At 36.4% G+C, this 144,179-nt stretch overlaps 2 protein-coding genes across 2 annotated transcripts; one reads left to right on the top strand and one right to left on the bottom strand.

Annotated features, from left to right (window-relative positions):
• Window positions 1–25,991: 25,991 nt before the first annotated feature.
• On the top strand, window positions 25,992–92,021 carry LOC149551387 (Exostosin family protein). The gene is made up of 6 exons (XM_089786895.1): window positions 25,992–26,385; window positions 26,518–26,844; window positions 47,842–48,128; window positions 61,750–61,982; window positions 82,612–82,769; window positions 91,502–92,021. Exons 1-6 carry the CDS (start codon window positions 26,224–26,226, stop codon window positions 91,601–91,603), a joined length of 1,269 nt encoding a protein of 422 aa, XP_089643021.1. The 5' UTR covers window positions 25,992–26,223; the 3' UTR covers window positions 91,604–92,021.
• Window positions 92,022–122,368: 30,347 nt separating this feature from the next.
• Window positions 122,369–123,638, bottom strand: LOC149551386 (uncharacterized). Its single transcript, XM_089786894.1, has one exon. The coding sequence runs from the start codon at window positions 123,043–123,045 to the stop codon at window positions 122,566–122,568; it is 480 nt and encodes a 159-aa protein (XP_089643020.1). The 5' UTR covers window positions 123,046–123,638; the 3' UTR covers window positions 122,369–122,565.
• Between the last annotated feature and the right edge of the window lie 20,541 nt (window positions 123,639–144,179).

Raw genomic sequence — 144,179 nt, 5'->3', positions numbered from 1 at the left:
CCCCCAAATCATACTTAAATCCATTAAAAACTAAAAATTTGCCAAAAAAAAAAAACTTTTAACAAGTGAAACTAAACCAATCCAATCATTTGCATCCTTGCAACATCAAGGTTTTAGATGCATTCATGCAAAGTTAGGAACACTTTATTTTTGAGAATTTAAAAAGAACTTCAAGTTTCCATTTCAAAAGGTTCAAAATCAACACTAAGTGCACACTAAAATCTAAATCAAACTCAAAGCATCAATCAAGGATAAAATGAACTTCATTTGCAAATATTTTAAATTTTTTTTAAAAATCTCATGAAAACTAAGAGTCCTAAATGGTTGCCAAAATTGTCATAAAAAGCTTTGTTATTTGTTCCAAACAAATGTCTTGTTGCAAAATCTTGAATGTTTCTTAGTTTTTTCATGCATCAAAACAATCTAGGAATATCATTTTTGGGCTTAAAACATGCAAACTAGAACACAAAATCTTGAATGAAAAGAAAAGTCCAAAGAGTCATTTTCACTTTTGAGTCCAAAAACAATCTTGAATGATCTAAGGTTAAAACAAAGCACATCAAAGTTCTTAAAACAACACACAAAATCTCAATCTTGAATGCTTAAAGGAAAAAACTTGAATGTTTAATCACTTGTCTTTGAATGCATGTTGCTAAAATCACTCTTGAGTGCCATGGATTAAAATCAAAGTTTGTTTTTTTATGAATGCATGATTAAAACAACAAATCCACTCTTGAATGCCATAGATCAAATAATCATCTTTTGGAGCATAAAAAGAATCTACATTTTTGTAATCTTTTAAGTTATAAAAACAAATAAAAATGCTTTGAATGAGTTTGTCGTTGGACTCACCCTCTTTAATCACCCATCAATTTAACCATTGGTTGCAATCTCAGTGCCATCTATGGGGATGGGTCCACCTAAGAGGGTGTTAAGTGCTCCACTCAAATCAAACTCCACTCACTTGGGTTTTTAGTGGTTTTTCTAAGTTAGAAAATTCCTTGAATGCGCATTAATCTCACTCACACTTCATTTGGGCATAAAAATTGGACAAATATTGACGTGGAGGGCCTCCGGGCGCGCGCTTGAAATCGAATCTCACACATCTTTGTTTTGGGCTTAAAATAAACTCACACTCAATCTTGAATGCCTTAAAGAAAAATCAATCGATACTTGACATGGAGGGCCTCCGGGCGCACGGGTTTACCTTCTTGTTGACCCTAACTCTTCTTCTTGTTCGCATTCTTCGATCAATTTTATTTTTCTCGACGCTTCAAAGTTGGAATAAACATTATATCTTAAACATGAGTGCTTGCAAAGTCTAGATCAGAAAACTTAAGCGTCGGTTGGTAAAAGAACAAGCGTGTTTTTTAGCCCAAGATCATCCAAGTCTTCTCTCCCCTTGTCGTCTTTCGAGGCCATCTTGGGTGCATAAGATTAGGATCCAAAATCTTGTCTTAGCTTTTTAGGAGGCCTGCTTGGGGATTTCATCACCCCTTGGGACGACCTCAACTCCAGCGTTCCGGCGGAGTATAAAGATCGGGAGGTGAATCCAAAGATACCTCTCTTGGGATCAAAATTTTGTCACTCAGGCTAAGCTTCAAGGAACTTTATACCCTTGAGAAGTGAAAGAGGAGAAGTGGGTTACAGCTCCTCTCGGCTGTGTGACATCTTTTTGGTTTCATCTACAGATTTGGGCCTCACGTACCTTGTGTATATCGAGGACTCCCTAGCTAAACCAAATTTCATCCTTGTAGAAAGCTTCCTAAGATGTTGGTGTGTTTGACATGCTTGCTCAAAACTTTTGTCTGCTTGTTTGTTCATAGCTTTTGAATGAATGTTTGCCAATTTTGGTCGAAATCCCAGAAAAGCAGAAATCTCCCAACTCAAGGCATACTTAGCGTAGTCACTGCCTTATCAGAAAATCATCCAAGCTCCCCTGATGCAACCGAATCTATCTAGTTCTTTGCCTTAGAACAATCCCAAATCCAAAGTCCATCCAAATCATCCCCCCAGCCAGCTAGCAACCCAATCCAAAATCACCCAAGCCTTTAAAGAGTTGTTGTCACTTTGCTAGATTTTGCTATCCAATCAATCCTACCAATCAACCAATCTCACCAAGGTTATCCCTTTGACAAAGCATTGTCTAGGGTAATCCAGCTTTGTCACTTGTATCCTTCATCACCTTGAGTTAAAGGTTGGGATCCACAAGTGGTCAATCTCGTGTCATGCCATAGGATCACTAGTCTATCCTTAAGTTGACACAATCACCACGAATCCTGCACATAGGAAAGCAAAACTCTCACTTTTTGATAGCATACCCTTGAAGTCTTCCACCCACAAGAAAGCCAAAAATCTCTAGCCAATCCTCCTTAGGTCTGTCATACAGCTTTGACTCTCCCTAGGAAATCTTTCATCAGCCAATCCAAAATCTGTGCTTAATCCAAATCCAACCATGAGCTTCTGTGTTCATCCATATGCAAGACCCCATCCCCATCAAACTCATCATCAAAGCATGAAGTACCAATCCTATCATGATGTGTTTGGTCGCATTGTCCTTGCTCCCGCCACCTCCTATTCCAATGATGATGAAAATCTTGTTGACTATGACGGGTATATTGAAAGCCTTAGAAACATTCCCCCAAGCATCCCCCAAAATCAAAGAGTTATTCCAAACTATCTAGTCATGCCATCCGATATTCCAACTTCCCCTCCATCACCCCATCAACCAAGCTTCCAATCTTCCACCCCCATCACACTAGCTATTCCTGTCAATCCACCTCCACCTTCGACACACGAGTCTCCAAGGAATCTCCTAGAGGAAATACAAGAAAAGTCGCCTCCAATAGTCGATAAGCCATGTCATCTAATCCAACCATGTGAAGTAGTCAGTGATGAAGCTTCCCCATCTATAATATCACCTCCATCTCCCATAGCTATCATCCCCATACCATCCATCAAATTGATTAAAATCCTTCCACTTGCCAAAAGCATCAAAATCCCACCACCTATCAAATCCCTCCAAATCCTATCCACATCGCCTCCAAGCATTTCCCAAATCTCTCGTAACGACCCTTATGCATCCATCTTCTACTCACCCATCTCCACTACTAAATCTCCCATCTATCCATCCGCTGCCTTTGAAGAATCCATCCCTTCACCTCCTATCGTACCATCCACTCCAAACCAATCCTATCAAGATCCTGCACAAAAGCATGTTGACATCCCCCAAAGCATAAATGAAGATATCATCATACCATGTCTTCCATCCATAGTGCAGTCACCATCTCCTCCATCTCCAAAACCTCAAGCCATATCTCCTCCACTACAAGATATTTTGTCATCCCACCAGCTACATCAAGATCCTATCCTTCCATCTCCCCCGCTCCATGCTTCCATATTACCACCTATCCAAGCTATTCCACCATCTATAATCTACCCTCTTGGTTCACTTACATTCATCCACGGTGGCCCTCTCTTAGCAGAAGAATTAAGAACAGTATCTCCCCATTGCAATACACCTAATAAATCACTTCTACCATTTTCTGCAAGCAAAAAGTTTCCTCAGCTTGTTCAAATGCTCAATCGATGGCATTATCAAGGTCAAGGTTTAGGACCACAAGAGCAAGGAATCAGAGAGCCTATTATTGCACAAAAAAAGCTAGGATTTCATGGTCTTGGATATGTATCCAAAGGCTCACCATCTAAAGGTGTTGGTACACCACACCCCCAAACCAAGCCTATCTCCAAGCCCACCATGCTAGCCTCCCATCACTCCTTCAAGAAATCTTATGTCATCCCCCCTCCACCATCTTTGCAACCCAAAACAACCTACCATATCCCCCCTTCATCTGCTAAATCCATTTTGGGTCCCTATGTCCCAAAATCTACCATCCTCCATCCTCCTATCAGCCATCATAAAAATCCTATTCCATCCATTTCTATGCAAGATCAACAAAGGCACATATCAAGGCACATCATCCATCATCATCCCCCTACATGCTCTTTCATATCCTCTCCATCTCACAAAGCTTCTCCTAACCATCTTCCCAAAGCTTACCACAACAATGTGAATGCCAACTTCAAAATGCATAAAGCTAAAAATCCACATCCTAGGCAATCATATGTCTATTCTAAAAGACATACTCCAAAAAGGCAAAATCCAATCAAAGAATGCAAAACAATGCAAAAGCCTATGAAAAGAAAATCCAAAACCATGTGGATCTCCAAGAAAAAAGTTGAAACCCAATGCATAATGGCATCCACCATTGCTAATCCCCCATCTAGTGACTCATGTCCCCCATCTCCTAACTCCATCTTGGGTGCCTATATCCCCAAGCACGCTTCCACAAATCCTCCATCACGCCCGCATCTACCATCTATCCCCCATATGCTCTTTTCACACCCGTCCCAACATGTGCCAATGTTGCTCTTGCAAGCATCCCCATCTCATGCTCATTTCTAGCATTTTCATCCCTCCATCTCCTACCATCAATCCCATCTAATCCAATCTATTGCATAAATCACACATCCGGTATACCAACAGCTAGTAACAAAATTGAACATTCCAACAGCCAGTGAAAAATCCCAAAAAAGCCAAAATAGCTGAAGAAAGCCAAAATCATTCCAGCTAAGTCCAAAGTCAAAAATTCAAAAAAAGAAAAGAAAAATAAAGCGTCCACTGGTGAAAACTTGGCAATTCAAGCACCCTGGACAAGTACCATGATGAAAACTTGGCAAACAAGCGTCATGCGTAATCCCGCCATCCCCAGCTTAGCCTATCACCCTCATGCTTTTGGTCATCTCTTGACATCCAACTCCATCTTCCAATCTATCCACCTATCCTCCATCCTCCAACTTCCATCTCACACCATCCACTAATCTTATGCAGCTTCAGCCAATCATCTCAGCTATCATCCATCTCCCTAGCCCCTTCAGCTTTTTCCATCCTAGCTTCAATCCTATCACATCCATCGTAAGACCTCCTTCTGCATGTTATCTTCTGATTGGGGGCACTATATTCCTTGGAGATCTTGTCTTGTACATCCTCCCTTGTCATTGGTATCTAGCTCTATGCTATCCTCATGCAAACCCAATGTTATCTCTTTATATCCATCATAATCCTAGCTATCTACCATCCTATCCAGCAATCTCATCCTACTCCTCTAGCTATCCTTGGTCACAAAATCTCTCATCATCATTGGATGCATCCTGCCAAATCCATATCTTTCGCTATCACCCCACCCTTAGCTTTCGCATCTTGCACAACAACGAACCATCCCGCTATCCTATCATCCTGAGCTTTTGCCTGCTTGTAACTATCTTGGTCCGTTAGCTTGTACCATATCTTGATTAGCTCACTTGTAAATATCTTGGTCTGTCAGCTTGTACATCCTCTTTAGCTTAGTACCATTGTATCTATCCAACTTTTGTGTCAGTTCCTCCTTGATCAGCATCTTGCACACATTGCACATCTTGGTTAGTGATTCCAATGCATCCTTTAGCTAGATCTCCTATCACCAAAGTGTTATCCTTCTTAGTTCAGCTTGCTAGATGCATCACTCATCCAAATCCAACAGCTTAGGTGCTCTCCGATAGGTCCTTGCAAGATATAGCTTTCCTCATGTCTGATCTTGGTTCGTTAGTACCTCCTCCTACCCATCTCGTTGGCAAACGGTTCTCTTTTGGATTTTCACTTTCTTTTGATTTGGACTCTTCCCTGTTGGGTCTTGAAATATCGTTTCCAAGCAATCTCCTTGTTCCCTCCTCAAGGTTGCCACGATCTTCCATATCATGGTATACTGCGAATGGGGCAATCAGAGCGTAAGGTCTTGATCATGTCTTTTGCTTGTTTTCTTTTCTGCTTGTGGGTTACCCAGTGTCAGTTCCACTCTGATTCTTTCAAGATTCATGTGTGATGCTGGGGCAATCCTTGTGTGTTTGTTTTAAGTTAGTCTGTCAGTCCTCTGGATAGTTGGTGAAAAGGCCTTGATGTTCTTGGTAACCTTGGCAATTAACCAACAGTCCTATAGCAAATCTAGTGCTCAACTACATGGTGGTACTTCTCTTTGAAGTATCCCCCCCGCTCAAAAAGCTTCAATGGTTTTCCTTCATCTCCATTATCCCCCATCCATATCCAGCATCCGTCTCTCCTACCCCAGCTTATGTATCAGTATCTCTTTGAATCACTCCTCACCTTTAGCTTTAGGGATCCACAATCCTAGTCTTAGGGATCCACCAATCCAAATCAATCCACCAAGCCTCATCTTTCGAGATCCACAATCCTAGTCCTAGGGATCTCCGAAAACCCATCTTTCGCCAATCTGACTCTGTGAAATCCTGTTGCATTAGCTTTTTAATCCCCTCATCCATCTCCCCATCCTGGATTCCTTTTATAGTGCTCCGCTCCTTCATCCTCTGTAATCCCTGAGATCTTAAGCTTGCTTCCTCTTGTGCCTCCGATTCTCCTTTATCATTCTCCCATAGTGAGAGTTTGAGCTAACTAAACCTCTTCTCTTAATCCAATCTGAGTCTCCTTGCTCATCCCAGATTCTTGTATTTTTCAAGAAGCCACCGAGCCTCACTTTCTCTCCTCGTTGCCTTCTTGAGGGGGCATCTCACAGTCCATTCTCTCCTCTTCTGCTCTATCCTTGGGCATCTTATTTTCTTATCTTTGATGCCATGCCACTTGCAGCATCACATCAAAGAGGGGCAAAATGTAGGCACCTAAAAAGCCTTTAGAAAATAAAGTATTTTTATTTTCTAAAAAATTCCTGATGACATCATCATTTATTAATTAATTAATTTATTTTTATGCCATTAAATCCCTTTATCTTAATTAAAAATATTTAATTAAGAAATCCCTCCCAAAAATGTTTAAATCTTATTTAAACATTATTTCCTTATTTATTAATTATTTAATTAATAAATTGACCAAAAATCCCTAAATAAATAATTAATTTAATTTTTTCCCAAAAGTTGACCAATTTCCTTAAGACCAATAACCTCTTCCAAAATCTTCTAATCCTTCTTTAATTTCGATTAAAGGCTAATCCCATCATTTCCTACCCCTAATCCCAACTCAAAATATTTAATCAAGATTAAATATTAATCCTCATGTTTATTAAAAATATTTTAATAAATATCTCCTCAACCCAAACCCTTGAAATAAATAAAACTTTATTTATTTCATAAAATCTTATCCTAGGAAGTTCTAGACTCTTCTAGAAAGTCTTCATCCTCGTCCAAAGCCTATACTCTTCTAGAAGATGTCTTTAACCCTAATCCTAATCCCCTCCTAACCTTGTCACATTCCTTAAACATGGGTTAAGACTTGCTAACTCAAGCCAAAGTTAACAAATATCTCCTCCTTCACCCACCCTCATTAATTGCAATCCACTTGCCATCCACTTGCCTAGTCCTAAGCCATCTCTAACCCTTCCTCTAATCATTTTTACAATCCTAAGTAAGCTTAAAACCCTCCTAATCAAGCCCAAGTCGAAATTGCTCTCATCTCCCTCAAAATATCTCAACCATAAAACTTTATGAAGTCCACTAGGTCATAAATGACTCTTACAAGCCCTTTTATGGCTCTTACAAGTCATTATGAGGGTCTTTATGAAGATTTTATCCCTTGAGCCTCCTTTGTTGACTCATCCTTCCCCTTTCCTCCATCCTCTCACCATGTGAGATGTGTCACTCTTTGATTGGCTATAAGGAAACACAATCCATGTGCTCTCTTCTCATGCAATCTGAGCCCTCCATGAGCTTTTTCCCATCCTTGCATCTTAGCTCTCAATCCCTCAAGCCTCTTGCCTATAAATTGGATCCTTCCCCTTTGCAAAATAACACAATCCATGAAGTAAAGTTATAATGCTATTTTGAGAGCCAAATCCATACTAAAGCCATCTATCCACACCAAAAATCCACAATCATCCATTGAAGCCTTTGGAAGCATATTGAGCATACATCCTATCCATTTAGATAAAGCCACTCAACAAGAGAGCTTCTCATTGAGAGAGCCCATTAATGGCTCATATTTTCAATTGAGAGCTCATCTTAGTCTATCTTGAAGTTTATGATTTTTTTTTAGTTTGTAGAAGCTTTATTTAAATTTGGTTTCTATTAGCATACTAACATTTCTCATATACAGCATCCACTGCATTACTCGGCATCGTCATGCACTTGGTAGAAGTGAAGGCTCGGTCCATACTAATCACTCGATGTAGTTCTGGACTCGGTGACCATTGGTGACTCGATAGATGTAGTGTCACTTGTTAGATACTGCACACTGAGTTTACCTTGCTTCACTCGGTAAACACTACTTCTTCCAATGCTCGGTTTACACTGAATCTCCATGACACAAACTTACTGCTCGGTAGACACTGTGAAGCTCGGTATACACTGTTGATCTTCACATTGCCTATATTTACTTGGTAGCCACTGTCTGCTCAGTCTAAACTGGTGAACTCTTCAAAGCTTGGTTAAAACTGGAATGCTCGATCAGTGTAGAAAATTAAGTGCTAAGCTCGGTAGCTATATTGATATGGATAAGTGTTGTCACTAGTGGAAATACTAACTTAATGCCAACAATCTCCCCCTTTGGTATTAGTGACAAAACACTTACAAGCCAAAACATATGTACACAATCTGACTCACTGAATTTTGGTTTTCCAAAATTGATCTTTGTAAAGCTGTTGCATATACATTTCTACACATATCTCCTTGATGACACATAATGTATATACAAAGATACTTATGTACATAGTTATACACTTATACATGTTGCCTCTATTGAGTGCTATTTCCCCCTTTCACTTATACTGATATCTCTCTTTATATACAGAATTTCCCCTTTTGCTTATACTGATATTAAATATCACTCCCCCTTTTTGACAGTAGTGCCAAAGGGCTACATATACTATCTATATAGTTACACCAAAATGAGAGAGAAATTCTTGATGTACCTTGAAAATGAGGGCGAATGAGGTATCCCAATTCTCTTTCAAAATTTGGCAGGTGGAGAGAGCAATCTGAACTTCTGCTGATAATTTGATCATGTGATTAGCCACTAAGAAGTTCTAATCCTGGACCAATGTTTTGCAATGAGCAATATGTTTCTGCATTGTATCCATTATTGGCAAGATCATGTTCTGAATATCAATCAAGGTTGCTCTTATTCTTACTTCTTCTCTTAGAAGTTCTGCCTACACTTCTACTAGATATTTCACCTTGGTGTGATGAGAGGAGCTAGAAGAGGGGTCAACCTGCAACTTTGATGCACTAGATTTCATGTCAGCATCAATCTTATTTAACTTCTCATTTATTTCATTGGTAAAATTGGACATATCACAAAGTTTGGCAAAAAGTGATGCTGCATTATTAAAAGAATTTTCAAAATTACCCAAAAATGTGGGCAGTTCAACTTGTTTGATTGCTATCTATTGAGCAATATGCTCTAGCACCTTGTTATCAAACTTCCTTTCAGCCTTATCAATTAGCTTCTCTTATCCAGAGGAGTCCTCATTATATTTCTGTATAACTTCTTCTATTTGAATCAAAATATGTTTAGTGGAATCCACTTCAACACCTATAGCATCTGTAATTATATTCTTGGCATTTTCAATTATTTTGTACTCCTTATCCCTTTCAGATCTTAACTGCTTCTATGTAGCTTTCTTCTCTATGAGTTGACTGGCTAACCTCATTTATTCAATAGTAGTAGTCTCATAGTCAATCTTAGGTATTATTATCTCTGTGTCTAAGTTAATGTCTTCTTCAATTTCTTTTTCAGTGATCATAAGTTTTAAAGGTTGCCTTTGTTTTACTTCAGTGTTTACTGGTTTGACCTTTGGAACAAACACAATAGTAGAGATAGAAGGGCTAACAGTGAAAAATGGAATAGGGCTTAAGGATTCAATGCTAATAGGAGTACTAACCGGATCAAAAGTTGAAACACTTCCCAAAAATGGTGCCACACTTGGTAGAATACTTGTAGAAATGTTTGAACTAATTGGAATCAAAGTAGATGCAGACAATGCTGATGAAAACAAAACTGTAGAGCTTACTAGAATTGATGAAGACAAAATTTTAGAACTTATTGATGCACTAAGTGAAGATGCAAAAGCTGAGGGACCTAACTCAATAGCTGAAGAAGTAATAGTCAGCTGAGTAAATGAAGTGCTTGACACTTCCATTGCAGACACTTGGAGTTGGGAGCTGGCTGGTGAAGATTGAGCAATTGATGTTGCTATTGTGCTCACAATCTCACTAGTAGAAGCTATCTCCATAGATGTGATAGTATGTGGTGGAGTGTGAGGAAGAGATGCAATTGCTTCTGCTGCAATTTTGACCAAATCATCTTCATCCTTTTCTTCCTCTTTTGCTTCTTCCTCCTTTCCTTCTTCATTCATTTCTTCTACTTCCTCCTCCTCTTCTTCCTTCTCTTCTTCTTCCTTCTCCTCCATTAGAGCGTGCAATTCTCCTATAGTAACTAAGATGGAAGGAGTGTTGTCATCATCACTATCATCATCTTTAATTATAACAATTTCATCTGATGGCTTGTTGAGATGATAGACATCTCTCCAAACATCTGAGGCATGCTTAACCACTGATTCTATGTTATTCATTAATATAAAACATGAGTTAAGCTTTAGAATCATTCTGTCTTCATGCTCTTTTATTGCCTTCTTTACTTCTGCATTAGTCAGATTAGGTATTAACTATCTCAATTATTGTTCAAAGATGTCTTTTACAGTTTGCATCGTGTTCTCCCATCTGACTTTGATTTTGGCAAATAGATCTGCATGGATTTGATGTTGAATTTGTGTAGGGGAGTATTTCTAAATACCCATCTTTTCCATGACTAAGTCCTCAATCTCTTTTTGCTCAGCTAGAGTCTGTGTCTCATATTTGAGAACTTTGAAGTTACATATTCTTGCTCCAACTCTTAGCTGTTTCATCCTTTCCTCAAATGTAGGTGGAGAGTGAATGAATACTAGTTCAGTTTTACCTTTCCTACCTCTCCTAGAGAACACTGCGGTTGGTTTCTTCTGAGGTTTAGTGATAATCACTCTACCTTTCTTCCTTGTTGGTTCCTCTTTCTCTAATTCTTCTTCTTTTTCTTCTTCATATTCCTCTTCTTCATCCTCACCCTTGCCCTTAGTAAGCATTAGAGGACCTTCAGCTGTCTTCAATTTGGCATTTCTCTTCTTGCCTCTGTTGAGAGCTTGAGGAATCTTGATACTGAGCTCTATCCTCTTCTTGGCTTCCTTATATGAGCCAAATGTAGGAAGATTTGGATTGGCTAGCTCATTTACTAAAGCCTCAATAATGTCTCTAGCTTCATCAATGCTAATTTCATAAGGCAATGGTTTTACCCATGCCACTCTTGGTATAACTACTTGAATGTACACTCTGTTAGAGTCCACCATGAAGCATATGTCATCCTTTTAGTCTTCCACAAGCTTGGGTGGGATTCAAAATCTGTTGTCCATTTTCTCCTTGAATGCCTCAAAATAATTATCCAACACCCTTTCAAAAATTTCACCCATTTCTTCAATAAATTCATTTATCCGATAAAGAATAGGGGTGTCTTTCCTCCATACGACTATGCCCTTAGATGGAAAGAATTTTTGAACATATAAAAATAAACAGGTAAGCAATTAACCAAACTTGAAGGAATTTTTCTTGGAAGTTTTCACACTTTCAATGTTTTTGTTTTGTTCCTTTGGCAATACATCTGACAAATCAAATTCGAGGCTCTTCTTTATAACCTTGTATGCTAGGTTAACTGCCTCACAAGGAATGTTGTTCAATTGACTCAAGCTGTAGATCTTATGTGCAACGATATGAATGCCAAACCTAAGCTCTATGTTAGTGACATTGTTTAATTTCAAACCTCTACCGTCCCACTTGACTAGGGTTTTCTTCTACAGTTCCTCTCGACCTAGGGTTTTGGTTGACTTAGCTTTGCTTAGTATTAGTAGACTCGTAACCTTGTGTATTATCTTCTTTCTAATTAGAATGGGTTGCTCCAACAATAATTGACCACTGCGGAACTGACTCAATATATATCTTATCCATTTTACTTGGAAATTTTGAGGCATGTGAGAGATATGAGTTAATCCTTTAGCTTCCAAATGTTTATGCTCAGGTTTCAAAACTCTGTCAACACACATTTTTGCTAGGGCATTATCCATTTCTAATGTCCCTAATTCTTGAATAGAACATTTGAAGTGAGTTTGTATGTCGTTAATTAGGAGTACCTTTGGCAGGATTTGCGACTGAGCACTGTAAGGATCAAGTGATTTAGCAATGGCCGAAATGATTTTGAAGTTTGGTGCTTTCCATTCGACGCCCTTAACCAACATTTTAGCACCCTTCTTTGGTTTAGTACTGCTTCCACTGGTAGACACCATTTCTGCTTGGTAGATGATAAAATTCATGAAGATCTCGCTACTATATCACTCAAAAACACTACAATGCTCTTTCAAATCACTCTGCTCTTTGAATGTTGAGAATGCGGTGAAAAATAAAATCAAAATTACCCCTTTTTGTTGAGAAAATTTCATAAATGCTCAACGCCATAATGACTCAGTGCATGACAGACTGTCATCCACTGACCTAACTCGGCAGGAGTATCAACTTGGTGAATAAACTAGGTTTCCTTTATTCCTGACCTTGCTCGGTAGGGTCTTCAACCAACTTTCCTCGGTGGAGTCTGATGCAACTCGATGAAGGATAACCTTTATGTGATTCTTGTGTATTTGAAATACTAATTGGATAATTTGCATTCCTCATATTTCTTGGAACTCCTTATGATTTTCTTGCTGAGTACAGCTCCAATACATTCTTAGGAATTTAGTTTGAGCGGATGGAGTCACCCACTTCTTGAGTGACTTCACTACCATGATTCGAGCTTGTATCCTCAGTAGATTTAGGAATCCATTGTTGCCTCATTTGTTTCCTTATGTTATCAGCCCTTACTTTCTTTTCATCTTCAACTTTGCCTATATTCATGCAGTTTTTAGCTATATGACTGACTTCAGTGCATGTGTAATACCTTATAGTAGTATCTTTCTTTCTTAGGTGATGCCTTGCACAATTTATGCCAGTGTGTCCATATTCTCCACAATAATGACATCTGCACTAGGTATTGTAGTCCCATCCAAATATTGCCTTCACAAATTGTTCAACTGGATTGAATGATTTGGATCTGCATTGAGATGCCTTGTGACCATGCTTTTTGCATTTGTGACATTTACCTTCAAATTTTGGTTTCTCCTTGCATTCATTGGCTTTGTGACCATGCTAATTGTAGTTGTACCACTTTCCATTGAATTTTGCTTTTCCATTGCTCCAACATTTTTTTAATGTATGACCAATTTCCCCACAATGATTGCATGAGGGTTTTTAATTCCTTTTTGCACCTTGCTTGGAAGATTCACCTTGTTCTTCATTGTATCCAAGTCTCGCTTTACCTTTTTGCCTATGAAGATTCTGCTCATTTTGTTCATTCAATTGATTCATGTCTTCTTGTGATTTCAACATTCTCTCATTGATTTATTTTTCAGCATTTAGGTCATTCTTCAATTTTTCAACGATTTGTTTTTCGCATCTCGGTTCTCTCATTATTCTTTCATTAATTTCCCTTTCATAATTTAGATCACTTCTTATTCTTTCATTTTTTGCTTTGAGAGTCACGATTTCTTCATTTGCTCCAGTGATTTGATCAATGAGGTCTTCATGCTGATTGGATTGATTTTGTTCTTCATCATTTCTTGCCTCCAAGTCTTCATTTTCCTTATTCCTTTATTCCAAAATTTCACATAGCTTGATTGATTGGATTTCTTGTTCTCTTTTGAGTTTCCTTACTTCTTCTTGCAGAGAGCCATTCTTTGCTAGGAATTCCTCGATTGCTTCGTTAGCTTCATTCGAGCTACTTGATGGGAAAAAGTCTTCAATTTTTTCTTCAACATACTAATGGTCATCCATTTTTCTTGCAAGTTCCTTCCTTCTTTTCAAGGATTGGGAAAGATGCTCCTTTGCTTCTTTGAGTTGAGCTATGGCCATCTCCAGATCTAGCTTTTCATTTTCAATTGCCTTGTCAAGTTTGAATATCTCCATTTGTCCTTAGATCTTTGCTCAAGCTGTCAAACTTTTATCCTGAGAACCATAAAGCTTTGATACCAATTTTTGAAAATATTCAAGATATGACAAGTTACTGAGAGGGGAGGGGTGAATCAGTAACTTTAAAATTCTTCCATTTAAATTTACCACAAATCAATCTATGCTATTGCATGCATTAATACTGAAAGTTAAAACATTCATCACACAAAAGAACACAATATTTTGGTGACCTAGAAACCTTCCAAATAGAAAGTAAAACTGGGGTAGGGATGATACCCACAAAACTTCAATACTGCAGCATAAAGTTGGCCTGTTAAGGCTTACATTGACCACTGGTGATCTGCCTTGTTAGGAGCACAAAGGACTGCTAGGTCCACCTTATTAGAGGATTTACAAACATACAATGAATTATGCTCTCAGTTAAGAGATTTGTATAAAGACTATTAAGTCTACCTTGTTAGAGGATTTAGAAACTGATTCACCTGTTAAGATGAAGCAATGGATCTACTTACAACTGATTGCTGATAAGATCCTTTTTGCATTTATCACCTTATGTGATAGATATAACCTTTATGCTTCTTTATTGACCTTGTATTCCTTGAATTGTTGCTGATAATCCTTTGCAGGCACTTCTCAAAATTACTTCACATTACTTTGTTATTGCTTCATACATCTGATATATCACAATACACCTTACATATATACCTTTCATATTTACAAAACTGCAAGGTTGGCCAAAATACAAGTGAACAACACATTACAAAGTTGGCCCGATAGTAAATAACATGGGTTCACTGAACTGACTTGGTGACCTTCTCATACATGGCGTCCACTGCATTACTCGGCATCATCATGCACTCGGTAGAAGTGAAGGCTCGGTCCATACTAATCACTCGATGTAGTTCTGAACTTGGTGACCACTGGTGACTTGATAGATGTAGTGTCACTCGGTAGATACTGCAAAATGAGTTTACCTTGCTTCACTCAGTAAAAACTACTTCTTCCAATGCTCAATTTACACTAAATCTCCATGACACAAACTTACTGCTTGGTAGACACTACTGATCTTCACATTGCCTATATTTACTCAATAGCCACTATCTGCTCGATGTAAACTGTTGAACTCTTCAAAGCTTGGTTGACGCTGGAATGCTCGATGAGTGTAGAAAATTAAGTGCTGAACTCGGTAGCTATATTGATATGGATAAGTGTCATCACTAATGGCAATACTAACTTAATGCTAACACACACAACTTTTATGTCAAGAGATTAATCCTAAAGAAGAAACCTACTAAGACTAAGATATTGAAGAAACAACTTCAAGACTTGCAAAATGAAGTGTTAGGGATGGAAAAAGAGAGGGAAAAACCTAAGACATCATTCTCTATTGCTTTTATATGCCCTTTGCATTTTGATAAGGGTTTGTACATGACTCCTTTCCCACACAAGGTTGAATTTTCGTATGATGAAAAAAATGATGGGAATGGAGACCCTTATGATAATGTTAGGAAATTTTACACCTTAAGTATGGAGTTTATGCATGATGATACCTAACTCATGATATCATTCCCTAGGAGTCTTTGTGTCCAAGCTAGGGAATGGTTCACTAAGGTTACACCTCCTCTTAAGACTTTTGATGAGCTTGCACAAATGTTTGTCCAACATTATTCATACAACATTCAACAACTTGTTACCATGTTGGACTTATGAAACTTGAAACAAATACAAGGTGATCCCTTCGTTACATTCTTATAAAGATAGAGGAAACTACACTCAATATATCCAAGATTGATTCCTAGAAAAGGAAAAGATTGACATATTTATGAATAACCTTATTCCTAAATTGCACTGTGATCTTAAGAAACAACTATTTGAGACATTCAATGGCATGATAGATAATGCTTTTTGGATTTTTACTCTTTTGAAGTGAGCTCTATTAGGAGCCAACCTCGTTAAAGGTTACAATACACACTGTTAGGTGTCACCTTGTTAAAGGACTTAATCAACCTATTAGGAGTGACCATGTTAGAGGATTTAACAACATTCCATTAGAATGTCACCTTGATTGAAGGATTTACGAATGACTATTAGGTCAACCTTGATTAAAGGATTATAATTGATATAATGGTTAGAGTGTAACAACAACTTGATCTGATAAATACAACACACTTTACATATACATATCATAATGTAGTTCATCTTCCAATTCATTGAATGAACTCCATTCATGTCTCCATCGCTATCTTTGATCTGCATGGAAAATCCGTCAAGCAATCACTCTTCACCTCTGCTCTTCTCCTTCACAACCTTCTGCTTTAGTTCGCTAGTCAACAAAATTAACAACTCTTAACCTTCATAGGTTAATCCTTATGCCTCCTTAAATAGGTAGCTTTGATCTTTTTCTACTTAAACATCACCCATGACCTTAGGGTTAGGTCAAATTCATTTCCTCCTTCCATCATTTCATTTCCTCCTTCTCCTTCTAGACACTCCTCAAAAAATATCTTTGAATCCATACCTAAAAATGCTCAAACATGGTTCCTCTTACATTAAATGCTCTGTCTCATCAATACTTATCCTTTATGCGCTTTGACCAATCCAAAAATTCAACTATGTCGGCTAGGAATCTCAATTCCTTCATAAAATAATAAATGTCGACACTCAGCCAAAATTGTGTTCCTTAGTCTCAATCATCACTAACTACCTTACATGGATTGTACTACCTTCAATCGATCTAACTTTTTTCATACTTAGTCTTTATTGGTGCTCGATCGACACTATATTCGCTCAACTTCTACTATTCACTTGATCGACACTGACACGACTCGACTTCTACTATAAGTTCCTTAGTGTTCTTCTCTGTAGATTATTTAATCTTATGCATTTGGTTCTTCATCAATTATCTCTTCTAAGCTTCAACTTCGACTATCTTCTTTACTTAATGTTATGATTAAACAACACATTATCTTGTCAAGGTCCAAATGATCAAGTGCCCATTGTAATTCTACATAACTTAACATTCCCACTAGGTCTTATTATTATCTCTTCTTCTCAAATCCTCTTCATCAATCATCTTGATATGACACTCAACTTAGGTATAAACTATCTCATCGATAAGGTTTGACAAAATGACAACATAACAATTGTTCCAACTGTAGTTTTGAACACTATCTTTGTTAAACAACGTTAATGTTGAGTTAGTTATTTTCTCAAAGGGTTTCATGAAGAGGCATGAGCTCTAGATAACTATTCTTGTATTATAAACTTCAAATGTAATATTTTATAGGGATAATTAAGACTCTTTTATCATATAAGCAATATAATCAATTTCTTTCTTTGTTTTTAAGATGTGTAAAATCATCTTTCATATATAATTCTCTATAATTTTTATTTATAGTATTTGAATGTTATCATAAATTCTCTTATGAAGAAATGATTTATTGTTATAGCGCCTCAATTTTAACATCAAGAATCATCAAAGAGTTTGTTATCCTTATGCTTCTTATCTAATTGGTCTCTTAAGTTTATAGTTAAACTCAATTATATTGATTATGGTGGAAGATACATAATTATCTAGTATTAAGGATTAGATAGTTGACACATTCATCTAATTGGCAATTTTTTAAATTTATCTCATAGAGTTATACATAAAGGTATAGAAGGAAGGTGACTCTATTGCCCAACTAAGAAATAATATTGGTATTTCATATGAATAATTATTCAGAAGATGACAAAATACAATAGAAGAATCATAAATTAGACATGTAGATAAAAGAAAGAGTAAAATTTAGTTATAGATCAAGATTGAAGTAACAATATAAGGAATATAAATGAAGAAAATAGGACAATTAGGAGTTATAATTAAGTAATTAGATCAACCAATTTCAAGAACTTATGCCAATCCAAGATAGACAAATTGAAGGCTAGAAGTAAAAGACAAATATAAAATTAAATCTTCTATAGAGAGCATCAAACTAAGAATACAATTAGAGAGCATGTATAATTTTTTAGTTCTTGTAGAGCCTTGTATAGGGGGAGATTAACCTTAATTTGGTTACCCTCATTCATTGGCCAAATTAATTGGAAGGTTTAAAGATAGAAGTTGAGATACTCTTAAAGCTTTCTAATCTATTGATTTGAGGAAATACCACATCAATACATGCATGTGTAGAAAATCTGCAATCAACACGTCACCATTTTTCCATAATCAAATTTCCCTTTTTCCTCTATTCTCTTATTTGCAGTCCTTATAGACATGTCTAGGATTACTGTAATTCCAATAAATAACTTTGGACTTTCTAGGAGATTTGGATTCACCTCTAAATTTGGATGTGTTATGTTTCTCATTCTTCTTGACTTTTTTCCTTAGGTCTTCCACAAATAACTAGGGTTTCCTTAGAATTGATGGATAGCCTTTCTCCTTAGAAATAAAAAAAGAACACACCACATATTTCACCCTTAAAATGAGATAAGTATTATCAATGCCATAATAAACAAATCCCATGAATCAAATAAAGAAGAACATAAGATTTGTCATTTCTCTTCCTCATCCATCTTGACACCAAAAAATAGAAGTAAGCGACCAACATACTGAATGCTTCTAGGTGGCCTATAATTTGTCCTCCCTCCATTCTCAAGGAATATAACTACTAAAGATTTTTCCTAATACATTTCACTAAACTTCTTCCACATGTTCTTTGTAGAGGGTTTTTCATTTACATTGATTAAAATAAAATTTGTAAGGAACAATTCAATTAAACCCTTGGATTTATGGTCCATTACAGTATATTTAACAACCTTATCCAAATCTACATGTTTCATTTTAGTGTCATCAACAACATCCCACATATCTTGATCTATCAACATTTCCTTCATCTTCATCTTCCACAAAATCATTTCCAAAAAAATTATGCACCTCTATTCTCTTTTATGAACAAACCATCTGAAATTCCTATGATAAGATCTAAAAGTACATTCTAAACAAGCTCCCACTCAAATATAAATCAGCTCAAAAAAGTCAACAACTCATAACTAAAAATAAAGGTGACCAAGCTATGATAAAACTTATAGGGAAGTTAAGTGGCAAAAAAACTTCCTATACTAACCCTAAGGGGAGAATGATGTTACAACTTTCTCAAACATTTTTACAATTATAAAAACTTAACACAAATAACATTTATGTACCACAACACAATGATTTACATGGGGAAAACCTTTTCGAGAGAAAAACTCCACACTCCAAAAATAGCCTGTTATATTATTCAAACATTAATGACAAATTACAATATACTCGCAGAGTAATCTCCTCTTATGAGTATCGTCAATTAGAGATCTAGGGGTAACTTGAAAGCTATAAGACTCTTACACAGTCTCCATCTCACACTTGCTATAGAGGAGATATAATACAGGAAACCGTAAAATGATATTACAAAACCATGGGATAAAATCACCCAAAAGGTGATGCCCATCTTATCTTTAATCAAAGATGCCATATGACATGTCAATACACACAATAACATGTGTATCTTCCATTTACAACTCATTTACATGTTCGACATAATTTTACATTGCCTATTTCTAGAAACCCAACTTTCAAAGTTCATAACTTTTGAGCCATGTATTCAATTTCCTATAATAACCACTTTTCATAAACCTCTCAAAGTGTTCTACTATCAAATCACATAGTGTTGTCCCAAATAAGTTTTGACCCCTTTCAAAGCATCTGAGGCTTTCAAAATTGAGTTCAAAGTTTTTGTATGACAAAAAAAATTGCAATATGTAACTGTGTGGTCAACAAAGAGCCTATGGATTAAAGAATGTCATTTCAGATATTATATGAACATTTTTACAAGTTACTCCAAAAGAATATGTGCCTTTATAACATGACAATAATCCTACAAAAATATTTGTAAATACTATTATTTCTTACATTAATATACAAAACATAATAAGTGATGATCAATATGAAAAAGTAAAATTAAAGAAATAAACAATTAGATAATCACTAAACTTAACTCCAAATGCAATGGAAAATTAAAACAAAATAAAAAATATTCAAATCACAGTTTTAATTATCAAACCGAATGACTCCAAATGCAATGGAAAATTAAAACAAAATAAAAATTAATCAAATCAATATTTTCCATGAAAAACACACTTTTAAATATCAAACCAAATAACATCTTCCATTATATTCACTTTCCTTAATAGCTTTCTTCTGACTATTATCTTTTGACCAAGATTAATCAATACATACTTATGTTTATGCATTGTTGGATTTGCCCAGGCGAACTCACTCCTTAAGGAAAGTTTATTAGTCCCTGCCTATAAATAGGGAGGGAACTAATGTTTTCAGTAGACCCCCTCTTGTCAATTTGTCTAGTTTTAAAAAATTAGATTGTAAGGTTTGACAAAGTTTTTATTTTTAAATTAATTTAAATTGATTTAATCTTATTTTCCTATTGGTCATTGACAAATTTCATGGGACTTATGTTATTTTTCTAGCCAAAAAATCCAAAAATATGAGCAAACAACATTAATAACATTTAATAGTTGTCGTGCCACCGCCAAGCTATCTAATCAAATATACAGTTTCATTTAATGATAATAATTCGTAAGGTTATGTTGATGCATGGTAGTTTTGGGGCAAAATATTGAGAAAGGTAAACTACGGATTCACGGCTTTGTAGGCTTAATGGTGATGGCATTGATTGGACCCCCATCCATTGGTTCTCCCTAATGGAGTGTACTGGCTGATTAGCTTTCCTGGTGCTTATTCCATTCTCCGTGAACGTCCTTTCACCTTGCCATTCCATGTTGCTCTTTTTCCACGTGCATAGATTGATTAGCCTACCTAATCTGAACAATGTTTATGGCATTGATGATCTAGGCAGAATGACAAGTGACAGTATGCAAGGAGGCTTTACTTGTAAAGTCAACAATTGTCATGTATAACCTTTGGTGTCTAGTCACCATTTGAGCTGTAAATAATTTAGAGTGGAGTCGTGTCAGCATTTGAGGCTATAAGAGTGGAGTAAAAAATGAAACAGTGGATTAATATACAGGCTAATGTACACTGCGATTACAAAAATGCACAAACAAAAATGTTTCAAGCTTTATTTTTAATTATAGTTATTTTTTAAAGAGCAGATCAAAATAACACAATATTTTTGAAATTATTTTCATGTACTATATGTTTAAAAGATGTAACTACTAACAATGTTAAATTATCTAATTAAACTTTATTTATTTGATTTTTTTTTATAGACAGAGTTTTAAAAATATTTTAAAAATTTTGCCAATGTCATATCCCCATTTTAAGTTAGAATTTTAATAATAATTAGATAATACAATGTTATTAAATAAATAATAAAGTTATATTAAAATAATACTAAACTATAAACCAAGGAAATAATTATTATTTAATCTGTATTATTAATAAAATAATATTTAGTATGATATTTTAAATAAAAAAAATAAAAAATTCAATGAGTAAAGAAAGAAAGAAATAAAATTAAATACAAGAGACAATATTGTAGAAAGTATGTTAACTTTCTAAATAGAATTTAATGATAAATAAAATAAAAACATACAAGTAAGTAAATAAATAATATAGCATAGAATAGTATAAATTAACTAAATCTAATGAAAATTCAAGAAAATGTTTAACAAATAGACATGACTCCTTAAGATTAAAAGGGAGGAGAGTTTATTTTAGAGAAGGGAGAAAAGGAAGAGGAGAGGAGAGGAGTTCAAAAGGAAAAATAGAAGAGGAAAGTAATATGAAGAAAATAAAGAAATGACTTTTTGAAAAGGTATCAATGATATTGAAATGATGTGAACCTTTGAAAGGGTCATAATTATGAACAGTTGTGACTATTCAAAAATATTTAAATTATAAAGTATTGCGACTTTTTGAAAGGATTTTAGTTATGAAGGGTTGTGACTTTTTGAAAGGATTATAACTATGAAGTGTTGTGACTTTTCAAAGGATTTGTATTATGAAAGGGTGCAACTCTTGGAAAAGAAGAAGGTAAGAAAGGTACGTTTATGAATTTATTTATGAACAATACTTGTGGATAATATTGTGTTAGCTCATGGGGTTAACACCATGGATATTAATGAGACTCGAAGCATGGGGGTAGCAAGTTATTAACACCTTGAACCGACCACCATGTTCGAGAATTCTCCTTGTTACCAGAATATTCCGATGTTGTCAAACATATGCATATGTCATTGGCCTTGGACATAGGATGCCCATCCAAGAAGAATCCTAAGGGGTGTGCTCCTGGAATGACGATGAAGTAGCTATGAGCTATGGAACCTGATATGGAGATGTCCTTAAAATTGGGATTAATTTAGAGGGTAGAATATTATAGTTAATTTTATTATTGTGATTCTAACATTTATTTTGCAGGTATTTTTTGTCCCTAACTAACCCTATTAGTAGAGACATTACAATCAAATAAAAAATTAAAATATTAATAAGATTGAAATTATAATAATAATATTTATGTAATTAGTTTTTAAAATTATATTAATCATTATTATGTTTAAAATGCAAATTAGTAATTTTAAATATTTTAAAAATAATATTGTATTAAGTATTCAACACTACTACATTATTTAACTTTTAAAAATATACATATATAAATAACATAATTGAAATATATATATATTCCTACAACCTTTCTTTTTTAGATACTTGTTTGTTGAATACATATTTTCTGTAATACATATAGGTTTTAACTTTACAATATGTAGATTTAACATTATCTTTATTCTATATATGACTATTTGATAACTACTTTTTAATATTATTAGTCCTTGCCTATATATAGGCACGAAACTAATGTTTTCATTAGACCTCCCCCTATTAGTTTTTGCAATTAAAACATTGTGACATTCTAAGGTATTAAATGTTTTATTTTTAAAATATATTTCTATGCACTAATATCTAATTTTCTATTGGTTAGTGGAATTTTAGCTGGGGGATAAAATTATTTTCCTCACACAATAAATAACAAAAATTAAATTCTAGACTCTTCTCAATACACAAAGAAACAAAGGAAGGTTCTTTAGAATAAGCCTGTTATAAGGCGACTAAGTGGCGACCGCCATAGAAGCTTTGACAACCATTGTCAACATCCCTCATGCAAACTCTGCACTCCCACTATCTCTGCACTTTTTGCCAAATCTCACAGATTTAACCCACCTTCTTTGCAATTTCCCCCAAACCCACTCGGGCTTTCTTCCCTTCCTCCATCTCACATTTTTAGTGATTATAACTCATAGTGAGAGCATTTGCTGTCAGATTCCCTTGCTTTTTTGTGGGCAAAAAAAAGTATAATTAATCCATGTGAGGGTGTTGGGCCCTAGCATGGAAATTATGTTGACATTTTACATAACCCACAGGCATCTCACAACACTGCCCAAGAATGGACTGATGATCAAATCCCTCCATGGGCAAGCCATCGAGGGATCTCCCAGTCATGAGCTCCAAGGCAATCCTCCTCACAGAGGCAACTCTCTTCCAGTTCCCAATGAAGGATTTAAGAGAATAAGAGACTACACTACCATTGCATACATTAGCTGCAATGTCTCTATCCTCATTGTCACAAAGGTCGATTACTTGGTTCTCAGAGGACCAAGTAAAAGTCATTTATAGTCGTTCAGATATCATCTCACTGTTGTCATATAGAAGCATTAATCCATGGATACCGCACAATATTGGGAACATTTTTGATTTAGTGGAAAAAGGTTAGTACAACTCAATTTTTCTCTCCTAAATCAAACACATTGCCTTCTCAGGGCCTTTCCTAGATAAGGTGGATGAAATTTCCTGACATCCAACAAAAATATGAAGACACCAACATGGCAGCGTACATGTTATCATAGTTTTAAAGCTTGCTCAGGAGACAAATTGAGTTATTTCTGGTTATCCACTACCACAATTTTAACGACATCGATAGCATAGAATACAAAAAACTTGACATGGCGGCAACTTGGACAAGAAATGATGTTGAGGCCGTTAGATTTATGAATGACATTGACGGCCTCTAACAGCCTGTGATCTTGAAACTACATATGGTTAACCTGAATCCCACAGGATGTTGGAAGCATGTTTAGATCCTCCTCCTCAAAAAAATCATCATTGCCACCGACAATGTTTTGGACATAATCAATGCTAAAGAAATCAAGCAAATAAGTGAAAGAAGCTAGTTGGGTTACAATGGCTACAAGCTCCCCAAAGTTGACAATGTGGAGGGGTGTTGAGGCTCTAAAGTTATCCCTCCATATCTCTCCATAAGGAAATATGATGAAATGAAAAAGAGTAGAAGAACAACTTATTGGACAGGGCCAAGGGAAGAAGCGGGGCATCAGATGCCACACGCTTTGAATTCTCACTATCGTTCTTCCTGTTTGCATAATCATCTACTTTGTTGATGCCAATTTCTCTACTGTTAACTTTGTATTGAGCTGTTCTCTAGATTTTTTTTTACTGTTGTTTTATAGTTTCGTTACTTGTGTATCTATGGCAGATTGGAGAAATGAAGAAACCAGCTGAAGATAGGAAAGTAAAGTTTTTGGGCTATTGAGTCTTTTGCATCAACAATTCAGAGAGCTCATGTTGATCATCCCATAACAAAAGTTCTAAGTGGAGTGGTTTGTGTTGAGTAGAGATGGATATACACTTGTATGAAACAATCATTCCACGTTGAAAAAATGGTGCACATGTAGAAGCATTGATATGACACGTGCAGAGGTGAACACATGTCATTAGTTCTACTTGTAAACTACTATATAGAAGCATGAATTATATAACATCGACATAATAAAGAATATCGACACTTCACTAGCAATTGTACATTTATGTTATAAATGTATGGTGCACAGAAGGCTTGTGCTTGATGAATAGGGTTTTTTAAAGATACAAAAGAAATGATTACATGGTAATTTTATTAATAAGTTATCAATTTGTCTCTAAAATAATGTGACAATAGATAATCTTAGCATATTCTAGTTGTCAACCAAAATTTTGTATATATAATGAAATTTTAGTAATTTGATAAACAAAAATAGTAAATAAAACTTATGGCTTAAATCTCCTATCCTATAAGTACAACATTTTGCTCTCTTTTAATATCAAGCACTAACTTTTACAATTGTATACAGATATAATAAGCACTAACTTTTACAATTGCATACAGATATAATAACCATCTATAAGACATGATGACACGAGACTATCACACAAAATATTAAAACATGTTAACTGTTGCACTTTCTACTTGCTCTCTTCCATAATATATTATTATTGCTTAACGATTTAAAGCTTCCGTTCCATCTACAATTTAGTTTATACTTCTTAACTTCATTGAGTCCCATTTCTCAAAAGACACTCCAACTCGCTAATAGCTCTTGTTTTCTAATAGGGGAGAGGACCCAATAGTTGTGCACCCTAACTTCACACTTCTCAAAATCTTATGTGGAAATTTCAAATCACTCTCATTTTTTGATAGTAGCTTACTTGGCAAGTCCCCTGCGTATAACTAAGGTTTCAGAGCCACATCATCAAATATGATGCCACATCAGGATGCTTTTTGTCAGAATGTCAAAAACAACCCAAAAAAAAATGAGACCAATCATAGTGCATTGGAGACTCCATAATTCTGCAGCTGACATGGCATCACACTATTGGTTGTTTTTTGAGAAAAGGGACACTTTTCATTCACTTATGAGTAATCATCATTAACAAAAACAACTTTAAAGTCACATCCATTGGTACAATCTTGTCAAAAATGTTAGAGATTAAATCAACAAGTATGAGTATTAAGTTAACAACTACTGTCACAACTATTAGAACGCGCACAACTAATAGGTCCTGTCCCCTAATCCATTTCCTTCTATTTTTTCCAATACGGAGGAGCTCTTATTCCGTGAGTATCTTTGAGAGCGAAGCTTATTTTCCCTCCATGTTGCATACATAAAGCCATACCTATCGTCAGTCGTTAGGTGCTTTTAAATTTTGATAGTGTATATACGCACGCATTCGACACGGACCGAATGGTTGACAAGATTACAGGCAGATAAATGGGCATTAACAACACTTCAATAATGTGTTCAGCACAGCGATGGATAGTCTCTATTTTAGCTATTTCCCTCGTTGCCTACATTTTCGTTTCTTTCAGATCTCTGCAATTTCACACAGATTATGAAGTTTCTACACCTATTCGTATCGAGCAACATAACCAGGTAACTCTATTATCTAAAATAAGCTAAAGAATCTGTTGCACAAGTTTATTTTTAGTTTTCCATCTTTCAGATCTGGCATTTCTTATTGCTTTAGAAATGAAATGTTCATACGCACAACCTTGATATGTAAAGGCCTCTACAGAAATCCGCAAGAACAACGAGTTCGAAAGTTTTTCAGGCAAAGACTGCGGCGAGATTGATTCAAAAGGGACTTCAGTTTTCCACTCTGCTGAGGTTTTTTCCAGGAATTATGCTGAGATGGAGCGTAAATTTAAGGTTTATATTTACCCCGATGGAGATCCGAACACATATTATCAAACGCCAAGAAAGTTGACTGGTAAATATTCGAGCGAGGGTTATTTTTTCCAGAACATTCGAGAGAGCAGCTTTCGCACGACCAATCCGGATGAGGCTCACCTGTTTTTTATTCCAATTTCCTGCCATAAAATGAGAGGAAAGGTCAGTGGCTTTATTTGTTTATAGCGAATTTGATACAATGCGAACGTATTTACTTTTCTTTCTACTCTAGTTTCTTTTTCTTGTTTATTATAGAGCTCATATAATTGTTTGAAATCTTTGTAGAGGATGAATTTTGCCCGGTTACAGAGTCAGGAACTGCATACTCGTTTAGTATCCATATAATTAAGTTTTAAACGTGAGTAAAGCCTTGAAAGTACGACCTACAAAATTATAGTATATTTGCTGTCTTAATTTGCTTTTCGTTTTAAAGAAAAATATTTCTCCTTATTGCGGAATTATTGTTTAGGTTAAAGACTTCATCGATGATAAGTTTTTTCTTGCAGTGGAAACTATTTTTTTGGTTTGAATTGCATCTGGGGCATTATTTTGTCATACATCTTAATTATTTTTGAAGTTATTCCTTTCCATACCTGGATCGTCCTCAATGTATCGCATAGTTACACAATGATCCCAATTTATCCGCATGTACACTATAGTTTACCCTACCAAACAGGCTGGCACTTAACCCATATTTGTTATACTGTAGTCCTTTGGTCTGATCCACAGTTGTTTAGAGGAAATCCGCTTTTCAATTACGCAGAGGTGAGACTATTGCATTTACATTGTTTGCAAGATTGGAGCGATTCTTCCCATCGTTTGGTGTAGCTTCTGTGTCTCTGGGTTTGCATGCTCCCTATTATCAAAGTGCATTTTCTGTTGGAGACCTTCCCCAGCCGCTGCGCAGGAAATTTGGGTGGCTGATTAGCGCACATTTTCATTTGAGTCCTAATTCTCAACAGCGCCAAGATCAAATTGCTAAATATCCTCAGGAATGTACCCTATCAAATGTGGGGCACTTTCCGATGTACTATACATTCATTTTACCATAATCTTGTCATATGTGTGTTAGAGATTTGGATAAGTTTTAGTGCATCTGATTTCAGGGAACCCTCGAATGAGTATCTCTGGATTCTCATTACCGTTGTACCTTAAATCCTTGGACATTACAGATCTAGAAGTAGTGCATCTGGATCAGCCCGAGAGAAGATTTTAATTTGATGAAAATAAGGTATGGATAAGGAACTTGGATGAGAGAAGAGAGGACGTGTTGGGTTTTGAGGAAACAATTTAAATCAAAGTTATGGTAGAGGACAATAATTTGGATGTATGTCGGAAAATTGTGCCATTTCTAATGTTCAAGGATAGAAGGTCCATGATTCTGTGAATGCCCTCAAAACCTGAAAATAGGTTGGTATCTGTTGAAAGTATAGCAGAAGAGAACACTTTGGGGGCTCTGGGAGTCCTTGACGTATGCCATAATTTTTAAGGGCAGCAAGTCTAACGGATTGTCCACAAAATCTGAAAAGTGATGACAAGAGTTTCATCTGTTGGAGGAAGGATCACAACCAATGGAATTAAGTTGAATGTAAGTGAAAACTTGATTGTAGATATGATTCATGGAGTCTGCGAAAAGATTTGGAGAAATGTATTTAGGATAGAAATAGAAGTCAGCATGATGCTCATTTATCTATATCAAACCAATGGATTCAAGTTTGATTTAAGTGAAAACTTGATTGTATATATGGCACATGGAACATCGGAAACATATTGGAGAAAAGTTCTTTGCATCAGAAAGAGAAGTTAGTATGATAACTAATCAATGAACTGGAAGATTTTTTTGGCAATATGCTAATGCTGAAGATGTTTTTACACTATTTCACTTCCAGATTCTATGCTATGTTGTGTGGATTATGTGCTCATTCCATGCAGTGCTCTTAAGTTGCTAGATTGGGTTCGCCGGTTTGGTCACATTTCTTTTTTAGCAGGTTGTGTTTGTTAGAGTTTTAAGCAACTCTCCAACACCCCCAGGACCAGATTAAGACCAAGATAACTTCCACAAGAGAATAGTTAGAAGATTGCATCACAATGCAAGAATGATAACATTGCTAATGGACATGAAAATGCACACAATGAGCTTCACATATATAGGCAAGGTGAATAGACAAGATGCTGACAAGTATCATAATACTTTGAAAATGCACAACCTATCATCCACATAAGGTGGAAAAGTGATAGTGTGATAAGACTAATAAAGGTGGATGATCCACCTCAGATGATCCACTTGAGGTGGATAAGTGATAACTTGATATGATCACTGAATGTGGAGATGCTCCTAAGTGCAATTTGATCACTAAGTAAACTTAATGATATGTGTGTTTTAGGACCTAGGTGTGAGGTTACCACTAGGTACAACACCTTAATTACACCAACAGGGTTTGTTTATACAAAACATATACAAAATAAAAAATAAAAAATGTACACATATATGCAGCAGTGTTTAAGTTCATATTATACCACTACACTAAAATAACATAGCAAAGCACACCACCACCACCATATGTATTAAAGTTTTATATCAAATAATATAAATGTTCTAGCTCAAAAATAATAATGTCAATTGTTTTTTTTTGATTGGTAAGAGGCCAAAGCCAAGATTAATTATTATGTATTATTATTAATTATTATTTTACTAAGCACAAGTAGATTTGAACCCAAGACCTCTTTGATAAGAGGCTCACAATTTACCGTTGTGTTGTAGGCTCTTGCCTTGTAATAATGTCAATTGTTAACAATCAGCAATCAGAGTTCAAATATCGTACGGGTTGTCAAAAATATTATCATCCTGCATATGCTGTGGTAAATTAAAACTGCAAATAGTGTCACTGATAGTGGTACTAACACAAGAATTTGCAACAATATTATCATTCTCAACCTCATGATCTAGGTAGCTTATAGTCATCAACTCCAAGTAAAGCAAGGAAGGAAACTGAATCTTCTAATTTGACATGCTCAGATCAACATCCCACTCCTTTCTCTCCCTTTGGTATTTTTTGTGTGTGAGGAGCTGCAAGTTTGAAAGCATAAAGGCCAGCCTTTGCCTTTTTGGAATGTAGTCAATTGTGCTTTATTTAGTGGACAGAGGAGTGCATGCTCCAATTCCTCTTACGTGAAAATGAAATATCAACCTATCAAGATTTTTCAGTTTGGAAATTAGAGAGTTAAGAGCTATGATTAAAATTTTTAAATATAAATTCATCAACGACAATCTTAAGAGTTAAGGACTTGCAATAAAATCTTGATGGCAACAGATTGTTGGTGTTGGTATGATTATCCATGTAAGTACATTCATTTACGAGCATCAACCTACGCTTGTCCCAAACACCTTCAAAACCACAATTGTCTACTTGCATAACTCATGAATTTAGTCGTCACAACATGCTACATCTCTTTGTGAAGGAGTCTATGAAGGGCTATCTTGTACCGTGTGCAACTTCAAAATCTCTGTATGGGGCAATTCTTGTGTTAGTATGGAGTCATTAACTATAGTATTTGGAACTCAATGCAAAGGCAAGGAGATGCAAAGGAGTAGTCATTTTGTTTCATCTCTTCAATTTTTTTTATTGTTCCTTAGAGAATGTTTCTTTGAGATCTTTTTCTTTTCCATTTATGGTGACTTTTATTTCATCAATTATTGAGTCAATGCCATTGTATACCTCACCCTAACAGGGCCCATTCATGCTAGTATGCGAGATCTTGTACAATATAGGCTTAGTTAATTTCAAGAGGTACTTGACATGATACTACTAAGAGTCATCCATTATCATTTCTTTGACGTCTGTTGCACTTGTAGTGCTAGATTGCCTCCTTATGCTCCAATTAAGGTTAATTGCCACCCAAGACAATACCTCATGTTGAAGAGTGTAACTGCGATAGAGATTTGTATCTCTAGAAATATGGGCATTATTATCGTTATGGTCACCTCAGCTGAAGAGGACATATATGATAATAATTGTAATATTAATTATAAAGACGTGTCATGCGACATGCATTGAGGCATGAAAATACATAGAGTTGTGTGTTTGAAAATGAAGAGTCATGTCTTGAGAAATTGTAGAGGCCTTCAATTGTAATGTGAAGAGTCTCTCTATTTGCTATGTATATCGCATCAAGCAAAATACATTTGTAAACTTGAACATTTTATTATGAATAAAGTGATATTTTGTTGTGTGGCTGGGGTTTTCCCTTCAATTTTAGAAGGGCTTTCCTAGGGTAGCTTCTGGTGTATGTTGTATCTTTTATGTTTTCCTTATTGTTGTTTATCATTTAATTTCTAGGCAAAATTTAACATGGTATCAGAGCCAAGTTAAGAATCTTCACTTTGTTTGGAATATCAAGGTTGTATTGACTATTTCAATCTACTGGTAGTTATGGCTTAGCTGGAGACGAGTCTCAATGCTCAAATTTTAGATCCTTAAGGCTTTCTTTTTTGAGCTTTGTTATTGTTTCCTTGAGGCTTTGTGTTTGTCATAAGACATTAGATATGATGATCCATGTTCTTTGTGATTGCCCATCGACGCTCTCGTTCATATCTTCAAAATTCGCCTATGGCCATCTCTTTCATTATTCTCATAGTAACATAGGGACACGTTCCCCCCTTTTTTGCCCCATGTCCCAGAGACTTCAGCACACCGGGGACTTGGGGACTCAGTCCCCAACTACGCCACTAGATTCCGCCACCTCCATTGAGGATGGGGGACAACCTAATGTTGACTATTTGCAGATTTGACAATTTATGTTTAACGTTCGATGTTCCAATTCAATGCAATATTCAAGTATTTACTCTTTTACATCTTTATATCTTATATTGCAATACATATTTTCATAACTAGCATTTTAAGAACCATATATATATATATATAACCCCCTTTTCGTCCCTTGTTGCCGTCCCTCCATCGTCCCTAAATTAAGGCCCCTTTGTCCCCACGTACCAAAAACTTGTCTCCCCGTCCCCCAGGGTGGTGTATTTATGATTATTCTAGATTGTAGCATCCTTACATGCTTGGAGCAATTCACAGTCATGTTATATTGTTATCAACAATTTCATTTTTTTTTTTGAGTTTTGATCCATCATCGTTATAAGATAGAGATGGATTTGTTGTCATCTCCTTTATTGAGTGTTTCTTCAACTCCTCCTATGAACACCTAATGCACTAGCTGAAGTCCCAAACTGCTCAGGCTCATGCCACACACACACACACATATAACCCCCCTTCCGTCCCTCGTTGCTGTCCCTCCATCGTCCCTAAATTAAGGCCCCTCTGTCCCCATGTCCCAGAAACTTGTCCCCCAGTCCCCCAGGGTGGTGTATCTATGATTATTCTAGATTGTAGCATCCTTACATGCTTGGAGCAATTCACAGTCATGTTATATTGTTACCAACTATTTCATATTTTTTTTGAGTTTTGATCCATCATTGTTATAAGATAGAGATGGATTTGTTGTCATCCCCTTTATTGAGTGTTTCTTCAACTCCTCCTATGAACACCTAATGCACTAGCCGAAGTACCAAACTACCCAGGCTCATGCCACATAAATCCTTGAGTCGAGAGATTGGTTCTTGAGTTTCAATGGTGGATTGTGCAGGAAGTGTTAATCTTGATAGTACTTAAGTTCGTCAACCTCTTTTGTATGGTTGCTATGATCGGATAAGTCTTTGATTATTCTCAATTTACTCTTGCTATCTATCAAAGATTGTATGAAATGATTTAGTAATGTTAGAATTTATTGCATTCCTATATTCTTCATAGGTTGTATATCTGTTTGGCATATGTTCCATCTTGACGTTCTTTTATTTGTCATGATCATTGTGATCATGGCATGTAATAAAATAAATTTGTTTATACTTCTCAATCAGGTTTGTGTTCTTTTGCATCCTTCCAACGTGGGGAAAGAGTAGACAAGAAGCTAGAGCATCACACAAGAGAGGAGTTAATAAGAATAGTATTGTTCAGAAAACCAAGAAGGGAATTTTGACGCAAAGAAAGAAGAATCCGTTTTTTGTAAGAGTATAGAGTCGAGTCTCAGCAACATGCTATCTTTGATGTTGGAATAGGTATTATGGATAGAATTGTAGGGTGTTGGAAGGATTCTATGCTCGGTCAATAGCCATATGGGTGCAGAGATTGGCAGTGTATAGAGAATCTTGGTGAGCAGGGGAAATGAATATTAGCTAGTAGGCTATTTTCCTGCAAATTGCAAGGTTCCGCTAGTCATCATTTGGAATTTATAATACTTTCGCTAGAGAAGCAGTGAGAGTTCATCGTGTGAAATGGTGGGTATAAGTTGAGAATCATATTTTTATAGAAAAGTTATTAAGAACATCCATAACTACCTAGGAAGTGACGATGAAATGGTGTGGTGCAATGTGGTAAACCAGAATTGTGAAATAGTTCTAGAAAGGTCGCAATATCATCTCATTCGTAGATTTGACCAATATTTCAAGTTTCTTGGTCATCTGGTAATAGTTCGAAACAATATTAAGGGAAAGCAAGATGGATTTATGAGATTTAGAAACTATAGCAACATACTTAAGTGCTTTCCTCAGAAAGAATAATGGCAAGGAAATTGCGAGTTGGGACGTCAATGTGTTGGAAGTATAGAATGAAACCCATCGACATAATCTTCTTAAAAACAATCGATTGAAGGAAGGAAGTTAGCGTTGATCTAGAGTGTTGTTCTTAGACAAACTGAAGGTGCCAGGATAGAACGCAAATCAAGTCAACATCAACTCTTGGAATAATTGGGCGCATCTAAATCCAAAATAGGTGGTGAATGAGTCAATCTGTGATTTCGTCCAAGTTGGGAGACTTCATTAACGAGAGTGCAAAAGGTGAATAGAATACAACTATCTGTTCTTGACATCATAGTTTTCTTCTTGTTTTGAGTCTTAATGGGTTATGCTTGCATGAGAAAATTTGAACGATAGCTTGTAATCGATGTCTCCTGTTCGCCTCCTTTGCAAAGTCTGAAGATAAGTTTTTGAAAATTTATCACTGAGTATAATGGATTGGATTGCCACTTGGATTACCACCAACATAAAGATAAGTATTTAATGTATTGATCATAATTTTTTTATTTATTATTGGTAATAGTGTTTTCTTTTAGTATTTGATAGATTGATCTCTCTTCATTGCAGGATGCAACGAGAAGCAATGCGATTAGGAAAGATCATGACCATGAGGAGGCTGCCTTGATAATACATATTGAGAGGGAGATGTTTTAGCTTCAAAGGGAGGTTTCTTCAGCTATCTTCTTGTGATGATCAAAGTAGTTCTTGTTTGAAGGGGAGTCCCCGCCATTCTTATATATGTTGTTAATGTTTTTTCAGACTCTTGTTGGAAACAAGTCTCAGCTGTGATTTGTTTCTTGCTGATTATGAGTTCTTATTTATGTGAAATTATTAAAATTGTAAGGACGACTTGATATCTCTATCACTTATGGGAGGTTCATAGTGAGCATCATGTAGAGAGAGTTAACGATGTCATCATGTTGAGAGATTCCGTGATGGGAGTTGAAAATCATGTTGAGAGACTTCATGACTGTATCATGTTGAGAGGACTCATGATAAAATGTTAGTTGCAAACCTTACTATCATGTTGAGAGATTCCTTGAAAACATCATGTCGAGGGAGTCCGTGATGAAAACTGTTTGTGATTCTTGCAGGTTTTTCATGTTGAGTGATTCCATGAATCATGTTTTAATGAGAATCTATGTGAATATAATTTATCATTAACATTTTTGTATGCAGCCTTGTGTAACTGTTTAGCTAAAGATCTCTCTCTTGCTAAGAGGGAGTGTTGAAGATTGGAGCTGCGCTAAAGATCTTTATCTCTAGAAATATGGGTGTTATTATCATTATGGTCACCTTTAGCTGACGAGAGGACATTTATAATAATAATTGTAATATTAAGGGAGCCCACCCGCAGTCTAGCGATGACTTGGGGTGCCCTCCTTATAGGAGGTCTTAAGTTTCACTCTCCTCTTATATACGTGGCCTGGCTCACTTTGTACTAAAAAAAATACTAATTGTAATATTAAATATGATGACACGTGTCATATGGCATGTGTTGAGGCATGAAAATATGAAGAGTTGTGTATTTGAAAATGAAGAGTCATGTTTTGAGAAATGGAAGAAGCCTTTTGTTGTAATGTGAAGTCTCTCTCTATTTGTCGTATATATTGCATCAAGCGAAACAAGTCTGTACATGTGAACATTTTATTATCAATAAAGTGATATTTTGTTGTGTGGCTGAGTTTTTTGCTATAATTCTAGAAGGGTTTTTCGAAGGTAACTTTTAGTGTATGTTGTATCTTGTATGTTTTCCTTATTGCTGTTTATCATTTAATTTCTGTGCAAAATCTAACACCTTAGAAACCTTGAAAAGGTTTCTCAAAACATGTGTTGGATGCAAAAAAATGTTTCTACAACTTATTTCAAAATCTAATTGAAAAAAAGTATCAAAAGTAAAATAAAAAACCTGAGAAGTTTACTAAAGTGAAACAAATTTAAGTGCTATAACTTACCTTCAACAACTCCAATTTTTGAGAATTGTCTAAGTATGCCTTGTGATATGTGGTTGTTGATGAGCGTTTGGATCTCCCTAGCATTGGCATACACTTGTTTGATCCATTCAACTTAGTTGCCATTTTTTTGTAGCATTAGGTTGAGTTAGTGGACAACTCAAGGTGTCCAATGAATGCGTGAATAGTACTTCTCAACCAATAGCTTAGCAGCCCTATAGTTTTTGGCATTGTTTATTTGAACATGAGCAACATTTTGAAGCCAACTTGTTCAATGGCTTGGAAGAGAATGCTGGCAATAAATGGTCTGTTTGTCGCTTTCCCTTTACTATCTATTGCTCTTAAAACATTGCCCTATTGGGGGACATTGCAATAACATCGATCGAAGGGCAATTTCTTGCATCTTTCCATCCATCATATATGATGGATACCCCTATTTTATACATGAATCCTTGATAGGCTTCAAGGCATCCTTTACATGTTTTACGTATTTGTCCAATATGGAAGTACACACCACCCAATAACCCTAACCCTTGAACCCCTTTGGAGCCTCTTGAATTGATCTCACCATTTTTGCCATTAAGGTGAGTAAACACCATTAAATGAGAATCTATTATTATAGATACATCTAGCAAAGTTTTGCTTGGTAGTCTCTCTAGTCTTATTGCGAAATGTTGTTTCCAAGGGTCCCTTTGCTCTCTTATGTGACAATGGTTGTTCTTGAGGCATATGGAGATACTTTTGATCATTTTTAGACTTTTCCAAACGGTGAAAACCTATTTTCCCAATTGCCTTGTCTACTTTTGCTTTTCCTTCAATATATTTTATATCCAATGCAAGAACGACACAAATTTGATGCCTTTTTAAGGAATAAAGCATAAATGTGCTTTCACTCAACTATATGAGTTGTTATATCGTTCTTAGCAATGTTTGCAAATCTAAGAGTTATCTCCTCCCCTTGGTAATTCTTGTATAATATCCACTTATTTTTATAAGGTAGAGTTGGTCTTACATCCCAAATTTTGACCTAATTTTAAATTTGCTCATAGCCGTTGGAATTAGTTGGTTTTTCTTTCATAATCATGTGAAGTAGGTAGTTATTTATATTCGTTGTATTAACTATTAATGAAGATGTTCGTTAACCATTATTTGTTATATGATGTTTAGCAGTTGCTTGATTTTGGAATTATAGTTAATAATTAAAGTCTTGTAAATGTTTATATTAAAAATTATTATGGAACTTGTTATTATGGTGGAAGTGTTTCAGGGGTGATTGTAGGAGAAGATGAAGGGGGGAAGCATTGCTAAACGGGATCAACAGACTGGGATACTAGCTTAGTCCAGTCAATAGGATTGATAGGTATGATCTTAAACTTCTTTGGTAAGGACCTAGTGACATGAACTTCATGATACATCTATGAGACCCGCATGAGCTATTAAAAAAACAATTTAAGAAACATAAAATAATTTAATTAAAATATAATACGGACTTGAAAGGATTTTAAATGATCTTTCACCATATTTTTATAATATATACCTATGTACGTACACAGACATAAAAAATGAAGTGACACCGTAATATTATTTTCTTATAATAAAATGATGCCACCTCACCAATATATCTACGTGTACGTAGATAAATATAAACCATAATATTTTTTGAATTATAACCTTCAAATCTTCTTCCATTCTTTTATTCTTCTTTTTAAAAAAACCAATTGAACACTTGGCATTTAATTGGCATTCAAAGAGCCAAGATAATTCTTTATGTTACGGAAGCCAAGGAGTCATGTTATTTTTTTTATAAAAGTCGCGAGTGAGAGGCGGAAGTATTTGTTTCAAGCACTCGACTACCTTTCTCAAGAGATCGACTCTCTCTCTCTCTCACATTTCCGACTTTCATTCATAAGTTGATAACCTGCAATTATCATTTGAAAATCATTGCGGCCCATAGCATTCCAAGTTCTTTTTTTAATAGTCTTGTTTGCAGAAGACTTGATACATTTATACATTGGTTTTTTATGCCTAAAGAACGTCTGTGGAGGGGTTGAATCATAGTGGCCAGCTAGGCTCATACTTCTTTTCTTTTCCAGAATAGTCTCAAGTTACATAATCAACCATGTTCCAAGCTTTGCGGAATATTTTCATGTCAATTGCTACTGTTTTTGTGACTTCCATAACAGCTAGATTGTAGATATAATCATCATAGATGTTATCGGATAGAACCTCTTGAGAAAAGAGATTTTTAAATGCAATAAATCCTAATTTAAATATACCATATGAAAATCAGAATTCAATAATGTTTCTGCTGGTCTTAAAGAACATATTCTTTCAAGTCACAGTTCATGAAAAGATATATTATTTAATGAATCTTTTTAGAATTAATAAACAGAGCGGATTGCTCAGAATTTCCAAACACTTGGGACTCACCGGCTGTATAACCATGTAAAGGTGAAGAGGTGAGATGAAATCTACAAGAACACGGAAGTGGAATCAGATATGATTAAATAAATTAAATAATCTTACTTAATAGCTCATGCTCATCCTTATTAATGTTTTCCTATTGTCAAGTCGAGCGGTGCTGATCGGGTCATTGAACCCATTAGAAAACCTTGGCCAAGGTATTTTAAAGGCATGTTTGCCATCTATTGATTACTTGATGTAAGTGGTGCCAGTTATGCAGACATGTTTGTCCACAACTGTGGGGACATTCTAAACACTAGAATGCTCAGGTGGCTGGACTAAGAATATTCCAAGCTCGATACCGAGGTAGGGAGGGCCTTTCTAATTCAGTAGATTGTGTGGGGATAAGTATTGTCTGAGGTTGGGAGGTTAAGCCTAAGTCAATGCTTCTCCTCTTATCGAAAGCCGAGGCTTGCACAACCAACTAAAAACCCACCGGATACTTCTCGCATGTTCTTCTTTCTTTTTCATGTTATGCATTTACTTTATTTATATGCATAAAAATATAGCTAATCGTTATTATAGTTATTTTAGTTGATCATTGATATAGTTATTTTCAATTAATTATTAATCTAGTTATTTTAATGTTTTCCTGTTGTCAAGTCGAGCGATGGTGATCGGGTCATTGAACCCATCAAAAAACTTTGGCCAAGCTAGTTCAGAGGCATGTTTGCCATCTATTGATCACTTTGATGTAAGTGGTGCCAGTTATGCAGACACGTTTGTCCGTAACTGTGGGGACATTCTAAAAACCAGAATGCTCAGGTGGTTGGACTAAGAATATTCCAAGCCCGATCTCGGGGTAGGGAGGGTTTTTCTAATTCAATAGATTGTGTGGGGATAAGTATGGTTTGAGGTTGGGAGATTAAGCCTAAGTTAATGCTTCTCCTTTATTGAAAGCCGAGGCTTACACAACCAGCGAAAGACCCATCGAATACTTCTCGTATGTTCTTATTTCTTTTTCATGTTATGCATTTACTTTATTTATATGCATAAAAAGATAGTTAATCGTTATTATAGTTATTTCAGTTGATCATTGATACAATTATTTTCAGTTAATCATTAATCTAGTTATTTTAGTCGATCATGGATACAATTATTTTCAGTTAATCGTTAAACTAGTAATTTTAATTGATCATTGATACAATTATTTTCAGTTAATCATTAATCTAGGTTCTTCAGTTGATCATTGATATGGTTATCTCAGTTGAACATGGTTATTTAAGTTAAATGTTGATAGTTAAAACAGTTAATGTTATATGAAAAGGAATTTAGTTATCTATTCAATGAATGTTGGGAAAATCTCTTTATAAACTGTCTTTGTTTTTGGTATGAAAAATTGTTTGTTACATATGATATCATAGCGCTAGGCTCGACACTAAACCTAGGGCACACTACTTACTAGTAAACCTAAAAGTTCTTAGAATAAATGTATAGGATGCAAGTATGTAAAACACCCCGCAAGAAGGCTTGACATCCCATCTTCTCATACCTAATTAAAAACATGCCAAATCTCAATTACATTTGCTGCTCTATGCCCCAAGACAATGAAACTTTGAACAAGGCCTTGCAACGAATGAAGAAGGAAAGAATCAAGTGGACTCCTGCTAGTAAAGCAACATATAGGAACAAACTAATTCAAAACTGGAACGCTCATCAGGGCAACTCTTTTTTGCATTTCCACAGATCCTAGATGGTGCGGATATGTACAAATCTAAATCAAAATTGAATGCTGAGAAGCAAAATTTAGATTCCATAATTTAAACATCCTCAATAGAGGAAATTTTTGTAAATAAGGCTGCCATGACTGCAACAGCAAAAATATTAAAGCTAATTAAATAAATTGGTTTATTCGTGTGTTATATGCACTCACAAAACTCTTTTAATTTGTTGTAGGCACACTTAAAAACATGTATACAATAAATTGACACAAAATTTTGTAAATTTTCAGGTTAAACCAGTAAAACAAAATGAATAGCAACAAGAACGTTGCAGATCATGACATGGTCCATGAAAACACACAATCATCTAGTGATTTGTTACTTCAGATTTTGCCAGAAACACAACTGAAGTTGGATAATATGGAAAAGAGAATGAATGAGATGGCAGCCCAAATAGAGCATAACCAAGAGGAAACACAATCATCACCTCCTCTCAGAACAAAGACCGAAGTCTCTGATTACAACAAGAAAATCTCTTCACCCATTGAAATTGAAAAACAAAAGAAACAAGAAATAGTGATTGATCTGTTAGTAGATATTGAGAAAATCAAACAACCCAAATTGCCGATTCTGAATCTAGAGAGGATGCAAAGGCTTGGTTAACTGAAATGGAACAATATTTTGAAATTAGGAACTTTTCAAAAACCTCAAAAGTAGTTTGGAGAATATACCACTTCACTAGAGAAGCTGCTACATGGTGGAGAAACACTAAAGTTGAACAAAACATTAAAACCATTGAAATTATGTGGGAAAAATTTGTAACTATTTTTAGGAATCGTTGTTTACCCCAAACCTTTTATGACAAAAAATTATTTCCAAAACCTAAAGCAAGGAGACATTACTGTACACAAGTATTGGGAGAAATTTACCCGACTACTGAAGTATGTACCACCATATAAATAAAATAGAAATCTGAAGGTGAGAAAATTCATTATGGATTTGAATAATAGAATAGGAAGAATAATTGATGTTCTCTCCTCGAACCATGGAAGAAGCTTTAGAGAAGGCTGTCCAATAGGAATACAAAATCAAGAGAGATGACTCCATTTGGGATAATAAAAGGAAAACAAACTGGAGTACAGGAGGTGCAGGTACTAGAGCTCAGAAGAAACAGTTTAAGGATTACAAGTATAGCAAGCCAGGATCAAAAGGAAATGGAATCAAGGATTTTAAAAGTAATTTCAGTACAAGTAAAAATAATAAGAGCAATTAAAAGAAGGGGCCACCTTCGGGATGTTACAATTGTGGGGGAGATCATTATGTTAGTAAATGCCCCATCAAACCCAAAACCAATCGGTCGCACCGACCACCTCTTCCACAACAGTAGCATGTTTACCAGCAAAGAATCCACGCAGCCTTGGACAATAGACAAACAGAACAATAGATAGGGCCGATTGAAACTCCGGGTAAGATCTATGGGAATATTGTCTCTATTTTAATTAATACTGGAGCTTCTGAATGTTTTATATCGCCTAAACTATTAACTAGAGTTCCAAAAAGATTTAGTTTTATGGCAAAACCATGGACAGTCGAGTATGCAAACCAGCCAAGGGCTAAGGTAGAGTAGTGTCTGTTTGAGGCTCAGGTTGATTTTCTAAATTTCTCCACTGAATTGATTTTGTATGTAGCACCTCTTGGGTCTTATGACATTATTATAGGTATTAATTGGCTCAGTTAGCATAAGGCAAAGGTGGATTGTCTTGCCAAAACTGTAGATTGTTTGGATGACCAAGGCAAACCTACAAACATTATAGGGATTAAACATGAAATTAAATCAAAACAGATGTCTGCCATGCAACTTAAGAAATATGGAAGAAGGGGCTGTGAGATTTTTGCAATAAGAGTTTAAGACATGAGAGATCCTATAAACACCACTTGTGGAGATGACTACATTTTTGAAGATGTGGAAATCAGAGAAAAGTTAAAGGAATCTTTCAAAGAAAAATATCCCTACCTAAAGAGTTATCAGGATGTGTTTCCCAAATAACTCCTCGGTCTACCTCCATCCGGAGTCTTCGATTTTATCATAGAATTGTTACCAGGAGCAAAACCCATTTCTTGGGCACCATATTGAATGACCACCACCTAATTAATTTAGTTGCAAATACAATTACAAGATATGTTAAACAAGAAACTAATTCGGCCCAATGTATCACCATGGGGAGCCCCAATATTGTTTGTTAGGAAGAAGGATGAAACCATGAGATTATGCATAGATTATAGAATGCTCAATAAGGTTACCATCAAGAATCGGTATCCACTTCCTAGAATTGATGACCTCTTTGATCAAATGAAAGGCGCAACAGTATTTTCAAAAATTGATTTGAGGTTAGGATATCACCAACTTTGTATTAAGGACGAAGATATTCACAAAATTGCATTCAGATTCAGGTATGGATATTATGAATTCACAGTGTTACCTTTTGGGTTAACCGATGCTCCAATAGCTTTTATGAACTTAATGAAATAGCAATACATAAAATTTCAGCTTAGGATACATAAAATTTGCAATCCTTGTTTTGAGAAACGGTTATTCAAGACCTGTAAGAGGGAAAAACATTTATCAGTTAACTTGTTACAAATCAAAAGAAAATCAATTCCATGCCGTACAAGATCTGGATTGACCTTTTTTTATTTTAGTTTATATGGAACACATAAATGGAGGATACATAGTGGCGGAATCCCATTGAGCATTATCATTGCTTTTTTGTTCAAAAAGTTAATATTTATGTTAATTTAGAATAACGAGTACCACAATCTAAAACACTTTTGACTTTCCTTATGGTCGCCATCTCCTCTAGCTTTGTGAGTCTTTCGATTTGTTGATCCTGCATGGCCTCCCCTACATCTCGGGCTCTGAGCTCTTCACTTGTTGGCCCCATTGTGGGGGTGCGAGTGTGGTTGACTATGCTCTTGCATCGATCTCTTTTATCCCCTCCGTTAGCCGCTTCACTGTCACCCGTCTCCCTTTGGTTGATCACTCCATCCTCAACCTCGTTCACTTTGCCCCTAGCCCTCACCCTCCTCGCTCCGTCCCCTTCGCTTACTCCCAAGCCCCATACCACTTTCTGCTTCTTTGAGTGCGATTTCTACCTCTTCACCCTCCACCTTAGACGACTTCTCCCCCTTGACTGCTTTTTGGATTCCTCCCAGGCTTCATCCTCATTTGAGAGTTCGCCCTCCTTTCCATCCCCCACCACACTTCTCCCTCCCCACTCAGCCCCGCTAGCCGAAAATCTTGGCCCATGAATCAATAGTATGATGATGATTATAAGTCTTTCCACTGCTCCATGTGTGCTTCCTTTGCTGCTCATTCCCCTACCTATACTTAGTGCGTTCCTCGTACCACCGCCTTCTTCGTCACAAGAAGCGGTTGTTTGTGGCTTCAGAGTGTAGATTCCTCTGTGATATGCTTGTTCGTGACTTGAAAGCCTTCTGGCTTACCTTGTTCCCTCGCCATCCACGCTTGACTGGCCTCTTTACGATGTCCATGGGCAACGACCCATTCATTCTACCCCCCACCCCCAACTGCCATCTTTTTACTCCATCCACCATTTGTGAGGCCATCAAATTGATGAGATGCAATAGAGCCACCAATGAAAAAGGGTTCTAGGTAGAGCTTTTTAAGCTCGGTATTACGATTCTTTGCTCCTTTCTTTTGGTGCTCTTCAACTGAGTGGTTTGCGTTGGGTTCCTCGATTCATGGTCGAGACATGTGATTTAAATGATCTACAAGTCCAAGTTAGTTTCAGACCTCGACAATTATAGGACAATAATGATTGGGCATACCTTTGCTAAGCTTTATGCTACAGTCCTGAATACTATTCTTTCTAGACAACTTGGCAGGAGACAACATCATGCTAGAGGGCAAGTTGGGTTCTTTATCAACTTCCAGACAATGGATCACATCTTGACACAGTGGGCTATCATTGAGGAGGCTTGACATTGTGCTGAGAAAGTCTACTGCTGTTTTGTAGATTTTCGTAAGGCTTTTGACATCGTTCCTCGTTGGGGACCTTTTCTAGAGGCTCAGAGACATTGGTATTTCAGATATTCTTTTGACTGCGACTATGAGACAATGGTTGACAGATTTAGGACTCCTGAGGGTTTCTCTGATCCGATTCAGAGTACCATCGGGGTGAAGCAGGGCTGCCCTCTCTCCTTCACTTTTTTTGGTATCTATATTGATGAGCTTGGGGCCTTCCTCAATGAGGCTTCGCTCCTCAAAGATGAATGTTACTTACACTAGGTTCTAATCTCCATTCTTCTCTTTGCTGATGATGTGGTTCTTTTAGCCTCCTCTTTGGAGGGGCTCTAGAGGCTTATTGACTTAGTTACCAGGTTTTGCTGTTTAGGCTTGGGTCCTGGTACTGGTACAATTTTGGTACTGGTTCTTCTTGGGTACTTCTTGGGTTCTTTGTGGGTCCTCCTATGAAGGACCTAGAGTGAACCTGGGCACCCAGGATGTACCCCAGGGCGGTAGGTCAGTTTATGTATGTATTTCTGATTTGTTCGTTAGTATGTTCTTTCTATTAGCTTTAAATACTCTCTTGCAACAGCTTGGTAATATTATTTAATCTAAAATTGTTTTTATGTAATGCCCTTAGTTTATGACAGTAGTGAACAACAATCTACTTCGATTCATTTGAAGGTCAGGGTTTGACTTTATTTTATTTGTAGATCTAAGGACATGATTGTTCGTAGATTTGTAAAAGCCAGCCAATAGTTATGTTTGTTGATCATGTTCGGATTGATGTCAATTGCTAATGCATTTAATTTGAAACTATATCAGTGATACAATTATTTTATTTATAACTTTGTTGTCCATTATTGATTTATGAGTACCACTTTTCTTTTACATTTGTAACTTCGATGTTCTAGCATACATGCATGCATACATATGCAAATGAACCCGAACCCACAGGGGAGAAAAAATTGCCGTACCCACGTACTCGAACCCCATACCCGTACCCGAACCAGAACCCGTATTGGCAACTTAGCTTATTGATGTATTGGCCTCTTTTTGTGACCAACGTCAGCTTGTTGTGAACCTGAGATTGATGTATTGACCTCTTTCTATGACCAGTGTTAGCTTGTTGTGAACCTAAGCAAGACTCGGGTTATGGTCTTCACCTGTTCGAAGACCTCGCATCTTCGGTTTAGCTTCCAAGGTCAGGCGATCAAGATTGTCTCTTCGTACACTTATCTCGGGGTCAAGTTCTCTGGTCCCTACTTTAGCATGAGGCTCGCCCACCTACCCAGGGTTACCAAGGGGATGGGTTCCCTCGCCCTTTTAGAGAGAGTGGTTTCGACATCACTTTTAGGACACTGAGTCCAAGTCCCTCTTGAACTCATTGGTTAGATCGACTGTTTTATATGGCTTTGTGGTTTGGGGACCTTCTCTTCTTGATTCAGATTGGGCCTCGGTCGAGTAGGTCCAAATCTTTCTCCTCTGTTGTATTATGAGGAGTCACTGGTAAAGTCCGCACAATATTATTTTGGCCGAGTTCGAGGCTCGCCCTTTCAAACTTAGCGCCATCTTCGATCTGATCTAGTAATTTCATTGCTGTAGGGCTTTGCGGACTCCGCAGACAGTCGCCATAGATATTCCTACCTTGCATATTGCTTCAAGGTTGATATTGCTAGCTCTAACTTGAGGACTAGGGCTCACTGCTGGTATACCTAGGCCACTACTTTATTGAGCTTGATTGACATTGACCATCTCTCGCGTTACCAATTCTCATTAGATGCTCCTGCCCATCTTCTCCCCTCACAATAGGAGTTGAATGGGTACGCTCGACTCAACATATATAGATAGTATATCACCTCAACTTGGATTAACCCTCCTGGGGGTTTGCTCTTGCAGATGGCCTTCTACTCTGAGCACTTTCTGGAGACTCGTGATGGGATTATTGTGCATCCCTTCTACTTGAGCTGATGTTGGATTCACACCCTTCGCATCTTTCTGGGGTCTTTTAGAGTTGGTTCTCACCGGCTTCAATGCCAGACAGATCACCATTTGATTGGAGAAGCTCGCTTGCCCCATCGTCCTCCAGGATAGCGCGAGTTACCTTCCTTCCTTGACTGGATTTGCCGCCTTTGCACTTCGTTTGAGATAGAGATTGAGATCTATTTCATCTTTCGGTGCCCTATTTATTATGAGATCAGAGGCAGGTTCCACTACTAATTCAGAGATTGCAGACCCCTTTCGGCCTTTTACAGTTATTCCGACCAGCGATGCTTAGCGCTATACCTCTGGGAGACTTCACAGCTCCATGACCTCACTTTACAGCGCATGTTTCCTCAGAGCCAAGCCACGGATCAGCTCATCACTACCTTTTTCCCGCCCATGGCCTCCTCCAGGGGCAAGAAGTGATTGCTTGCTACACCCATCTCCGGGCACATCGGATCTGTTATACCTCATCGTGGATTCCCCAGATAGCGACACCCTATCTCCAGTGTTACTTAGAGACAGGCCTAGACCCCTAGTTGCCCTGGGCCTTATCCTTCGGTGCTGGATTTCTTTTTACCAGGAAAGGATATTATTATTATTTAATCCTTCTCTTCTCTCGTCTGTTGTTGTGTCCTTTCTTTGCTTTCCTGTTCGCTCTTTCTTAGACACCATTTGGTGCTCTTGCTGGGTTGTTTTTCTTCCCTGTTATATCTTCCAGTCCCTTAGAACCTTTGTTGGTCTCTTGTTGGACATTAATATCATTATCTTATCTTATCTTATGCTTTTCCTATGTCAGATCAGACAAGGTGCAGAAGCAGAGGATGCCCATAAGCCCATTCTTGTTTCAATCATATAAACTATAATATTTATGAAAAATAAATTAATAAAAGTACTGCTATCTACTTCATGCAAGTAACCCAGCAGCTATCTAATTTCAACTTCAACTCCTAACTTTGAGCTTTTGAAATAAAATAAAACTTTAAAATGAAAATCTGGAATAAGTTAAAACAGGTGTCTTTTAGTTGCGATATTGTTTTTCATGATTCAATTGTGTAGTTCTCGAGTGAAACTCATTGACCCAAAATCCCCCAAAATAGCCATCCAGATTCTAGTTTGAAGTTACGAACCCTAGACCCGCCAAAATAGTCATCCAACTGTGTCTCTTAATCCTAAACCCCACTAAATCCTAAACCCCCCAAAATAGTCATCCAACTGTGGAGGATACAACTGTGTCTTTTAATTTACACTTATTTTCTATGTAAACCCTAAACCCCCCAAAATAGTCATCCGGATTCTAGTTTGAAGTTCTGAATTTACATTGACAATTTAAGTGGAGATTCTTTATCATGTATTTGCAACTTGTAGATAGTGATTTTGAATGAAGGTAGGCAAGTTTTTTATTAATAGTTTTTAAGGTTTGTGGACCTCCCTATAATTTAGGTTCAGGGTTTTCAAATTTTATTGTATAATATAACAATTAAAAATAGTGTGAAATTTTTGATGTGGGGATGCTTTACATCCCCAAGATTGTTTAGAGATGTTTGGACAACTCTTGACTTTCCCAGATGCCAGGGCATCCTCAGATGCTCCCTGTAGAGAAAAATATTCCCAAGTCATTACTAAATGTATCCTTCAAAGGGCAATTTCCATGGGGCCTCACTAAATGTTCCTGCAGAGGGGAATACCTTTAGGGTTGACCCCTGCATGGCAAGGCCAATCTGGTGATGACCACCTTTGTACAAAGGTGATGCCCAGGGAGCAGGTAGGGGGACAATCTGCTACAAACCTGCTGCTCCTAGGATGTGCTTCTTTTGGGTTTGGTTGAAATTTGGAAATATGTCATTTAGGGCCCCTGAGCTATTTCTACATATTCAAGTAGTAATTCTATTTAGATGACATCTATGTATGGTTACCAAATTCATGTTTTTGATTATTGAGAGGCTTTCTTCAGTTTGTGAATTCACCTTAAAGTAGGACTCCAGAAATCTGCAGTCACATGGATTCAATAAATCTTTGGTTTTTTGTGTAGATTGATAGCTTTCTTGCCACTTCTCTGTTTCTTTACATGTATATGTATGATAGAGCTCTTTGGTTATGTGCACAAATAGTTTACATGGAGATTTATTCTGTATTGTTTTAGAAACTTGTTTCAAGGGGTGAGTACTGAGATTGCAGAAAACTAGCTCTTTAATGTTCGAATTGTGGTTAATGCTGTTGGGGGATTTCAGTTGTCTTATCATGAAGTTTTGGTGTTTCACCTAGACTTAAAAAGTTTAAACATATATTGGAAATTAGAGAAGCTATTTGTTAAAGACATGCTTTTGAAAATTGATTTACAAAATCAGACCACTTATACATAGAATGCATCTGTGCACAATGTTTCAAACCATTTGAAGTGAATCGCTTGTAAAATGGCTGATTGAGTTTCTTTGATTGCAGGGGACTTCTTATGAGAACATGACAATTATTGTTCAGAATTATGTAGAGAGCCTAGCAAGAAAATATCCTTTTTGGAATCGGACATTAGGAGCTGATCACTTCTTTGTTACTTGCCATGATGTTGGTGTAAGGGCAACTGAAGGCCTTCCGTATCTTGTGAAGAATGCTATCAGAGTTGTGTGTTCACCAAGCTATAATGTAGGATATATTCCACATAAGGATGTTGCGCTTCCCCAAGTTCTGCAGCCATTTGCCTTGCCATCTGGAGGAAATGACATAGAGAACAGGTTTGGATATTGTAAACTCGTAGTTCTATTCTGGGAAAATCTATGGTTGGCCTTGTTTGATGTTTTTATGGACATTCCTACAGGAAATGCTTAAATTTTGATTCATAGAGTTCAATTGTCTTGAATGCTGTAGTTGAGACAAAGATAAAAGTTTTTTTAAAATTCAGCAATTAGCCTCACACATCAATCTGGTCATCAAAATTCTCTTACGGAAGCCCATGACTGGATTATTTTCCATCTGCTTTACCTTTGCAGGTTGTAATTTGGTTTAGATGTCACATGAGATTGATATTACTTCTGTCAAATTCATCTAAAGCATGCAGCTGGCTGTCTGTTTGGATACACAATGAGAAGTTTTTTCTTCCATTTGCTTTTCCCTTCAGGATTGTATATAGGCTTAGATACTATGAGCGATGGGTATCACTTCTGCCAGATTCATCTAGCACATTTACCTGGCCTTGTCCTTTTGGATACAACATGCCCAGTATCTGATGTGGTAATTACACTGCTTGAATATTCAAAATTTGTATTTTCAAGCATATATCATGTTGCTTGAGGTTTGAACATGGGTCTATTTTGAAATCCCGATGATATACCACTTAACTCACCCTTTTTGACAATCTTATACCTTATTATATCTATTATGCAAATATATTTTTCAAATTTTGTATTGCTCGCTCTTAACCTCATGGACCAACTCAGAGCTAAACTCAAATTTGCCAATCCACTTGTACCTGGAGTACAAACTGCCTTCTGATGAAAATTACACAACTTCAGATTGTAAATGTAGTTCATTGGTTGCTTCATTTGGTATCACTGTGAGTACATGAAATTGATTTAACTTTTTGAATAATTTTTGTATCAAGAGAGTGCTATATTCTCTATGTGCATTCTTTCTGTGTACCAACACCTGTCAAGGATTGGGTGGTTGGGGCAGGACAGGTTTTGGGGATGGGGGGGGGGGGGGGGATGCTGTATATACCATATTGGCCTATACTTTTATTACTTGGAATGTGAGTTATGAAAATACGTATAAAAAACGGTGGAGGAATGCATTGACCTGTCCTTGGAACGCAGGGTTCTGGGGGCCAGGATGCATCCTTTGAAAGATAACAGTGCCAAATTATTCATTCAATTTTTTAGGTTTTCTTTTTTAACTGCAGTATTTTGTAAAGGTATGCAACTGTTAATTGGGTGGAAGTTCAGAGTCATGGTACAGATGCAGAGTGATTTAAGATACTTGGAAGGATACAAATAAACAATGTAGATGATATGTTGATATCACATAGTCTACGGCGGGGTAGCAATATTCCAGTAAAAGTATAATTTACAAACCCCACTTATTTTCTACAATTCATCTTTGGCCTATTACTTGCTTAGACTTCGATGAGTGTTTGGGGATATCATCAAAATGAGGTTGAGGGTAGCACCAATTGTGGTAGTCTCAGGATGAGAGAGAGAGGTCTGGACCTTGGGGGAGAGAGGTGAAAGTGAGACAGAGAGATAGAGAGTCTGAAAGGTGATAAGATCTTCTGACTCATAGAATTTGCATTGTAACTACTATAAATTCTATACCACTCTCAAACATTCTGCCAATATACACATGAAACATAAAGTATATACAAGTCACATTGACTTAGATGTTGTATTTCATATATATATATATATATTGATGAAGAGAACTTGAGTAAAATTTCATATTTCTTATATATTTTGGGGGCATGTCAAAAACCATGCATTGAAATTTCTGGAGTTCAAATTGAAAATGAAAGAGTCTTAAAACACCTGGTTGATGCTGGCTGAGTACACATGACATGATTTTGTCCAAAGTCGGTGAGTCTGGCAAGTATGTCCTGGAATCAGCCAAGCCTAAGTTCGAGCTGCTAGGACTTCAGCCTCGGCGAGTCTGTGTGGGTCTCACATCACTGCTTACAACTACTTTAGATGGAAAGGTCTTTTAGTCTAATCCAATATATGTCCCAAGGAATTAATTCCCAATTCATCCCCAAATTACAGATAAAGTCTGCAAAATGAGTGCTACAACTTGTCTTAAATCTTTTTCCTTCACCACAAGAAATGCACAGTCAGATCCATATTGACGTACCAACAAATTTCTGATCTCAGCTTTTGGGATTTGTATCTGCATTCTGCCCATTGACTGTATCTTCAATTCTGCTTGCCAATCTGCTAATTATCTCTTGGCTCCATTTTTTGTCAATAGTGGTGATTCCCAAAGGAAACTAATTACATTTATCCAAAGAAGAAAAATTGCTATGCCATAATCCCAATGCTTATTAAGGATGACCTTAAGAAACATTTATCATTTACAATATTTTTCATCAGTTACTAGGCATTAAAGGCAGGGGTGGGGGTCCTAATTGTAAGATGTCAGGAAATATGTCTCTGCTAGGCATTAAAATGAGCCCCAAATTACGTAGCTTGTACAACTGTACTTTGGGTTCTTGGAATGATCCTACTTGGTGATGGAATGCATCTTTGTTATCTAAGTTAATAAAGTATCTCTTTAATTTGAACACATACGACTCTCTCCCTTTCTCTTTCTCTCTCCAAGCATTACTTGACATGCTCAACATTTGGCCTCTATTTCATACATCAAACTAAACTTAGCCAATACCCAGGTACCATTTCAATATACATTCTTATACCTCCAATAGGCTACTGTCAAACCTGTGAGGCCGATCTGTAACCAGAACTTATAAAAAAATGTCCCAAAGATTGCAAAATACATAATTTAGACAAATGCAACTGTGACCTGTTAAGTTTGTAGCTTCAGTTCGATTATTCAATCATGAGATACATTGTTGACGGTAAATCATCATTTACACAAATATTCTTATATATATTATATATTATATATATAATACGTATATATGGTTATTTATATTATTGTTAATATATTATTATCTAATGATGATTAACCACAGAGACATGTGTCTTCTCCTCCTCTCATATATATAGGTCTTCAAAATCTGCATTCGGAACACACCAATAAAATGACAATGTTATTAGTTTTGCAGAAAACGATCTTTAATACCTTAACATGTAAAATGACAATGTTATTACATTTGCAGAAAACGATCTTTAATACCTTAACATGGTATCAGAGCTAGACTGCAAATGGAGAAAAGTATTACAATCTGCAAACAATCGTCAAAGATTACACTGGAATGATAGTACAAAGAGATGAAGGATATACAATCAACATAAGCATTGAATAAGGATAAGATGCATGGCAATCTGGAGAAGATAACCTTAGCTACGTGAGTGAAAGGGGATTCATAGCAGAAATGATCAATATGATAGTACCACATTTCATCAATTACTCAATAACATCTTAGTTTAAAAATTAAAATTGAATGTAATAATAATGGTAGAAACTATAACTGAACTCCCTAATTATTGTAGTGCAATCTTTTGATGCTGACTTCCTGTCATCTGAAAAATGCAAATACCAAACTTTATTATCCTGTGACTTTCAAACATAAAATTTGTGTTAATAAATGAGGTTAAACACAACAGAAAAACTGACAAAGCACAACAATTAGAATCAGACTCTCTTGATAAATGAACAGACTCGAAGATCTGGCTATTCTTCGCATGTTGTGGACCAAATATTGCATTAGCCCTTGTCGAACATTCAATGAGCATAACATTGGATAGAGCCTGAAATAAAATGGAATCTTCAATAAGTAAAATGATTATGCGAGTAAATTAAAAATGGAGAGATGAACGAGAGGGTCAGAATATGTGAGTTGGAATGTTTAGACAGTAACAAATGATTTCTAAAATTGGAAGCCTGACCTCTGCCTTTCATATGTACCAGGTTTCCATCTCCCACCTCAACTGATGCATGTCAGCACCAGAGATTAAACATGACTTCCGCCTTCACTGTCACCATCAGATTTTATCCCTGCTATGGTCATTAAAGATAGTGATCACATCAGGTGGGAGTTGTCTCCAAATTCAGCACTCAAGAGTGAGAGGATGGTGTCAATCCAGTGGCACGTATACATAAGTAGAAGATATAGAGCCCAGAAGTCAGTCAGATCTTTATAGGTAAGAAATCATCTAAGAAGTCTAAAATGCAAAGAAATTTCAGAGAATCTGCACTAGTACATGGTGTTAATACATGGAACTGACACATGTCAGAAATGATATAAGCCGAATAGGGATATCATTTTCAAGAAACAAGAAACATGATGAAACAAGAGATAGACGTTGTCAAGAAACAATGGGGGATAATCACAGAATCAACGGAGTCATAACCATTCATAATCCAAGTCAAACTGAAGGTTGTGGATGCTCGGTTATGCTGATGATTCCAAATCAGATACTTTATCATAATGATGCAACGATATTATAATCTCAAGTTACAGTAACCATTGCAAAATGTTGAAATGATTGTGTTTGAGATGCAAACCTTTGAATGAGAGGATAAGGAGTTATAATCATCGAAGATTATACTTGCGGGCTATCACGAAGGTATATTGAGAAGTATTAGGAATAAAAATTAGCGTGTAAGTGGTTTCACAGTATGAATGCAAATAGGAAATATAATTGAAGACACAATTGGTAGTTTTACACATGAAGATAATGAAAGATGATATTTGAAAGCCAAAGTAAAATCACTTCTTGAACATTTTGAAGGATAAAAGGTAAGACCCACTGTTTAATAATTTATATTCCAAGTTAGGGACGGTGTAGAATGAATTTCATGGGAGACTTCTGAACAAAAATGATCATTCCTTTGACTGGAACTCCTTATAAGGGCAAAATCTTAATATTCATCATGCGAGCGAATAATCCCGTATGAAGGGTATTTCATGATATATATGTTTACTAAGTAAATATTGAATGCAAAAACTATTCTATAAAAGACATGTCATATACAATTGGTATGTCAGAATGACTTTAGAGAGACTGTTTTAGCAATATATCCTTTTGGAGAAATAAATGGCTATATGAAACAAATAATGTTAAGCATAATTAACAGCATAACAACATCATTAAAGGGGGTCCCAAGCGCAACCAATCATTGAAGACTCCTTGATAATGTGTTCATAGGAACATTAGAACATCAACTTATGATGTTCAAGAAGAAATTTTCTAGAGCAATAAGGAGGGATGATTATATGAAAAATATTATTAATTGATAACATCATATAACATCAAGTAATTCGATCTTAAGTGTAACCGATCAATGAAGCTTCTTCGATAACGAATTCATAGATATTATTTGGAGTCTCAGCAGATTGCAAAGGTTTTCCATAATTTATGTGATGCGAAATTGGTCAACGATATACGAGTGAGAATTTTACATTGCAGGGGGGGAATAATAATCAATGTTACATCCCCACTTAAACCACCTTTAGAAGAGAGATGTTTGATTCTCATATTATCTAAGAAGGAAATTTCTGCATTAATGGACCTTGATGTTTAGATAAGTATTTTTTATCCTTGAGTTTTAAATTTATCTACTCATTGTAGTCTCTCTTTTAATTGTAATATTATGCATACTATAAGAGTTATTTGCCTTGATCTTTTCCTTTATGTTTGAGGATGTTCTTGCAGGAAAAGAAGGGTGGTTCTTTGCACATGCTAACAAATATTGTGTAGACTCAATCGTATGACAGTAGATCCAAAGAAGTTTTTTTAATCTAGAATTCATTAGTTACCTGATGATTAGGTTGGATGAAGTGAGGCTCTTGAAGCAAATATCCGTGATGACTCAGATTATGAGTATCCTTCTATATTAAGAGGGAGTTTGACAATTCTTCCAAGGCAACACAAGAGCTCAAAAGATTGATACTCAGAGAGAGTTTAAAAATACATGTGTATGATTACATGATTTTGATGGGCCTACCCCTCAGTACATCATGAGGAAATAACGACTCACCAGAAAGAAAGAAGATTGATATGGAGTTAAATAGGCATCTTTAGGTGAGGAGCTCTAAGGGAGTAACTAGAGGACTTGACTTCTCAGGATCATTGTTCAAAGGGAAAAATTTGAAGTGTGATTTCTTATCTATAAGGGAAAAGATTGAAGTGAAATTCCTTGTAACGCATTCTTCTCTGTGAGAGAGAATTTGAGGTGAAAGCCCTTGTTCCACCCTTTGACTTAGTTCATGGTGGTTACTATTTTGCATATGTGGATTATGTCATGAAAGGTGACAATCTTACTTTGATATATATATTTGGAAGGTAGCTATTGTAAGGTGATGATCTTATCAATAGTTTGACTTGTTGTCATGACAAACTTCATTAATTTGTTGTCCCGAAGTGCTGGAAGTCATGATAACAAACGTACCATGATCAAACTTTATTAAGTTGTTGTCTCAAAGTGCCAGTGATCATGATACTTGTCATGATAAAGACCATGACATTGTGATTTCTCGTAATCTGATAGACTATATTAAGTTGTTGTCCCCGAGTGTCGGAAATCAAATAACTCATATCCTAATAGGATACAACATATTCTTTTGGTAGGCATCAAGGATTTGATGCCAGTGCACATACCAAAGGAATATAAGTATGATGAGTATCATATGATTAATATTAATATTTTCTGTTGAATCATACTTCGGGGACGGCTATATATATATATATGGAAATTTTAAAATATGCATTGGAATTTGCAAATATACATGTTATTCATATGAAACTAAGCACAAAGCATGTCATTTAAACATTATAGAACCATAACATACAACATTTGAATGCCATCTAGGAAATAATATCCAATTTTAGTACCCAATTGTCAAAATGCATATCAATATCAGTGAACATTGAACAATGAACATTAACAATTGTCAATATCATAATGTCATAATGATAAGCATGATAAATTTGAAAATCAAAATCAAAATATGCCCAAAGCTATAGGCCCAAAGGCTAGAGGGCTGCCATAAAGTAATAAGTATCAAATTATCAATGTATCATAATCATGTTCATGTTCAACATAAAAAGCAAAACATAGAAAAATGAAGCAGATTGTTGCTCTTATTCTGCCTCTACTACCATGGCATCAAAATTAGAGTCCTCCTCACTATCATCCTCCACAGGAAGCGTAGTCTCATCTAATGGAACCCTAACCAATCCTGGTGCTGTGTCATCCTCATCCATCTGGGCCACATCCTTAGGCTCAACATCTCATCGCAAAGCTGGTGTCTGCTTATACTCTGGAGTCAGAGGATCGACAAGTCGAAGAGCATGATGCACTGTCACTAGCTTCTTCGTTCTTTTAGAGGTAAGTCTATTCCTCTTGATAGAGTGGATATATGAATATGTGGACCAATTCCCCTCTGCAACTGAGGAACTAGCAACCTGTGAAAGGAGGCGATTGGCAAGTATTTTTAACTCAGGTGTATCTCTCCCATGCCAGGTCCACTATCCAATAGGATCTTTCTGTGCCAAAACAACTCTATCCAACCTTGCTTGTGGCTTACCCAAGTTTGGGCCACGAAGGTTGGTGAAGTCAAGGAACTCTGCACGAAGAGTAGAGGCATCTTGAGCTGAATACATCTTATCAATTGTTGTTGTGAAGCCATCCAAAACCTCAGGATCATCACATGGGAGGTCCCTTCCACCCAACTATGCATACCATTTGGGATTTAGAACAAAGGCTGCCATATGAAGTGGGGTATTCATCATGTTCCACCTCCGTGCCACAATAGGCCTAATATGCTCCTCATAAAACCCCAATGTAGGATCCTTTGCTGCAACAATTCTCTTCATCTTACCCAACATGCTGTCAATAGTCTCATAGATCTCTCTCAAACTAGGAGCATTAGTATCAACATATCCAATGACATCTACAATGGGTGCTATGACAGAGCAAATATATTTGCAAGATGCAAACAAAAATAAAAATCAGAATTAGAATTTTAAGACTATTAGTAGGAAAATCAGCAAGCAAAAGACTAATAGTAAATTTAAAAATCAGCAACTTACTTCATTGTGGACCACCAACTCTCATCAAGGATCCTTTGCCTCACCGCTTTTCCTTCAGAGGACTTAGAATTAGACCATCATCTCCACTTTGGATTCACTATCATCAATTGAAGGGCCTCATACACCTCAATCAGCCTCTCCATCAAGATGAAATATGTGCAATACCTATAGCAACAATTATAAATTAAAATATTAATAATTAAAAATTTAAACATAAACATTAATTATTAACATTTAAAACTAAAAGCATCACATGTAAGTAAACTTATAAATAATTTTTTTAAATAACTTAAAGTTAAAACAAACTAAAAGTAAACTATAATTAAAATTGACATACCTTGTCTCGGCTGGTTTGAGGAAATTCTTAGAGAAGGACCTGAATAGAGCAAGTGAAGTGTGGTGGTTGCAAATAAACATTTGCACTTCTCTAGCTTCTAGCACCGCCTGTTTCACCCATTCAATCTTCCCTATGTCCTTCAATGCATTGTTCAAGGAATGAACACAACAAGGGGTCCAAAAGATGTGCTTATAAGCACCCTCTATCATCAAACTAGCTGATTTACACACAGGTGCAGAATCTGTGATAACCTGTACAACACTAGATGATCCAATCTCCTCTATGGCATCTCTCAAAATGGTGAACTGGAATTTTGCATCTTTCTTCTTTCTTGAGCAATCTATGGCTTTCAAAAAATAAGAGCCAGCAGAGGATGTGACAATGATATTGATGAGTGATTGATGTCTAACATTGCTCCACCCCTCCATCACAATAGAGCAGCCCGTCCTAACCCAAGTGCGCTTCATATCCTCAAATAACAAAGCAACTTTTGAGTACTCTTCATCTGGGATAGTGGTTCATAGCTTATGCTCACTCGGGGGTACAAATGAGGAATTAGCAACAAAGAATCTACCAATGGATGCCTCACACTTTTCCTTTGCCTGTGCATTAAACAAATCAGTTTCAGGATCGGGTTTTTGCCTAGTGTCACTACTAGCAACATCAACCCCTACTACATTTTCTTCTTCACTACTACTACTCGTACTCCCATTGCTGCTCATTGTGTTTAAATATGCAATAGATATATGAGCTGAAACAATGAAAAAATAATAAAAAAATCAGACTTGGCAAGCTGCAAATCTATTTAAAAAATGATAGATGGAAGCATACAGAGTTTTATACTTACTTGGTGCACAAAATAGAAGATTAGACCCTTGGTCAAGCTCCTGGAAGCAAAAATATCACCTCCTCTACTTGCAAAATGAAGACTCCAGCCAGCTGCAACACAAAATGAAAATCAAACAAAAGTTAAAACAACTTAAATGTGTGGAGTATAAACCTTTTAGGGCATTTGGAGGCGTGCCACCCACCTAGCCGACCAAGTTGGAGGCTTTAAAACATTTTTTAATTTTAAGTTGGGGGACGGCTAGAAGTCCCCTTTTCGTACCGGGTACAGCGGGCCGTCCCCCTTTTTTCCCCCCTTCGTCCCTGTGTTTCGGAAATGTCCCTTGCAAATTGTGGGTTTTTGGGGATGGCTGGGGGACGTCCTATACTAGTCCCCTCGTCCCCGAAATGTCGGGTTTTAGGCCAGGTACGCGTCCCCGGGGAACATAGCTTCTGTCGGTTTGATTTTATCATGAGATACATTGTTGATGGTAAATCATCATTTAGACAAATATTCTTATATATATATTACATTATATATATATATATATATATATATATATATATATATATATATATATATATATTATATGTATATATGGTTATTTATATTGTTGTTAATATATTATTATTATTATCTAATGATGATTAACTGTAGAGATATGTCTCCTCTCATATTTAGAAGTCTTCAAAATCTGCATTTGGAACACACCAATAAAATGACAATGTTATTACATTTGTAGAAAATGATCTTTAATACCTTAACAAGACCATATATGTTTATCATGCTTTTGATCTTCATTTTGATATGGGAAAAGTTCTCCATTTCTTTGGCTTAGAAATAGTGTAAATGTTGGGTACTACATCAGTCCATTGCAAACACAAGGGATGCAAAAAGAGAATTGAGTTTCGGATCGTTAATTTTTTGCCCTCCTCTAAAGATGAGAGTAAACTTATGCATCGTACCAGTTTCAAATTCTCAGTTTCTTTATTAAGATTATTGGGAGATACAAGTACCTAAGGTATAAGTATATTGGACCATAAATGGTCCTCACACTTAAGATAATGGTATCAAAAATTTGATATTAAAGTCTATATTGGTTTGTTGGCACAACCTTTAACAACTCTTCAAGGAATTCATTGTTGAAGTGTTGGACATAACTAAGACATTGAAGAAAATATCACTGGTGCAGAGTCTCCAAATTGAATTGGAGTAATGTACCAGAAGCCAATTACAGGGAGGTTTTAAGGATTAAAAATCTCCTAGGGTTGATTCAGGATCATCATATTGGGAAAATAGTCAGTTGACAAATTAAAGCTGTAATTGCTTGATGGCAAACAATCTTGGGAATGGCAGATTGTGTTCCCACCTAAAAGAACATTGCCTTAATCGGAACAGTAATAATTCTAATGCCTAGGCAAAGAAAAAAATAATAATAAAAAATTAGCAAAGGATCAACTAGATTAAAAGTAAATAATTTCAAAGGAGGCTGACTAATTTGATGTTAAAAGTGCCGACTAAGATTAAAGGCAGCAAACAGATTATAATAAAATTAAATAAAGGCACAACACTGTAAAAGATGTGATTTTTCCCCTCATTTAAAGATATTAAAAGGAGAGAGATGAACTTATTTGTGGAAGGTATCTATTGGGAATAGAAATTAACTTGAAGTGACAAATCCAATAATCAAGTCTGAATTAGAGAACAGTTCAGAAATAAACTGAGCAAGACATTAAGAGCATTAGGCCATAATATTTAGGGAAATAATTAGTATACATGTATTATTGTATTTATCTCAACATAAATCTGTTAGGAAGCTTCCAACTCTTACTTTATGATGAAATCACCAATCTGTCAACTAATATAGGTAAAGTAATTTTTTATGTAAGTTTTGTCAGCAACCATGTTTGAAATCAATCCTAGACTGGTCTTCTCTCATCAAGTTTCCACCCTGAGATGGGTGGACTGGAAGTTCTGCCATACTTGTGAGCAAAGAGGCTAATTGATTGGAGGTTCATTCTGTGCCCTTTGGCTTGATTGAGGAAGACAGTTTGTTGGTGTCGTATCAAGCGTTTCCATCAGATTCCTAATATGATTAACTTTGGGATAAGCTATGAAATAGATATGAATGAATTCAAGATAATTTTGTTTTAAATAAAGATATATTTGTATTGATCATAGATTCCTCTTTTTTAAAGTAAGTAATGCCAAGGGGGCAACATCTGTTATATAAATCCAAAAACCAAGCCACAACAGTTAATGTATTACATACATCATCCCCTCCTTAGGCTCATGCAACCTTTCTATTTGTGGGAGAGAGAAGAGATTCTTATTCTTCCCAATAAACCGAGCAAAGTAAAATAAAGTGCCCCTTTTGAACCTATTCCTACACAGATTATTCGCTTGATTTCTGCTGGACTGCCTCCACATTAAAGATCCTGGCAAGAAACCTGTGGCCTGAAACCAAAGGGATGGAGTCCAACATAGCTTTTACCACCGCTTCATTTGAATCAGCAACAAGATGATGGGCCAAGGATGAGGCCCATATTAGTTTATGCTACACTTGGACAGCATTCGTAAGGAACGTATTATAAAGAACTCCATCATGCATGTAGCAAGCATTCCACAAAGCTTCACCCACAATTATTACAACCACTGCCACATTTGATATTGATTCTTTGTGCTAATTAATTGTTTATAAGACCTTAATCAGAATTTTCTCTAAATTGTCATTAAATTATGAAATTTTATTGCTGTATTCTATTTGTAAATAAGTTGTATTTGTTGTAATTTTTATTTTTGGGCAAAAACAGGTATATCCTGATAGGGGAGACTTTACATACTACAAATACCATGTTTTGTCTAGGCACTCAATTGAGTTTTACCACTTACTCAATCGATGAATATTCAGGAATTTGTCTGTTTTTGTGACATGCCAATCACATGTGAAGGAAACACGAGCGATTGAATCACCGGAGGATTTTCAAACGCTTCCCTGCTTTGCATTTCACGTTGCATTCCTATCAAGCATTTGTTTGTCTTGTGCACATATTTATAGCTCTTGTTTCTTTTTGACGACGTAGTCATTCATGTACTTCAATGATTTTTAAATTAAACATTTTTGGAGGTTTTGCATGCTGTTTTTATGGTTGATTACTTTTTTTTTTCAAGTACAAAGGTACCAGTATAGGCTGGACATGAAACGGGCAATGATATTGCTTTCAAAAAATCATTCTCAGTTCTATTTAAGCTTTTTACAAAGGGTTTCATGAGTCCTTTTTTGCACTTTTTTGGAACAGGAAAGGGTAGGCTTATTGAAATTGAGAGTCAGTTCCATGAAATGTTAAGGAATGAAGTTTATAAATTATTGATCCAGCGGATTGTGATTAGAATTCTTGATGTTTTGGGTGCCACAAACAAGTATGGTAATGTGTAGCTTTGGGAGGAATTTTCTATTCCTGAGATTATGGCAGCCTCTGGTTGTCCATTCTTTATGCCTTGTGTGATATTCTCTTGAAGACGTCTGTTCCATGCTGGTCATCTTCCCTTATTGTCCACAATTCTCTTTCATATGCTTGTTGACTGGATGTATTTGAATCAGTCTGATTGTTCATGATGAAGATTTGTATGGACTTGGCAAGTTCGTAGACGCGTATTATTTATCTTCTTGTGTTGCAATGGTTATCAAAGAGTCAGGGGCATGCGTGGCTGTTGCTCTTCAAAGAATCTTATTTCTGCGTGTCTTTTGGTAACTGTTGGTGTATGTGCCCTTGCCTGTTGTAATTGTTGTCTATTGAAGAGTCACCAGTTTAGGTCAGCTTCTTTTGGATCTCTATCTGTTCTTTGATCATGGAAGGCTGGGCGTTCTGTAGCCAATCTTCTGTGTGGAGAAGTATTATTGTTCTTCCTGGTACTAAGTGATATTTTGGAGGTCATTGTTTTGACAGGTTATTGCTGAAGGACTGTATCGAGTCATTCAGCGTTGCTGATTAGTATTGTTCATATTCAGTATTAGTATTGTTTGCAGGAAATAGAGCTTGTATTGTCATCATTAATTCTTTTGTACGGACTCAAGAGTTTATGAGCTTTGTACTTAGACTCTGTTATTTTTTAATAAAGGATTGCTTTTTGGTGTGGCTAAGTTTTTCACCCTCAAGTGAATAGTTTTCCTAGGACAACCCTTTTGTCTTCATCTTTTTTTGTTCTGCCATATCTCTAGTTCTGGTTAAAATGTAACAAGAATCATGTAAGATGTGGGAAGGTGAATCTTTGATGTGCTTGTAGCCTTGTTGGTGCCTAGAAAGTTAGATGGTTGCTAATTACTTCTTAAGAATTTTACTTGTTAACATTTATTGTTGCTATTACTTCCTAATTTTTTTTCCTGTTAACATTTATGGCTTATTTTCTCATATCTATAAGAATTTTTTGCTGCTGCTTCTCATAAATTATTAGATGCATGCTGTTGACATAATCTGTCCCATTTTCAGGACAATCCTTGGCTTCTGGGCTGGTCATCGAAACTCTAGAATAAGAGTCATTCTAGCACACTTATGGGAGAATGATACTGAACTTGCTATAAGCAACAATCGCATTAGTAGGGCCATTGGAGAGCTTGTTTATCAGAAGCAATTCTACAGGACTAAATTTTGTATATGTCCTGGTGGTTCTCAAGTTAATAGCGCACGCATTACAGAATCGATCCATTATGGATGTGTACCTGGTCAGTATGCTTATCTTGAAATAGTTTTCTGCCTTACAGTTTGTATATGTTGAGAGTAATGATTGCATTGCACAGGGAATCTAAGCAAATTGATTTGCTCTATTGGTATTATTCCAAATCTTTGATTGCGTAGTTAAGATGACACAAGTATTTGTTTATATTGTAGCACCTGTATACTAGAGAGCTAATACTTCATGTGGATTCTTTTGTTATTTGTACAAGAACTATTATTTATTTCTGGTCATAATATTGTATTACAATTATAGGCATTTATGTTAGCACCTGTATACTAGAGAGCTAATACTTCATGTGGATTCTTTTGTTATTTGTACAAGAACTATTATTTATTTCTGGTCATAATATTGTATTACAATTATAGGCATTTATGTTCTAAATCTTTACCTTCAATTTTTTTTCATACCATTTTGAATTGCTATGTTCTGCAGTATTCATTCTTAAGAATTTGTGAGGAACTGAAGGAGATTAAAGCTTGGTTAGAGATCCAATTTTAGAGATTAAGGTTGAGATAGCAGTCTTTAAGAAATAAATAACAAAAATGATTTGTAAGAGTAAACATTCAAACATGAACTAGTTGCAAAAAGAACTGATTTTGGAACAACTTGTTAAGCACAGTTCCCAAGATGAGGTTGCCTGAATATCCTCTTATTGTTGATATATCATCCAAACTAAATTTTCAAACTTGGTTAAGGGATGACCAAATAATCCAAACAACTCACACTTCAGGTTCAGGTGTTTTCATATCAAATAATCTTTTGGAATTCTGAAATAGGATATGACTTTATTTAGAAAAAAATGTATAGGAAAATTTGCATGACATTGGAATTAATTTAAAGTTGTCCACTCTAGAAGAAATTGGACTTGCCTTACACCATTTCTGCACAAATCTGAAAAACCAACAGAGTTCACAGGTAATTTGGACCTGTACTCGTGCTTGGAAATGCTATATTTTCCAGCTGATATGTTAATACAGTGTTTTAACATGGACATTCTTACATTCTAGTTTGTAGGGTCCCAATCGAAAAATTGTCCTTTGGATAATCAAGGAACTAATTTAAAATTGTCCACTCTAGAAGAAATTGGACTTGCCTTACACCATTTCTGCACAAATCTGAAAACCCAACCTGAGTTCACAGGTAATCTGGACCTGTACTTGATGCCATTATGACTCGTGCTTGGAAATGCTGTATTTTCCAGCTGATATGTTAACACAGTGTTTTAGCATGGACATTCTTACATTTTAGCTTGTAGGGATCCAATCGAAAAATTGTTATTTTGGATAATCAATGAATGGACAATGGTTGAGTCATTTTAGGAATGCGGGGAACATTCTCTAACCATCTCTTGTATTAAATTTTAATTAATGAGGCAAGGATAATTAATTGTTTAGTCACTTTAATACAGTCCATTTTACTTCAGGAAAGAGAAATGGTTATCTTGGTGAATTTAATTGGCCTAACTAATGCCTAAGGAAATAAAATGGGTTTAATTATGCTTCTCCTCGTTATACCTTGCTTGTTTGTGGTTCAGCCACATTGAGATACCTGCCACCTCTTTGTAGATTGAGATGGCATTACCTTTTGCAAATGTATGATGTTTGCATGTAGTGCTGTGTGATTATAACATTAATGTGTTAGCATGCATTTCTCACTATATGTGATGCAATTATTTTATGTGAATTTTGTTTTTGGCCTTGTTTTTGCATTTTGTCATTTATAAAATTTGGGCATTATACTTTGTTCTCCTTTCTGATGTATCTGCTTGTTGTTAGGCCTCATTGGAGGCTAGAAGCACAAGGCCTCAATTTTTTTTTCCTCAGTTTCTTTTTATGATTTATCATTTTTTTGTATGAAAACCATTCTTTAGCCATGAAACTCTTCATGTTATCTCATTGGACCTTTAATTGAAATGACATCTGCACAACAGTCTATGTCAATGTGATTTCGCTGGTAAAGTTTGTAGAGTCTCTGACTTCCCTTTTAAACCATTTTTGTACCTCTTAAGTTATCAGAGGTTCTGATGGACACTTCCAATTAGAATCTTATTTTTTCTTTGATATTACCCACATGTGTTCTTCCTCTGTAACTGCCATAGCACTTTTGTGGAAACATCAATCTGTAAGATAATAAAGTATTGTGAATGGTCAATATCTTCTCACAAAACATGACCAGATAATGCCCCATATAATATACCCGCTTGCAAAACTCGCCATTTTATGACGATTTTTAGGAGCAATTGAGATAAAGGTGTACTGTTTAAATCCACAAGAAAACAGATTTTGGCGAGTTTGTTGGTTTCCCGTGTCAAACATGTTTTTAACCTTGGCAAAGTATAGGAATATTGTGATGAACAATTGTCATCCTAGGTAAGTGCATAAAAGGCTGTCCATCACCGCAGACAATAATTAGAATACAAAGGGTTTACCACTAAGTTGCCGGTTAGGGTTTGGGGACTGATTCAGTTTCAGGTTCGTGGGCTCGGGTTTTTTTTCCCATTTGAGTTTGTTGGGGGGGGGGGGGGTGTTCATGATTGAGATATCTCTCTCTCTCTCTCTCTATATATATATATATATATATATATATATCATTAAGAGAAACATACATAATTGCAAAACTAAGCCATTTCATAGTATGAATATATGTTGCTTGTTCATTGATCAATGCTAAATGTCAAAGATAAACATTAAACACTTGCTCATTAATTTATGTTCATGGTTTTAAAGAAAATCATACATTGCGTTACTAAATTGCAAAATGAAATTTCAAGACAGACTAGTTAATCAAATAATAAACTTTGAAACATAAGGATAAATGAAAATCATAATGACAAGTGTTTAATAGTTTATCATGGCATCAATGCCCTTCAAGGGTCAAATGGATCATTAAAAAACAAGGGATTAGTGGCTTCATCCCCGACTGTAATTTAATCAAGATCCTCATCATTGGAACCCAAACCGGTTCCACTAGCCCCAGATTGTGCTATGTCATCAACATCATTATCAACATCTAGCAAGGTAGCTCTAGCTAGATCCTGGATGGTCATATCCAAGTCAATAGACGCGGATGCTACATCCCACAACTTCTTTGACCTTTCTTGTATTCTGGATCCTTGCGTGGCAAGAGGTGCTAGTTGTTGTGAATATATACCAAGTCCTCTGCTTTCTTGGAACCCAACTGGTTACTCTTTGCTAATTGGATAAAGGAGTATGTATTCAAATTCCACTCAGCAGCAGAAGAGCTCACAACCTAGAGAGATAACCACCAAAATTAATTTTTTTATAGAAATGCAATAGAAATTTAGGAGAGTAAATTCTAAAGGAGCCATAGGAAAAAGAAAAAACTACTTAAAAACTTATTTATAATAGGATCTTAATGACAAGAGGTTGGAGGTACATATAATACCATCTAATGCCATCTATTGTACTTTGGTCATAAACTGCATCGAGGTTTGCATGTTTTTTCGAGACAAACTCCACAAACTCTCTCCTAACATTTGATGCCATGCCAGGATCACTAAAAAGTCTATAGAATGCCTTCTTATACCCACTAGCAACCTTAGGATCTTTGTATGATCACACTCTACTAGGAATTGCAAGTATCTTAATGCTATAATAGCTAGGAGATAGTGCATATCCCAAGAGGTGTAAAGGTGTAGTCATTTTTTTCCAATGATGAAGAAGAATTGAGTCCACCTTTTTGTACAAGATATCCTTAGGATCACGCTGTCGCTTATGAATGACAAGGATAGAGGATTGTATTAAACTTACTAATTTCACTCTCTCTAGCATAGTCCATGTCATCATAGATTTTCCCTACACAAGGCTCATTACTTTCGGCAAACTGAAGCGTAGACATGATGGGCTAAGTGAATTCTAATACAAACCCACCTAAACCCATCAATCATCAACCAAGATTACTGCCTTTACCTTTTGTGCCCTTCTTGTTTTCGATTGTTTGCAAACATCCCATTGGTTGCTAATGACCATTTGGGACAATGCATCTTTCACCCTCACAAGTCGTCTAAGGACGATTGTGTGTGAAGCAAACCGAGTTCCAACGACCTAATAACATGTTAATTGTCAGTTAATGATGCATTTTAAATATGTAAACAACTCAAAAAACATTTTATATAATTACAAAAAGTATGACACAAAATGATAAATGAAAATGAAAAAATTTAAATCAAAGTTCAAAATTTACCTTATGATTCCAAATTAGAGAAAGTTTGAAAATTGCTTTGTGACATATGGTGGTTTGCCATAAACATTTGGATCTCCTCCTCCCAATATACTTTTTGGCACCCATTCAATGTGGGTGCCAATTGCTTTCATCACCTAATTCAAGGAGTGGATGGTTCATGATGTCCAAAAGATGTGATCATACCATGCTTCTACCAATGCACTTGCAACCCTACAAACTTTTGCATTGTTTGTTACCACATGGACAACATTATCAACACCCACGTGCTCTATGGATTCAATGAGAATACGGGCAATAAATTCATCATCTTCTACCTCCCTTTCACAATCAACTAGCTTCAAACATTGTCTCCTTGAGGAAGACAATAATCACATTTATTAATGGATGCTTTTTGCAATCTTTCCATCCATTAGAGGCAAGTCACCCCCATTTGGATCCAAGAACCACTTATTGGTTTGAGGAGATTGTCTATATTTTTTCTCTCATTATGTAGTAAGGCGGTCCTCACCTTTTCATGTCTAGGACCTTGGTAACCATTAGGCACTTGATTTATTGCTTGCACCATCTCTCTCCAATAAGGTGATCTAACTAGATTGAATGGAAGACCATTGACAAAGAGGCAATATCTAACCTTTATATCAACAATTTCTCTTAATCTGTTTTAAAATGACCTATCTAATGGACCTCTCTTGTAGGTGGTGGTTTTGGGTGCTTCTACATCTTCTTCATCCTTAGAAGCCATAGGTAAGAAGGGATGATGTCTAGTGGTTGTTTGAGGGAGTGGTGTTGGTGCTTTGTTTTTCAATTTTTCTTGTTTCTTCCTTGAAACTAACCTATTAACTTCTTGTTCTTTTAACATGGTGGCTATTTGAGAAGTTGACATTCCCTTCTTTTCTATCTCTAAGCCCTCACACATATTGAGCCCTTTGCCCCCATGGCTAGAAAATAATGTTGTACACGGTAAGAAGAGCTTCTATATTGGGATTTACAAAAATTACATTTCTATTGTTGGTTGTTTAGTCTATATTTTGAAGCTTATTCTTAGATTTTTGTGAGATTATCTATTGCTACTGAACCTTTGGTAGGAATATCTTCTTGATTATCAAATCAAATCATTATGAGAGCAGGTTATGTAGCTTGTGGGGAATTTATCAGTTGTTTGTTGATTTTTTGGTCTATGGTCTTTATTAGAATGAGAGGGAGTGATGATTGATTGTCTTTTGAGCCTGAACTCTGAACAAGAAAATTCTTGAGGATAGGTTGCAAGCAGTTTAGCAAGGATTAGCAATGTTGAATAGAAGCTTGATGAACTTGAGAGCATGATACTCGTGTTGATAAGAAGAATGAGAGCTGCCCCAGAAGAGCTTTTAGAAGAAGGTGAATGTTGAGAGTTTTGATTGAGAGCAAGGAGAGTTGTCATTTCGGAGGTTCTTTAATCCTAAATCAAGAATAACTGCAATGGTGACATTAGTGCAAAGATGCTTGACCAATAATGGGGTTACAAATGGAGGTTTATTTCAATCTTCAGAAAATGCCTTCAATCAGCAGGTTGCTTTGTTAGAATGAAGTTGTCAGGGTATGCTCTCACTTGCTACAATAATTTTGCACTCTTTCGTAGTCTGGAAAGTGTCACCAATCTCTATGTGGGTAGATTACAAGGGCCTTGTTCATAAGCACATTGACCTGATTTATTATGAGAATGAAAGGGTAATGGAATGATGATTTTCAAAGCAAATGCAAGGACAAGTGCTAAGCTTTAATTGGTGAATTTTGTAATAGAGTGTTGTCATTTTTGGAAGATGTTATGCAACATAGGGCCTTAATGAAATACAAAGGAGGATTATTTTACAACTTAAGTGATGCAAGAACATCCAACAGTGTAAGGACAATTCTACATCACCCAAAAACTATTTCTTCTATTTCTTCACTAATAGTTTTTTTTTTTGATGTTTTTGTATTTATGGATACCCATTTGGGCAAATTAGAAATTCCAGCTATAGAATTCCAATGTGAAAGAATATCAAAAACATCAAATTCCATCAAATACTTTTGACCATATTCCATTTGGGCAAATTTTTAGTAAGTTTTAATTTATCAGGAGCTTCAAAATGGGAAATTGAACACTATAGTGAAAGAATATGGTCAAAAGTATTCTCTATTTAAAAATTAGTAAGGTTTCAATTTTTTGAAAACTTGTCTAAATCTCTTTAGAGTCTAGCTTGAGGTATTAGACGATCTTGTAGGGCCTAAAAAATAGGGGGAATGCTTGGGGCTTATTCACAGGAGTATAGTTTGCTTAGGGAGCTTTTTGAGGCTTCAAATAAAGCGCCAATCAATCACCCAAATCAAAAGCTATGCCTCTTGAAAGTTGGACAACTTTTTTAGGAACTTTCCCATTTTTGAAGCTAGCTTAGATTTGACTTTCAAATTTCTTGTTTCAGCAACCAATTGCCAAATTTTCAAAATTTAAATTTTACTTATTTTGGAGCCCATATTTAGGGTGTAGGGCGATTTGTAGGGACAATAGGTTGGATGATGGGGAAAGGGTTTCTAGAGCTTGTATAAATTGTAGTCTAAAAACTAGTGAGGAATGTATGGTGTTTCTTGATTGTAATCATATCGTAATAGGAATTTCTTTCAATCAGATAATAGAGAAAGCATTATGTTTTGCCTTTTGATTATGTCCTATATTTTGATTGTATTCATATTGTAATAGGAAATTTTTTCAATTAGATAATAGAGAAAGTGTCTGTTTGTTCCTTTTGATTGTGTCCTACCTTGTCTTGGGTTGTCTAACCTCATTAAGCAGTATCAAAGTGGTTGTCCCGAGTCTGTGGATAGATCGACGATTGTGAGGCAGTTGCACTAGGACTTGTGGTTGTGGGCTTGGGGTCAAGATGTTTCCAATAGTGATGCATGATGTGCATGGTGAAATGGATTCTTTGGTAGACAAGGGGTTTAGGTCCCTCTAGAGAAAAGTAAACACACTGCAAGAGGACCTTAGAAAAGAGTTCAATATGGATTAGATGGAAGAAAGTGAAGATGAAGAAGAGATTGATGATCCATTTGAGGATGAAAGAGAAGAAGGTGATCAAAACCAAGTGTGATTGTTAAGGGACATCTCAAAGTTTGGGAAGAGACCTAGGATTGAGGTTTCTTATTTCTATGGAAATTAGAAATGACATGGATGGATATTTTAAGTATGAGGAGATAAGAGGATGTAGGCTGAGTAAAATTTGCAAAGACAAAGTTGAAGGGTCATACCAATATTTGGTCAAAGAAGGTCCAACTAGAAAGAAATAGGAGAAGAAAGGGGAAGTTTACTGGGTGGGAGGGATAGTCGAGAAGCAAAAGAAACAATTCATTCCAATGGCTACTAGTTGGACTTGCTAAAGGTTGAGATAAGGGAGCAAGTTATACTGAGGATTTTTATAAAATGATAATTAGATTAGGCCATGCAAAGGCTAACAAGGAAAACATTGCTTTTTTTCCTTAATGAGTTAAAGATGAGTGTTCAAGAGTAGCTAAGCCTGGTCAAAATGACAAATATTGAAGACACGTATTAGTTTGTTTTAAAGGTGGAAGAGAATTTAAGCAAGAGAGAAGTAAAGGAGGAAAGGGTGGTGGAATATCGTTTGGGAATTGAAATGAGGACCCAAAGAAAACTGAAGATGTGGGTACTAGCTGAAAGCAAAGCAACAATAGTTTCAACCTCCCTTGTGGTAAGAATAATAAAGAACAAAGAGAGGAAGAGGAAGATTTGAACAAGGATCTATGAGAGGTGGCTTTAGAGGAACTTGTTTCCAATGTGGTGAAGGACATCAAGCTTAGTTAGAGCACTTTGATGATGTTGTGAGGGGAGAAACCCTTGTTTCCTCAAGAACCCTGTTAAATAAGGTGAAGGAATCATAATAGAGGAAGAGACCATTTTGCACTAGATGTAAGTGTGATGATAAGTGTCGTGATGTGATTATTGATAATAAAAGCACTAATGATTTGGTGTTAGAAGAGGTACTCTATGAGATCATGCTCACTGATGCATGCCATATGTTGTTAGGCAGGCCATGACAGTTCAATAGGCATGCTATACATGATGGCCATTCAAACATCTATCCCTTGACAAAGGATGGAGCTCGCCATAAGCTGAAATGCCTAATGAAGGTGAATGAAAAGGAAAGGCATGAAACTTAAATACATGTGTTATGCTTAAATCCCTAGATTGGATAAAGAAGATAGGAGGTAGTGCTAGAAGTTTTAGGTTTGTTAAATGTACTTATTTGTAAGAAAGTCCATTTATTAGATTAACTTAATCCTTGGAACTAGTTTGCCAAATTAGGTAGCTCATAGGATGACCCTTGCAAAGAATGAGGAGTGAATAGATGAGTTAAAGAATTGTTGAGAAAAGGATTGATTTGAGAGAGCTTGATTCCATTCGTAGAACCTATAATACTAGCACCAAAGAATGATGGGGAGTAGAGGATGTGTACATACTCTTAAGATCATAAACTAGATAACAATCAAATATAGATCTCCCTTGCCAAGGATGGATGACCTTATGGACTGCTTGAGTGGAGTTGTGTTTCACAAAGATAGATCTCAAGAGCTGATATCACCACATTCAGATTAGAGAGGGTGATGTATGGAAGTCTGCTATCAAGACCAATGAAGGCTTGGATGAGTGGTTAGTCATGCCTTTTGGGCTAACCGATGCATTGAGTTCATTCATGCGATTCATGAACAAAATATTAAAAGAATTTCTTGACAAGTTTCTTTATCATTTTTATAGATGATATTTTGATTTTTAGTAAGACCCTACGTAAGTATTTAATGCATACTTGTAGAGTTTTTGAGAAGTTAAGAAGGGAGAAATTGTTAATTAGTTTGGAGAAGTGTAATTTTGTTGAAAGATAATTAGTGTACTTGGGGTTTGTTGTCTCACTAGACAGTCTTAAAATGGACCTAGAGAAAGTGAAGTTGCTTCTAGAATGGCCTCCCTCAAGGACTGTTATTGAGGTGAAGTCTTTCTATGGTTTCGCTAGTTTTTATAGGAAGCTCATTAGAAAATTTAGTAGTATTTGTGCACCATTAACTGAGATAATGGGAGGGGACCAAAAGGAATTCAAATGGACCCCAAGAGCAACAAGGAGTTTTGACATGTAGATGAAAAAGGTGATAGAGCAACTTGGTTTAAGCCACCCCATTTCAATAAGGTGTTTTGGGTGGATTGTGATGCCAATGGAAATGCCATTGGGGTTGTTCTAAGCCAAGAAGATAAGCCTACTGCATACTTGAGTGAGAAGTTAAATGATGCAAAGATAATTTATACTATTTATGATTAGGAATTCTATGCGATAGTTCAAGTATTGGAGAAATGGAGGCATTATCTTTTGCTGAAAAAATTTGTTTTGCATATTGATCATCAAGCATTGCAATAGTTGAATATAAAAGGTAAGTTGAACTAGAGGCATCTAGAATTGGTAGAGTTTGTACAAAGCCATACCTTTGTTTTTAAGCATAGATGTGGGAGCTCAAACAAAGTGGTAGATGATTAAATTAGGAGGCAAACAATGCTAACAGAAATGCACGTTGAAGTGGTTGGCTTCAATGAACTCGACCCTGTATCATAATGATCTTGATTTTGCAGAGGCTTGGAAAGCTTGCAAGGAACCTCTTATCTTAGACATGACAAGTGAATTTTACGATCTAAGATGGCATGTTGTTTAGGAGAAGCCAATTTTGCATTTGAACAAGTTCCATGAGAGAGAATTCGGTCAAAGAGAGGCATAGTGGAGGAATGACAAGACAAGACCATTGACATTATCTTTGTCATGATCATCGTAGTTAAATATCTTACAAACTCAAACAATGTAGAGTTTTTAAGTTTGTCAAATTATCGGAGGGGTTCTTGCAATTGAATTCCATGTCCAAATGTTGATTTGCCATTTTTGGTAATAAATAAAACTAGAATTACATCAAATTAATACAATTTGAAATGACAAGCTGCAATTAAAGGACAATATGCGAGGGAAATTCAAAATTTTTAATAGATGAAACAAGTAGAACACTTTATTGTTTTTGCCGGAATAACTATGTGTCTTATATGATCAAGCTAAGGAGTTAGCAGCTTAATGAAATTTGGAGGAATTGCCAAAATAGGGAAAGTTGAATTGATAAAATATATAAGAAAAAGTGGCGGATCTTTTACTCAAAGCATTGATTGAAGCATGTCAAAGATAGGAATGAGTTCGTCAGTGTAAGGATGAAAGTAGGCACAAGTAATACACAAGTAGGTGCAAGGTTTTCAAATTCCATAAAATCTAGCAAAATCTTGGAAGCAATGATTGCATAGGAAAGAAGAGTTATTACATAGGGAAAGCCAATGTTCTTGAGGGCATTTTGATGCAACATTCTTTTCTTGTAGGTGAAGAGATGTTTGGAGTCATAGAATTGGGAGATAATCATTCTCAAATAGACACCTCTACTAAGCTGAGTTTTCTAACTGGCAAACGGTGTTTGACACCTATTACAGTTCAAAGGATCAAGGAAGTTTCTCATTACAGGCATCATGTAATCATTCATGCTATCGTGAGAATCAATGGATTCAATTTCATCAACACAAATCATTGCTTGAGAGTGGACTTGGGCACTTGCTCTGGTTTTTTATCATCTATCTTGGTGGCAGTTGAAACTAAAATGATGGCTGAAGAGATTTTCACAAGACTCTTCAAAGGAAAATATCTTCGGGGGCTTCATGGAGCCATTGTAAAGGTTGATAAGGATCTCATGATATCATTTCCTTTTGATTATGCAATTATTATGAAGGCAGGTGAGAGCTTTCCGGGATTGAGGCAGAGATCATGAAGAAGTTCGTATGGAGGACCAACCAGAAGACTTTTTGTTCTCATAGGCTGGTAATAGGAGTTTAAAGATTTGAGGTTGAATGTGATGAAAATAAGTTTGAAGTTTTTCAAAAGGGTCTTGGGCATTAACGAAGGATTATAATTCTGTGATGAAAAGAGGTATATTTTATTTTGAAAAGAGTCAATGAAAATGATGACTGGGTGCTTAAATTAAAGTATGCTGAAAACCTTGACCGGTTGGGGAGTGAGGATTCTCCAGAGGACAAGGACCAGGATGTAACAGAGGTAGAGAAAGTTGGCTCTAGCATACTAGGAGACGAGAATTTCTGTAACCATGGAGATAGAAAAGCAGAACTGAAACCTAGTCAAGTTGCAGGATTTTGAGGAATGATAGAGAAAAAAGATAAGAATGTTTTTGCTAGATACGTTTTGATTTAAACTCTTGTTTCAAGTTGTAGCAGTCTTACTAAGGCTGCAGGCTTTAAATTTTAGCTTAGGTTTTTGCTTTTTCTCCTTCTCTTCATGTCAAATAATATGAATTGAGACTGCTTTTGGATGCTCTATTTCTTCACTATAGTATGGTTTTATTTTCTTTAAGGGCATCTAATAGATTTTAGATATTTAATATTTTCTAATATATTATTAGTAATCAAAACTCTCTTGGCTTTGGCCTCTTATCAAATTTTTCCCAAGTTGCGGGTTCAAGATTTGGGTTCAGATACGGGTTCAAGATTTGGGTTTGAAATTTGTAGGAATTATTTTTGGGGTGGGTTTGAATTCATTTTGGGTTCCTCCATGCAAAAACCATGTTTTTTTTTGTATATGTACATGCATATGCAGCAGCAAATAAGCTCATAGACCACTATGCTGATAGTAAAGCAACATAGCAAAATAGATCACCACATATATTAATATTTTATTCCAAATGACACATGTTTTACCTTTTTGGCCTTTTTAGTGGTCTATTTAAGGTTTGGAGGGTTGGATTGACTGAAATAGACCAAAAAACAACTTTAGAAAAGTAAAAAAATTTCACTTATTTTTGCCAAATTCAGCCTGGTTTGTGCCGCAGATTTGCAAATTTACCATAAAAATGGCAAAATTTGTGTCGGGTTCATCTGACAGAACTTAGGCAGATTTTAAAGGTCTGCAACAGACTTTTGCAAGAACTGGACTAGACTTTGGAGTTATTACACGCTCTTCTGTGCTTTTTCTCCCTGTTTCAGGGTTTCCTCAGTTGTAGCTTGTTGTTTCAGTGTGTTGTGCTTCTCCCTTCTTCCTTTGGCTTTGTTACATTCTTTAATTTGTGATGCTAGTATGATTGAACAGTAAAACATTGTGATATTATCCATTGTTGATGATTTAGTCATGTAATGAAGGTTGTTTCCAGGATTTTGGCAAGAGAAATTGCTAGTAGACTACGAGGAATATGCTCCCAGTCATAGATCAACCAAACAAATGAACACTTAATATAATGCATTTATACAATGGATGTAGAGCATCTAATCAGGGTGGAGCGTGTTACTAATAATAAATAATATTTGAGTATGAGTTGGTACAGAGAAAAAGGTGCATCTTGTAAAGAATAAGCCACTCTATCTTTTGTTAGCTATGCTACTATATTGCAGATTTTCACTTAAATTATGCCCAAACTGTGATAATTTTGGCTTTGTAACTAGCTTGTATAATCCAAGACGTTCTACAAGTGCCAAATATGAAACCAATTAAAATTTAACTGATAGGTCCCAATGCCTGGCTTATCAAACTGTAAACATAATGAGGCAGCATTCTTATGAATATTGTGTTGGCTTCTGATTTGACAGAATTTTAACAACCTCATAATAGATGAGAACACCTAGGTATTAGCTAAAGACCATGTTGGGTATTCTGAAATGCAAATTAAAAGGACCAACTGACAAGACTCTGATATCTTCTCCACTTTGAATTTTGCAGGATTCAGGCGGGTATACCTGTGAATTTATTCTTTGACTCTTTAAAGCACTGACTTCTCACTAAGAATTCCCTTATAGCAGATGATTTTTAGCCTTAAATTCTTCTAACTCTAGGACAGCAAAAGAGATGATAAATGACTATTTTATCAAATCTTAAAGACTCCATGAATCAAGCACAGGCTGACATTTTAAAACTTCAACAACAGAATATTAAAATGATTGATCTATATGAATTTTTACACCATATAATATATTCCAACTAGATCAACCTCAAAGGATGACCAGTGCCTTATCTGTTGGGCTATTAACTCACAGGAGTCAGACATCTACTTCTAGATCTATCTTAAGACTTTGTGAGAAGATTATCAACATTCATTTCCAGATCTCATACTTATCAAAATCTTCAATGAAAACCATAGAATTCTTCCAATTTACATTAAGCATTTAACATAACCCATTAGATTATTTGCAAAAGTAAATTGGAATATAATTCAAAATGAATTACAACTGAAATTTAATGAACTTTGCTTATTAAATCTCAGAAAATAAAATGGAAGTTGAAGAAGAGACAAGATCTAGAATGAACAGCTAACTTTCTGCATTTTGTATTGATTTCTTTGAAATGTATACAATCAAATGCCAATTCCTATTAGAAGAATACTCAACTAGACCAACAACTGTTAGCTTTTCTCATTATATCCTTGGAACTCAATTATACAATATATGGACCGACTCAGAAAATGAACAAGACACTGGTCAGACTAAAATTCTCCGGCCTTCACTCCACATCATGGAAATCCTTTTATAGAATAAGGATTGCAACAAGCTTCAGATGGGAGGACACATGTTCAAAATCAAGATACAACAACTTTTTCATATCATACAAAACAATTACAAAAAGAATGTTGGAGATAGCCAAAATTTGAACAGCTGCCAGTATGGATGTTTAGGATCAACTTTGTAATTTGTAGTGAAAGCACACCCACAGTAGGTGAACCACAAAGATAAGGTGTCTGTATCAGATAGTTGTCCTCCTTCTTTATGTTCTTTGACTTTTCCTTGCTCGTTCAGTCTCGCCTTTATGTCAGCTATCACCTCCCAGATAGTAATATCTGATTCCTCATCTGGCCAGGTGGCTCCACTAACTGTATTCACTTCATTTAGGCATTTATTCCATTTTGCATTAGTTAAAGCTCTAAACTTTGCAAGTGTCTTATTCATATCTGCCTCCAGCTTGTATAGAAAATCAACAATATCAAAAATTGTTGCTATGTTAGTTTCTCTATTGCTGTAGGCAAAAAACCTTTTGTGGTTCAAAATATTATCAAAAGAATCTGCCCACTCTTGCCATTCCCTCAGCTTATTATCATCATCAACTATGTACTAGATGAAACCAAGTGTACCATTGGCAATGATCTTCATTTTATTGCTTATTATCTGAAACTTACCAGAAAAGAATGCATTTAATTCTTTAACCTTGTTTACCATTTTCCTTGTGGAAATGATGGTTTCTTTGGGCAGTTCTTTCTTTTGGGGCAAAATTGAGACCAATCTGTCAAAAAAGGAAATATAAGGACCCCACTTAGTGAACAAGGGAGAAAGAATGGATAATGCCTCTGTACACTGGTACTCTGCTCCCTGCAATGTGATGTAGCTACTGCGAATACTTTGAGAAGCCTATTTGAGAAGACTTATTTTGTGTGAGAGCATGCTCTCCATTGTTCTGATTTGTGTTTCTTTTCCTGCTTCTAGCTCATCCACCTCCATCCTGGTCCATACTTATATCTGCTGAATCAACATTTGTTTAGGTCTCTTGATCTTTGACCTTTGTTATTAATAGGTCTAGTTGCATTCTTCAAAGTTCTTACCTCATTCTCGAGGGTAGCCACTCTCTGCTCCAGTACATAGGTTTTCTTTAGTTCCTCCTCGTACTTCTTCCTTGTCTCATTGGATATGCTATAAGTTTGTTACAACTGTTCTTCAAGCATATCCATTTTACTCTTCCCCATGAGTGAAGCAGTGTTCATCAAGTGGTGAATCATGGCCTAACCTCCTATCCCCATTAGGGCATGCAGAGGGTCTAATCAACATCTTAACACCCCTTGGAACCCTCTTTGTTATATCATCTAGCATGTTGGAAATTGGAAAAAAAAAATCATTATAAAAAGTAATAGCATTGGAATAGGGATAAAACCTTTGCCAAAATTTGGTCCATAGTTACACCGACAAGCTTTCTTCATTCTCCTTTGTCCCTTCAATGAAATCAGAACTGATGTGCCCTATATTCTTAAAGAGAATGAGATGCATCAACAATGAGTAATGATGGAATTTGAAATTCCCCATCTCTCCCCTTTGAGCAACAGTGATCTCATTGTGCATCACATTTATAATATGGGTCACAAAATCATACCCTACATTATGGTGCAAATCTTGAATGTCTAGGTCTATGACATTGTGCCATCCAATCCAATCACCTTATCTACTTGAAGTATTTGTTGAAAAATTCCAGGGGCATGAAGTCTCCTACCTTCTTTGGGAGCTCACCCTTCTCCTTTTTGGCCTTAGGGATATGTCTTCGCATAACCCTTCCAGTGAAGAAAATCTTCTGATTCTTGAATGTCTCATCCATTTTTTCTTGCTCAATGATCTTTGTCATTGTCTCTCCCAGGTTGAAAACTTCTAAAATGGTCTCCTTGTCCAAGGTGCATAGCAAACTCATATCCTTCCTATGGAATCCATGAGTGATAAGATTGTAGGACTTTATCAGAGCCTTCACCAAGTCTATGTCAACTATGACCTCTAGCATGATTAATTTAGCCAAGTTTCTATTCCAAGGGTTATAGATTGGTGGATTTTCAAACCTATTGTTGTAAAAATACTAGAAGAGCTCATTGCCATTAGTTTTTGGCACGGTTGCATCTCTGTAGAAACTATATGTATCTTTGAATATATGTGAGTTTACTGTTTGAGTATGTGAGGACCCTAGTAGGAAGTAAACCCTCTCCTCAGCATATAAATTGGCTAGCTTTGTCTTATATTGCTCAACACCTTGAGCGACTTCTTCTACATTGACTTGTGCCATTTTTCTCTGAAGTCAATTTATCCAAATACTTCGTTTGCAACTCAATTTTTTGAAACAATTTCGCGCTCAATTCCCTTTTTGGCCTTGAAACTTTGTGAATGCTGTAACTGGAAATTCGTTACATCACCTTTTAATAGCAATTGAGCACAAAAATAACATTAATAGTGTCTTTAAGTCAGCATACATGAAAGTTTTCGAAAACTCATAAAGCATTACAATCTGGCTTTAGGACGCTTGTACTGCCAGCTTTCAAAATCTCATTTGCGCTTTTTTAGACAGTACCTATCTTTTTTGGCAATGATGAAGTTATAACTGTCACTTTACTATTAAATTCTTTTGTTGCGAGTGCGGCCATGCGAACACTAGACAACTATTAGCTATTTGTAGCTTCGCAAAGCTTGTCTTCTGATCTTTGTTTCTGCTTGTGATTGTGCGAAAACCTTGGTTGCCACTTCACTGTCTGATCTCATGCTTAATCTCTTAACCGTGCGAAACCTTCTGAAATTACCTTGTTGCTGCTTTGTAGCTTCCCCTTTACTCTATGCCTTTAAATGTGCGACTGAGTGAATACTATATTCATGTCTTGGTCGCTGCTTCGCGGTTTATATCTTATATCATATTCTTAGCTGTGTACTTGGGCTACCACATAAACCTTTTCATTTCTTGACCTCGTCGCATGATTGTGCCCTTTTGATTTAATTGTGCTTCATAGGTTGTGAAACTGCGAACAATACTAATCGCACCATCCTTGCTTAACTTTAACATTAGCATTTAAGGCTTGAGACCACGCGGGACTGTTAAACCTAAGTGATCGCCGAGTCGCTACCTTTATGTTTCTTTATTATTTTAACTGCGTGACCGCGCAATCAAACATCATTCATCACACTAATTACTTCCCCAGATCATTGGTATCCACTTGATTGTCTTTTTTATCCATGCGACTATGCGATCAAATCTTTTCGCCAGATCGCGGCTTCACTTTATACTATATCTTCTAACTTTGTGACCGCGTAATCAAGGAAAACTTCAAAGGCTCTTAACTGTGTCGCCCATTCACAATACTCTTATTTAATTGCAACTTTAACTGTGTGACAACACGATTAAGCCTCCAATCTAAGTGATCGCTACTTCGTGGCCTCACTTTGTTCTTAAGTGCATAGCCTTGCGACTGCACTATCAAAGAGATTACCAGGTGGCTCCTTTATGCTAACTATTTTGGCTTTAGGTTGCAAAACTGCGAATGGTTTCCTTAACCTTAGTCGCACCTGATGGAACCTTAATTTTTGCAAAAATGAAGCCCTATTTATAATGAAGGAAATGGAAAATCCCAATCAAATCTTAACACAGTAATAACATCATAGGATTATGAAGCTGCCTTGAAACTTGTTGGTGACCATGATGTACGCTTTTCATGTTTGGAGGAAGATTTGAGGAATTCTAAGGGCCAGTTAGAGGAGTTCAAGGTTGCATGTGGAAATCATGAACATCTTATTGGTGAGCTTTTGCAAAAGCTTAATCTTTCTGAATGTAGAATTGATGCATTTGAAAAACAGGCTTTCAAAATTTCAAGGAGCCCTGGAAGGTGCAGTTGATAATCTAAAAGAGGAAATCAATGAAGTCTCATTTCTATCTCATTCATTTGATGAATTTAGATCTTAGTTAGCAGAGATTAAGATAGATACAATATCTGGTTTAGAGGAGGGTATGCATCATGCTGTAGAGTTCAAGGACATTTTTCATTTTTAAGAGCATGCGGAAAGAGAGAGAGAGGGGACAAAGTTGTGTAGAAGATTTTATATAAATGATTTCGATTCTTAGTGAACAATGCATCGTCTGAAAGAACTGTGGATATATTAAAGTATTATCATCCATGACAATACTTGAATATATTGTTCTTCTTCGGGGTGATGGATCATCAGTTTCATCACAAATGATGATATAGAAATCTTCATCCAGCTCAGATTAAGGAGATGGTGTTGAAGGCCTCTGGATCTTATCTGTATAGCAAGCCATCAGGCTTCAGCCGTGAGGGACAGTTGAGATTTATGCTGGAGTCAGAGTTAGAAGGATCTGAATGCGGAACTCCAAGCAGAGGAGTTTCCACCTCAGCTTGCCCGTCCAATATTCTATTTTCGGCTTCCAGACCCAATCTTCTCCGCAACTCAAATTCTTCAAGCAATGGCATGCCAAAGTTCAATAATGCCGCATAACCAATGGAACAAGAACAAGTCACGGGCGAATAGTGAGTCAGATGTCCCAGTATGTTCGTGTGATGGAGTCAAAGGTGGAAGAATGCAAAAAATTGCACTAATCGAATATAAATAAATCTTCTTATGGCATCAGGAGCGGCTTTGAATGAAGGTTCCCTGTAACGTTAGAAGATATTGCAGAAGCTAAATTGATTAACAAATGTAAAGTGAACCATGCTGTGATGAAAGTTTTAAAAATAATAATAAAAATGTCAAGTCATGGTTCGACAAGCGAAATCCAAAGGAGGATAGTTGGTTAATTTAAAAATAAATATATATATATATATATATATATTTATATATTTATTATTAATGTTAATTATATGTGAAGAGACGTGACTTGAATATCTAAAGTCACTTTCTTTTGTATATTCAAATATAAATATGGAATGGTGGTGAGGGGTAAAGGACATATTCATCATCCGAACACATTTTATTCTCTTAGGAGAAAAGTATTTTTATTTTATTATTGTATGGAGGAATAAGGGGTCTATTATGATTTTGTAATATAAAGTCCATTATTTTAGTTTTAAAATAAAATAAAATGCCTTTTGTTTATTTCTAAATGGCGTGGAGATTTAAACTGCAGGCGAATCGTCCTTCGTAATTATATTTTAGAATTTTGTATATGATTTTGATATCAGATAAGTGGACATGGTCAGTTAGCATTTTAAATTTGATCATCATAGGTGTTGTGAAATATTAAATTGTTTCCATACCTCTGTCCAGTTTGTCTCCTTCTCAGCGGAGTTAAAATTCAATCTGGACTAATTTAAGATTGCATTATAATTGGTCTGTCGCATCTGGATTATTAAAATTGTTGGCAGTATAAGTGCATTGAACATTATGAAGTTGTACGTGAAAGTTCACCGAAGTTGACTCTATCGCTCGAATGAGAAAAGGCACTGGTCTTTTATTGAAGTCAGAAAATCTTCATATTCCTTCTACAAGCATCAATTCCATTATTTACAAAATTTATACAAAACATTCAATTATCAAATATTTAGCATTTAGCTTCATCGAGTTCGAGGACCTTGGCAGTGGAAGAACTCCAAGTTCAAATTCGCTATAGAAAAACCTTGAACCGGACAGTCAGCGTATGAGGTAAAGGTTAACCCGCCTGGGTGTAGCGGAGCTTGAAGTGCAAGGGAATCAAGAAGTATTCCCATTCGTTGGCTAGAACTGATTGAGAAGTCCTATCAAAGCAGTGGCAGACTCTTGGATTTCCAATTTGCGGTTTTGGGAACCAACAACACTGTCGCACCATAAACTTTATGCTAAACATAAACATTGCTTTTAGATGCTTCCACGTGTCAGATCCTTGTGCTCTTAAGTGAATGCCCTTTTGGCATGATTGCTGTTTGAACTGTTGACTCCATGCTTAACCGTGCGACCCTGCAATAACTGCTCGCAAACTGCGTTATGCCTTCACCTTCTTGATCAACCATTTGAGATAAATTGCAGCGACCAAGCGAGCATTGAGTTCTTGACTGTGTTGCATTGTTGCATCATAAAATGATTAAAAGCTTAACGATGGTGCGATAGAGCAATCACTTTAGTCGCATGGTCGCACCTTGAAATTTTTGAAGTTTTTTTAAAAGAACGAAACACATGTTAAAGCATAGAGGGTTTTTAACATGAAAGCATACATGTGGATCATGAAACTAGGGTTCATCTAGGGTAAACTTTACACATGAAAATTGCAAACCCTAACTAAACTAAAGTAAACTGGATTTTCACAACAAAATTTTCATGATTCAAACAGGGTGAAGTACATGCCAACATATTGTAGGAATGTCCATAAAAAAGTTTGATTCTAGAGCTACTCCTATAAACAACCATCTTTAAATGGCATCTACGGACTTGAGGAAGTTAGAAATAATAGAATATTTAAGTTGCATGTGATACCATTGCTAGGGTTAAGGTAAGTGGCTTCAAAAATCAGATTCTGACTGGGTTATGCCTGCTAAAAATAATGACATCTAGAATCTAGAGTTACTTTTAAAAATAATCAATTTTACTATGACATCTGGAATGTTTTTTAAATGTTACATCGTATATAATTGCTTGGATTACATAAGTGGCTTTAAAGTTTAAACATTAGATTCTATTTAGGTGGTGAGATAAAATGCCTGTGGCCTAATTATTCTTCAAATTTCCATCTTTATTTTAAAATTTAAAGTTATTCGAAGGGTTTAGTTTGATTTTGAAGTGCATGAAATATAAAATGGCACATATTGACTGGGTGCTTTGACCTATTTTTTAACAGTTATCCTATCTGATTACTACGATCTGCCTTTCAATGATGTCCTCGACTGGAAAAAATTTGCTCTTGTACTTAAGGAGCTTGATGTTTATAATCTTAAGGATATTCTCAAGTCTATCAGCATGGAGCAATTCACAGCATTGCATACTGGGTTGGTTGAGGTAATTGTATAGAACTCTACACAAAAGTATTGGTTCAGAATTTTCTATTTTCGTATTGGGGTATGAATTATTGCAGAACATGCACGGTCTTCTACATTTTTGCGTTTGTTTTCATATAATAACATAAATATGCCATTATTATTTATCATCTTAAGTGCATCATTGAATTGATGTTAATCTTCTTGACTATATTGTGAAACATTTTCTCTATTCCGTGCAAAATAGTCAAGTTTAATTGTTCATTTTGAATTCCTCACAATTATGTAGTCATAGACAACAACCCATTTCTTTTGAGTTTTGATAATGTAATAATACTTTATATTGATTATTACATTTTGGTGGGTTCAAAGATCTATTTTGAATACTTGGGATTGGGTTTGTTTATTCTCTTTAATCTAATATTATAGTTAACAGCATTTTTTTTGGTACGATAGCACCAATAAAGAAACTAATCTTTAATATTCTGAATGAGATTCAAAACACTAAGATAGAAAGTCAAACTTAAATACAGTTCAAATAATCTAGATACGTATTTTTAGTGATATGAAACTGAAACAACATTAAGGCAATATCACATAACAGAAGGTGTGGATTCAATTTCCAATAATGAAATTCTCAATCTCTCTCGGCTTTAGGCCTAGAAAGCTGTTCTTGATTTGAGTGCAACATGTGATTTGCACTTTATCTCAAATGTAGCTTATTATCTATGGGTTGACAAAACAACTCTCCCTCTCTCTCTCTCACTCTCTCTCCACATAGGGAGATACCCTCTTTCTTTGCACCAGGAGTTACTGATTTAGGCCATTTTGAAACTCGAAATTGTGTACATTGAATTAATGGAAACACTGGGTACATATAGCAATTTACAAGTGCTTCAAATTGAAGCTAAAGTCTTCTAAAATCGAAAACTAAAACTAAAATATAAAATAAATTATAAAATGCCTAAATGACCATAAATAAAACATTCAGCTAAAAATAGCAAGAAACAATAGTAAAAATATCTAAAATATTTTAATACCCTCCCTTAATGCTCATTTTATCAACTACCCTACAGAGGACAATCTAGAGGACTTCTGGTCACAAATGCAAAGAAGGCTGTTCCTTCCCTTCAGAACACTATGCTGCTATTGAGACCCTCCTGAATGTTAATGACCAAGAGTACCAGAACTCGTCCAACCTGATGTTGGGAAACAAAGAACTATCCCTTTGAGATCAGGTGCTGAAACCAATAAAAACCTGAAACCTTGATTTTGTGAAAAAAAATGGCAAACCCTCTAAAGACTACAAAGTGTCATTTTTGTGGGAAAAAGCGCCAAACCCTGAAACTTAAGTTTACAAAGTAAATTTTTTTCGGAGGAATAAAGGTAAACACCCTAAACATGAACACTTTGACATAATCTTTTGCCAAAATAATAGAAACCCTTTCAAATGAAAACCCATGATTTTTGAGCACAAAATCATGCAAAACCCAGACATTCGAACAAATATTTTTTATTCAGGAAACAATTGTAAAACCTTACACAATAATTTCGTATGGAAGAAATTGTAAAACCCAACAAACAAAATCCCATGCGAACAAGCAACTTCACAAATTCCAGAACCCAGAAACAATTTATAAGGAGAAAAATCAAGAAACCTTCACATTTTTCAAGGTAAAAAATCAATCAAAATCCATAGACGATATTTCAAGGAAAAAATCTGTAAAAACCATAAACAATTTTTTAAGGAAAAAAAACCCAGAAATAATTTTGAGAAAATTAGAATAATCCAGCATATTTTTTGACTGAAAAAATGTGAAAAAACCTTCCCATGTTTTTCCTAGCAAAAAATCAGACAATCCTGAGTCAAATATAAAATTACAGAAACCATTCAATGCTTTTTGAGGATTGAAATGGCCCATTTTTGTGTTTCTTAGCCCTTGTTTTTTTGAAGTGCACATTTGTGTTTTTATTTTTGTGACTGCTTTTGTCGCGTACATTGATTCTGAAGAGCCGAAATTAGTTTTCTACCATTTTTTGCTCGTCTTTTGTTTACTTGGCTGTCATGATTTTTCTGGATTCATTCTGTGCGTGGCTTCTTTGGATCCTTGGATCTACATTTCATGGGTATCAGAGCAAGATTTTTATTTCTGCAAACCATGTTTGTAGGATTGAGTGCACATTGAGGAGTTCTCTTATGCAGTTTTGAGAACAGAAACGATTTTTAATGTAAAAAATCGATCAAAACCCACCAACTATTTTTGAAGTCATGATTCAAGGTGCTTCATCCAAACTGTACTCTTCAAATTTGCAAGCACATCAGCTTGAAACAGAGAGGCCACTTTTCCTTCAATCTCCTCCAAACTCATATCCTCTAGCCCAATGTCCCCCGTTGTCTCGACTTCAGAAACAACCTTGTTCTGAGCATTTCCAACAGTCTTTTTCCCAGCACCTGACTGTCCTGTCACAGCTTTACAAGATTGAAGGGGCCTCTTCCCACTTGCATGCTCGCAGTAGATATCTTGGTAAAGCCATTCTCACCAGCCTCATAATTTGATGTCACACCAAAACTTGCTCATGCTCGCAGTAGATATCTTGGTAAAGCCATTCTCACCAGCCTCATAATATGATGTCACACCAACACTTGCTCATGCTTGTGATGAACCCGTTGATGGTGCAACTATGACTTGACTACTCCTAGATGTTCTAAACAGTTCTGAAAGCTTTTCTTTCTCACTTCATCAACCTTTTCAAATGATCTTTCTTGAGGTTTCATACCAACAATCTTTGCCACCACTGCTAATACTGAAAATGCGGCTCTAACTTCTGGAGCTCCATCATTTAGGCACTCTGTAGAAATTGGGACATAGTCTTTATGCAGTTTTGGAACTACACCTTTGTTGCTCGTCTCAATACAAAATGCTACCTAGTTTAGCATCACAGGGTGTCCAAATTTATTTTTATTCTTAGTGGCAATTCCACATCCTCCCTTAATGGTCATTCTCTCAACTACCATACTGAAGAGAATCTGCAGGTATTTTGGTCACAAATGCATAGAACATTATGATGTCAGAAAACAAAGGTATCACTCATGTAGCGAGAGACATCGAGATTAAATTGAAAACATGATTTTGAAAAAATCACCAAACCTTTTTGCAGATGAGCTCTACGCCCCAAAACTGAAATGGCCCCTCTCTAGGTGATAGGAGTAGACTGGCAGGTTGGCCTATTACTGGGTTTTACTGTAGGCACCGTAGGCCAATGAGATGGTGTGGGAACTCAATAGATGGTTCACGTGAGTATAGCTGGGAGATATGAGAGCCAATATGAGCTCCAAACTGGTTTTTGTCAATTAATAACGAAATAAACAAATCTTTCCTAAATGGGGGATCAAATAGTTTATTACAAGTGAAAAATATATTCATTTTAAAAAATAATTAAATTAAGTGAATCATATTTAATTCACTTTAATATATACATTAGTATAAGTGGATTTTATATAACTTCATTAAAAAAATAACGATAAGTGATAAATATTCACTTAGGAATTAATAAATTATAAAATAATCCCTTCTCTCCTTGGCACTGGTATGGGGGATTTGGAAAATAAAAGACATAAAAAAGCCCAATTATTATTCAAGGCCAAAATTTTATTATATGGGAGACTTGTTCGCAAGTTTTGAAAGGCATTTTATTAAACCATAAATTATTCCTTGGACTTTGGAAAGGGATTCAATGTTTTATTAAAATGCAATTTTTTCTCTTTGCTGTGAATGCATCATGTGGAGGAAGGATTTGATTTTTGGCTTCAAACAGTAGTGGAGAATTAAATCTTTTCTGCGATTGGAGCTTTTGAACTAGAGATAGCATGGCGGCAAAATGGAATTTGGAGAGATTAAATGTGGTCTTGGGTTGAACTTGGGATGCAGAATGGTAGTGAGATAGAGCTCTGTGGATGGTGTTTGCAGCAGTGTAGAGGCTCGAGAACACCAATTTCAGGGCCTTGTGAGTGGAACACAACCCCCATACTTCCTAGCAGTTGTTCAGATTTATCAAAGGAAAGAGTTTGTCCAATATTTGCAGCGGTTGTGGATCTTTGTTTCATTGTTTGTGCAACAAAACTGACAGACCAGTTTAGCATCTTTGATCGAATTCATCACAGGGAATAAGTTTTGACCATTATTTGCAGGGATTGTGGATTCTTGTGTAAATGGACCCTGGAATGTAGCCTCTTGGGCCAAGTAGGAGTGGACCATAGCCCCCATTCTTTCAGCAAATTTATTTGCAAACAAGTTGGAGAATTGGAGGCAAAACAGTATATTTCAAGTGAACCTTGAGCCACAGAAGCGGATTGCAGGCAGAGTAAAGGTTTTGGCACGAGAATTTAGTGACCAGCTGAACCTTACAAGCATGAACAGAGCTGGAAATTGACGTGGGAGGTAGAGTTGGATCATCCACAAAGGATTTAGGAATTAAAGTCTACAGGTCGGGCCATATAATCAGACCTCAGCCCAGCATTAATTCTAAGTAGCAGACCATCTCTGTTTATTTGCAGCACAGAAGAGAAACTCATATTCTTCTATCATTTTTTGTGCTGGCTGCACTGGTTACAAATTGATGTCATCCATAGTTATCTATTTGCTGCACCTTTCATGGGGGATCATAGGGGTATCAGAAATCCTATTATGTTCAGAATATGTCTGGTACAATTTTCTAATTGGTCTACTGCTTTTAAAGAATGAGAGAATCAGAATTATCTTAGTGCTCATTATATGTTGATTGTGTTTGGTAGCTGTAGTATTTACAATTATTCAATTTTAATTAGCTTCTGCATTTGCATTCCAAATTATTATGAAAATCCAAAATAATACAAAGGAATCAGAAGACAATTGAAAACTATTAAAAAAGAGTAAAGCATCAAATTCATCAAAAACCAAAGACTATTCGCCGATCAATGAATTCGGTTGAGGCAAACCTATAAGATTTAAGCCAATCCTTAGTTGGCATCTTTCAGTTGTATCAGAGCATGATTCTGCCAGCCTGTAGATTTGACACAAAATTCTCTGCATCCAGGTAGAGTAGAAATATTTAAATTCTATTATTGTAGGAGAGCTCAGTTGAATTTGGGTACAATAAATACATCTACAATGGGCGATCTTCATGGTGGCACAGGTCCGGGTCAGCGAGATAATCCAGATAGGAAGTTGATGAGGACTTTCATGAACACCGAGACAAGGATAGCACAGGCACTAGACAGGTTAGAGGGAACATTGGGTCAGTTGGAGTTAGATCAGTGCAGTGGGTGACATGGTAGACATTGTGATATTGCTATCAGGATTCAACTGTGTAGTTTTTCGAGTCAAACTCATTGACCCCATGTTTCATGAGTAGTGGTTTACAAAACCCATCTCTCATGAGAATGAATGAAACACTTAACATGCATTGGATCTAGGTGATGATGGTGAGAGAGGCATTGCTCGAAAAACTACATAGTTGAATCTAGAGGTGAGAGAGGTATTTCCATTACCCCACTATTGTACATAGTATCATGATAGCATGAGATCCAGGGGGTGATAGAGGACCTAGGCCTCAACAAAGCGGAGATATTAAGAGAGCTATGAGCAAGCTCACCTTGGCAATGGTAATGGGAGTATTGGTGCACATTGGACATTTACCTATCAGTCAGACCTATGCCAGAGAGAGAGGCCATCTAGATTGCAGTTTTACATCTTGAGGACGTAGAGCTCTACTATAGAGAGTTGGCACTGATCAGACAGATTGGACATATAGAAGCCTAGATAAATGAGTTTCAAAGTGTGGTAGTTACGGTTCTTGAGATGCCACAATGACGAGTTGTGATGCTTTTCATTGAGGGACTCCAAGAGAGACTTAATGAGTTGGTGTATGCATATGATGCTATTGACACCACCATTTGCCTTGACACGTCATTGCCTCCATCTTCTTGTCAATAGGATAAGAAACCTTCTAGGAGTATTGTGTTTCACTTGTAAGAAAACTTGGGGGCCAAGACATAGGTACCTCGAGAAAGGCATGACACACCTAATTGAGATTCATTCTGATGTAGAGGATGAGCATGTTCCAAACACAGATGTCGAGGATAATAGTGTTAAGGGTGTGCATGAGACACAAGGAGTAGAGCTTGATGGTGTTGCTGCAGTAGGTGTGACCCATGATACTATTACCACTATGTCAGGAGTCCCAAGGATTGATTCCTTCCACCTCTAGGGTATGATCATCGGGCAGGTGATGTGTTTGGTTGACATCAAAGCTATACATAACTTTGTAGACGAGGGACTGGTTTTTAGATGAGGGTTGCAGGCAAAGGGTATTCAAGGATTGAGTGTGATGTTGGAAAATGGATTAACTTTATGTTGCACATGAGAGTTCCATAATTGTGTATACAGATGGGTGACTACATTAATAGATGCATTTTGTGTTTTGGAGTTTGGTGAGTTGTTGCGCTCTTGGTCATACAATGGTTGCAATCCTTGGGGAGATACAAACATGATTTCAGATAGATGCACCTTGAGTTCATGGTAGAGGGCAAGAAAGTTGTGCTTAAGGCATTAAGGCATGCATCTAGAGGTGGGGTAGGGATGAGTATGATTGCTGGCATTAACGATGAGGTTGACTGTCCTTCTCATGATTTGCTTGACAACACTCTTGGTGGGCTAGCAACACATGGGCTCCTTATTGCAGGTGTTGTGGATATCCATAGGTCATCCTTGGTTACATCATGTATTTCCCTAGACAGATTAGTGATAACATTGCTAGTGGGTGATTTCATGTTTCTTGACTCCAGCTGGGTTAGTGGTTACCCTACCCAATATTATCCAGTTTCCTTTGAGATGGCACTAGGTACCCCAACATCTAAACAATATGGTGTCATTGAGCAGTACCTAAACAAAGACAATGATGTCTTCTTCTCTTGCGTAGCACACAACGGGAGTTGTACTTTGATGTGGGATCCAAATAGTGGTGTTTCATGGTGGCATAGGCACTTTAAAGCGCTAATGAGTTGTTCCAAACATTGAGGAAACAAGGTGTTTGTTTCGAAGTGGAGCAGTGGATGCAGTTAGTATGTTGCGTATGGTATGTTTTGGATTCTGTTGGTAGTGGGGTGCATTGCTTGTGGGCAAGCAGTATCAGGGAAGGGAGGACTCTAATGTCCTCTCTCTAGGCGTTAGGAGTAGAGTGGCAGGTTGGCCTGTTACTGAGATCCTGCCGAGTTGCTGTAGGCCAACATGATGACTAGGGAACTCGTTAGATGGTTCAAAGAGTATAGTCAGGGGCTTTGGGAGCCAATATGAGCTTCAAACTGTTTTTTATTAATTAATTAGAAAATAAATAAATATTTCCTAAACGGGGGATTGAATAATTTATTATTAATGAAAAAATATATTCTCCTTATTTAATAATTATGATAAGCAAATAATATTAAATTCACCTTAATCTAAGTTACCATATTACCTCACCCTCGGATCACAAAAAGTTCAAATTGGTACGCAATTCTGGTCCGGTTCGAACCTGGTTCAGGCAGGGTTCTTTTTTTGCCCTGCAGGTATGATCGGTTTTGAACCTGGGCGAAGCAACACCAAAAATTTTGAACCCGCAGCAAACTGGGCCCCGTGGATGGCTGGAAAGTGCTTTTTTTGGAGTCCACAACCTTAAAAGTTGTTATGAGTTGCTTTTGGTGGTCTCTCATTGCCATTTTATGTTTCCAAATGGGTTATTTTGTCTTTAGGAAGAGCACATAACTTAGAATATTAATAATTCTTCTGATTTTCATTCCATTAGTTGAACAATGAATGTGAAACAATGACACTTGAACTTGATATGTATAATTTTTTGAATCTTTGATGTTGAAGTTGATTGGACTATATGATGGTATGATCACTATGATTACAAGTTTAACTGTTTATGGTGTTTTTATTGTTTAAATGTGTTTATGCTACCATGCTAGATTCTAATTTTAACTCATGCTTTGTAAATATGTATATATAATATATATACACTTCAAACTTGGAACTGAACCCGAACCAGCAACTTAGACCTTAATAAATAAACTGGTATAAGTAGATCTTATGTTAACTTCATTAAAAAAATAACGATAAGTGATGTATAATCACTTTCAAAACAGTAAATTATAAAATAATCCCTTCTTTCCTAGGCACTAGTGTGGGGGATTTTGTAAATAAAAGAAATTAAAGCCCAATTATTATTCGAGGTCAAATTTTTAATACATGTGAGACTTGTTTGCTAGTTTTGGATTGAGGGATCTAACTTTTAAAAATTAGGAGAATGTAATTGCACAATTGTCCTTGACATTTGTCTTGATTTTCTTTCAGATACAGCTATATTAAGGTAGAAAGTTCTATGTTTGTATAAGTTTCTGTTATTGAATTTCATGTATCTCTCTAGCTATGTCATTTTTGCCTGATCGCGTTCCACTTTTCTGCATTCCGATAACACCTCTCTTAAACCCTTTTAAGTAATGGAATTTTTCTGGTTTGACAAGTTTTAACCGTTTCAGTGTTCATGATAAAGACTGGATGCTAGAAAAGCTATCAAATGTGACATCCTCCCCGTGCCACACAATATTTATATGTCATTCACAGGTTACAATACTCCCTAGGCTAGAAACTAGGAAATAGTGATCAATGGTCTATTGTGTTAGTCTTTATTTGAAAGTCTTAGTCTAATTTCCTAACAGAGTAATGTCTTATGTTACAGGTCCAAAAACACTTCGAGTGGCACTCACCTCCAATCAAATTTGATGCATTCCATATGGTTATGTATGATCTTTGGTTGCGGCACTTCACTGTAAAGTATTGATGAAATCACATATGCAGTTTTCATCACAGTTGAAATATGAGCAGTTTTCCCGGCAGAAGACTAGAGAGAATATTTTTAAAAACTTTGTGGGTATTACTTTGTGGAAAATGGGATGGCTTAATCTAAGGGTTTCTAGGATTTGTTATGCATGTAAATATTTCATTAATGAGATATATGAAGAGCTGAATAGTTTGACTGCTGTTTCATGATGTAGAATTCAGTAGTCTTGTATCATTAACAAACTTTCTAATGCCATTTACTCCTTTGAGGGGAGGAAGAATGAGCACGGAACAGTCTCTTGTTTTGCAATGTCTCTCATGTTTACAAAAAATGGTGACACTGACTTTAAACAGTGAATTTCATGTTCGAAGTTCTAGCATGTTATCCTTGATTACCTATCTAGCTTTATGATTTCTCTTGTTTGCTCTTGTGGAGACGCTTTTAAGCATTGTAAGGAGTTGGAACTAAAGAACAACAATTTATATGTTAAGCCTATTTTTTAGATTGAGTGTTTTGTTTTAAGATTGTTAAATTTAACATCATTTCACTACAAGTGTTGTTAGCTTTTTGGAGAGGCCCATCAGATTTTGGGTCAAGTTTACAAGTATTCATCAAATATCCTTGCATTACAATTATGGCTCTTCCAGTCTTCCATCTGCTCATAGTCGTTCTGTCCTCAAACTATTTTTTAGAGTATTATTTACTGCCTTGTAAAAACTTGAGCCATCTTAGATTATTCTCCTAGCTTTGATTTCTTTTCTTGAAGCCTTTCATTTGTGCGTTCTTGACTCTGCCCTTCTTATTGTAGGCTGACTTGCAACATTCACTTCTAGGTTGTTTTCCATGGCAAAGAAACTTATCCTTGGAGTCTTATTTCCTCCATCTTGTGTACAATTCTGCTGAAATTGATGTGAATCCTATTTGCATCTGAGCTGATTTCTTATAGAAAAACCTTATGTAGAAGCGTAATTGAAGGCTGATAAGAACTTGACAAGGGCCTTAAGATGACTAACCCCAAGATGACCTTAAACTTAAATGGCGGTATGCTTCATAGAATCCAATTAACTGGCTTCTGCCCGGGTTCCCACTAGAACATAGATGATTACTGAATCCTAGGTATTTTTTGGTCTCTATGATGCTGTGTGGCAGAATGGTGCATGATGAGTTGACCTCCTCCCCACTAGCATATGTGAAGTAATGGCTGAACTCATGGGCCTTTTGAACTAGAACTTAACCCTGATGCACTTAGGCTGTTCAAGAATAAGAACAACTCCTGTTTCAGTTTCAATTCTTTGCAAAGTCATGCTCTATACTAGGCTCACGACATGTGCCAGCTTAAGACCAAACCCTTTCACATGAACAAGTTGCAACTCGTGTCTATTTTTTTCATCTAATGCCCATTCTTATGTTTTGTTCAAATAGTAGTCACCATTAACAAATGAATTAGAATGTTGTTTTTATGTAGAAGTTTTTTTAACATTTGATTGCATAATTAAAGTGAATGGTGAAGGGTTTTCCACTTATCGTGTTATTACCTTTGTTCTAGGTTACCTTGTTATTGATGTATTTTTACAACTTGCTTTATGCAAAGGCTTTCTTTAATGAACAAAAGAACAAAAGATATGGTTATCTTCACGTAGTGATGCAACCAGCTAGTTTCTATTACAATCAATTTTATTTACTACAATACTTCCCCACACCTCTGGCAAAATGGGAGCTTTGGAACAGGGTATGTGCATCCATCAAAAATGAAAGAAGGGCAATTATTGTCAAATAGTACAATCACAAATGCTTTTGTAGACATGTATGTAAAATGTGGAAGCATAGAAAAGGTACAAACTATGTATGACCAAATGGCTTAAAGAAATGTGGTCACAAGAGATGTTATGATTGTAAAATATACAAAGATAGGATTGTTGAAAACGATTGAGAAACTTTCAACCAAATGCAATTATCAGGTGTAAATCTGAACTCCACAATCTTTTCAACATGTGGGAAAATGTGTGCTTTGGAATATGGTATGCACATCATCCATGAAAATGATACACTTTTTGTCAAATGTTGTAGCAGTAATTTCATTGGTAGAGATGTATGCAATATTTATAAGCTTAAAGATGAGGTATATGAATTGACATAATGGCTGAAAGAATTCATTGGTAGAATGCCATGATTGTAGGATGTGCAAATTGTGGAAGTATAGTAAAAGCATATGAATTTCTTGACCAAGTGCCTCAAAGAAATGTGTTCTCATGAAACACCTTGGTAGCAAGATATTGAAAAAATGGATTGACAATGCCTTCCTAGGTTAATGGATAGACTAAATATGCATTGATTGGTTGTAAAAGCTCACTAAACCTTTGAGGGAACTTAAATATTCATTATTCATTTATGCAACTCCTTGGATTTGGTCTCAATACCATGATTAGCACCAATTGAAGAAAATACCATGGCATTCAAATCCTTTAAGAAGAAAATAAACTCTCATTTCAAATGTAATATTGTCCCATGGCCATACCAAGGTCCTTGTTACTAATGAGGACATATTTTTCTTATACAAAAATGGAGAGATGCCAATAATGTTGTGTCAAATAAATCCATTGATTGGATTCATATTGAGCAATTCTGAAACAAAAGGGCTAGCCATCACATTGAAAGCTTTTTTCAATCAATTTAACTTTTCTCCTAATTTCCAAAGGATGACCATCTACTGTAATTCAATACTAGAGTAAATGAGGATCTCTGCTATGATATTTTTATCATCGCAAAAAAACCTACAAAGGAACATGTGCGTACGTGTGTGCTATAAATGACTTATCATATAATTAGGAGTGAGAAGCATGTGGAAAAAATAAATGAGGCCAAAACCTTCTTGACCTAATAAAAACGTGTGGGAAGTATAATTCCAATATAGGTTATAATTGGTATATGACATTGATGAATGCTCATAAAAGGTGGATTGATTGTACCAACGTCAAGATTAAATATGTGATTAGTCCAATGTCATCTTGCTAAGGCTAAGCCAACCTTTGATAACAATGTGTGGTTATTAAATATGTTAAACTACCTAGTACAACACAAGCCTCATGCAAAGTAATGTTTATTCTTTATTTAATAGATTAATTTTGTTGTATATATAGAATGCTCATTGTGAAATTGTTCTTAATAATCAGTGTTATTTTTGTATAATAATAAGAAACAAAGATACATGGCTTAAACTTCATGCTAAGATCAATCCCCTCAATTTTCATGAGGAACATCTAATTACTTTATCATATGATTAGTTATTTTTATGTTCAAGATTACATTCTTTTTTATTTCTATTGAAAATTGAGTGATTACTTTTGTGTCTAGTGCAATAACTTCAATAGTAGATCTTTTGAAGATTGATCCAATTTGTTCTTAGAAGTCTAGAAAAGGGAGCACTGTTTTTAGATGGTTCTTCCTTTACTTTGAGACAATTTTATAGTGTTACAAAAGGGGATATTTCTCAAAAATATAAAAAAAAATTCGTTGTTGTCTCTTAAGTGTGGGTAAATTTGGTCCATATATATGACAAAAATAAAAACTTATTGTTTGGAAACAATTTTATTCAATTTTTTTTTTTTTTCTTTTTCGAATCGATCATTTGATTGACCAAACCTAGATCATAAAAGTTTGAAACCATTTGACAGTCATGTATTCTATTATTGACTTGTGATCTAGATGGTTATTTCATTTTTCAAACCATTTTTTATTTGAGATTTTGTCTATTTGTCAAATCACATTTTTGCTTAGTTTACAAAAGATGATATAAGATGATTCAAAGACTTTTCAAATGATCATGGCTTGTCTCACTCCAATTGTTCTTGTTGTATAATTTATTCAATTAATGATATACTTCAAACTTGTAATCTTGATAGTTATTTCATTTTAACAACCTAAATTCTTATTTGAAAGTTAGTCTTTTTTATCTTGTCATCCTTATTTGAATGCATAGTTCATGCCATCTATCATTTTTTGAAAGTTACTTTTTTAAAATGTAACAATTAATAATAAACTAGTTGTCTGTGGTTTACAAATTTATTTAAAAAATACACTAGCTCTTAGAATATAATAAGACAATAAATAACTAGTAAAAGGAAATTGGGAGCCCACTAATATTTATGAGTGATGCCAAAATACATTCTTACACTTCTAGTAAACAAACACATGGTATATAATAATCCTTTATATGTCTTACTTGGTATATTTGAGAATAATATACAATTAGTCGATACATCTTTCCTACCATCTACCATTATTACACAAGATATGCATACACATGGATATGGAATAAGTTTCAATGGTATCTTCCCTTGTGTGGATTGCATTATTATTGAGATGGTCCATCTATCAAATCTCATGCAATTCTTTGGCTTATCTTACAACAAGTGGATTTGTGGCACCTTCATTTCCATGTTGTAATGGTAGAGGTGGTTCATTATAATATTTGGAGACCCTCCAAATTATGTGTTTTTTCATGGTCAAGCATTCATATGTTTTATTCATTTCCATACACTTATATAGCGTCTTTGATAAATTTGGATAATAGTTGCACGAAAACATTTACATTATAACTTCAAGCTTAATAATAGGTTGGTAACCTCATTCATTAAAATCAAGGAAAAAAGATAAACAAGTTTGTGCATTATGATTTTGAACATTAGTTACTACTAAGATTTATACCTTCACGATATTGACCTTTAACTCGTCTTTGAATAAATGGTTTATCTCCAATGCTCAAAATCCTAATGTATTTCACACATCATCATTCATTTCTATATTTATTATCCCCCATATGTACACGTTTTGTGTTTGGTAACCATTTATCTTTTATATTAAATGTATTTTTGTCACTTTGTTTTAGATTAAGGTAAAAGCAGGTTTTGAAGGGGCCCCGAAACCCAATACATCAAAGAGAAAGATAAAACATTAAGCACAACCAGGTTTTAAAAGGACCTGAAATGAGCCAAACAACTAAACCAGGTTTTGTAGGGACCGAAAACCAGCAGATATGACCAGTAAAATTAACCAAAAACTCTGGAATCTGAAAGGACAAACAGACTGGAGCAAAGCAGCCAGGAGGGCTATCCAAACCAGAAACCAGAAAACCAGTGACAAGACCATAACACCAACCTAGAAGAACCAGTCAGCATAAGGGAACAAAAGATTATCCTTTTAAAATGAGGTTACCCTTACGTGACCGAAGGGTCATATCTAAAGGGGGAGCAGAAGGCTTAGCCTTCTTCCCTTTAACCGCAATCCAACCGTCCTCAAAATTTGCTGCCTCGGTCACCCAATCCTCAGAGGACAAAGACCCGTGGAACCCAGGGGACGCAGAGGCCTCAACAACCCTATGAGAGACAGTTGACAACTGACCCCTAGGAGGGTCAACTGAAGCAGGGGGAGAGACCAAATCCTTTACCACCAGCTTGGAAAGAATGCTGCCCACAGCCATTGAATCCACAGGATGAGACGCCAAAGAAACCTCCGCAACCACCGGCACGAAAAGAACACTAGCCTCAACCTCTGAAACCACAGGAGCAACCGAGGATTGTTTCACCATATTATTTTTGTCACTTTGTTACACATGGATGATGTAGATAATAAGAATTCATCTAATTCAATTTATTAGATGATCTTGCACATGCTTTTTTTTGGAACACAAGATCTGATCACCTTTTCTTTGTTTAAGCCAATTGATATTTTAAAGATTACATTACACAATGCTAAGCACTTTCTCATTTTTCATTGCATACACAAACATTCTCTAGATGATGATGTGTATTTAAATACAAAGGTCAAAATATTTAGATTAAGGGAATATAAATATTAAGTGTAATCATGGACATACAACTCCATTTGATGAAGTTCCTTCAAATGTTTGTTAGAATTTCAATATGTATCATAACTCACTCCATGTTGAGATTACACATGAACCAAAGAGAAATTACATAATGCAAGATTTGATTTTATTATTTGAGAGCATAAATCACACCTTACCTCTCTACAATTCTCTCTCTTCCATGGAAGCACACTCAACAATGATATGGATGGTCCCACAACAACACATTTATTAAGTTTGCACACTAGATGTTGATGATTACATTTTTAAGAAATCTCCACTCGCCTTTCTTAACATTTGCTACATTTTATTTCTTCATCTACCTTGTGTTTCTTAAAGACTTTAGTCTTTTAAAGATATTGCCCTTCACCTTATATTTTCATTTCTTTCTTTCCCTATTTGAGTCCATCCTTTTATATGCGTTGCTTAACACGTGTACTTTTTGTCCTTATTTAATTTGTGCGTGTTTTCATTTTTTTCCATCTTTTCACATGAAGGAATTGAATATGCATCATCATACAAATAAATTTACATGTGGACTTGGAACCACTCATTGGAAAGTGTGTATCCAAACACCAAAACACCAGAGGCTGGGGTTGGTGATGGACCTGCTAGAGTAAAATATTTATTTTTTCTAATTAATATTATAACCTATTCACCCATCCACTTGGCAAGGTATTTCCTCTGCCATTTGTGAGGTCCACTTTTTCAATTTGCATGCACAACTAATCTCTCCTTGAGGCATCAACTTTTACAAGGGAATGACTATAAATAGTGATAATAGTGGCACTCGCCTACGCTACTGCTATATAAAAATAATATAAAATGTAGCTAGTCTTTTTTAATGTATTTGAAAAATTCTAGGCCATAAGGGCCATTGAGTTTGGTGTTTTCTTCCTGATTTGAAAAAATATTTTTTGAAATGATGTTAACTAGGTTGCATAAAATAAATAAATAAATCATTCGAGGCAATGCCTATTTCTGACTATAAATTTATAGAGTTAAATTTTTTTAAAAAAAGGTTTATGGAAATATATTTGTGCATGATACAATTATCTTTTTACATATTATAATTTTTTTTTTTGTTTAATCAAAATTAATTTAATGGTACTTATTGAAATTAAATTTTTTAAAGATTAAAGTTATAAATTTTATTCTATATCAAATATTTTTCTACTTTTTCAATGAAAACTCAAAGGTACAAATAATTATATTGATTTTTTTAATCACTTCAACACTAGAATTTTATATTAAATATGAATTTAATTTTATAAATTTAAATTTAAAATTATAGTACATTTAAAATTATTATTATTGAATTATATATATGTAGAAAATGAATTTAAAAACTAAAACATAAACATGAAAATATAAAAATATTTATAAATATTAAAATTAAAATCATTTAAATATATTCACTTCATTTTTTCCCTTATCATGGTACTTATAAATTTTCAATAGTAAAGAGGAAATATAAAAACTAAATGACTACAAATCTTATTACATATTATAAATTTGATTTACTATTTAAAAAAAAGTAAATCTTGATGTAAAATAATAATAAAAAAGGGTCGATGAAAATCAAAATATTAAAATAAATGTAGTTATTAGTTATAATTAATTTTAAATTTTATTTATATCATGCCAACATCATGATCTATGGCTAAGCTCAAAATCTCTAATGACAACCCTGGATACAATTAGCCTACTATTGCCCTTGTATTAAGATATTATTTGTGGCTCATTGCATTTAATTGGCTTCAACATCGAGCATGAGCATCACATATGTCCATAGGAACTTCTAAAAGCGCTCGACTTTAATTCTTGCAATATTGCAAATTTTGATTTAAAGATGATGGGAACACATTATCCTATTTACAAATTAAGTTAATAGTAGACTAGGAGTAAATCTTGATATATCAATTAAATTATAGGTTCTAGAATTTTTATTAAAAAAAATATCAATAGATTACAACATAAATTCAAAAAAGTATTCCGATAAGTTCTTACGTAAACTTGTGTTCTTCTGTTTCTACAAATTAAATAAATTAATCAAATTTCTAATAATTTAGGGTTCATTTGGTTTTTGGAAGATGACAGGTATTGGCTTTTTCAAAACTAGGATTTGAAAATTTTGCAAAATGGAATTAGCATACATGACTTCCAATTTTGCCTCAAAACCAGGTTTTGCGACTTCTTAAAAAAAGTAAGAATTGAAAATCAAAACCTGGTTTTGTTTTTTAAGGAGTGTAAAAATAATAGATTGGATTACTTTTTGAAATTTACCTTCAACTCCAAGCTTACGCATAAAAATGTGTCTTCACACGCATCTTCCAAGTGAAACAAACGATAAAATCTCAAAAATCGGAATGAAGATATACAAGACCTTAATTTGGCTAAACCAAGATTTGTACAAATTCAAGTTTTTTAAATTCCACGAACCAAACGGACTCTTAATTCCTTCTTCTTGTTGCAATAAGTACAGACTGATAACATATTTTTAAATAATTTTTTTACCCGATAGACTTTTTTTTGAGGTTGCTTGCAACCGGTAATTGACTCACGCTGAAAAACAATGACTGACATTTGTAAACAGGCTGTTTGTCGATAATGGTTTCTGATCATTGGTTTTGTGGTCTCATAGTTTTGTGTGATGCACTAAATTTAAGGTGGCCTGCACATTTAGGTCTGCTTTTGCGCACTGGATGTTGTCAGTTGTACTAAATGCATTCGGCCAAGTACATTTTGATCAGTAGATTGCAATCTTTTATATAAATGCATCTTTACCACTTACTACAATTTTCAATCTTACCCTGCATGCTATCTCTCTACTCCGAACATTATTTTCCTGGAGTGTCTGTTTTTGCGATGTGGACAAGAGTAGTTGTGAGGGTGCTGGAACACAAACAACTTATGTTGAATTGCTCACGGTGTGTTGGGGCTGGAATGGAGATCTCGATTGGCAGATTGGATCGCCTAAGGAGTATCTAAGATTGTTGCAACTCAGACATAGGATCGAGCTCCTCGTGTTTGGAGAGAATGCACGATTTGTGTTGGGAAAATATGCACGGTGTTGTGAGAACGGGTGTATGTAGTGGAAGTGATGGTTGGGTTGCTTTCATGGCCATTTCATTGAGTGCATCCGATCGAAGCCGCTAAGGCCCCCTACCAGATGTACGTATTTGTTAGGTTCCCTTACCATTATCAACATCCACAGCTCCAGCTTGAATTGCTCTTGATCGAGTCCCAGTGATATGAGTGATTGCTCTTATCTGTCTATGAAGGATATGTCGGCTCGGGATGATCTAGAGTACCCCATCCCCATGTATAGGTAGGGCCCCCCATACTCTTCTCTAGATTGTTGCCATTGATTAACTCTGCTGCTGATTATCTGCTTTTGATTCGAATGGTTCACTCATTAGAGTAGACGCCAGATCCTCTATTGTCAGACCACTTGAATAAAGGTGTTTACTGCCAATAGCCATAGAATTTATAGGGCTTGATAGGGCAGTGCCTCTTTGGTGTTGATTCAAATTTTATGTATGTTTGTTGGATTTTTCATTGTACATTTTCATATGTTAGTTTGCGATGATGAGAGTTTGAATCCCTATGGTTTTAGGTGGGATGCTGCAATGACCAGGGTGGACTCTACTATAATTGCTATTCTTAGAGGATCATAGTTTTGGTAAGCATTAAGCATGATTGGAGAAAGGTGGCTGCGCTTAAAAAAACAAATTAAGTTATAGTTTTTATGGAATTCAAGTACTATAATTTATGTCTTTTACATGTTCGCCCTGATAAGATCTTTGAAGTTCCCTTTTCTTCTGGTGTATCTTATCTTTTCTACCTTTCGTCGTGTGGGTACCTTTTTTTCCTAATTTTTTAATACAAGAATCATGGATAGAGCTTCTGGCAGTGACGATCTATTGATTTGTTGAAGACAACATCGTTATTGGTGGCAACATGTCAAGAAACGATGCAAAAGGTCTGCTTATGGGAAAATGTTTTTGGATGCTACAACCAACAACAATATTTACTTTTGCAAAATGTAGGGTTGTGCACTTGGCATGTTGCTAATAATGGTTTCTTAGATGCCTTGTCATTTAGTACAATCTCAAAATTTCTTATTGTTCTTGAGCTTGTAACGATTGAATTAGGTGTAGCTTAGAAAACTTAAATCATGTTTAAATGAAGAAAAATAAGGGCATCACTATCTGGTTTTGTTCTTATGTCAGACAAATTACCCAGGCTATCTAATGGTTCATACCCAGGCTATCTAATGGTTAATGGAAGAAAATATGTTACTTATGTCTAATGATATTTTTGAATAAATGAGTAGCCATACGATAGAGCTCGTTAGGAAGACTTTCATGGTTAGTAGCAGGAAAGTTAAATTTAGGAACATGAAATTTATGCATGTACTAATTTTTTTTGATGAGCTTATTCAAATCTAGAATAGCCACACTCTTATTATTATTATTATTATTATTTATTTATATACTATTGTTTATTTGGGGTTTTTAGGATGTTATGGAAATATTAGTAAACTCGTAGATGCCAGAATTAGATGAGTTATCTTTGGCCTAGCATTATAATCTCATTTTCTTTCGTGTTGAAGGAAAGTTTCAGTACTTATTGTTTGGCAATAGAAAAAATGGAAACTAGAATTTAATTTCTACTAAATGAACCCTCTATCGTGCTGAGGTGACTGCCAATTAAGAAAAAGGACTAAACGAGGTCAGTTATATTGAGCGAAAAATGGTAATGTAAGGGAGAGGACCCACTACTTGAGCACCTTCCAATGGTTGTGATAGAAGTTGTTAACTTAACACCCACACTTGTTGCTTTAATATCCAACATTTTTGACAAGATTGTACCAATAGTTGTGACTTTAAAGTTGTTCTTGCTAATGATGACTACTTATAATTGAATGAAAAATGTCCCTTTTCCCAAAAAAAACCAATTGTGTGATGCCACATTAGCTGTACAAGTATGGGGGTCTCCAATGCACTATGATTAGTCTCACTTTTTTTTCGGGGCTATTTTGGACACTTTGGCAAAAAGCATGCTAATGTGGCATCATATTTGATGATGTGGCTCTGAAACCTTAGTTATAATTAGGGACTTGCCAAGTAAGCTACTGTGATTTAAAATTTTCACATAGGATTTTGAGAAGTGCGAAGTTAGGGTGCTCAACTATTAGGTCCTCTCCCCTAGTGTAACAAAATATGACATGTCAATTGAATATATCCTTAATGCAACCATGCAAAGCTAGAAGCTTCCTCTCATTGTCTTTCTGTATTGCTTTTACGTTATATGTAATGTTCCCATGTTTTAGCCTTCATGTTCTCCAAAGTCTAAGTGGAGGATAAGAAAATCATTCAATTAAAATTAAAAGGTGACTTTGTATTAATAGCTTCTAGGGTATGTATTAATTATTGGAAGGACGGAAGCCTCCCGTGATTTAATTAATTATTGCCACGGAGGAATTTCTAGGGTATGCATTAATTATTGGAAGGAGGAAGCTTCTAGCTCTTGCAATTAATTAATGTTTTAGTTCCTTCCAGAAGGATGAAGAAAAGGATAAATAGGGCTGAAAGTCTCATTGCTAATCATCGGAGGATTATGACTTGTATTTGATAAGAGCTTGGATGTGTGAATCACACTCCTTTTTTTGGCAATAGAGGACATTCATTCTTTGTTGTAACATTCTAGACGTCATTCCCTTAGGGTTTGGCCTTTGGAATACATCTCTTTGTAATTGATTGCAACATTTTCAACATTAATATAATTTCAGCCTTGGTTCAGCTTTTGGGCATTCCTAGGTATCCATTACAGTGGTATTAGAGCTATAAGTCCTGCCATCCTATGGAGATTTTCAACATTTATGTTTGAGCATGTGACAAGGGCTTTATAATTTTTGCAATACCAGAGCAAGAAAAAGTAGGAGTTCAGACTCACTTAATGAACGAGATAGTTTGTTTGTGTAGAGGGACATACAATCCCATCATATAGACATAGAGGAGACATTCTTTGAACAAGACAACAACATGGGTGACCAAGATGATAGAAATACCAGTTTCGACCAAGAAAATGTAATATTCAGGTTATTGGGTACATTAGAGGAGGGGCAACGAATGCAACAGTAGCAAAATAGGCGAACAAATATGATGTTGCAGCTAATGGCTAGACAGATGGGCATCAATATTAATCCAGGTGATGCCAACAATGGAAACAACAATAATAGGGGTAATGATAATGGAGGCCGAGACAACATTAATGGTAATAATGGACATGACAACTATGGAAATGAGGCTGATAACTTTAGACATGTTGCACAAAAAATTCGAACAACCAGCTTGAGACCTCTTCTACCCACCTTTCCACCTAGAGAACTAGTTCAACCGATTAATAAACCACATATTGTAGAGTTACAGGATCAATTTAGGAGGGATTGGGAGGCCAGTGGACCAGAGTTTCAGGCGGATATCTCCCTTAGAGATTACTTGGACTTGAGGATGAGACACATGCCTAGATCAGGAGGACGAAGTCAAAACTTTGAGTTGAGAAAGAAAGTGGAGAAAATTTCTTTACCTTATTATGATGCTTTAGGGAAGATGACCGCACAAGCTTGGGTGCAGAAGATGGATACATACTTGCAGCTGAATCCTATGCCTGAAGAGGAGGCTATAAAGTATGCAGCTATTCACTTGGATGGACCAGCACATGAGTGGTGGCACCATGGCATGGTAACCTTGGGACATAATTAGATCACATCTTATGAGGAGTTCACTGAGAAGCTCATAGAGAGATTTGATACTAGGGATCCTGAATTACAATTTAAGGAGCTAGCACAACTCAAGCAGTGGGGATCAGTTGAAACATTTGTCAGTGAGTTTCAGAGGTTAGCTGTGTTGGTCACAGATATTTCAGAGAGGAGGTTAGTAGTGTTGTTTATGGATGGACTCTCAGAACCCTTGCGAGGTTGGGTCAAGGGACATGACCCAGGTACGTCGCAGGAGGCCACTAAAAAGGCTCGTGACTTAGCACCTTCTTCATTTAGGAGCGGATTTCAGCAAAAGGATTCTTATATGAAAAAGGACAAGGAGAAGGACAAAAAACCTTTTCACAAGGATGCTCAGCCCAAAAGAGATAAGTTGGATAATGACACCTTGAATGATTTAAGAAAGAAAAAGTTATGTTTTCATTGTAGAGAGCCTTGAGATTTATCTCATAAGTGTCCACTCAAGGCTAAGGCAAATCAAATGGAGTATTTCTCAGCAGAAGAGTCACAGTCAGAGAGAGAGGATCAACACTCAAATTCAGATGACGATAGCACTACAGAGGAGAGCAACATTCCTAAGGATGAGAAGTCATTAGCACGATTAACGGGGGCTCAGAAGGAAATCACATTTAAGGTCAGAGGTACTATCCAAGGGCAAAAAGTGATCTCACTCATTGACACTGGGGCTACACATAATTTTATAGATGCACAATTTGTAGCCAAGAGAGGTCTATAGACTGAGGAGCACGCTGGATTTTGAGTTATGGTAGCTAACGGTGACAAACTATTATGCACTCAGAAGATATCTAATCTTCACATCAAGTTTGGAGATGGCTATGAGTTGGAAGATGAGTTCTATGTGGTAGACATGGGAGACTATGATATCATCCTTGGCATGGTATGGATGGCCTCGATAGTAGAGTTGACACTTAAACTAGCAAAATTGGAGATGAAGTTTCAGCATGAGGGAAGAATTGTGGTACTTAGAGGACTTTCAGATGGGAGTTGCAGAGTAGTTTCCCTGAGGAGAATGCAAAAATTTTTTCGGCATAGTAACATAGAGTGGGCAGCAGAATGCTTCACTATGCCAACTTCACAAGAGCCACAGGTGAAGAGTCATCCACCAGAGATTCAGGAGATACTTGACATGCACACTAAGGTATTTGGCAAGATTTTGCATGGGGTTTCTCCTAACAGAGGGATAGAACATGTTATTGAGCTTGAAGAGGGAGCCAAACCAGTCATGATTACTCCCTATCGTCATCCTAAGAAACATAAGGATGAGATAGAGAAGGCAATTAAGGAGTTGTTGGAAATAGGGCATATCAGGCCTAGTAAGAGTCCCTTTGCTTCAGTAGTAGTGTTGGTAAAGAAGAAGGATGGGACAATGCGCATGTACATTGATTATAGGGCATTAAACATGAAGACCATTAAGAATAGATATCCCATCCCACGAATAGATGAGCTAATTGATGAGTTACATGGTGCATGCTTTTTTACAAAGATTGATCTACGGTTAGGGTATCATCAGATCAGGATGAGGGAGGAGGACATTGAGAAGATAGCTTTTCGGTGTCACTATGGCCGCTTCGAGTTTTTGGTTATGCCATTTGGGTTAACCAATGCCCCTGCTACATTCCAAAGTTGCATGAATCAGGTATTTAGGGAGCAGCTTAGGAGATTTGTTTTGATTTTCTTTGATGACATTTTAGTTTTTAGTAAGACTTGGGAGGAGCATTTACAACATCTTGAGATGGTGTTGTCTACCTTGGAAAAAGAATCATTGTATGCCAAGGAATCTAAGTGCGAGTTTGGGATGACTAAGCTACTATATCTTGGACATATTATTAGTGCAAAGGGAGTTCAGGTAGATCTTGAAAAGATTAGGGCTATTGTTGATTGGCCTACTCCAAAAAATCTTACACAGCTTAAGGGATTCCTTGGTCTTTGTGGATTTTACAGGAGATTTGTTAAAAGATTTTCACAGCTCGCTACACCCTTGATAGACCTTACCAGGAAAGGGGCCTTCACATGGACAGAGGCAGCTCAGAGAAGCTTTGATCATTTCAAGAAGGTGATGTCATCATGTCCAGTACTAGCTCTACCAAATTTCACAAATCCATTTGAGCTTCATTGTGATGCATCAGGAGATGGGATTGGAGCAGTCTTGATGCAGGAGAAGCATCCCATTGTTTTTGAGAGCAGGAAGCTCTATGGAGTGGAGAGAAGCTATTCCATATATGATCGGGAGATGTTGGCTATAATGCATGCATTGGCTAAGTTTAGGTCCTACATAGTTGGTGGAAAGTTTGTTATCAAAACCGATCACAACAGCATCAAATACTTCATGAATCAACGTGATTTGAATGATAGACAACAGAAGTGGATCACAAAGTTGCAGGCTTATGACTTTGACATTGAGTTTGTCAAAGGTAAGAAGAATGTGGTTGCAAATGCCTTATCTAGGAGGCCTCATATTTGTGCTCTAGCTAAGATTACAGGAGTTCTGAGAAATAAGATCACAGAAGAATATGCGAGGGACACTTGGGCTTTTGGAGTAATTGCACGCACCATACATGATGATCACTATGTGGTGTTGGATGGGTTGATAAAGTTTTAGGGCAGGATATATTTGATGCCTTCATCATAGTATAAGGAGGTAATACTGAAGGCATTTCATGATGCACCTACATCTGGACATCCAAGGGTCTTCAAGACCTACAGGAAGATCCGTGAACGGTTCACATGGAAAGGGCTCAAGGATGATGTTCAGAAGTATGTCAGGGAGTGTACAATTTTCTAGCAGAATAAGGGAGAGCACACATATCTTGCAGGGTTGTTACAACCTTTGCCCATTCCAAATAGGAAATGGTAAAGTATTTCCATGGACTTCATCACCGGGTTACCATGAGTACAAGGGAAAGATTGCATCTATGTGATAGTTGACCGACTGACGAAGTTTGCTCACTTCTTTGCTATTCCATCCACTTATACAACAACACAGGTGGCTGATCTTTTCTTTAGAGAGATATTTAGATTACATGGGCTACCTACTTTCATTGTTAGTGATAGGGATAGTAAATTCATAAGCACTTTTTGGCAAGAGTTGTTTAGGTTGTGTGGTATTGATCTTACACCTAGCACTAGTTATCATCCATAGATAGATGGGCAGACAGAGATTGTGAATAAATGGGTGGAAGGATATCTGAGGAACTATGTGACTACACAGCAGAGGGCTTGGGTCAAATGGTTACATATGGGGGAGTATTTTTATAACACCACTTATCATATGTCCATTAAGATGACTCCATTCATGGCACTGTATGGTTATGAAGCACCTAGTTTCATGGATCTGGTTTTGGGAGATTGTCGAGTGCCCAAAGCCAAAAACTTCTTGTAGGATAGTCAGGATATTTTGAGGGTGCTCAAGGAGAATATACAGCAAGCCCAAAATCAGCAAAAATTGTATGCTAACCAGCACCAGATAGAGCATAGTTTTGAAGTTGGGGATATGGTTTACCTGAGGCTTCAACCATATAGACAGTCATCACTCAAGAAAAGTTGAGCAAAGAAGTTGAACCCTAGGTTTTATGGCCCCTACAAAGTGATCTGCAAGGTGGGTGAGGTTGCTTATGAGATAGAGCTTCCAGAAAATAGTCGGGTGCATAATGTGTTTCATGTGTTAAGGCTTAAGAAAGCCATCGGACAAAGAGTTGTGCCTTCGGCAGAATTACCACCATTAGATGAGGAGGGGAAGCTTGTATTAATTCTTGAGGCTATTCTGGATACTAGGGAAAGGACTCTGTGAAGCAGGTTGATTAAAGAATATTTAGTCAAATGGAAATATCTGCCAGAGGAAGATGCTACTTGGGAGAGTGAGCAGGTGCTACAACAAACAGGACTAAGATTGCTTGAGGGCAAGCAATTTCAAGGAGGGCGGACCTGTAATGTTCCCATGTTTTAGCCTTCACATTCTCCGAAGTCTAAGTGGAGGATAAGAAAATCATTCAATTAAAATTAAAAGGTGACTTTGTATTAGTAGCTTCTAGGGTATGTATTAATTATTGGAAGGACAAAAGCCTCTCGTGATTTAATTAATTATTGCCAAGGAGGAATTTTTAGGGTATGCATTAATTATTGGAAGGAGGAAGCTTCTAGATCTTACAATTAATTAATGTTTTAGTTCCTTCCAGAAGGATGAAGAAAAGGATAAATAGGGTTGAAAGTCTCATTGCTGATCATCGAAGGATTATGACTTGCATTTGATAAGAGCTTGGATGTGTGAATCACACTCCTTTTTTTGGCAATAGAGGATGTTCATTCTCTGTTGTGACATTCTAGACGTCATTCCCTTAGGGTTTGGCCTTTGGAATACATCTCTTTGTAATTGATTGCAACATTTTCAGCATTAATATAATTTCAGCCTTGGTTCAGCTTTTGGGCATTCCTGGGTGTCCATTACATTATATCACTATGTAGTGATCCTTTTGGCATCAATTGAGACATTGTTCTTATATATTACTACTGTAATTCACTAAATGTGGAAGAAAATTAAAGTGAAGATATCATGACATTCCACAAATCAAAGTAATAGCATGCCAGGTGTCAAAAAAATAAAGTAAATGCTAGAAAAATGATTATAAATTACAGATAGATAAACTTAGACAACATCATTAAAGGCGCCAAGTAAAAGTGTGCAAATAACCATGTTTGTCTCACAAATGAGATAAACATACATCACAAATCTCTATGGATAGTTAAAAAAATTAAGAAATTATTCAAAGTTAGGGTTAATAAATTCTTAGATGATACTTCTCTATTTTAAAAGATACATTTAATATTTCAATGACATTAGAAAAAAATGACTTCTTTTGTTGTATTCATGATAGAGGTATTAATATAGTTAGAATCCCAACCCATCACATCTATGTTATGGGCTGTTCATAATCTAGATTGTATCCCCTCTATAGCAGCATATAGATTGGTCAGTAATGTTTTCAAGCATTGTGAAGAAAAACTAATATCTCATTTGCACAAGTGGGAAAAAATGGATGACAACGACAAGGGTGATGCTTTACATGAGGAGAATGAAGACATGATTACATAGCCGCTCCAGGAGGATTTTCTAAATCTTTCTACTAAACCAACATGGGGAGAACACCAAAAAAATGAAGAGGTTGCTTGCATGGATCTTGTGAAGACATGGACGGATCCTGTTGTGCTCGAGGTTGTGTCTGTCACCAACGCACTATCCTTTGAGGAAGCTCTATCAGTTGCTGAAGTTGTGTCCATCATAGAAGCGGTGTCTATTGCTAAGGTCCATGTCCGTCATTGAGGTTCTATCTGACATCGTCATGTCCATCACCGATGTCGAGTTCATTTCTGTGTTTGTCATTGTCGTTGTGTCTATCACCATCATGTCCATCACCGATATGTCTGTCACCGACGCCAAGTCTGTATCCATCGTCAAGTTGGTATCTGTCACCGTCGTTGTGTCTGTCATTGTCATGTCCATCACCAATGCCGAGTCTGTGTCCATCGTCGAGTTCGTGTTTGTCATCGTCGTGTCTATCACCGATGTTGAGTCCATGTTTGTTGTCGAGTTTGTGTCTGACACCGTCATGTCCATCACTGACGCTAAGTCCATGTTTGTATCCGTCATCAAGTTGATGTCCATCACCGTCATTGTGTCTGTCATCATTGTTGCCATCACTCTCATGTCTATCACCGATGCCAAGTCTGTGTCCGTCGTCGAGTTCGTGTCTGATACCATCATGTCCATCACTAATGCCGAGTTTGTGTCTGATGTCAAATTCATGTTCATCACCGACATCGAGTTTGTATCCCACACCATCGTGTCCATCACCAACATAGAGTCCGTTGTCAAGTTTGTGTCCATCATCGTCGTTGTGTCTGTCACCGTCGTGTCCATCACCAACATCGAGTCTGTGTCCGTCATCGAGTTCACGTTCGTCATCATTGTCGTCACCGTCATGTCCATCATCGACATTGAGTCCATGTCCATCGTCGAGTTTGTGTCTGACACTGTTGTGTCCATCACTGACGTTGAGTCCGTGTCTGTGTTTGTTGTCAAGTTTTTTGTGTCTGTCACCGTTGTGTCCATCACTGTCATGTCCGTCACCGATGCCAAGTTCGTGTTTGTTGTCACCTACGCCAAGTCCATCATTGAGTTCATGTCTATCACCATTGTCATGTCTGTAACCATTGTGTCCATCACCGACGAGTTCATGCCCGTTACCATTATGTCCATTATTGACGTCGAGTTTGTGTCCCTTGTCGAGTTTGTATCCGTCATCATTGTGTCCATCACTGACACCGAGTCTGTGTTCGTGTCTGTCATCGTCATTGTGTCCTTTGTTGTCACCATCACCATATCCATCATCATCATTATGTCCGTTGTCATCATCGCCGCCTTGTCCGTTGCCATGTCTGACACCACCATCATCATCATGTATGTCATCTTCATTATGTCCATTGTTGTTACTACAGCTGTGTCTATTGCCAAGTCCATCATCATGTTCATCACCGTCATTGCATTTGTCAATGTCATTGTGTCCATCACCAACGTCAAGTTTGTATCCGTCGTCAAGGGTGTATCCGTCGCTGTAGTTATATCCATTGACAATGTCATGGCTATCTCCATCATCATTGTGTGTCCGTCATTGTAGTTGCATCGATCGTAATAGTTGTGTTTTCCATCATTGAGACATTGTTTGTTGTCGAGGCTCTATCCATCATCGAGGCTTCAACCGAGGTTCTGTGTGTCATTGAGGTTTTATTAGCAGCTAAAATTTTGTTTGCCACTGAGGTACTCTCAATTGAGGTTTTTTCTGCCAAGGTTCCCTTCACTGAGGTACTCTTTGTTGAGGCTTCCATCATCACGACACCCTTCGCCAAAGCTCCTATCACCAAGGTTCTCACAGTTGAGGTCCCCTTCATCAAAATTCTCACCACTGAAGCTCTCTTCGCTAAGGTTTCATCCGTCAGGAATATAATAGTGATCGTTGTGGTTGTGTCAGTGAGTAAGTTTGTGCCAGCATCAACTTTTGTGTGCATGACCATACCCAAAGAGATTTTTGAACATAATGACATGAAAGATTTCATCAATTTGTGTCAATGGGATCCTGGTGAAGGCTACGACAATGTTTATATTAGAGTGGCGCAATAGATGCTTAATGACAGTGTGGTGCAAGGGAGGTTTGATAACAATTCACTCATTTTGCCCATGTGTTTGATTTGAGACCCTGGAGCTGTTGATGTTTCGTCAGATGACGGATTGCTTGAGGGCAAGCAATCTTTGCGCAACGAGGATTTGTCATGTCCCCAAATTTTAATGTAATAATCAAAATTTAATTAATTAATTAATTGGTCCCAAAATTTAAATAATATAAGGACCTTTAATTAGTTACTTTAATTAATTAAGATGGGGCCCAAGTTAATATTTGTATTTGTGGTTCCAATTGATTTAATATATCTTGGACCCATTTTTATTTTGTTTCCATAGTTTGTGTTGCTATCGACTATCTTTGTAAACCCTCAGAAAGTTTCCTGACGGGTATTTAAACACAACTTGTAGGTAGTCTTTAGGTATGCAATTTGGATTATTTCTTGTACTGTGAATTCCAATTGGGATTGTCTGTTGTTCGCCATTTCGGAAGTGAAAGATCTTCCCTATTTGGCTCTTCTGGTTTCGATGGGATTCAACCCTCACCCTATTCTGTTGCCTGTAGCACTTTGCTAGGATCTAGCAAATCGGAGCACTATTATCTTGCAAATTGATGAAGTCATGATTATCAAATTCTCTTGTGTTGAATGAATAAGGTATTTCATAAGCATTCTATGTTTTTTCCTTGCATTTTACCGTCCCATCTATTATTTGCAAGTTCTGTATTACATCCTGTGTGACATTCACCCTCCTCCTGTGCGGTATCCATTGCTTGTATGACCCTCTTTAGCCCAACCATATGGCCTCCTTGTATGGCTTCCCACACCCCTTGTATCCACCGTACAACCACATAACTTCTATTGTACGACTATTGTGTTTGTACCATACAACCACCCTATTTCCATTGTATGACCACCTTGTTGCCACCATACAACATGCAAGTGTCCACCGTATGACCACTTTATCTTCCACCATACGGCCTCTAGCATTGTTTGTACTCCCCTTTATAACCAACATTACTGTACAAACCTAGTTGTAGTGTATCCGTACTTCATTGTTACACACACAACAGAAATTAGGAACCTTCTACTTGTTTGTTGCATCCCACAGAGGTTAGGAACATTACAGTGGTATCAGAGCAGAAATCATCAGGAGCATCTCCAAAATAGTTTGGGAAAGAGGCCGCGCAACATGGGAGCATCATTGAAACTATTTGAGAAAGTGGTTGCGCAGCACGAGTAGTAGCCGCGCAACACGGGAGCATCTCTGAAATTGTTCGAGAAATTTTTTGTAACTTTCGGGAACATCTACGAAACCGTTTAGGAACATTACAGAGACCTTTGCTGGTTCAAACCAATTTTGGATAAAATGATCAATCTGCTTGCTATTTCAAAATTAACCACAAAAAAGATATGTTTTTTGGTATTTTCTATTTTTTAAATGAAAGTAATCTAAAAATGTAACTATATGAATTCCTGATTTAACCAAGGGTTAGCAAAGAAATTAACAAAGATAAGATAATGAGAGATGAAAGTAAATAGCATAAAAGGTAAAATTCCTAATGGACATAAACCACAGTAATAACACGTCAGTGAGTTAAATTGTTGAAAAGATAAGGTAGGAAACCAATAAAAGTAGGAGTAGTGCTTCCTCAAATCCACTCATGCAATCATCAATGGAAACTTAGTAAAACTAAATGATGTTTCACTTCTTATCAAATCGCAAGGCCATGGAAAGTGCGCTCATGTGAGATGAGAAACTATGTAAGAACAAAAGGGCGATCTCTTCTCCAACTCTCTATGTCAGTGGGATTGGTCAACATGCGGAAAACACTAGAACTAAAATATTGCACAATCAGATTAACATAAAAAAACTATTGACTCCATTATTATCATGGATAAGAATCCACAAAAATAACACACTCTGGCAAGAATAACTACACTCAGAATGGGAGCACCAAAAACATATATTATTGCATCAAAATATCAGCCTGGAATACATATTACATTCTTAAAATTTATAAGAAATCATCTCCTCAATTTGTGTTGAGAGTGAGGGATCTCTTCATGCAAAAATATGCTTAAAACTAATAAAACAAATCTATTTATGTACAAATTGACTCTCTAAATGGTGCTAAGTAAGACTCCACCCTTGTTTATATCAGATAATGGGTGCATGAGCCTTTATAGGTCTTAAAACGAAGAAAAAAGAAATAGAAGAAGGAAGCTATAAGAGGATATGGGAGTCACTGGAAGCTCTAAAAATGGAATCTTAGCCTTCTTTGAATGTTTCTATGAGTCAAATTGCTGTCAGAATGTGTTTCTAGTGCATGGAAAGCTCTAAATTTGGAACTGGCAATTTTTTGTCAGCGCACCTCATAAGCAACACACCTGTGCACTTGCGTAGCATGTTCAAAAAATCCAAAATTTTTCCAAGTGTCAAAATTGAATTTCTAGCTTCTAGGTTTTCTTCCCTTAATACCAAAGCGATGTCTAGATGTTTGCTCTTGAATTTCTTTATAATCTCCATCACTTGGGAAGATTTTGACAAATCTAAAGCCTCATATTTATGCCTAACTATTTGCTGATAGTTACTGATATCCATTCGAGTTTTTGCAAAATCGTTAAGTCTAACATCAAGTCTCAACAATACCTCTTTAGTCTTGAATGCTTGCCTGATATCTTCATTGGACAAAGCATCCTTGAAAGTTCTTTGGAATTGTTCAACTACTGCTTGTACTGACTTGAGCTTCGTCTTTGACTCATCTTCAAGAATCTCAAGGGAAATGGCATCATAATACATCTCTGCATCCAAAATTTTCTCTTGAGATTGGCCCTTAACTTCTGAATATCTTCATGAAGTCCTTCCATGACCTTATTTCTGACATTTATCTTCTCAATCCAATCCTTAAGTTTATTAATCTCATCTATTATATACAATTCCGTGAGTGTATGATAGCTTTGACCTTTTATTGTTTGGAGTGCTTGAAGGTCTTTTCCCTAGGTATGTACCTCATCCATAAGACCAAAATCCTGGTCTACTATAGATAACATTCATTTTCTTCGCACTAGAATGAACATTATGAAATAGGTTCAAATTGGCCTATATTATCTCTACACCCTTCTGCTCAAAATTGTTATGCCATTGCTAACATGCTCCCAAAAATGAATCAACTTAAACACTTCCCTTATCTCTCCTTTTTAGTGCCACAACGAGAGTAGCCTCTGGATGATCTTGATCTAATTAACCTACAATTCCACGTAGATATCCTCTTAGTAGCTCATTTTCTTTGCACAACTTTATTAATTCACTCTGATCATCATCAAAATGTCTAAACACCTCCCTAATGCCCGTAGTGATCATTACTTTGGCTATATCTACTGTGGGCTTTCCTAAGAGGACTTCTATAATCTAATAGTCCTTAGGAGTCAAATCTTTAGTCTCAACATGTGGAGGAGGAATGGCTATGTGAGAAATTAGGTCCTAATCTCTATTCTTCATTAAGAATGTCAATTGTTGTGCATCACTCATAGGTGGCTTAGGCCTTTGGATGGCTTCTACTAGTGCATCCATATTCTCCTCTTTGTTTAGATTCAACTGTCACTTTTGTCGGACCATAATTTCTCTCTTCAACCATGCTGGTGAAGTTCCCATAGGAGACAAGTATGTGGTTGAAGAGGAGGTTTTGCTAGCAAGCCCTTTGCCCTTATCACCCCTTTCTAGAGTCTTCTTCTTTTGTGAGAGATCTAAATTTGGTGTCCCTACATCTGTTGTATCCAAAGTCCCAATCTTTGTATCCTAAGAAATTTGCTGAGGTTCTTCAAATATTTGTCCCTCCTTAGATACTTCATTGGATGGTCTTTTTTTGGGATCTTCTTCACACACCGCTCTCTCTTTTTCATCAATAGGCAAGAGGGGAGTGGCTGATCCTTTGTCCAAATATGAGAAATCCTAAAATTGTGGTGGTGAGGTACCCAAAGATCCTTGTGGTAGAGGTGGCATTTGATTCCAATCCTCTCCCAAAGGTTGGTTCGTGGGTGTATCTCATATTTTATCACCCATCATTTCAGTCCCTATTGGCATGAAGTCGAAATTAGATATTTTGAAAATATTTGTTACTTCCCTCTCTTCCTCATCTATTCACTATTGCAGCTCATCCTCTAAAGTTGTAACCTCAAAAGGTTGCCTGGGAATAGATGATAGTGTGATGGTGGAGCTCTTCCTTCTCTCTTTCTGAGTAACCCTTTCCAAGTGTGTCCTTTGACTTAATGGGAGGTTGTCTTCTTCATCCTCTTCGGGGATGATTTCTGGGACTAGAGGGATAGGTATAACCCTTCTTTGCATCTGCTACCTCCTAGTCCTTTTGATCTTAGGTCTAACTTTAGATTTATTGGGATTTGAGGGAGAGGCTTCTTCCTCTAGAGCAGGTCGTGACACCTCCTGTGCTTGCTATTTTAGCACTTGTTCCTATTCTTGTTTTGGGGGAGGAACTTGTAGAATATCTTGAGTTTGAGTTGCTCCATCATTTTGAGGCTCCTGGTTCTCAGGTGCTTGAGCTACCTCTTAGGCTTGAGTTGCCTCTTGTTGTTGCAACTCTTCAGCTTCAAGATTAGCTTGCTTGGGAGAAGCTCTTTTCCTCTTATTCTTCCCTTTGTCTGCCCTGAAGTAATGAACTTCCCTATCATGCTTATATACCATTTTCAACCTAACTAGAGACTACGTAGGGAAAGTTGGTGTTGTTACTTTTGCACCTTTACCCTTAGCTGGGCGTGTTGTAGCTTGGAAGGTGACTATCCGAGGAATTGGGTCCAGCTTAAAGGGCTTCTTCATACAATCCTTTGTCAATTTGATTATATGTCTTGTCTTGTGATCGATATTTGCATTTTCTTCCCTATCAACCTCTACATTCATAATTGGTCTATCAAATATCTTATCTTGATTGTACAAAGGATCTAAGACCTCTTGAGTGTCTTGTTGGATGACCTTTAGTGGGATCTTTATCTTCAAGGCATTTCCTGCCAAATATAGAGTCATCCTATAATAATCCTTAATTCAAACATCATAGTCATCTTTCACGTTCATCTAATAATCCTCAACTGCATCTTCATGAATGCATTGTTTTCTTGCCAAAAGTTGAACTCTACCAATATTGTCAAAAAATAGACGAGGGGAGTTGTAATCTTCCAAGGGATATTGATCCCATTCTACATCAAAAGTCATGATATCCTGTTTCCTTTCTACTTCAAATAGACCTATAGTGATGTGCCATAACCAGGTCTTCTTGTGTTATTTCCTCACTCTGTCATATGCAGATGTGAGTTGTCTCACAATCTCTAGTAAAATGAGCCTATTCGATGGATATCTCAGGAGTTTCTTTGGATTCACCATTGTGCCCACTAACCTTAGGTAGGTGAATGTCTTGAATTGGATATAATAGGCACCCATCTCCACAATCCTTGATGCTACCTCTACTGACATCCTCTTGGCATAATCACTCTCAATGAACCAGATGATTGCAAAAATGAAAGCATCATTGACTATTCTATATTCTTTGTTATGATCTGAGAGCTTCTTCTTTACCAATTGGGGATATACTGCATAAGGCCAATCATTAACATCTTGCATGCTTCCATTTTTAGACAATCCTGGATAGTCAGTTGTCCTTGCCACTAGTAAATACACCAAGTATGATGTCATGTAAAATTTGAGGTCAACTTTGACTCCTACCAATTACTCATCTAAGTTTTCACTTACTATTGTAGCCCAATCAATTGGTATTTTAGCTATTCAAATGGTCTTGATGAAATGTACCATCCAGATATTCAGGTGCCTATGTGCCGATAAATCCATAATCTTGCTTAGAAGCACAATGGAGTATCCAATATCATCCTTTATGCATCCTCTGGTCATATCTACCTTTCTTGGTCTTCATCCCACTGATGTTCTATCAATCAAGAATGATGATTGTATGATCTCTTTTACTTCCTTTTCATGTTCCCTATACCATCTTTCTACTTTATGATAAGTAATTTTCACATATTGATCGGATCTTGAAAGATGAAAGACTTTATTAATGTTCCTCGATCTTATATCTAAGACTATCTCCCTTGTTATACTCTTCACAACTCTTTCTTCTAAAACATTGTTCTCTGCCAATGCCATGACAAGCTCTGAAGATTGCACTAACGTAGGATGTGAGGCCATGTTAACCAAGCTTGATCTGATAAGTGTTGAGATCATTAAGGACCTCTCCTTAGGCTTGTTGAAAAGTACCAAGAATGCATTCTAGTCAATATGTTCCAATTCTGTATCTCTAATCTCTAAATGTGCATCCTTGAAGCATGATTTCTTAGGTGCCCCTTGAAACTTGAAAACAACTGGTTTTGGAGCCATCTTCTCTATAAGTGAGAATGATGAGGAAGCCATTTTATCTGCACAATATGTAATTTCAAGGAGGGTGGACCTGTAATGTTCCCATGTTTTAGCCTTCACATTCTCCGAAGTCTAAGTGGAGGATAAGAAAATCATTCAATTAAAATTAAAAGGTGACTTTGTATTAATAGCTTCTAGGGTATGTATTATTTATTGGAAGGACGGAAGCCTCTCGTGATTTAATTAATTATTGCCAAGGAGGAATTTCTAGGGTATGCATTAATTATTGGAAGGAGGAAGCTTCTAGCTCTTGCAATTAATTAATGTTTTAGTTCCTTCCAGAAGGATGAAGAAAAGGATAAAAAGGGCTGAAAGTCTCATTGTTGATCATCGGAGGATTATGACTTGCATTTGATAAGAGCTTGGATGTGTGAATCACACTCCTTTTTTTGGCAATAGAGGACGTTCATTCTCTGTTGTAACATTCTAGACGTCATTCCCTTAGGGTTTGGCCTTTGGAATACATCTCTTTGTAATTGATTGCAACATTTTCATCATTAATATAATTTCAGCCTTGGTTTAGCTTTTGGGTATTCCTAGGTGTCCATTACATTATATCACTATGTAGTGATCCTTTTGGCATCAATTGAGACATTGTTCTTATATATTACTACTATAATTTACTAAATGTGGAAGAAAATTAAAATGAAGATATCATGACATTCCATAAATCAAAGTAATAGCGTGCCAGGTGTCAAAAAAAAAAGTAAATGCTAGAAAAATGATTATAAATTACAGATAGATAAACTTAGACAACATCATCAAAGGTGCCAAGTAAAAGTGTGCAAATAACCATGTTTGTCTCACAAATGAGATAAACATACATCACAAATTTCTATGGATAGTTAAAAAAATTAAGAAATTATTCAAAGTTAGGGTTAATAAATTCTTAGATGATACTTCTCTATTTTAAAAGATACATTTAATATTTCAATGACATTAGAAAAAAATGACTTCTTTTGTTGTATTCATGATAGAGGCATTAATATAGTTAGAATGAAATCATTTATCTTCAAATCAATCTCTTCAATTTCTTAGTTTTTCTTATATTTAGAATTAGTTTAATTGATTTGTTATCATTTTTACTTGGATAGATTATCTTAATCTTTATAACTTTATAAATCATGTAGTAAACATAATTGATTTTAGTAAACATAATTGATTTTTTTATATTGAAACATCAATGAAAATAAATTCTTAATTGAAAATGTTTTGTAATTTCTTTAATATTTAAAAAGAAATGGAAAAACTTAGGTGTAATAAGTTAAGGTATTGATTTTCTTGAGCTTACTTTCCATTAGAGTCTCAACTCTCTCAATGTTCCAATATTCCATTTATAAATTAATGTTTCTAATATGTTTTATTATTGATTGATTATAATTTATTAAAAAGATAATTGATGACATACATTTTAATTGAGTATAATATCGAGTTTCATTTGCTACTTGAAAACTAATATCTAATAGCATTTGTCTTAAACATAAATATTTTAAGTCATTTTTATAAATGTTTATAAATCTTTTTATTGATAGAAACAATAATAATTTCAAAATAAAAAAAATATTACTATAAAGTTTTCCATTTGAATTGTTATTATATATAAAGATTACCAATGACAACATGAGTACTTCATGCCATCTACAATAGTAATTGAACTTTGGCATTGTTATGTGTTCTCCACATGTTGTATAATCCATTAATCATGTATCACATGCTATTGTATAAATATTTAAACCTTAATCATTTGCATTATTATTTAAAAAAATGTCATTATCTTTTGTCCAAACTTTTCTCTTTATCTATAAAATATAAGATGGTCACTTTTGAAAACACTGTCCATTTGATTCTACAACTAGTGATTAGGTCACTATTTTATTTCTATTTAGTATTTAATGTAAAAAGGATGGAGACATCTACCATCAAAGATGTTATCTATATTGTTTACTAAAATATCATATTTATCAATGTAGCAATAGTATTAGTAGTGCTTAATCTATTATTTGAAAATCAATTTATTGAATTACAAATTATATGATGTTTTTATATAAGTTTTTTTTGTTGTTGATAAAAGTAGTTTTTAAAATATCCATTGGCCAAGATTGAATATATGGAGTATGTAGTATTTTGCCAATTATTTGAAATTTAACTACTCTATTGGTTTTGCCACAAATCAAATGTATATTTGAAAATTTAGTCACTTGATTAATAGCTCAATACTGAATAAGTACTCAAACATGCCATATTCATTAGTTTGGCTTTGTAACTAATCTATAAATTGAGAAGCACAAAAACTCAAATGAATTCACAGAATTTTAGAATAAGTGAAAATGCAATTGACAAGCCCTAGAACAATGTGACCAATCATCATTATACCTTAATGAATTAAGCTACACATGCTTTGAACCAACTAAAATTGATGAGAGGTTGAACATTCATAACCCACATATGTTATCAATATGGAGAGAAAATATAGATTATCAACCTATTACATCTCAAGCATTAGTTCTCAAATGCATTACTAATTATGCGTCCAAAGTTGAAAAATATCTGAAAATTGTGTTAAGATGTTGGCTAGAATTTGTTCAGATTCAAATCTAGATGCCAACGCCATCAAGGAATACCAAAAGTTTATGGCCGAAATTATTGTTGAAAGAGACATTAGTGCACAAGAAATATGTCACATGCTTCAAAATTTGCCTCTTGTGGATTGTAATCGTCATTTTATATCTTTGAATGTGGAGAAAAAAATGTTGCACCGCCTTAAACAAACAATTGATGGTAGCAAAATAGAATCTAGCTACATACAAGCATACATGGAATATCGAACTGACCTTGAACTACTAACACTAATTGAATAAGCAAGATCATACACATATACTACATCTCGCAAGCAAAACAAATGGAGAATAAGAAAAGAAACAACAATAGTACAAGTATTTCCAAAATTATTTTCGGTTCCAAAAGAAGACTTTGAACGTTTTGAAACATTTTGTTGGAGTGAATTGCTCTTGTACAAACACTTTTGCAAGATCCATGTAGATGTGGGTTTGGACAAAGACGACATTATTAGACATTGGAATCAATTAATAATAGAAATGTATAATGTTTGGCATGTGGACCACACTGATCGGGTTGAAGATGTCCTAGAAGAGGATAATGGATTAGATGGTGACATGGATATACATGATTCATTGCAAATGAATGAGTGGGAGTTTTTGTCCCCGTTGAGCATTTCCAATAGTTCTAACTTAAATGATCTTTGACATGTTGGGAAAACGTGACTTTGACACCAAACATCTATGGGAAGACCACATTGTTCTTTTGAATTTGCACAACCGTGCCATTCAATTTATACATAGAAACAAGATGGTTGGATCAGTTCTTGACTCTCCTAACTTTATCTCCACCAACAACTACAATTTACAACATCATCAAAAAATTTCACTTTATGTCATTACAAACCACTGTGCATCTAATTTCTCTAATCAACCTTTATACATGGTCATACAAGGAACTGCTGGAAGTAGAAAATGATACCTTATTAGTTGCATAATAAATGCACTACATAATTCAATGCTTAGTGCAATAAACCCACTCATTATTCTTGCACCAACATGCATTGCATCTTTCAATATCTATGCATCAATCATACTTGTAGCCCTCAAAATTCCAATTAGAAAAATGAAATCACCAGAGGAAAAATCATTGACAAAATAGCAAGAAGACACGAAACATATTCAATACATTTTCTTAGATGAGATGAGCTTCATAGGTCCCAAACTACTACTAAAAATTGATTCCAGATTACGTGAAGCTATACCTCAAAAACAACACCTTCGCTTCGGTAGCATGTCAATGATTCTCATAGGAGACCTAGCTCAACTTCCTCCTCTTATGGATAAACCGATCTATACATCTCATGCTAATGAAAACAATGGTGGCACAATTTTAATACAGTTGTAATATTGGAAACAATATTTAGACAAAAAAGTAATGATCCATTTTAAATACAATTTCCCTTTTACGTATAGGTTTTCGTTGCCTCGCCACAAATAGAACTCCAATTACCTATGTCTCTATTCTATAATTTTTTTTTTAATGCCATCAAATTTGAAATCTCTCTTTTAATTTTACATCTCTATAATTTTTCTTTTCTAATAAAACTTGTTGGCGTACCCCTTGCCCTTTTTCCTGGTACAAATGTTAGTAAATATCATTCTTGCATTTCTTCGATCAACGCTCACCAATCAAAATAGGTCTCCAACACAAATATTATCATTAGACATCATATCAATTTTGATATATCTAATATCTAATATATTTTTAAAGACCATTTCGACATTTGCTACATCAATATCTGATTAAATTTATTACTGTAATCAATATCAATTGTGTTGTGTGCAACATTAACCAAGACAAAAATATGATCCAGTTTAAACTTTTTAATACTTTTAGATTTACATTAGATCAAGACAATAAATTTAGTACAGTAACAAATCATTCTGAACCAACATCAACATCATTTATTTATTATTAACCTCACAGGTCAGGATACTCATCCTGTCTCATTTGAAAACACACACAGTCTTTCATATCAACAATAAAAACAAACATAACTTAAACATGTATATGAGATCAACTTCCCTGACAAACAACACAACCCAGAAAACCCCCAGAACAGAACAAGATCGAAGGCTTTACTGCGAAGAAGCGAGGTCTTCCAGATTCTTGGCCATGCCAGGGATAAGAGATCTCCAAAGGGCCTCAATATCCTCCTTGGAACCCCCTTCAATGGGGTTCATCTCGAACGCCCATTTCAGCAAACAGTTGCCATGCTCCCCTGTTTCACAGAGTTCAGCTGTCCCTTCATAACCCATAAAGCCCGGCATGTCTGTGTCAGTTACGCGAATAGTCCATGAATGTTTATTACGATCCCCCTGAGCGATGAGTTCCTCTACAGAATAAAAATCCTTGCTTCCCTCATCGGATGACATGCTCATTACACAGCGCCGCACAGATCCCACGCCCTTTTCAGGAGACCCTTCCACTCTTTCCGACAATTTCATGCCCGGAAACCACTTCTGTATCCCGTGAAAGTCGTTTGTAAACTTCCACACGGCTTCCAGAGGAGCCATGATCTTGCTTTCTACACAGCCCTTCCATTTGGTGTTCGCCATTTTTCTCTCACAGAAAGAACAGGACAAAGCAAAACAAATGGGATTTGTGAGATCTTTCGTAGGAGTTGGGGGTTATATATATATGACGATTCGGTTTGATTTTTGGAGCTGGTTTAGCCTGGATTCAACCCGCTATTGCTAGCTCTATTTTGATGTGGTCTGTCACATGTTTTGACTCTAACCGATGTTGATTGTGATACAATGTTTTAATATTTATATGTATATGTCAGTCACAGGGTACAGTACTTCCCTAGACTAGAAACTAGGAAATAGTGATCAATGGTCTATTGTGTTAGTCTTTATTTGAAAGCCTCAGTCTAATTTCCTAAAAGAGTAGTGTCTTCTGTTACAGGTCCAAAAACACTTTGAGTGGCGCTCACCTCCGATCAAATTTGATGCATTCCATATGTGGTGTGGCACATGTTTTGACTCTTAAGCGAGGTTGATTGTGATACAATGTTGTAATATTTTACCTCATTCAATGTTTCTTTCAACTTGGTCTCTCTTCAAAATTCGTGTTTTGACTCTTAACTTTGCTCCAGTAGAATATCACAACCTTTCAAACCTGAGAGAAGTTCAAACACGCCTTCACTCAGTCATGGTATTTTGTCAACAATTGCATGTAATAGTCGTTTGCTCTCATCTTCCACATCACTCACGATTTTGACAGTGGCACAAAACAAATTCGGTTTGTTAGATAGTCAGTGAATGAGAGGATTCAATATTCTCATTATGATAGGGGAGAGAACGTTGTGATAGAAATTGTTGACTTGATACTTATATTTACTGACTTAATGTTCAATTTTTTTGACAACATTGTACCAATACTTGTGACTTCAAAGTTGTTAGTGCAATGATGATTACCTAAAATTGAATGAAATGGACATGATCAATTTTGCTGGAGTTTAAAATGAATTTTAATTTCAAAAAATAAGAAAAATTATCCTTTGTCATTCTGGAATCTTCTTCTCCTCAGTGCCTGAAGCTTCTTCCCCTTGGTGTAATGTCCCCCACTTAGCTAGTCTGGATGTATGTTGTCATTAGCCCATTCTTGTATGGTCCCGAGGGCTAACCAGGACTTCAAAAGGGATCTTGAGGTTATTTGGCCTAGTAAAATTTAATTACAGGCCAAACGGAGTTTGTTTGTTGGGTTTTCGGAAAGACTTACTATTTTTAGTAAGCCAATAGGGGCATGCAGTGCCTTCAATTTTCAGTGACAGGATGAGATGCGTTCTGTTGGGCTCTTTCTGATGAGCTATTATATGTGAGATTCTGAGTTTATTTGGTATATTATTTTAATGTTTGAAGTTACAACGGTAAAGTGACTATTTAAATTAAATATTATAATGCTTCATAAAGTCACTTTATAAAAAATCAAGAGTCCCCCTTTTGAGTACATAGACTTTGTAAAAGGGAAAGAAGAAGTAATATTAAAACTCATGTATTATCCCACATTGGCAAGACGCAAGCATGGAGCAAGTGAGGAAGGGATTAAAAGAAAGAGGATAGCTCTCATTTATTTATGCTTGGAAATATCAAAGAAATTGGGTAATATTCTGAAGATTATATCTCAATAGTTTGAAGGACAAAATCCCTTTAAGCTGGAAATCTTAACGCCATTGAAAGATATGGTCTTGAGATTCAACATGGTAACAACAAGTTCTTGTAGTAGCTGAATCACTGTAGCGCGGTACTATAGCAGCAAGTTCCTGTAGTAGCCGAATCACTATAGCGTGGTACTGTAGCAGCAAGTTCCTGTAGCAACCGAATCACTGTAGCGCGGTATTGTAATAGAAAGTTCCTGTAGCAGCCGAATCACTATAGCACAGTACTGTAGTAGCAAGTTATTGTAGCAGCCGAATCACTGTAGCGCGGTACTGTAGCAGCAAGTTACTGTCGCAGTCCAGATCACTGTAGCTGCGAGTTACTGTAGCAATTTCAGAACTATTAACACGACTGTAGCCACAATTGGTATGGACCTTCATTGGACTCTATAATTGATATAATGTGTTGAGTTTAATGAGAAGATATGAATGTTATGGTAGTTGTAACTTTCTGCTACTCTGGAAACAAGAAAAAAAAAATGGTCATTGTTATTAGCTGCATATAGTTTTATGGTGCCTCCTATCTGCATCTTATATGAATCACAAACAATCTTGAGAAACCATTAATCAACATCAAGCAGAAAACTATTAAAAATTTTAGTTGCAAGCCAATCGTTTGACTAAATTCCAATGGAAGAAATAGACATTAAAATAGTAAAACAAGGCAGTTTGTTACACTTGGCCTACGTTCTAGTGTTTTTCAAGTGTGCTTAGCTCAGAGTTGTCATGGCTTCCTCCTCTAATTTAGTAAAGGTGTACTCACCAAATCTCTCGTAGGAATCGACGGAAGCCCTGATATCTCCACTTCCCCTAATCTCGAAAACAATCTTTGGAAGTCTTTATCCTGGTAGTGATGTTAAGAGGAAGATGAGCGTTTAGAGACAATCATTATCATTGTAAAATCTTCAATTTTTAGTCGATAAGTGTAAGGAAACTTGGTAATAAAGAATATAACCGTTTCCACATAACCCATAATAGATCTAAAATAAACATGGAATTAAAATCCACATGCAAGAGAATAGATGACATACCCACAAAATTGTGACACAAGATATACCCTGGGAAACCCTCATTGAGGGAAAAAACCCAGCCTCCAAAAGCATCCATCATCATGTATTATTCAGCAAAATAACCATTGCCATACAACCATGGAAGCCTTCATGGCCATAGCCACAACCGAGCAAACTATGTGAACAAGCATGAATCCACACATCCCATGCCATGCTTTCAACCTTCACAAATGCTCCCTTGGCTAACCTGTCAAGCCTTGTCCCGCTTGACTCTTGCCTTTTTCCTTCTTCTCTCTCTCTCTCTCTACAACAACTACCTTTGTGGCTGCTAATATAGTAGCAAGTCCCACAAAACCACCAAGTGGTATTACATAAACCATGTGCTACCTAACCCACTGACCCCACATTTAATATTGGGCATTTAATTCTTTTCCCCAATATTAAATAATTACATGAAACATTTTCACAATGTTACAATACAACTCATCAAGAATATTCCATGGGAATCTTTACATGTTGCACGTCCATCTAGGCACAACATTACATAATAAAATAAAATAATAAAATAGCAATATTATGCAATGTGTGCAACACCCATTATCTCAACAATCTCTCACTTGTTGTATACATTGCATAGGGTCAATCCGTAGCCACATAAATGAACAAGGGAACAATTCCTCCCAGCACATCTACCATCATGGATCAAAATACACCAAGTGCTCCATCCTGGTACTTGCAACAAAATCAAAGTATCCAGCATCTCGAACATGAACGATCTCACCTCCTATTATGCCACTCCCACTGGACATACATAGAAGCCATCCAAAGAGAAAACCACCCAACCTGTCACATTAGAAGATCATAAAATCCTATACCAATTGAAATTCCAAGCACAAATAACCTGATCCAAAGGTAATCACATGTATCCGTAGTTGTCAAAATATCCATAGCTGAAATAACACCCACAGAAAAGTGCCAAACCCATCTAACTATCCATACCTCAAAGGTATAACAAGTGAATCTTATATCATCGACATATACAATCTATAACCTGCAATCACAAGCCTCAAGAGCAATACCTGCCACATATATACCAAGAAGCTCCCACTACAAAACATAATGTCAAATCTATAACCAATCCACTCACAACATCTCAAAGAAGTGAATCCATGTAGTATCAAGGACATCCACAATACATAAACTAATATCCTGCAAGAACAACTCTCATAACAAGTCTCCAATGCTCTCCAAAGTTCACCACAACCAATAGAGGAAAGAGATAAAAGAATAACCATGTCATCTCTCACATGACATACATGAGCACAAACTAGTGATCACAATCTCTAACCAATCTCAAATCCAATGTAGGCAAAACTGAACATCCAAGAAGATAACCAAGACCAGAGAAATCATGCAAATCATAACATGTATCATGTCCTTCTACACACACCTCTAAATGTAAACTGTGCAAGTATGATCTCCTCCATAAAACCCCAACAAGAAGCCTCAACAACACCCAAACCATACCATATAACTAATTATGGATGTAAGCCTCTCACAAGAAGATCAAACTCATAAAACCATTCCTAAACCAAGGAATAACCATTCCTAATCCAAGAAATATGCCCAATAAAACCATCTCCCAAACTCAACCAGCATAACAACATATGCACATGGAGATAACCAATGCTTAACCATCTCTCAAATGAACCCTCCAAAACTAACTCATGTACCATAGCTCAAGATCCATATCCATGAAAGACAAGCATAAATATAATGCACTTGAGAAAAATAATGGGCTATACCTCTCAAGTAGCAAACCGCCGAGTAGACCAAAAGTGGGGAATGAGAATGCTCATCAAGATACCCAAGTCTCCAACCAAGACTCATCTAAGAAAAATCTCCTCTCAAGTCCATATCAGGTGACTGCCTCTCGGACTTCCTGCTGAAACCATCAACCGTCCCAACAAATACTTCTCTAATCCAAGAGAAATCAGCATCACCACCGTCTTTAAGTATCCATGAGCACCTGTAACCAATCAATCCATGCCAACTCCAAATGCAACATAGCAATATCATGAAGTATCCAGTTTATGATCAGTGTACTCAATACCAAGAAACTAAATTGAGATCAATGTCAAAGTTCCAACCATGGCCTCAGGAACATAAACATGACAACATGATCTTACCATCTCAACTAAAGAGATAACATGCTCCATATGAACACACCATAACATGTCACAACTCTAAACGCGTATCAAGAGTATACCATGACATAATAATGAAACCATCCTCACACCAAGGATAACATGCCAAATAAAAGCATAAACCACACCTTTGCCAAGAACCCTATGAGTCCTCAAGATGCAACCATCTCCACACAGCATGAAGAAAACCATCTCCACATACTCGGAAGAACCATCTCCACATACCATGAAGATAACCAAGAACTCCATGAGTCCTCAAGATCTAACCATCTTCAAACACCATGAAGATAACAAGTGCACCATGCAAATGTCAAAGATGCTTCTGCAGCAACAGGATCTAAGACAAACCTCCAACATCTGCAAACACTCAATAAATATATCAATGCCAACAACTCCCACTCAACTGTGGCACCAAGTCACCTATGGCATCATAAAATCCATCCTCTCCAAACCAAAAAGATATAAACCAAACCAGGAACTAATCCTGCACTGTCACCCCATCACTGTCACAAGCTCCCACTAAACCGTGTATCCAAGCTATCCATGACATCATGATGAAAAAATCCATCCTCTAACCATGAGAATCAACCAAAGCATCAAACCATCAAAGAACTCAAAGTGCACATCATGAGCTCCTCAAAAAAAATTAAATAACCATGATCCTCAAACAAGAAGATATACCACCATAACTGAATCAGAAATCCAAGCTAATGAACATCAAGGATGTACCTATATAACCAATCATGTCATGCCAAAATCCATGACACCATGATCACATCCATGAATCGAGCATTTGGCTCTCAATATGTCCAACCTGTCAGCATAGTCAACCACAATCCTCTGCCATGACTGTACCTGGTAACAACATCTCATCCCTTCTACATGAAGAATAAAATCAGCAAATCATGTGACTCAGGGCATAGACAACCCAAATCCAAGCCACCAATCTGAATATGCATCAATAATGAAAGATCAATGGGCAAAGACAACCCATAACCAAGCCATAAATGCAGCCTGTAAGTATAGACCGCTTACAACACTGCACAACTTGTAGATCCAACAAGTCATCATGCATATCCAAATCAAACACTGATAACCATATCATCATGAGACCAAACTTGACTATACAATGACATCAAAACTTAAATCTCCAATGCCATAAACTCACAATGTTACCATAGCCAAAATATATTAATAAACTGTTCAGATCAATATATCACCAAATAAATCATGCCAAACCTGCACCAAATCTGAACCAATGTGTAGAGCTCTCTAAGAGCTTTCCGTTGACTACTCGAAGTCCAAAATTTGACTCTGTATGCCCAATTTATGCCCTAATCTATGCTCAAAATAAATAACATCTGACTTTAGGGCTCTTAAAACCTGACAAAATCTCAAAATCATAGAACCAAACCTACACCATCTTGTAGTGCTCTGAATTAACTTTCCAACGCCTATAAGAACTCTGAAATCCGATATTCTGAGAGAAAGTTATGGCCGTTTTACTAAGACAGTCTTTTTACCATTTTCAGTACGATTTTTCATTTTTTTTTTTTCAGTGACGAAAATTCCGACGGGATTAAATTTGACGGCCATCATGGGCTGAAACTAAAAAACTCTTTCATTTCCTCTGAACATGGCCAAACTAGGGCATATTATATATCAAACTTTATGGAAATGTCGACCCGGATCCAATGGTGAGGTCTATTTTTACCCAAGAGGTCATTTCTGCATGCTACCCCCTAAAACCCTCATTTAAATGAAACATCCGAAAAACTCTTTTTGTCCAACAATTTCACATGCTCAAATCTTTTAACATCCCATCATAACAGCAAACCCAAAAGCCTCAGATCTGCAATAAAATATTCATATATCTTGCCCTTTCTTTTATCCTCTCATGCATTCCTATGGATTCAATCTAGGGTTACAAACAACACAACCATAGCTCTGATACCACTTGTAAGGAAACTTGGTAATAAAGAATATAACCGTTTCCACATAACCCATAATAGATCTAAAATAAACATGGAATTAAAATCCACATGCAAGAGAATAGATGACATACCCACAAAATTGTGACACAAGATATACCCTGGGAAACCCTCATTGAGGGAAAAAACCCAGCCTCCAAAAGCATCCATCATCATGTATTATTCAGCAAAATAACCATTGCCATACAACCATGGAAGCCTTCATGGCCATAGCCACAACCGAGCAAACTATGTGAACAAGCATGAATCCACACATCCCATGCCATGCTTTCAACCTTCACAAATGCTCCCTTGGCTAACCTATCAAGCCTTGTCTCGCTTGACTCTTGCCTTTTTCCTTCTTCTTGTCACTCTCTCTCTCTCTCTCTACAACAACTACCCTTGTGGCTGCTAACATAGTAGCAAGTCCCACAAAACCACCAAGTGGTATTACATAAACCATGTGCTAAAACCATGTGCTACCTAACCCACTGACCCCACATTTAATATTGGGCATTTAATTCTTTTCCCCAATATTAAATAATTACATGAAACATTTTCACAATGTTACAATACAACTCATCAAGAATATTCCATGAGAATCTTTACATGTTGCACGCCCATCTAGGCACAACATTACATAATAAAATAAAATAATAAAATAACAATATTATGCAATGTGTGCAACACCCATTATCTCAACAATAAGCTATTGTAGGTGGACATCTCACCCCAAACCTGTTAGACGCCAAATCCATGAAACCATTTACCATTTGTGGATTTTTATCATACTGAAAACCATCTCTCAAAAACAAATTTCGAAATATGAAATTAGATTTTCTTCAAGTAAAAATAGAATTTCTTTATATGATCAAATCAAGTTAGATTTCCATATACCCATGTGATCAAATCAAAATATTTTGTAGCAAAGATACGAATCTAATATTTTTAGTTCGTGGGCATTTCCATGTGAAATGCTTTGACCTGTTACATGTTTCAAAAGGCGAAGACTATTATTAACAGATTCTTTGTCGTCCATTCGACGTGTTCGTCCGTATTGAGCCCTCAAATATGCTCAATTTTTGTGAGATCAATTTATTTTCGAACTACCCAATTATGCCTCTGTCATTGTCATATCCTCACCAATAATATATAAACTGGTTTTGTCAAATAATTCTCTAGAGGGCACCATTCCAAAAGGGCTTTGTGAGAGCACAACATTAGGACATCTGTATATCTCCTTTAATGGCCTCACTGGAGGCATTCTAGAAGAAATAGCCAATTGTTCATATTTGGAGGAGCTTGATCTTTCCAATAATGAGCTTAGCAGTCTAAATCCCTCCAATATTGATGGCTTGATCAATCTCGCCAGTCTTCTACTGCACAATAATAGCTTCACAGTTTGAGCATTGGTAACCTGATCAATTTTTTAACTCTTTCTTTGTAGCACAATCAACTCATTGGCCAGATTCTATAGGAGATTGGACAACTTGAGAACCTAGAAATATTGTACCTATATGAAAATCAGCTATTTGGAAATATTCACGTTGAGATAGGGGGGTGTTTATCAAGTTTGGCCGAGATGGACTTCTTTGGAAACAATTTCTCCAGAAGCATACCCATCAACATTGAGAGATTGAGGAATCTAAGTTTCTTACATCTTAGATAGAATGCCTTAGATGGTTAGGTTCCTCGAAGTTTGGGAGAGTTCAAAAATCTGTCAACGTTAGACTTGGAAGACAATGGCCTCTCAGGAACAATTCCTGCTACTAGTTTTGGACTTCTCCAAGGCTTACAATTTCTGCTTCCCTACAATAATTCCTTACAAGGGCTACTTCTGTGGGCCTTCCCCTGTATCTGGTTCAGCTCTATTGCATTGATACATCAGATTATGTCTCGAGTCCCCATCTATGCAAAGGCATTAAAATGAAACAAAATTGGATCAGTATACTCAGACCCACTCCTCTGGACACTGCCTGTCAAGATCTCTCTAGACCAAATGTTGATTTCACTAATTGTTCAGAATATTAGCAATGAGACATGTTGCATGACGACCCTGATCAGGGAAGGCCTAATGGTGGTGGAGATTGCCGAACAATGTTAAGTGGAGATGGAAATGCTAAAGCTCTCACATGTGACCATAGGCTTGACAGGGAAAATGAATGCTAAAGGGTTGAAGATGTGGTAAGTAGTAACAATATAATTACCTTGTTTAATAGACCTTCCTCTTTTTGGGCCCTAAATAGTAATGTTGAGTTGTCATTTTGCACGATGCTTAATGAAAGGAATCCTTTTGCACTCCTCTCTTGAAAAACTGATCTAGGATCAACTCCAAGGTTCCGGGCGATCTTGGGACCTACTGGAGTCCACTTAGTTGAAGAGAAATATTTTTGTTCATAAAGAGACTATTATGTCCACAAATTTTAATGTAATAATTAAAATTAAATTAATTAATTAACTGATCCCAAAATTTAAATAAATAAGGACCTTTAATTAGTTACTTTAATTAATTAAAATGGGGCCCAAGTTAATATTTATATTTGTGGTTCAGATTGATTTAATATACCTCAGACCCATTTTTATTTAGTTTCCGTAGTTTGTGTGGCCGTCGGCTATCTTTGTACACCCTTGAAAAGTTTCCTGACAGGTATTTAAGCACGGCTTATAGGTAGTCTTTGGGTACCTATGCAATTTGGACTATTTCTTGTATTGCGAATTCTAGTTGGGATTCTTTGTTGTTCGCCATTTCGGAAGTGAAAGATCTTCCCTATTTGGCTCTTTCGATTTTGGTGGGATTCAAACCTCACCCTATTTCGTCGCTTGTAGCACTTCGCTTGGATCTGGGAAATCAAAGCACTATTATCTTGCGAATTGATGAAGTCATGATTATCAAATTCTCTTGTGTTGAATGAATAAGGTATTTCATAAGCATTTTGTGTTTTTTTTCCTTGCATTTTACTGTCCCATCTATTATTTGCAAGTTTCGTATTACATCCTGTGTGACATTCACCCTCCTCCTGTGCGGCATCCATTGACCGTACAACCCTCTTCAGCCCAATCGTACAACCTCCTTGTACGACTTCCCACACCCCTTGTATCCACTGTACAACCACATAACTTCTACCGTACAACTATCGTGTCTGGACCGTACGACCACCTTGTTGCCACAATACGACATGCAAGTGTCCATCGTACGACCACTTTATCTTCCACCGTACGACCTCCAACATTGTCCATACTCCCCTCCATAACCAACATTACTGTACAACTCCAGTTCTAGTGTATCCGTACTTCATTGTTACACACACAACAAAAATCAGGAACCTTCTACTTGTTTGTCACATACCACAGAGGTCAAGAACATTACAATGGTATCAGAGAAGAAGTCATCGAGAGCATGTCCGAAACCGTTTGGGAAAGAGGCCGTGCAACATGGGAGCATCTCCGACACTGTTTAGGAAAGTGGTCGCGCAATACAGGCAGTAGCTGCATAGCACGAGAGCATTTTCAAAACCGTTTGGGAAATTTTTCGTAACTTTCAGGAACATCTTTGAAATTGTTCAAGAACATTACCGTGGTATCAAAGATGGTGATCTTGCTAGCCCGTTGGGATGATTGAGAGATTTTGGTACTTGGATCACACTATGGCTCGAACAATGATGGAGAGTGGTGGTTGAAGGCACTACAAAGGATTGGCAAAGAGCTCAGTGAGGGTGTTGATCTTCCATTATATATATTGGAAGTATGTTTATGTCAGGTGGACCAATTACCTTCAAGATTTATACAGAGAATCCTCTTGCTGATTAAGGATGCCTTAAGTCAAACCAAGCTTTTGAGACACCATGACAAGGATAAAAGATTGACAGTTGCAGCATGTCTCAGCGAGGTCTTGAGAATTTCGGTTCCTAAAGCACCGTATGATGATAACACCATGATAGAGGTATTGCAATTGATAGTTGACAACTTTCAGAGTCTTGATGACTTTAGTAGTGACCCTTTTGGTAGGAGATCTACAATATTGGAGAATTGTGCAAATGTCAAAGTAAGTAATCTTCTCTTAGATCTCAAATTGCAAAATATAGTCCATGATATGTTTCATCACTTCTTGATCACTATCAAGGAAGATCATGATACTAAGATTCCAATTCCTATGGAGATTCTTATGATTTCGTGCATTGAAGAGATGGATGAGATATCCCAACCCATCACATCTATGTTATGGGCTGTTCGTAATCTAGATTGTATCCCCTCTATAGCAGCATATAGATTGGTTAGTAATGTTTTCAAGCATTGTGAAGAAAAACTAATATCTCATTTGCACAAGTGGGAAAAAATGGATGACAATGATAAGGGTGATGCTTTACATGAGGAGAATGAAGACATGATTACATAGCCGCTCTAGGAGGATTTTCTAAATCTTTCTACTACACCAACATGGGGAGAACACCAAAAAAATGAAGAGGTTGCTTGCATGGATCTTGTGAAGACATGGACGGATCATGTTGTGCTCGAGGTTGTGCCTGTCACCAACGCACTATCCTTTGAGGAAGCTCTATCAGTTGCTGAAGTTGTGTCCATCATAGAAGTGGTGTCTGTTGCTAAGGTCTATGTCCGTCATTGAGGTTCTATCCGACATCGTCATGTCCATCATCGACGTCGAGTTCATTTTTGTGTTCGTCATCGTTGTTGTGTCTATCACCATCGTGTACATCACCGATATGTTTGTCACTGATGCCAAGTCCGTATCCATCGTCAAGTTGGTATCTGTCACTGTCGTTGTGTCTGTCATTGTCATGTCTATCATTGATGCCAAGTCTGTGTCTGTTGTCGAGTTCGTGTCTGATACCATCATGTCCATCACTGATGCCGAGTTTGTGTCCGATGTTAAATTTATGTTCGTCATCGACGTCGAGTTTTTGTCCCACACCATCGTGTCCATCACCAACATAGAGTCCATTGTCAAGTTGGTGTCCATCATCATCGTTGTGTCTGTCACCGTCGTGTCCATCACCAACATCGAGTCTGTGTCCGTCATCGAGTTCACGTTTGTCATCATCGTCGTCACCATCATGTCCATCATTGAAATTGAGTTCATGTCCATCATCGAGTTTGTGTCTGACACCATCGTTTCCATCACTGATGTCGAATCCGTGTTTGTGTTTGTTGTCAAGTTTGTTGTGTCTGTCACCGTTGTGTCCATCACCGTCATGTCCGTCACCGATGCCAAGTTCATGTTCGTTGTCACCTACGCCAAGTCCATCATCGAGTTCGTGTCTGTCACCATTGTTGTGTCTGTAACCATCGTGTCCATCACCGACGAGTTCGTGCCCGTTACCATTATGTCCATTATTGACGTCGAGTTCGTGTCCCTTGTCAAGTTTGTATCCGTCACCGTTGTGTCCATCACCGACACAGAGTCTGTGTTCGTGTCTGTCACTGTCATTGTGTCCTTTGTTGTCACTATCACCATATCCATCATCATCATTGTGTCCATTGTCATCATCGCTGCCGTGTCCGTTGCCATGTCCGACACCACCATTGTCATCATGTATGTCATCTTCATTATGTCCATTGTCGTTACTACACTTGTGTCTATTGCCAAGTCCATCATCATGTTCGTCACCGTCATTGCATCTGTCAATGTCATTGTGTCCATCACCAACGTCAAGTTTGTATCCGTCGTCAAGGGTGTATCCGTCACTATAGTTATATCCATTGATGATGTCATGGCTATCTCCATCATCATTTTGTGTCCGTCATTGTAGTTTCATCGATTGTAATAGTTGCATTTGCCGCCATTGAGACATTGTTTGTTGTCGAGGCTCTATCCATCATCGAGGCTTCAACCGAGGTTCTATGTGTCATTGAGGTTTTATTTTCAGCTGAAATTTTGTTTGCCACTGAGGTACTCTTAGTTGAGGTTCGGCCAAGGTTCCCTTCACTGAGGTACTCTTTGCTGAGGCTTCCATCATCATGACACCCTTCGCCGAAGCTCCTATCACCAAGGTTCTCACAGTTGAGGTCCCCTTCATCAAAATTCTCACCACTGAAGCTCTCTTCGCTAAGGTTTCACCCATCAGGAATATACTAGTGATCATTATGGTTGTGTCAATGAGTAAGTTTGTGCCAGCATCAACTTTTGTGTGCATGACCATACCCAAAGAGATTTTTGAACATAATGACGTGAAAGATTTCATCAATTTGTGTCAATGGGATCTTGGTGAAGGATATGAAAATGTTTATATCAGAGTGGCGCAACAAATGCTTAATGACAGTGTGGTGCAAGGGAGGTTTGATAAAAATTCACTCATTTTGCCCACGTGTTTGCTTTGAGACCCTGGAGTTTTTGATGTTTCGTCGGATGACAGATTGCTTGAGGGCAAGCAATCTTTGGGCAACGAGGATTTGTCATATCCCCAAATTTTAATGTAATAATTAAAATTTAATTAATTAATTAACTGGTCCCAAAATTTAAATAATATAAGGACCTTTAATTAGTTACTTTAATTAATTAAGATGGGGCCCAAGTTAATATTTGTATTTGTGGTTCCAATTGATTTAATATATCTCGGACCCATTTTTATTTTGTTTCCGTAGTTTGTGTTGCTATCAACTATCTTTGTACACCCTCAAAAATTTTCCCGACGAGTATTTAAACACATCTTGTAGGTAGTCTTTAGGTATGCAATTTGGATTATTTCTTGTACTGCGAATTCCAATTGGGATTCTTTGTTGTTCGCCATTTTGGAAGTGAAAGATCTTCCCTATTTGACTCTTCTGGTTTCGGTGGGATTCAACCCTCACCCTATTCCATTGCCTGTAGTACTTTGCTCGTATCTAGAAAATCGGAGCACTATTATCTTGCGAATTGATGAAGTCATGATTATCAAATTCTCTTGTGTTGAATGAATAAGGTATTTCATAAGCAGTCTATGTTTTTTCCTCGCATTTTACTGTCCCATCTATTATTTGCAAGTTCTGTATTACATCCTATGTGACATTCACCCTCCTCCTGTGCAGTATCCATTGCCTATATGACCCTCTTTAGCCCAACCATATGGCCTCCTTGTATGGCTTCCCACACCCCTTGTATCCACCGCACAACCACATAACTTCTATCGTACGACTATTGTGTCTGTATTATACAACCACCCTATTTCCATTGTATGACCACCTTGTTGCCACCGTACAACATGCAAGTGTCCACTGTATGACCACTTTATCTTCCACCATACGGCCTCCAACATTGTCTGTACTCCCCTTTATAACCAACATTACCGTATGACCCCAGTTCTAGTGTATCCATACTTCATTGTTACACACACAACAGAAATTAGAAACCTTCTACTTGTTTGTCGCATCCCACAGAGGTTAGGAACATTACAGTGGTATCAGAGCAAAAATCATGAAGAGCATCTCCAAAATAGTTTGGGAAAGAGGCCGCGCAACACGGGAGCATCTTTGAAACTGTTTGAGAAAGTGGTTGCGTAGCACGAGTAGTAGCTGCGTAGCACGGGAGCATCTCCGAAACTGTTTGAGAAATTTTTCGTAACCTTCGGGAACATCTACGAAACCGTTTAGGAACATTATAGAGACCTTTGCTAGTTCAAACCAATTTTGGATAAAATAATCAATCTGCTTGCTATTTCAAAATTAACCACAAAAAAGATATGTTTTTTGGTATTTTTAATTTTTTAAATGAAAGTAATCTAAAAATGTAACTATATGAATTCCTGATTTAACCAAGGGTTAGCAAAGCAATTAATAAAGATAAGATAATGAGAGATGAAAGTAAATAGCATAAAAGGTAAAATTCCTAATGGACATAAACCATGGTAATAACACGTCAGTGAGTTAAATTGTTGAAAAGATAAGGTAGGAAACCAATGAAAGTAGGAGCAGCGCTTCCTCAAATCCACTCATGCAATCATCAATGGAAACTTAGTAAAACTGAATGATGTTTCACTTCTTATCAAATCGCAAGGCCATGGAAAGTGTGCTCATGCAAGATGAGAAACTATGTAAGAACAAAGGGCGATCTCTTCTCCAACTCTATATGTCAGTGGGATTGGTCAACACGTAGAAAACACGAACTAAAATATTGCACAATCAAATTAACATAAAAAAACTATTGACTCCATTATTATCATGGATAAGAATCCACAAAAATAACACACTCTGGCAAGAATAACTACACTCAGAATGGGAGCACCAAAAACATATATTATTGCATCAAAATATTAGCCCGGAATACATATTACATTCTTAAAATTTATAAGAAATCATCTCCTCAATTTGTGTTGAGAGTGAGGGATCTCTTCATGCAAAAATATGCTTAAAACTAATAAAACAAATCTATTTATGTACAAATTGACTCTCTAAGTGGTGCTAAGTAAGACTCCACCCTTGTTTATATCAATTAATGGGTGCATGAGCCTTTACAGGTCTTAAAACAAAGAAAAAAGCAATAGATAAGAAGAAGGAAGCTATAAGAGGATATGGGAGTCACTGGAAGCTCTAAAAATGGAAGCTTAGCCTTCTTTGAATGTTTCTATGAGTCAAACTGCCGTCAGAATGTGTTTCTAGTGCATGGAAAGCTCTAAATTTGGAACTGGCAATTTTTTGTTAGCGCACCTCATAAGCAACACACCTATGCACCTGCATAGCATGTTCAAAAAATCCAAAATTTTTCCAAGTGTCAAAATTGAATTTCTAGCTTCTAGGTTTTCTTCCCTTAATACCAAAGTGATGTCTAGATGTTTGCTCTTGAATTTCTTTATAATCTCCATCACTTGGGAAGATTTTGACAAATCTAAAGCCTCATATTTATGCCTAACTATTTGCTGATAGTTACTGATATCCATTCGAGTTTCCACAAAATTGTTAAGTCTAATATCAAGTCTCAACAATACCTCTTTAGTCTTGAATGCTTTCCTGATATCTTCATTGGACAAAGCATCCTTGAAAGTTCTTTGGAATTGTTCAACTACTGCTTGTACTGACTTGAGTTTGTCTTCGACTCATCTTCAAGAATCTCAAGGGAAATGGCATCATAATACATCTCTGCATCCAAAATTTGCTCTTGAGATTGGCCCTTAACTTCTAAATATCTTCATGAAGTCCTTCCATGACCTTATTTCTGACATTTATCTTCTCAATCCAATCCTTAAGTTTATTAATCTCATGTATTATATACATTGCCGTGAGTGTATGATAGCTTTGACCTTTTATTGTTTGGAGTGCTTGAAGGTCTTTTCCCTAGGTATGTACCTCATCCATAAGCCCAAAATCCTGGTCTACTATAGATAACATTCATTTTCTTCGCACTAGAATGAACATTATGAAATAGGTTCAAATTGGCCTATATTATCTCTACACCCTTTTGCTCAAAATTGTTATGCCATTGCTGACATGCTCCCAAAAATGAATCAACTTAAACACTCCCCTTATCTCTCCTTTTTAGTGCAACAATGAGAGTAGTCTCTGTATGATCTTGATCTAATTAACCTACAATTCCATGTAGATATCCTCTTAGTAGCTCATTTTCTTTGCACAACTTTATTAATTCACTCTCATCATCATCAAAATGTCTAAACACCTCCCTAATGCCCGTAGCGATCATTACTTTGGCTATATCTACTGTGGGCTTTCCTAAGAGGACTTCTATAATCTAATAGTCCTTAGGAGTCAAATCTTCAGTCTTAACATGTGGAGGAGGAATGGCTATGTGAGAAATTAGGTCCTGATCTCTATTCTTCATTAAGAATGTCAATTGTTGTGCATCGCTCATAGGTGGCTTAGGCCTTTGGATGGCTTCTACTAGTGCATCCATATTCTCCTCTTTGTTCAGATTCAACTGTCACTTTTGTCGGACCATAATTTCTCTCTTCAACCATGCTGGTGAAGTTCCCATAGGAGACAAGTACGTGGTTGAAGAGGAGGTTTTGCTAGCAAGCCCTTTTCCCTTATCACTCCTTTCCGGAGTCTTCTCCTTCTGTGAGAGATCTAAATTTGGTGTCCCTACATTTGTTGTATCCAAAGTCCCAATCTTTGTATCCTAAGAAATTTGCTGAGGTTCTTCAAATATTTGTCCCTCCTTAGATACTTCATTGGCTAGTCTTTTTTTGGGATCTTCTTCACACACCGCTCTCTCTTTTTCATCAATAGGCAAGAGGGGAGTGGCTGATCCTTTGTCCAAATATGAAAAATCCTAAAATTGTGGTGGTGAGGTACCCAAAGATCCTTGTAGTAGAGGTGGCATTTGATTCCAATTCTCTCCCAAAGGTTGGTTCGTGGTTGTATCTCATATTTTATCACCCATCATTTCAGTCCCTATTGGCATGAAGTCGAAATTAGATATTTTGAAAATATTTGTTCCTTGCCTCTCTTCCTCATCTATTCACTATTGTAGCTCATCCTCTAAAGTTGTAACCTCAATAGGTTGCCTGGGAATAGATGATAGTGTGATGGTGGAGCTCATCCTTCTCTCTTTTTGAGCAACCCTTGTCAAGTGTGTCCTTTGAATTAATGGGAGGTTGTCTTCTTCATCCTCTTCGGGGACAATTTCTGGGACTAGAGGGATAGGTATAACCCTTCTTTGCATCTGCTACCTCCTAGTCCTTTTGATCTTAGGTCTAACTTTAGATTTCTTGGGATTTGAGGGAGAGGCTTCTTCCTCTAGAGCAGGTCGTGAAACCTCCTGTGCTTGCTGTTTTAGCACTTGTTCCTATTCTTGTTTTGGGGGAGGCACTTGTAGAATATCTTGAGTTTGAGTTGCTCCATCATTTTGAGGCTCCTAGTTCTTAGGTGCTTGAGCTACCTCTTAGGCTTGAGTTGTCTCTTGTTGTTGCGACTCTTCAGCTTCAGAATTAGTTTGCTTGGGAGAAGCTCTTTTCCTCTTATTCTTCCCTTTGTCCACCCTAAAGTAACAAACTTCCCTATCATGCTTATATACCATTTTCGGCTTGACTAGAGACTATGTAGGGAAATTTGGTGCTATTACTTTTGTACCTTTACCCTTAGCTAGGCGTGTTGTAGCTTGGAAGGTGACTATCTAAGGAACTGGGTCCAACTTAAAGGGCTTCTTGATACAATCCTTTGTCAATTTTATTATATGTCTTGTCTTGTGATCGATATTTTCATTTTCTTCCCTATCAACCTCTACATTCATAATTGGTCTATCAAATACCTTATCTTGATTATACAAAGGATCTAAGACCTCTTGAGTGTCTTGTTGGATGACCTTTAGTGGGATCTTTATCTTCAAGGCATTTCTTGCCAAATATAGAGTCATCCTACAATAATCCTTAATTCGAAAATCATAGTCATCTTTCACATTCATCTAATAATCCTCAACTGCATCTTCATGAATGCATTATTTTCCTGCCAAAAGTTGAACTCTACCAATATTGTCAAAAAATAGACGAGGGGAGTTGTAATCTTCCAAGGGATATTGATCCCATTCTACATCAAAAGTCATGATATCCTGTTTCCTTTCTACTTCAAATAGACCTATAGTGATGGGCCATAGCCAGGTCTTCTTGTGTTATTTCCTCACTCTGTCATATGCAGATGTGAGTTGTCTCACAATCTCCAGTAAAATGAGCCTATTTGATGGATATCTCGGGAGTTTCTTTGGATTCACCATTGTGCCCACTAACCTTAGGTAGGTGAATGTCTTGAATTGGATGCAATAGGCACCCATCTCCACAATCCTTGATGCTACCTCTACTGACATCCTCTTGGCATAATCACTCTCAATGAATCAGATGATTGTAAAAATGAAAGCATCATTGACTATTCTGTATTCTTTGTTATGATCTGAGAGCTTCTTCTTTACCAATTGGGGATATATTGCATAAGGCCAATCATTAACATCTTGCATGCTTCCATTTTTAGACAATCCTGGATAGTCAGTTGTCCTTGCCACTAGTAAATTCACCAAGTATAATGTCATGTAAAATTTGGGGTCAACTTTTACTCCTACCAATTACTCATCTAAGTTTTCACTTACTATTGTAGCCCAATCAATTGGCATTTTAGCTATTCAGATGGTCTTGATGAAATGTACCATCCAGATATTCAGGTGCCTATGTGCCAAAAAATCCATAATCCTGCTTAGAAGCATAATGGAGTATCCAATATCATCCTTTATGTATCCTCTGGTCATATCTACCTTGCTCGGTCTTCGTCCCACCAATGTTCTATCAATTAAGAATGATGATTGTATGATCTCTTTTACTTCCTTTTCATGTTCCCTATACCATCTTTCTACTTTATGATAAGTAATTTTCACATATTGATCGGATCTCGAAAGATGGAAGACTTTATTAATGTTCCTCGATCTTATATCTAAGACTATCTCCCTTGTTATACTCTTCACAACTCTTTCTTCTAAAACATTGTTCTCTACCAATGCCATAACAAGCTCTGAAGATTGCACTGACATAGGATGTGAGGCCATGTCAACTAAGCTTGATCTGATAAGTGTTGAGATCATTAAGGACCTCTCCTTAGGCTTGTTGCAAAGTACCAAGAATGCATTCTAGTCAATATGTTCTAATTCTGTATCTCTAATCTCTAAATGTGCATCCTTGAAGCATGATTTCTTAGGTGCCCCTTGAAACTTGAAAACAACTAGTTTTAGAGCCATCTTCTCTATAAGTGAGGATGACGAGGAAGCCATTTTATCTGCACAAAATGTAAATACATTAGTCTGGAGAGGTGAAAATTAAACCATAACATAACCCTAATTGCTAAAAACTAGACCCAGAACCCCAAAACCCTTGCAAAACCAGTTAAATCCCCTATTTAACTCTATTTGTGCAATTTAGTGCACCTGTGCACCTTGATAGGTGCGCTAAATGACTCAAGAGTAGTCATTAAGTGTAGTTGCACACCTGCATAGGTGCACACCCAGATAGGGTGTACACATGCTCATGTGCACTACTTGGTACATTTCATGTGCAATGGGACTGAAGATTTTGCAAGGTTAAGGGTGCGCTCCTATGCACTTTGATGGGGTACACATGTGCCACCCTTATTATGGTTAGGTTGAAGGGTCGGGAATGGTGCACATGTGTGCACCATGACTAGGTGTGCAATGCGCACCATTATATGTTCATTAGTTAGGTTTTGTGACCTTAGGAGTTAGCATTTCTTAAGTTTTTTAAATACAAATAAATGTGTGCACTTGGGATAGGTACGCAGGTGTGCACCTTTCTTTGGTGAACTTAGTGTGTGCAGGATATTTGGTGCACCTTTGTAGGTGTAGAGGTGCGCTTGTAGCTACTCAAAGAAGAATAATGAATGAGGGATGGGGCGTTCCCAGGTATTTATAGACCCAAGACCATGCACACCTCTTTGGATGTGCATAGGTGCGTAGGTGTACACCTCCAAAGGGTGCGCATGTGCACTTGCACATCTAGCACACTTACACACCCATGATAGGTGTGCATGTACACTAGGTGCGCTAGTGCACCCATTAACTTTTAAGCATATTTCTGGTCTAAATTACTTAAATCTGACAATTGGAGTTTTTAGGCAGGGTTCTAGGCAAGACATAGATTCTAGGTAGGGTCCCAAAAAAGACCCAGACCTCAGACTAGGGGTCTGGGAAAGCAAAAAAATTACTAGGGGGTACCTATTTCTAGGAGAAATGGGGCATGCATTGTGAAACCACAAGTAATAGTTTATATTGATATAATTAAATGAATTTGCAAGTTGGGTGAGTAGATTGTGTTAATGGTGTATGGAGAGTGTAGTGATTGCTTGCAGTGTCGAGAAGCATAGGTGACATTCACATTAAGGAGTTGATATCAACATAACTAGAGATGAAGAGGCTCACCATTATGCTAGACTATAAGTTTCTGATATTGGCATCCGATAGCTTGTGGGACCCAGTTTCTTACGACAAATGAAATCGATTATTTTCCTTAACTTCTCTTCAGTTGCCAACCAAATATTTGTGTGCATCTTACCTATTGGGTTCCTTATTCAGCTAAGCAACGAAGAGGTTGTGGACATTGACAAGGGCATTGTGTGTAGGAAAAGTGTTTAGTGACAAAGTGTCTAGAGGAGATCATCAACAACATAAAGTACCAGAATTCAGTGGCTCTTAGAGGTCTGTGTTTCCAGTGATGACAAAGAGGGACACTAGAGATTCTTGATTAATGATTTCATGGTGAATAGGAGTATAGATGAACACATTTTTGGTAAAACAAGGGAAGTTTGAGTTGGAAGAAAAGAAATTTGAGTTATGGCTACCCTATTAAAAAAAATTGTAAACTTTATGTGTTAGATGTTCAATTTTTTTTAATAAAAAATAAAAATAAATAAATAAAT

Source organism: Cupressus sempervirens, chromosome 6 (genome assembly GCF_028749045.1).
Source record: "Cupressus sempervirens isolate cs-2001-9-10 chromosome 6, ASM2874904v1, whole genome shotgun sequence".
In the NCBI taxonomy this organism is placed as follows: domain Eukaryota; kingdom Viridiplantae; phylum Streptophyta; class Pinopsida; order Cupressales; family Cupressaceae; genus Cupressus; species Cupressus sempervirens.
The sequence above is the reverse complement of the archived record's forward strand: the minus strand, read 5'-3'. Positions and strand labels throughout refer to the sequence as shown.

Bases quoted from the DNA above. Each gene is read 5' to 3' on its own strand.
- LOC149551387 (XM_089786895.1), top strand. From the start codon at position 26,224: ATGGGCATTAACAACACTTCAATAATGTGTTCAGCACAGCGATGGATA. The intron at 26,845-47,841 runs GTCAGTGGCTTT...CTTTGATTGCAG, and splicing joins GCCATAAAATGAGAGGAAAG to GGGACTTCTTATGAGAACAT. The intron at 61,983-82,611 runs GTCAGTATGCTT...ATTTTTTAACAG, and splicing joins CCATTATGGATGTGTACCTG to TTATCCTATCTGATTACTAC.
- LOC149551386 (XM_089786894.1), bottom strand. From the start codon at position 123,045: ATGGCGAACACCAAATGGAAGGGCTGTGTAGAAAGCAAGATCATGGCT.